General features: G+C 34.9%; 5 protein-coding genes across 6 annotated transcripts in view; 2 read left to right on the forward strand and 3 right to left on the reverse strand.

Annotated features, from left to right (window-relative positions):
• Positions 1–45,809: 45,809 nt before the first annotated feature.
• LOC101895942 (calbindin-32) lies at positions 45,810–111,273 on the reverse strand. Its single transcript, XM_059123648.1, has 12 exons — positions 111,006–111,273; positions 83,205–83,641; positions 83,024–83,109; positions 77,576–77,665; positions 74,419–74,505; positions 74,064–74,204; positions 69,706–69,761; positions 66,934–66,979; positions 52,912–52,968; positions 50,013–50,084; positions 49,411–49,778; positions 45,810–46,621 (listed from the first exon to the last, which is right to left on the reverse strand). Exons 2-11 carry the CDS (start codon positions 83,383–83,385, stop codon positions 49,632–49,634), a joined length of 963 nt encoding a protein of 320 aa, XP_058979631.1. The 5' UTR covers positions 83,386–83,641; positions 111,006–111,273; the 3' UTR covers positions 45,810–46,621; positions 49,411–49,631.
• Positions 111,274–131,197: 19,924 nt separating this feature from the next.
• Positions 131,198–133,718, reverse strand: LOC101895765 (CAAX prenyl protease 1 homolog). 2 transcript variants are annotated; one of them, XM_059123650.1, is made up of 3 exons: positions 133,584–133,718; positions 132,904–133,020; positions 131,198–132,823 (listed from the first exon to the last, which is right to left on the reverse strand). In XM_059123650.1, exons 2-3 carry the CDS (start codon positions 132,994–132,996, stop codon positions 131,558–131,560), a joined length of 1,359 nt encoding a protein of 452 aa, XP_058979633.1. In that variant the 5' UTR covers positions 132,997–133,020; positions 133,584–133,718; the 3' UTR covers positions 131,198–131,557. The 2 variants fall into 2 exon arrangements, with proteins under 2 accessions (XP_058979633.1, XP_058979632.1); XM_059123649.1 differs by lacking the exon at positions 133,584–133,718 and adding an exon at positions 133,260–133,463.
• A 1,124-nt stretch (positions 133,719–134,842) lies between these two features.
• The window catches only part of LOC131802869 (uncharacterized), a 10,958-nt gene continuing 1,621 nt past the window's right edge, over positions 134,843–144,179 (forward strand). The window contains exons 1-12 of the mRNA XM_059123593.1: positions 134,843–135,143; positions 135,393–135,540; positions 135,602–135,886; positions 135,945–136,278; positions 136,341–136,412; positions 139,387–140,500; positions 140,575–140,920; positions 140,978–141,109; positions 141,924–143,484; positions 143,546–143,679; positions 143,735–144,063; positions 144,119–144,179. The exon at positions 144,119–144,179 is cut by the window's right edge and continues 78 nt beyond it. Coding sequence (XP_058979576.1) covers positions 135,016–135,143; positions 135,393–135,540; positions 135,602–135,886; positions 135,945–136,278; positions 136,341–136,412; positions 139,387–140,500; positions 140,575–140,920; positions 140,978–141,109; positions 141,924–143,484; positions 143,546–143,679; positions 143,735–144,063; positions 144,119–144,179 — 4,644 coding nt within the window. The 5' untranslated portion in view covers positions 134,843–135,015. The remainder of the gene's footprint in view (positions 135,144–135,392; positions 135,541–135,601; positions 135,887–135,944; positions 136,279–136,340; positions 136,413–139,386; positions 140,501–140,574; positions 140,921–140,977; positions 141,110–141,923; positions 143,485–143,545; positions 143,680–143,734; positions 144,064–144,118) is intronic.
• Positions 136,559–139,243, forward strand: LOC101895124 (uncharacterized). The gene is made up of 5 exons (XM_005177933.4): positions 136,559–136,895; positions 136,952–137,123; positions 137,189–138,120; positions 138,190–138,866; positions 138,920–139,243. Exons 1-5 carry the CDS (start codon positions 136,843–136,845, stop codon positions 139,192–139,194), a joined length of 2,109 nt encoding a protein of 702 aa, XP_005177990.1. The 5' UTR covers positions 136,559–136,842; the 3' UTR covers positions 139,195–139,243.
• On the reverse strand, positions 141,129–141,793 carry LOC101895412 (ubiquitin-fold modifier 1). The gene is made up of 2 exons (XM_005177935.4): positions 141,606–141,793; positions 141,129–141,539 (listed from the first exon to the last, which is right to left on the reverse strand). The coding sequence occupies exon 2, from the start codon at positions 141,489–141,491 to the stop codon at positions 141,234–141,236; it is 258 nt and encodes an 85-aa protein (XP_005177992.1). The 5' UTR covers positions 141,492–141,539; positions 141,606–141,793; the 3' UTR covers positions 141,129–141,233.

Below are 144,179 nucleotides of genomic sequence, written 5' to 3' on the forward strand. Positions count from 1 at the left end.
GCTCATCTAGGAGAAGACCTGCAGTTATTTTAGGAGTATACTTTTAGTTTTTCTTCAGCCGTTCTCTCAGAACACCTTTAGCTTTTCTGATGGTAGACCTACAACTCTTCATGGGGAAGATCTTCAGCTTTTCTAGGAAAAGACCTTCAGCTCTTCTCGGAGAATACTTTTATTTCGGAGAAGACTATATGCTCCTCTCGGAGAAAATTTTGAGCTCATCTAGGAATAGACCTACAGTTATTTTATGATAAGGCTTCAGCTCTAAAGAAAAAGTCATCTCCCAAGAACCCCTTCATTTCATTTTCAATGAATCATTTTCTGTGAGAAGACCTTAAAGATATCTGAGAAGATTTTTAATTCTTTCGGAGAAAATCCTCATCTCTTCTTGGAGTAGATTTTCAGCTCTTCTTAGAAAAGACCTCCTCTCCTCCTTCTCTGGGAGAGGATCTTCGACTCGTTTGGGAGAAGACCTTTATCTCTTCTGGAAGTAGATCTTCAGTACGTCTCGGAGAAGATCTTTACCTTTTCTGGGATTAGAACTTCAGCTCTTCTTGGAAAAAAAAAACTTTCAGTCCTACTAGGATAAGAAATTTGGAAATCATCTTCGATGAACATTACTAAAGTTAAAATCTTTTTCTAAGAATTTTTCTAAATGAAATTCAACTTCGATTAATTATTCTGAAAAAGAAATACTCTTCGATGAACTATGGAAAATGTATTTCCGGCAATATTTCCTGTGTAAGAAAATTTTCCCCATGCCCATCCCAATGTACATATTTTCACACTACCTTTGTTTCACATTTCCATTCAACCATCATCTGTTCAATCAGTATCTCTCAATATGAGAGTGTATGTGTGTGTGTGTCTTTTCATGTAATTAACTATGGCTGTGTGCATGTAAATAAATTCTGGGACCCCGGACATATTTGGGCGTTTATTAAGCCAGACACTGACATTAATTATTTTCCATTTACTTTCCACCAACATCCATATTATGTTGACACTCAGGATATGTGTGTCACTGTGTGTGTATGTGTGAGAGAGAGAGAGGAAAAAAAACTGCAACATAACTTTGACATAAATCCATTTATTGAAAATAAAAATTAAAATGAAAATAGTTTGTAAAATATATAAACTAAATTAGTTTTGTTGTTGTTGGTGCTGTTGTTGTTGTCATTGTTTGTCAAATGAATAAATAATTTTAATTGCCTGCATAAAAGTCAATTAAATGAACATTGACACTTTTGTAAACATCGGCTAATGGATAATTGCAAAGTGAGGCAAAGCGTAAAAACGCTAATGCCGCGAGACACTTATTTTTTTGTTTCAGATGTTGGCCAGTTTTTGTTGTTTTGTTGTTGTTGGGGAAATATTTAATCATCTACATAATTTAAGTTGTTTCAGTTGACATTTGTATTATGCTTTCTGACAGCTATTATAACTAATTATGTAAAAACTTTTAATTAAAAGTCATTATTTATGTTGTTGTTGTTTGTGTTTTTCGGAATGTATTTTGTTTTGCCACCGAACTGGCTTAACAACTGTTTTGTGGTAACATTAAATGTGTTTAAATCTGACAAAAAGTTGTTGGCTTAATGGTGGCTATTACAATTTTTCTCTCCCATACATCTCTTCCTCTCTTTCTCTTTTTTTAAAGTGTGAGTGTTTGTAGCGTTAAGAGAAAAAAATATTCGTGCTTAATTTATTTATTAATAATTAAAATCGAGTTAATCCTTAAATGAAAAACCATTTAACAGCAGTCGTTGCGGGGAGTTGAGCCAAAAAAAACCGAAGGTATTAACGCATTGCGACAACAATTAATTGCCACTTTTCTTTTTAAACTGTATTGACGGTAAAAATGCTAAGTTGGATATTTTATATGTGTGTGTGTGTATTGTGTGTACACACGCACACTAGCAGAAAATATGCAGGATTTGGCATGCCATTGAAAAATCCTTCCATGCGTCATAGAAGACGTACAGCTCTTGTATACGCCATAGAAGACATAGAGCTCCTCTATGAGCCATAGCAGACCTAGAGCTCTTCTATGAGCCATAGAAGACCTAGAGCTCTTCTATGAGCCATAGAAGACCTAGAGCTCTTCTATGAGCCATAGGAGACCTAGAGCTCTTCTATGAGCCATAGAAGACCTAGAGCTCTTCTATGAGCCATAGAAGACCTAGAGCTCTTCAATGAGCCATAGAAGACCTAGAGCTCTTCTATGAGCCATAGAAGACCTAGAGCTCTTCTATGAGTCATAGAAGACCTAGAGCTCTTCTATGAGCCATAGAAGACCTAAAGCTCTTCTATGAGCCAAAAATCTCTAGAGCTCTTGTATGAGCCAAAGAACCCCTAGAACTCTTGTATGAGCTATAGAAGGCCTAGAGCTCTTCTATGAGCCATAGAAGGCCTAGAGCTCTTCTATGAGCCATAGAAGGCCTAGAGCTTTTCTATGAGCCATAGAAGGCCTAGAGCTCTTCTATGAGCCATATAAGACCTAGAGTTCTGCTATGAGCCATAGAAGACTTAGAGCTCTGCTATGAGTTATAGAAGACGTAGAGCTCTTCTACGAGCTATAAAAGGCCTAGAGATCTTCTTTGAGCCATAGAAGACCTATAGCTCTTCTATGAGCCAAAAAAACTCTAGAGCTCTTTTATGAACCAAAGAACCCCTAGAACTCTTATATGAGCTATAGAAGGTCTAGAACACTTCTATGAGCCATAGTAGACCCAGAGCTTTTCTATGAGTCATAGGAGATCTAGAGCTCTTCTATGGGCCATGGAAGACGAAAAGCTCTCCTATGAGTCATAGGAGAATTTTAGTTCGACTTTGAACCGTAAAAGAACTCGTGCTTTATTTTTCTTAGCCCTGTATTAAAGCTTAAAATTTCCGATGAAATTCTCATTAATTCCGACCATACGTCTCTGGACTTCCTCTCATATCCGAAATGATCTCAGGAGAGAAATAACACTTTCAATTTCCCAGCACTGTGCTCTTACCTTGTAATGATGATACGCTCACAGACATTTCATCCATTCTCTTCTTAATCCACATCTACTCAAATGTGTGACTGTGTGTGTGTTTGTGTGTCTTTTATGCATATAAATGTGAAAGTGGTAAAATTAAACTTTTCTATGCTTATTTTTTTCTCATCTCAACTATTATTTTCATGCTCATTTTTTCGGGGGTTTCCTTTGAAAAGCTCTGCAGCACACAAGTTGGCAACACACACACACAAGCACACTCACACACTTACACACACGTCCATATATAACCATTAACATCAACAGTGGCAGTTTTATAATGACAGATTAAATGTAATGTAAAACTACCAAGGGGTAAGCTAAAGCCAAAGCTGAAGCTATAAATGATGAGATGCTGCAGTACAAGTGCCACAATGTAAACGGTACTTTGGCTGTTTCCTCTTCCTCGGCTGCTGCTGCTGCTTCTGTCCCGGCTGTGAAGATGTGAATAATGATGATGGTAATGCAAAAACATGGATTTCGTGAAAGCAAACTTTTATGATTTTTTTTCACATTGTTGTTATTCTTGTTGGTATTGCAGGAAACGAAAAATTGTCCAAAAATTGTGGAAGCCTTAAGCTGTTGTGCTGCACACACACACACACACACAAGTAAACACTTGCTCGTATGGGACACGTTTCTCTTCTTAATAGCTTCACCGAGTCATAATTAATTTTCACAAAGACACTACCGAAAAAAAAGAACTGAAACTGAATTAAATGAGTTGACAGAATGCACTTCACTTCCTCCGTTGCTTCACATTATCCTCCTATGTGCGGATGACGACGACGACGAAGGCGGAAGAAGAAATCATAAATTGTCTTTTGACAGCCGTTAAGTGATTAATGATGGCCATTTGTTGAGAATTATTTGCTTTCGTATGTGAATGTGAGCAGAAAATATATCCTCTTTCATAAATCGCTGTAAGCAGGATTTCTTTGTGAGTGATGTTGAAAATATTGCAGATCATGGGTAGCACATTGACAGGATTAATACGAGCTAGCAAGCAACTTGTCACACATGATGGAAGAGAGCGAAGACATGTGTGGAAGTGTGGTTTGAGCTATCGTTTTGTGGTCACTTTTTGGAAGTGACAAAAAAAGAAAAGAGGTACGGAATCAGACGTGTAGTTCTCTTGTCGGAAAACTGAAGATTTTCATAACAGTAAAAAGGGATATTATAGTCTTTTGAAGATATAAGAGAGTTTTTTTAGAGCCCTTCAGATTTTCTGGGAGAAGACGTTCAGTTCTTTTGGGAGAAAACCTTCTGGGAGAAGGCTATGATAAGTCCTACATGTCTTCTATGAGAAGTCCTACATGTCTTCTATGAGAAGTCCTACGGGTCTTCTATGAGAAGACCTAGAGGTATTCTACGAGAAGACCTAGAGGTATTCTACGAGAGGACCTAGAGGTATTCTACGAGAAGACCTAGAGGTCTTCTATGAGAAGACCTAGAGGTCTTCTATCAGAAGACCTACAGGTCTTCTATCAGAAGACCTTCAGCTCTTCTATCAGAAGACCTTCAGCTCTTCTATCAGAAGACCTTCAGCTCTTCTATCAGAAGACCTTCAGCTCTTCTATGAGAAGACCTTCAGCTCTTCTATGAGAAGACCTTCAGCTCTTCTATGAAAAGACCTTCAGCTCTTCTATGAGAAGACCTTCAGCTCTTCTATGAGAAGACCTTCAGCTCTTCTATGAGAAGACCTTCAGCTCTTCTGGGAGAAGACCTTCAGCACTTCTGGGAGAAGACCTTCAGCACTTCTGGGAGAAGACCTTCAGCCCTTCTGGGAGAAGACCTTCAGCTCTTCTGGGAGAAGACCTTCAGCACTTCTGGGAGAAGACCTTCAGCTCTTCTGGGAGAAGACCTTCAGCTCTTCTGGGAGAAGACCTTCAGCTCTTCTGGGAGAAGACCTTCAGCACTTCTGGGAGAAGACCTTCAGCACTTCTGGGAGAAGACCTTCAGCACTTCTGGGAGAAGACCTTCAGCACTTCTGGGAGAAGACCTTCAGCACTTCTGGGAGAAGACCTTCAGCTCTTCTGGGAGAAGACCTTCAGCACTTCTGGGAGAAGACCTTCAGCACTTCTGGGAGAAGACCTTCAGCACTTCTGGGAGAAGACCTTCAGCACTTCTATAAAAAGACCTTCAGATCTTCTATGAAAAGACCCTAAGCTCTTCTATGAAAAGACCTTAAGCTCTTCTATGAGAAGACCTTTAGCTCTTTTGGGAGCAGTCGTTCTGCTCTTTTGGGAGAAGACCCATAGCTCTTTTGGCAGAAAACCCTCAGCTCTTCTGAGAGAAGATCCTCAACTCTTCTGAGGGAAGACCCTCAGCTCTGTTGGGAGAGGGCCCTCAGCTATTCTGAGAGAAGATCCACAGTTTTTTTTGGCAGAAGACCCTCAGCTCTTCGGAGACAAGACCTTCAGCTCTTCTGTGAGAAGACCCTCAGCTCTTTGGGGAGGAAATTAGCAATTGTTACTCGCTTTTCTGGGAGAAAATTTTAGCACTTCTCAGAGAAGTTCTTCAGCTCTTCTCAGAGAAGACCTTTACCTCTTCATGGGGAAGAGTTTGAGCTCTTCTGATGAACTCTTCTTTCCTTTCTGATCACATTTAACTTTTCTTTTTCAATCTAATGTTGCACGAGAATAGATAAGATATTCTGGACTTTTGAGAACAGGAAAATATTTCCTTTCTTAGTTTTTACGAATACTTTCGTGTCGTTTCCTTGCGCAAAAGATGCCAATTTTAATTGGCAATTTTAAAAGTTCTCCCAAAAAACTTTGCCAACTGATTGACATAAATTTTGGAAATATAAACGTCAGAACTTCGATTGTTTTAAAGTTTTATCGTTTTTTTCCGTTTTGTAATGAAAACTTTTCGCTTTAACGTGACACCGTCAGAGCAACAGTTTACGAATAGCTCAACATTCAACGTTAATGAGAAAATGTTTACAACACTTGCCGTGGCAGGGTTGTTTAGGGAGAGGGGCTGTGTTCCATTTGATGACCCTGGCAGACATTTGAAACTTTGTTTTGGAACAACAACAAAAAACGTATAAAACTTACAATGCCCGAGGCATAAGTCAACTTTTATGTAATTAATTAGAAAAACGAAGAGCAACGGGCGAGGAGGTAGTGCGGGAGAGGATACATGATAATCGTATCGGTAGAGGGCAGCAGGGAAGACGTGATTGCTTGTTTTATGTTTCACTTGGCACAGAAGGCAACTGGCAACTTATTAACCTGTTTCTGTGGTCGATTTGAAATGATTTATTGGGGGGACACGTACACATCTAATTTAGGGGCATTGGGAGGTTAGGACCTTTTTTATGGAAGGTGGAAAGAAGACATTTTAAATGCCTGAAAATAAAAGTGGTTTGGATTATTTTAAAGTAAATTCAGCAATGTTTCCTATGTCAAGCCATAGAAGTTTCAGGATTAGTATTTCATTATGGATGTTTCTGTTTAGCCCCTGTTCGTGACACAAATTCGTGTCACATATTCCTGTGTTAATTTACTTGAAAGGAGTCTTCTAAAATTCTGCCTTGTCATCGTCTTTCGTACCTCTTGACACATTTCAAAGACAAGTCATTGTCGCACACCAACAACAACAACAACAGCAACACAAATTAATCTCTAATTAAAATAATTGCAACACTGAAATATCAGCGGGATTGTCAGACTAATTTAAAGTTAATGTGCCGACATCTGCCACAGGCTTAGCGCACTTCCACCTGGTGTCTGTCCCAGAAAAAGGTGGCGAATAAAAGTGAAATAATTTTCTTATCTCAAAAAGAATTTCAATGTTCATCTTCAGCTTCAAAGGAATTCAGGTTGTATTTGGGTTATAAGACGAACACGTATACAATGGCAACCAAACCCCGTCCCTTCACTCCCCCCTTCTGTCTGCCCTGAATTTTTGTCATCAAAAGGAACTTTTTCATTTGTCGTTAACAACTCCATTTTTGGGGTTTCATTTCCATTTAGCGGATTTTCATTCTTAATCTTTTGTGAACAGTGCAAAACTTTTGTTCAATTGCGAAATGTTTATTTAGACTTTGTTGTTGTTGTTGCTGATGCTGTTGTTTTGGCAGACAAGCATTACCATGTTGCTTTGGATCTTTACAGCCCCTCTGCGCGTTCCACAAAAAGACAAGTTTTATGATATGAAAAGCGGAGAGAGGGAGGGGGTGGGGGTGACAATGAGACAGGATACGTCTTGGGGAGCGTGTTGCTATGTCATCTGCCCGCAAACGTGAATGGCAATGTAAATTTGGTAATCAGTCGTGTACAACTGAACTGCCAGAGAACAACTTAATCATCGCATAAACCGCAAACATAAGAAGAAGAAGAAGACGAAATTGTTGTTATTTTATTCTTTTCGAATAAAGTTGACTGGAAAAACACATACTTACTTAGTCATTTATGTGAATGTGTGGTACCCTACAGTTGCTTGTTGAGATGTTGGTTGTGGTTGTCAAGAAATACTGAAAAGAAAAGGATAATTATCGGTCTCTAAGGGGATCCAAAGCCCTTATCCTAAATCTGGAGGTTTGATAAAGAAAGATATTCCTCGTTCGAACCCGAAGATGCTACATTAGATATCTAATTGCCTTAGGGTCACTATGACCTTCCTCAGAACTTGTAGTAATTTAAATGGTGTTATAATTGTCTACAACTAATTCGCCTTTCATTAGAAAACTAGGCTTCCGAAATCCTTAGGTAATAAAAAAAAACTTTCAGGAACGCCACAAAGACTTATGGAAGACTTTGTAGCCTTTCCTTTGTCACTGCAACCTTTTTAGGACCTTCTGATTTTTTGTGAGATTTCATAGGCGTTTAAACGGTGGTTTGCTAGGCCATTGAGCTTCTTAGAGGTCTTGGTGGTTCGTGAGATCTAATTTTCAAAAATTTGCTTCAATTTTTTTCAAAAAATCTACTGCTCATTACAAAAATTTAAAGATTCTCTAAAAACGCACGAATCTATAGTACTTCCGGTGCTCTAGAACATTATTGCTCTTACCCTGCCATTTCTGTATATCCGCTGGTATCTAGTCATCCGGCAGCTCATTGGCCTCAGGGAGATCCTCAACTCATTCCAACCAGCTCTCTGTTTTCAGTACGCATTTGTTTAACCTAGGCGAGAGAGAGAGAGAGAGAGAAAGAGTATAACCACTACCTATGGACATATTAGTAATAGGTTAGTCTCAGAGCATCGATTTGCTTGATATTACTCAGGAGTGGGAGTACTCGAAGAGTACCAACTTTACAAGAAGTTTCAATTTTTGTGGGAGCGATGGCAAAAAGACCTGTCTGACATATAAGAGTGGAAAATAGAATACAAATTTAGTCCTAGAGGAAAATCGAAGGTAAAAATAATTTTATTTTTTGCTGAAGACATCGTGTAAAAAAAAAAACAAAGAGCCACCTTAAAACTCTTCAACGCATTTATTTTGTATCGTTTGCAGCTGCAGGTTGAGAATAAACCCATACTTAGAAATAAAACAATGATATGACACAAAATAAATAAGTACTCGACAAGAGTAAAATCTGCTCGATTATGAGAGAAAAATATTTCCACTCAAGTGTAGTATCTTTTATTCGTGTTCCCGATTTTTGTTTTTTAATTCACAGGAATACTCTCTCTCTCTAACTTAAGCATCATGTGACACTCGCCCACATTTCGGAGCACTACAATGCTCAATTATTTACTCAATTATGAGAGACTGTATATTCAATGTAAATAGAGTATTCTCGATTTTTGTATCATCTTTTATTAGAGTATCTAAAAAGTTAGAGTATTCTCGATTTTTGTTTTCTACTCGCACGAGTACACTCACTCAAATTTGAGAATCCACTGAAACTTGCTCTCATTTCGGAGCACGACAATACGCTATTTTTACGCTCGAATAAGAGAGGTTGGTTTTCTACTCGAGGGAGAAATCATAGTAGAATTCGAAATAGAGTAAAATTCTCTTTAATTTCGGAGCACTGGTTAGTCTAAGATTCAAATACGTACCTGCGAACAAACATGGATAGCTTAACTCATCCTGAGGACATATATAGAAATATGGTGCTTAATAATTTATATTTACTGCTCATCCTGACGGAGTAGACCACAAAATATGTGACAGTGATCAGTTTTGACCTTTTACTTTGTTTAGGGAGATAGGAAGAGAGAGAGAGAGAGGATGGGAGGGAGTAAAGTGGATAAGTGGTAGATTGGAGAGGTCCTCCCTTTATTCTCAGGCAATTAAGAGTAATGACGTTTATCTCATAACCCATGATATTGATATGCCTCGGTATCCTAGGAAACCTTATGATCCCACTGACCTTTTGGATTTAATAAAAAATAAATGATCGCCTCAATGACACCTTGGCTGTCTCATAACCGTCCATATCTTCTTTGCAGAAGACGTTATACCAGTCGCAAACAAATTAGGGCCAGAAAGATATGATCCGAATCCCCTTGACCATTAATCAAACATATCTGATTTTTCTACAAAGATGTGAGCCTTTCTATAGACCTGTTTTCATGTGTCACATGAAACATCTCCTCACATATCTCCTCACAAACCGAAATAGAATATTAAAATGGTGAGCATTGGCTGCTTGGAAGTGCTTTAGTTGCTTTGGATAGGATTTCAGTATTTTATACTACTTAAAAAGGAACCTTGGATCTCCTTCATTTTATGGTCCATCAACATGGGCAGGGAGGTCCTACGACTTTTTGGTATTCTGAAAAGTATATTCGGTATTATTTTTTTGTGTGTCCTTTTAAACTTCCCTGAAATCCACTGACCTCCTCTAAAACTCCCTCTTATATTACATATTCAGATTTTCCATAACATTTCCCAGGCAATAGCACACCCTTCTTCCTCTCTATCAAAGCCCTTATGTCTTATTCTCAATTTAATATCATAACTTTTCTCCTTCCTTAAGACCATCAACTTTAGCATCTCCAATGATCGACTTAAGCATCCCATTTGTTCCTCCTTCCCTTTTGAAGATACCTAATAAATAAATTTGCTATAGCAACCCGGGATGCAAACATTGACTCCATTAAGACACAGGAAACAAAGATACAAAGTCAACCCCAAGTACCACATAACGTATGAGTAATGGCATTTTGGCCAACCATCATGCGCCAGCATGAAATGGAAATTCACATTCTTCTGAAAAGTGTCTCTCTCTCTCTTTGTCTCCAAGTGTTTGCGTGTGTGTGTGTGTGCGTTTGACTTGAGAAATATGTGTGCAAAGTTTTTGGTTAGTCACAAGAGTTTTTAATGACTTCACAGGGAATAATTTAACGATTGTATTTTGAAAATTATGTCTCGAGGAGATTTTAGTGAGGAGGAGGGGAAGGGTCGGAGGGGATAAATATGTAATCGGAACCACAACATTTGTTGAACATATTTTTTGTATTAGGAATTTGAAATTTATGAGATGGGTGTTTGATGTCAGTGGAGGTTGGAGATGGTTAAGTGTGAAAGTCAATTTAGCTTATAAGGTAGGGGGGAGGTATATCCCAGGGTATTACTTGCTTAGAAAACCAAAGCTATAAACCAGAAACCAATGGTTTTTTTTGATAAAAGCATATGTTTACGTGGGCATAGATATGTGGGGGTTTTAGGTATCCTCTTTTAACACATTTTCCTTGTGAATTGAAGGGTTATCTTGAGTCGATTCTCATTTCGAACTAAACTCTGTTATTTAAGCTACAAGGCTTAACAATGCCTTGGCCTTTAAGAAATATCTAAAATCTTTAAACCTCCTTTTTCTTCTTCTTTTCTTTCTTTTGGTGACCCCAAACAAAAAGTGAAATGGAAACTGTTTGTGTATTCATTAGAATAAGAACATAATACAGAGATTCCAGCCATTGATTACGGTGATAATCTGGAAAAAGGGTTGCTTCTCCTTTCGAGGCCCATTAGGCCATCCAAGCAGCCCCACAAAACTGTGTGAGCCAAGCAAACTTGCCTTGGCTTTGGGATAACAAATCTTATTACCAAACTGGAATTCTTGGAAATTCTCCATAAATAATTGATAGAGAAAATTTAAAATTAAACATCTCCCCGTGGGCATATTAAATTCTTCGTGTTTTTTTCTCTCTCTCTATTTTTGTTGATTTGTAAATATTGATTTTATTTCGGTATTGCAGAAAAAAGCGAAAAGTAATAATAATACAAACTAACCGATTTTCTATCGTCAATTTTGTGCTGGTAACTTGGTTGGTGGCTGGAAATCCTATTTTGTGACAAGAAATTGAAAATTTTATAAAAATAGTCGTCATCATCATCGTCGTCGTCGTCGTTGATGTACTTTAACGGTTCCATGGTAAATACTCTCTCATACACACTCACTCACACACACACTCACATGTATGCTGCAAATCAACCATGCCAGGGATATGAACATTGAAAAATCTATTATTGACTATTTTGTGAAAATCACAGAATCATATGTGAGTTTTCAGGGCAAATACTACAATGAAATATCAACAATGTAGCATGGAGGTTAGGAGAGAGTGAGTACGCTCAAATAAAGAAAATAAGAGAAAATATTGTTCGTAATTGGAATCGAATGGGTAGAAAATTATTTCAATTGAATAATATTGGTTAATTTGACCTGAGGGATTTCCTACTGACGACTCGATTTGAATAGAATAATGTTACCTTTTGCCTCAGGGAATCAAAGGTACAAATTGTGGAGCAAAGTCTTAATATCTCCGAACGTTTGAGTCCCTTTAAAAGGTCAGATATCTTCTATGAGATCATGTAGTACCGAAAAGAGATTTATTATTATAGCAGTCCTATTGTATTTGCAGAGTGAACTTCAGTAACACAGTAGAACTCGCGAACTTGGGTCATCAGGTTGTTTTGATTACGATTTTATAATAATTATATTAAATGATCTTGAACCTACAACTTCCTTGGGGACAAAAAAGCTTTGCGGACCTCCCCACATAGGTACCTTCTGATTTTTTGGACTTCAAATTGGTTTCCTGGGGCTCAAGTTGTAAAGACTTGTTTTGCAAGTTATGACAGATAATTTTGGGTTGTATGCGCTTCATGGTACCACAAGAGTAGACCGATATATTTCATTTTCTCACCAGACCTTAAGTTAATAAAAAATTTTTGATGTGTGTAATTTGAAGAGAACCGGATGCTTATTTCGGATTTTATGATTGTTTTAGTTATTCAAAACTTTGACGCTTTGTGGAGAGGTACCAGAAGAAGTGGTCCGATCTCTACAATCATTTTAACAGGTCTTGTGGTGATATGAATATTGAGATGTGCCAAGTCTGAATGGCATTGGATTTTAATTTCGTGTTTTATAAGCTTCATGACCCTATTGTGGGGGAGGTACCAGAAGGTGTGAACCGATATACTCCGTCTTCACACCAAACCTTGGGTTATTAAAAATATTGTGATGTGTGTAATGTGAAGACAATCGGACTCTTACTTCAAATTTTATAAGAGTTTTAAATATTCAAAATTTTGACCATTTGTTTGGGAGGTACATGTTGGAGTGAACCGATATTGTCCATGTTTATACCTGACCTAGCATTGATGCAAATTTGCAAAGTTTGAGCTAAATGTTTATCCTTCTGTGCATTTAAATATTTTTGGACAATTACGACCTTTTGTAGGAGAGGTACCAGAAGAAGTGGACCGATATTGCCCATCTCCGAACTCGATCTAAGTTTGATAGTAATATCATGATGTACGAAGTTTGGACCAAATCAGATACTCCTTTGGAGAGTTATCGTGCACGCCAGCCAGAAAGACGGACGGATTTCAATGGAGCATATGTCCTGAAACGGATTTGGTCCAAAGAGACCTAGGGTCTTAAACCGTTACTTCGATGAAACACGATTTGAACTCTCTAGCCATATGGCTGACGATATTAAAACCCATTTCCTGTCTTTCAAACCAGCACTACTCTGATATTGTTGCCCTGCTTGATCTTTGGAAATCGTATGAAAAGGTCTGCTCTTATTTAGAATCTATGGGACCTCTAGCTATAAGACCTTCTAGTATTCTATACCATATTTTGAATTTGAGTATGAAAATCTGGAATCCTCCTAAAGATTAACTGATTGATATGAAAACGTTCATAGCTCTGTAAGTGTCCTCTGATTTCTTCTAATTGTTGAAAATATAGTCGGGTCTTTCCATATATTTTTTGATCCTTAAAAAAGGGTTGTTGTCATCCAAAATGTTCCTGGTTCTTAAAATTCTAAATGGTCCTTCAACAAGTATTCTCAGTTCTTAAACTACTCCATGGCCTTCCGAATAGCTTAACCTGGACTTGTAAAAGTGTTTATGATTTTTAAGAGTTCTCCTGGTGTCCCAAAGATATAATCAATTGAAAAAAAAAAAAAAATATGTTTGTCATTTGGTATTCTTCCGGTCTTCTGAAAGACCGCTTCGGTCTCCATTCTTATCTTTTTGATTTTTTAAATGACGTTAGATGCTCCAATAGAACTTCTGAACTGCTAAATAATCTTCAGGGCTTGTCAAAACCTATGTTAGTCGTTAAAAGTCCTTCACATTTTCCAAAATACCATTTGGACTCGTCCTTCAGATCCTTTTGTCCCTTTAGAAACTTTCCGACCCTCAAAACTCTTCTATAGCTCTTTGTAATCTTTAAGAAACTCATTTTTTCTTCCTTTTTGGTTTCCCATAAGATTTTCGGGACTTGAAGTTTCAATTTCCAAAAGTTTCTGTGGTCTTCCGAAAGGCTAAAGAAGTTTAAACCTCTTCCAAAAAATTCCGTCCTTCTTAAAACCCAAAATATCCTCTGGGCTTCAAATTGATCGCTTTATCTTCTAGAATATGTACTCATCTTCGTAAGAACTTTAGGTTTCAAAGGCTCTGATACTATAGACCTTACGGACATCATCAAGACCCTCGGATTTAAACAACATACCTTTCCGAAGACTTTCTGATATCCTATATGGCCTTCTGGTATCTTATGGCACTTTGGTTTCCAAAAAAACTCATCAATTCTGAAAATAACTTCAAGTATTTTAAATGACCTAGTGGTGTTCCAACGTTTGTTATTTTAATAGACTCTCTTTATCTCCTAAATCATTTGGTTCGTTTTCGGATCCTGTCAAAATTCTAGTGGTAGATTTTGTGGTCTTCTAAAATATCTCTTTGCGAATTATAAGTCCTCTGGTACCTTAAAAATTGTATGGTGACCTTCATACCTTCCTCAGGAAAAAATAAATGACCCCATAGTCATTAAATAATATCATGTTCATTTAAAATGTATATCTTGTAGGTTTTCCGATTCAGCCGCTTTTGCTCAAGTCCATTTTTCCCGAGTGTATGTTCACAGCATTAACACTCACCAAATGATACTTTTATTGTCTGTTGCAGAAAAAAGAAAGAAGAAATAAATGCAGAAATAGCAACAACAATAGTCATTTAGTCAGACAGGCAGTCAGTCAGGCAGCCAGTCATTGAAGAGTCATGGGAAACGTTCACTGATATTGTCAATAAAAATAAACATTGCAAGGCTACACACAGCAATGAAATCAAATATCGAATACCAAACTTGGATATTTTTGCAGTAAGAGAGGGGAGCGAGAGAGAGAGAGAGAATGGCCAAAGGGGGGAGATGCCTTGCATTAAATGCAATCCAAACATTGAGAAGCAAAACTAGCGGATGTGGACAAATAAAGCAGCAAGACTACTGCTGCTGCTCCTGCTGCAGTTGGTCGTCTACTACGGATGTCTGACAAACCAAACAGCAAATAACAGCGAAACAATATTTTCCCAAACGAATGAACATTTGCTGTGAAATTTTTCCAATAACCAGGCGGTGGTGTCACCGCATTATCACCCCCTTTGGACTGGCAATTGCATGCATCCTCCACGAGGCAGTGGTACTGGTGATGGTGGCAAGGATTTTTTTCGGCAGTTTTGCTTTGTGGTTTTCGATTTCGGAATTCCAGCGAAAAAAATGAATGCTAACTACACGTGGGTAACAACAAACAGTCAGTGATTTGTCATCCATCCATCTATTGCTCGCTCGCTGGCCATAACGGTCACATAAATAACGTTAACAATGCATTCAACCATGGCCGGCCAAATGGTCAGAAATGAGCATCCAAAAAACAAAAAAAACCAAAAAATACGAATGGGGTATTAATTGGTCAACCATTGGCAAGTGAGGGGGAAGATGTGCTAAAGATTGTCTTTCCGTTAAAAGTATTTTTTTTTTGCGGAAAATATTTTTAAATTTTTTATATGAAATTTTAAGGAACATTTTCCGGATTTTTTGAATGACCACAAAAGGAATGTTGGGAAATAAGTACACCTGTGTGTTGAGGTAAATGTTTACCTCAATTGGTTTTGAGGTGTCTCGTATCGAAATGACGTCCACAAAATAACACCTTTTTGTTATTTTTCCTGTTTTTTTTTTCTAAACTCTAAATGGCTGTTGCATCCCTCAACACAGGATGGGAGGTGCCAAAGAGGAGAACAAATAGAATTTTTAAAATTGTAAAAATCGATAGTGGTCTTTACATTGAAATAGGAAAATTTAAAAGATGGCATTATGATCTATGAAATATGATTTAAAGGACCTTCAAGAGGTCTTACATTCTAAGAATGTAGAGAACTTCTTATAAATATTGTGGAAATTCTTCTAGGGCAGTGAAAGAGAAATGTCGAAGCTTGGACAAGTTTTGTGTCGTTTACACACATGTATGGTTATTGACCATATTTGCCAGTACCAGCTCCGTGATCGTATGGTTTATTTGGACCATAGATGGCGCTCTATCTATAAAATCTGTAAATATAATAGATTTTCGATATCGAGAAGAGCTGTTATGGTTCATTTAGAGCAGATCATTTGTACAAGAGACCTTGTAGATTCCTTTTTTTAAATTGGACCTATTATAGATCCTCGGTGTTAGAAGACGTTCTCTGAGTTCCATTAAAAAAAACCATTTAGAAATGTCCTTCTCAAGAAAGACAAATCTTTATACATAGAAGATATTCTTTTTATAGGAGACGATCTTGGGCTTGTAGATCATATAGTTTCATGGAGGATCATCGAAGAATATTTGAAATAAGAAGACCTCTTTTTTAAAGAAGACTTTCTAATAATATCCTCAGATCTTACTTAGAGGTCATCTTTTCAAATAATAGCTTCAAAAATTTGAAACCTTCTTCAAGAGAGACTCTCCATAGGTCTACTTCTTACATAAGACCTTCTTATGAATTTCTTTTCAAAGAAAATATAATACAGGAGCCTCGTTTCTAGAAGACTTTTTAAGGTCCCTTTTCCAAGAAAATCTTTTCAAAATCTTAGAAAATATTTTAGGCTCGGATGATTTTCCTCCCATGGAACAGGGTGGTGGTCTTCTTTTTAAGAAAATCTTTAAAGAGAGCCTTGTAGAGATTCTCTTTTCAATTAAGAACTTCTATTGATCTTCGGTTTTAGAGGTCTGTGATCAAAATAACACTTTTTTTGAGTTGTTTTTTAATAAAGGCCTTACATAGGACCTTCTAGTGCTCTCTTTTTTAAAGAGGGCTTAGAATAGGTCTTCTGGGGAAAGGAAGATTTGCTATAACAATCTTTACTTAGAAAGTGTTCTTTTAAGTAGGTCTCTCTTATAGAAGGCCATGAAGAGGTTTTCTTGTCATAGAAGACTATGTAGAGGCTTTTGATTGATTTATTTAAAAAAGCCTCTTGAGATTTTCTTATTTACAGACGCTCTTCTGAAAGCCTTCTACATTTAAAGAAGGTATTCGAGAGGTGTTATTATGAAAGAATCTCCAGAATATCTTCTTCCATAATAAGATTTTCCAAAGGTTTTTCTTTGATGAAAGATCTTCCATGTGCCTTCTTTGATTATAAGTTATTTTTTTGCAAGGCCTTTTAGACGTTTTTTATTGTTTTTTTTTTTATAGCAGACCATTTAGAGGTTACCCTTCCACGAGGTCACCTGTTTCAGAAAGACTCTTTATAGAAAGAAAACTTTGAGAGGCCTTAAATTCAACGACGAAATTTGGAAATATTTCTTCAAATCATCCTCTTATAGGTGAATTTATTAGAACATTAAAGAGACCTCCTTTTTTATATATGGCCTACATATATTCATTTAAAAGACGAGGTGTCTTCTGATGACAGAGTGTCTATAGAGGACACCTGTTTATTCTAGGTGTCTTTTTTTACTCAAGACTTTCTTGATGCCTTTTTTATAGAAACCCTTCCGGAAAAATCTCTTCTGTCAAAATATCTATTTTCGATGGACTTCTATTCATAAATTATAAATTTCCCATTATCTCAAATTTTAGAAAGGAGGATATTTTGGGGAATTGCAACCCATAACGATTCAATCCCCTGTAGCTGTGCCAACCTGCACTATTTTCCTCAAATATCTCTGGAATTGCAATGCCTCAAATGATGTTACGAATTTTGCTGGCCTCCCCCAATTCTAGATGGGACTGTGCGGCAAATGTCTAAAATAAGTCGATACAACACCCATACGAACACTTATACGCACACACACATGCATAGTTATCAAAATGCAAACAGATTCCCATCAAATCATTCCCCCTACGTTTACATCTCAAGTGAGGGAGAGGGAAAAACAGCAAATCGAAATTGTTGCCAAAACGAAAAGACGAATGAACACAAGAAAGGCATAGACAAGATATCCATTTTTAGTGTTAGTTTCCATTTTCATCTTCTTTTTCGTTTTTCCGTTTCGCCTTTACACTTCACTTGATATGTTGAAGATACGTTTTTATTGCAAATACTTTACACAGATTATTTTGGGGAATTCTAGCAATTTGTTGGAAATTAAAGGTCTGTTTTCGTCTAACGAAACTAATATCCTGCGATATAAAGTTCCATGCGAGGTCAGGCGAGCAGAAAGAGGAGGGAGGAGAAAGAGAAAATGCAAAGAAACCATACAAAATGGAGGAAAAATCAAACTTTATTTCCCAATATCTCTGAGTTGCTGTTTGTGGACTTCGTTCGCCCCATTCGGTTTGGGAAATGTATACTTTGGGATTATGGGGATTCATGTCAGGAGATATATCACGGGGAAGGATTAGTTGAGGTCATATATGTGTGTAATGAAACCAGAAAAAGAAACAAAAATAAATACAGCACAAATAAGTTCGATTATTTTGATAAGTTTTGAAGGCATTTGAGGGATTTGTGTGAGATGTACAATCTCGAAGGAACGACGGTGGCCGTGGAAAAGTGTTTCTCTTTGACATCAAGGGGCTTATAAATATTATTGGAGATTTGAAAACACATTTTATAATTATGATTTTTAAAGACCATGGACTATTAAAAGTGTTGTTTAGCAGTCCATATTCCAAGTATGTCCAGTTAGAATTGTTCTAAGGGAGGAATATAAATTTAAATCGGAGTATGAAAGCTTAATTTTTGGAGACCCACAAATGCCTCAACTGAAATATTTGAGTTATATCTTGAAGTGGTGTAGTTCACCTATTTGAATTAATAGAGCGTATGACTAACAACGCACCGATATCACGTATACGACCCTTGTACCACCTTTTTATACCTTCAGTCATATGGCAGAGATGGGTATATATAATTTGATACGGCCAAAACGTGCCTATTCGAAATAACGGTTTTGGTCCCTAGGTCTCTTTGGACCAAATCCGTTTCAGGACATTTGGAGTCGCCCTAGCGATGTCCGTCCGTCTGCTCATCTCTCTCCCATAAAATGGGAAAAATATATTTTTTGCACAGAAAAAGAAATGATGATCCAATTTTACTCCAACTTTGCAAAACCTAATAGTAGAATCTTATACTCTTATAAAATATGATTTAAGAGTCCGATTGTCTTCGAATTACACACATCACAATATTTTTATTTACCCAAGGACTGGTATGAAGATGGAATGTATCGATCCACTCCTTCTGACGCCTACCCCACAAAGGGACAACATTCTGAATATCCATGAATCTCATAAAACGCGAAAAAGAAATCCATTCCAGATTGGTAAATCTCAATATTTCCGTCAACACAAGATCTGTTATAAAGATGGTACAGATTGGATCATGCCTTCTGGTGCCTCTCCCACAAACGTCCAAAGCTTTGAATAACCAAAACGGTTATAAAATCCGAAATAAACATCCGGTTCTCTTCATCTTTTACACATCCCATTATTTCTACTAAGAGAAGATCTGCTGTGAAGATGGAATATATCGTCCCACTACTTTTGGAACCCCCCACAAATGTTCACAATTTTGAACAATTATAACTCTTATAAAATATGAAGAAAGAGTCCGATTGTCTTCAAATTACACACATCACAATATTTATATTAACACAAGAACTGGTGTGAAGATGGAATATATCGGTCCACTCCTTCTGGTACCTCCCCCACAAGGGGTCAGAGTTTTGAATAATCAAAACGATTATAAAATCCGAAATAAGGATCCGGTTCTCTTCATATGTCACACATTCCATTATTTCTACTAATACACGATCTGCTGTGAAGGTGGGATGTATCGGTCCACTAATTCAGGTACCTCTCCTACAAAGGATGGATGGCTATTCCAAGTTTTTGAAGCTCGTAAAACTCTAAATGAGTATCTGATTCTCTTAAAATTTCACACAGTACATTATTTCTACTAATACAAGATTTTCTGTGAAGATGGGTTATATCGGTCCACTTCTTCTGGTATCTCCCCCACGGAGGGTAAACATTTTGAATATCCCTGAAGCTCATAAAACACGAAATTAAAATCCAATTCTATTCAGCATTTGGTATATCTCCATATTTCTATAAACACAAGATATGCTGTAGAGATGGTAGAGATCGGACAATTTCTTCTTGATCCTCCCCCACATAGGGTTCAAGATTTTGAAAAACAAAACGCTCAAAGGAACCGTAATATGCATAGAACCCTCTTTAATTTTCACACATACAAATATTTTCAGTAACACAGGATTAGTCGCGAAGATAATATACATATATCTGACAACCCCTTTTGGTACCTCACCCACAAAAGGGTTACAATTTTCAGTACTTATATCTGTCACAACTTGTGAAACATGTCAGCGATTCTTTACAATCCTCTACATCTAAATATTTCTATCAACCAGAAACCTGAGATGAATATGGAATTTATGATTTCGCTTAAAACCGAATATAAATGTTCGATTTTTTTTGTATCTTTTCCCATACCAATATTTTTATTTGTATTAGATGAAGTATGAAAATGGAATACATCGGTCGACTATATCTGGTATCTCATGCACATTTTAACATTTTCTAAAAATTGTCATATATCTCATATAAAGAGAAGGAAGTAACCAATATAGGCAAAACCTGGCACTTCGCAATATTTATATCATATTTACTTAGGTCCGATAAGAAATGGACAATATTGTCCTATGATTTGGGAACCTACTCCATAGAGGCTCAACAATTTAAATAATCATAGCAGAAGTCAAAATATATGTAAATAATCGAATATTGGCCGAGGGTATTCATCTGTCGGCAAAGCCGTCTGATACTTAACTTGTTAATTAAAAATTTAATTAAAAACACGTCTCAATTTTAAAGAATTTTCTAATCAAAATTGAAGCACTTTAAAATTGTTTTTATTGGCGAAAAATTTCCTCAAAACTTTTCCCATTCCCATTTAACATCCAAAAACCAAATTTCTAAAAAAACAACAGGATTTTAATGAGCCAAAACATTGTTTCGAAAAATGTGCAAACTTAAGATTGCCTTTAAAGAAATTCTTCTTCTTTGAGGTTTGATAATGAGATCAACAAGTTCGAATGAGAACACACAAAATAAAAAAAAAAAAACATGGTAACAAGTGATGATTAAATAAATTAATTTTTGCTGGAAAAGGCAGCCCAAAACACTTTGATTGGCAAATGATGTCCATCCATGGGAATGGAATGACCATTGGCGCCAAAAATCTATTTTTCAACATTAGCCATTTATTCATTTAGTTTAAAGACTAATGAGCTGGTGGGCCGAAATTTAATCAAAGAAAAATTAATAAAAAAACACACAACAACAGAAAACCGAAAGCCACAACAATTTGTGAACAACTGTTGACCACCATGAATAATGATTATTAACGAGATAAATAAAGGAACTTATTAAAAAAATTCTCATCATCTAGATTTCTTTGTGGCAGTCTCAGTGTCTATCTGTCCGTCAGTCTGCTGTCTCTGCCGTGCCATCATTTAACACCGGCAGACTGGCCACATAGCTGCTGTCGTTTGAGTTATGGGTTTGCCTCTGGTCACACACTCTCTGTGACAGGGTGGCTATGACTAGCTAGTTGGCCTTTTTTCCTTTGTTTTGTTGTTGATTTTTTTTTTTGATTGTGGTCAGGACCACCAACGCAACCGCAACAATTAATTTCAATTTTGTTGTTTATTTGCCTGGTCAATGGCTGAGTTTGGTAGCTGTGGCTTATTTGTTTATTCTCTCCCAGACCAAACATGGCATGAGGAGAAAATTCTCTTTGTTTTGAGTTTGAGTTAGACTCAGAGAGGAGCTTTATGTGAACTTAATCAATTAAAGCTAAGGAAATTTCTAACTAAACTTAGTTTTGGAAATTTCATAAAAAATGGTTTATAAATATTTTGTTTAAATTCAACATTGTATAATTCAACATAGTTTAAATTCAAATGCTTTTATTGTAAATTCATATTTTTTATTCATCTCACTATTGAATAAAATAAAATGTTACATCTTTCCTCCTGAATGCCTCTGATGAAGTACCATGTCGTTATACGGGGGTTTCAATGGTTATTCCAATAAAAAAAATGCAACTCCTCCATTTAATACGCACCAAACCAACAACCCACTCGAACAAAAAAATACCAAACCATTGTCCAATTCATTGCAATTCATTTGATTGTTTGTTTCCCGAAAATGGAGAGAGAGCGGCACTGACTTTTTTTTGAGGGGGGGAAATGACTCGATTCGTTGTACCAATAAACGGAAACGGAAATGCCAAGCATTTCAACAGCAAAATCATCCGAATATATTAAATGTACACAATGGTTGTTGTTATTGTTGTTGCTGCTGTTTTTGTTGGTATCTGAACAACGGATTTTATTTTCCAATTAGACTAATTGAATCAAGAAATAGCATGGACCGAATATAAATCAAGTGAAGTTGGGGAAAAAAATAACGAAACTATTGTGCTGTGGGAGTTGCTATTTGAATTATTGTTAAATTTTCATATTTGTAGTTTTTTTTAGTTTTTGATGAGCAGTTCTTTTGAACGTACAATTTATTTATTAATTACTTTAGTTTTTTTACTTTTTTTTTTGAGAAAATCGCCTCGAAGGAAGAAGGAAACTTAAAATGGATTTTCCATTTATTTTTTTTATTTTTTCGGTTTTGTCGACGGTTTCAATTCGAATCTGACCTAAATCTCATATAAATATCACAAGAAATATTGATTTGTACCAAGTCTGAAAGGAATCGGATGTAAATTTCGCGTTTTATGAGGTCCATTGATATTCAAAATTCTAAACGTTGGTGGGGGAGGTACCTGAACCGATATATTCCACCTTCACAGCAGATCTTGTGTTAGTTGATGATGAATGAATTGTGAAGTGAACCTGATTCATATTTCGGATTTTATAATCGTTTTGATCATTCCAAACTTTGACCCTTTGTGAGGGAGTAACCAGAAGAAATGTTCCGAGCTCTATTATTTTTATAACACATCTTGTCCGAATGGAAATATTAAGATTTGACAAGTTTGAATGGAACCGGGTGTTTATTTCGCGTTTTATGACTTTCATGGGTACTGAAAATGTTGACCCTTTGTAAGGAAGGTACCAGAATGAGGGGACCGATATATTTCATCTCCACACCAGACCTTGGGGAAATAGAAATATTGTGATCTGTTTAATTTGAAGACAATCGGACTCATACATCACATTTTATAAGAGTTTATAATGGAGTGGTCCGATATTGTCCATTTCCTCACCTGATGTAGCACTGATGCAAATATTAGGATTTGCAAAGTTGGAGCAAATCGAAATATTCTTTCTCTTTCTGTGCAGTAAGGCTAAGGATATAATAATACTTAAAATTTTAAAAATCCACAATTATACATTTTAGGAATTCTTGAGGGTTCTTAAAAATTCTCAATAAAGACTTAAAACAAATAAATCTCTAACCATGGCTTAAAAAAATCTATTTTTTTATTAATTAAATATTATGAATTTAAAGATTTGTGGATCCTTTCAAATACTCAATCATGGCCCAGAAAAATTTATTCAAAAAATGCATTCTACAAAGATTTACAATGGGGTCCTAAACTTTCTTCAAAAAAAAAAAAAAAAAAAAAATTCACAATTATAAATTTTGGTATCTTTATAAGGACGCTCAAAAACTTCTCCATAATGGCTCGGAATATCATCCAAAAAAAAAAAAAAAAAAATAAATAAATAAATAAATAAATAAATATAAATATATACAATTATATATTTGAAAGATCCTTATAGGACCTTCAAAATCCACTATCATGGCTCAGAAAATGCTCCAAAAAATATTCCTTTAAATGAGAACACCCCATCTTGGAGAGTTCCTTCCTTGGCTCAATGACATCCTGTAATTGTAGTATTCAACAAAATTCCACAATGAAGAGGTATACCTTTTAATATCGATTTTTTCTAATCCCAGACTGATTTATGTTCAGAACGCAGGTGACAATATTTTTTTTATTTAATTAAAATGATAATAATAATAATAGCTGCCATAGACAGCCCAATGGAGCGTATGATGAATGTCATCATTAATGTTCGTCAGACGCCCCTTAGAATAGGAAAGCAAAACAATTTAAAATTGTTATTGTAAACATTTATCTCGTTTGCTTCCACTTCTAACACAATTCTCTAAATACAATTACACCCAGAATCCATCATCAAGGTAAAACAAATGCGTGTGTCCTTCTATTGCAGAAAATATGATTTCCACGCCTTGTTATTTCTTTTTGTTTTATTCAACTGCTCGAACAAAACTTTTCAATTTATTTCCCTTGTAACTGCATTGTCTGTTCTGTCTGTCTGGCATATTGCTTGATTTTATTCAAGGTATGAAAGGAAGGACGAACTCAAGATAAATCCTCAAAAAAATAGAAAATGTAAGGACAGAGAAAAATAAAAAAAAACTTAAAAACTGGACCCTACGGCACACGGCCAAAGAAACACAACTTCTTTGCGACAAAAAGAAACCCCGGTTTTATCCTAAGACTTTAAATAGTCTTTGGCAGAGGAAAGAATATCAGAAGAAGATATGAAAAAATGCCTCAGGTGTTGGTTATAAAATTTTTCATTGAATTCCCAAACATGATGGGAATATTTAATATTTTGTTACGTTCCAATGTTGTGTGTATTGATGTCATTGCAGGTCATGTGAGTAATATTGAAAATGCAAGACAAAGTATAGGAGGTATTTAAAGGCCAAACACGATGTGAGGAGGTTATCGTGGCGATTCAGGGATAAACATATTATGCGAGGTTTAAGCAGAATAAATATTAATGGGGTATTGACAAAAAATGCGAAAATTTTGAAAAATAAATAATTGTAGCCTCATTGCTAAATACAAGGTGAGATAAAAAAAACTGCAACAAAGTCAAACGCCACAATTTTTATATTTTTTTTTTAATTTTGTTGAATGGCAGCAAAAAATGTCGGAAAAAGCATCAAATTTTAGAATAAGTTTAGATCTGTTCGAATTGGCCACCTTTGGCACGAATTATGGTCTTCAAACGTCACACGCTGCCCGAATGTTGCTCTGTGGTATTTTGGCCCATTCCCGGCGAAGCGCTTGCTTGAGGTGATCGACACATTGGTAATTTTTAGTGCCAACCGTGATTTCCAAAATACTCCAGACACAATAGACCAATGGGTTTTCGGAGATTTTGGTGGCCATTGTGCGCTGGAAATAAAGCGAGGAACCTCATTTCGTAAACATTCTTGGGTGGCGCGTGCTGAGTGCGATGGTGCTGAGTCCTGTTGGAATGTTCAAGGTCTGCGGCCAAAATGTTTGCGTGCCCAAGGCTTTAATACAACCTCCAGAATATTTTCGTGATAATATTTGGCATTTATTCTGATGCCACGGTCGATTAATACGAGCGGAGAGCGACCATCGTCTGTTATGGCGGCCTACACCATCACCATAGCTGGCGCTTGAGTTCTGGTGGCCAACCGAAGGGGCACATTTTCAGCTGACCTCTTGGGCAAGTGAACACGAGCGGATCATTTTGTTGGTCTACAAACTGCTGGACAACGAATGTTTTCTCATCGGAGAAAACCAAATTCGGCTTCGGCAATTCACCACTATTGGCCAAGCGAAGCAAATCTTTAGCTCTTTGCTCAATGGCTTTACCCCGAGCTCATTTTTCAATATTTGCCGAATGGAAGATTGCAATATGTTCAGCTTACGATCCATTTTCGGCCACTGCGACGCGGGGCTTCGATCAAGTCGCTTCTTTACTTTTCGAAACATTTCTGCTGATGTTGCTGTTTGCTTCCGTCTACTTCCTACGCTACCATCGAGCGATGACGGTAAAGAGCGATGGTACGAGACACAAAATATTTATTCACTTTTAAATGCGGGAGAGCTCTAACGATAGCCACTTGTGGTTCTCCAACCAAATATAAAGAAATCACACTATCGCGCTTGAATTCAATTACGAATAACTTTTTTTCTGGAAAGTTCTCACCAAGAGGCTTTTGTACGCTTGTAAACAATACAATGAGCTGTCACTGGCATAATTTTAACAGCTATCGGACGAGTGGCTTAGAAATGACAGCTGTCTGAAGTTGTTTGCATTTTTTTTTCATCTCACCATGTATTGATAAAAACTACGAAAAAGTGTTCTCTAAGAATGGGGAAAACTGCTGTTTTAACAAAATAATGGAGAACAATCAATTGTTATTCAGCGTAGCCTCAGGCTAAATATATTGTTCGTAGGGCATGGCGTATGATTGACATCTTTGTATTTAGGCATCATACGTCTACTGGAGCACATTTTTATTTGAAATTGTGGTTTATGGCAAAAGTTTAAAAAAAAACTTAATTTCAATGTACCCTCTGACAACATGGGAACGCAACAAATGTCAATGATTGATGAAGCCCCCCCCAAGTCATCAAACTCATTAATAAATTTCTTATCAGACCACAATTTAAATTGATTTCTATTCATAGCAGGGAAATTGATTGCCCAGCTGATAATAGCTGTGATAACCACAAATAGATTGTCTCACAATTGCCACATCAATTTCCCCGAGGGCGGATTAACATATTTTTAGCAAACTTCCTGCCCTTCCCCCAGAAAAAAGGTAAACAATTTACATAACCAAACAGTTTTCATTCATGGCATGACATCTCATTGTTACCCATTTGACTTCAATTCTTGGTTCATTAAAAAACTTGACTCCCCTGTCAATTATTTCCCCCAAACAATGGAGAACTTTACTTCGTTACTCTCCATTTCTGCAATCCATCTTGCAAATGTTCGCTTGCCGACTTGCTACTTTGCCACATTACAATTTATCTGTGATTGACGCACTTGCTCACATCACTTGGATGTGGATGGCCACGACGATGATGGACAAGTGTTGCAAAGATTTTGTGGCTTTTGTGTTGACAAAAAATCACAGACTGAGAATATATGACACACTCATACTCACACACAATAGGAAAAAACAACTGAATAAACGACAAAGTCAACAGAAAGAAAAATCAATAACTGACTTAAAGTTAATCTCATTCAATATCAAAAGACCCGATGGAAAAAACCCCAGAACAGCAACAATGTTGCCTAGCTCATACTGTCGTCGTCTTTTTTTCTGTCGATATTTATAGACTTCCGAAATCAAAGTACATTTGTATGCACATCCATGTACATGGAACATATTTCGTTATATCACCATTACACACATACCGACACATACACACGCACACACTCATGCAGTGGATTTTGGCTCAGTACAGTTTGGCCATGTGTTTCCGGTATAAGTACGCACAGCCATTCCCACACACAATCGCACCCACTCACAGCCATCTGTATTTCAGGAAGAAAGATTGCCACAATTTATTTTGGGAACAAGACCCATTGTTCTCGGCTCCCATATTTGCTTACATTGTTCGCTTTTTAGTGTTCTAGGAGCAAGATATATCGGAGTGGGTGTGTATGTGTGCGCTATGGTATCTAAAGATTAAATCGAGCAGAATATCTGTGTCTTTGGGAAAAGATTCTATTGCAATTATAGCTGGAGGGATACTTGCATTATATTCTTGGCTGATTTGTGAGAATTTCCAAAATAATTACTAAAGCACTTGAATATGCTTAGGACAGGGAAAAGTTTTGATTCACAGTTGATTCGGAAATGTGTCGTTAGGAATTGAGTACAATATCTGTTAATAATAACACTGAAACATGGCCAACAAATTCTAGGTCAGTTGTCATGGAGTCATTACATGGGTCATTAGAGAACCCTGTCTTTAACTCTCTTTAAAATCTACTACCTTTAAAGAGAAAGGTTTCCTTTAAAAAATCGCGGCTAGAAAGTAGAAAGACAATCTAAGAGATTCATGACTTTTATTTTGAAAAATGTCCTCAATTTGATAAACGTCCTTAAAAATTCACGTATAGAATATTGAGAGATATCCTTACAAATCCCGGATTTTATATTGAAGTGTGTCATCAAGAATCAATTTCTCCAAAATCTGAAAATTTCATTGAAAATCCACTGGTTTAACTTGTGAAACTTATTCTTAAAAATCGTTGGCATAAACTTTAAAATTAAGATTCAAAGTTCAAAAATCCACGATTCTGAAGCAGAAGAATTTAACGCTTAACAATGAAAAAAAATTTGAAAAATCTACCAATTTAAGAATTTTTTTTTCAAATGTAAGTTTACTAAAATTGAGCTCGTGGTCTTTGTTGTTTTTTAATGATATTTATTTATTATTTTCGATATTTCGTCCTCCGACGAAGAATATTTTCAAAAATCCACACCCAAAGCCATGGTGCCTTGTGCAACCTATTCTTTAACAATTAACTTTCAAAATTCAGTTAATGGCATTTTATAGTCCTTGGAAAATCCTTTAGGAATATTTTTAAAAATCCACGTCCAAGGATTTAAAAGTCATTCGAAAAATCGAGAGTATTTTGAAATAACTTTTAAAAATCCACGTCCAAGGAATTTTATAGTTCTTTGGAAAAGGACTCTGAGCATATTTTAGAAAATCTACGTCCAAGGAATTGATAGTCCTTTAAAACCTTTTATTTAAAAATCCACGTCCAAGGATTTGATAGTCCTTTAAAACCTTTTATTTAAACATCCACGTCCAAGGATTTCATAGTCCTTTAAAACCTTTTTTTAAATCCACGTTCAAGGATTTGATAGTTCTTTAAAACCCTTTATTTAAAAATGCACGCTCAGGCTCTTGATAGTCCTATTAAAATTTCCAAGAATTGTATAATCCTTTAAGGAAAAATTCTAAAAATTAACATCCAGATATTTGATAGTCCTTTGAAATAGAATTTTATTGATATTTGAGAAATTTGAGAAATCCACGCCTTTAAGTCCTGGAAAATCATTTTATCAAAATCTAAGTGTATATCTTTTTTCAGTCAATTCTTAAAACAATCCACGTCCATAGACTTAAAGTCCTGTGTAACCTATATCTTAAAAATCTACATCCACTGATAGTCCTGCGAATTTTTTTCTTAAAAATTGCGATACGAAATAAGCTACGAAGTCCTTTGGTCCAAAAAAAGTCCTGTGTAACCTATTTCTTAAAATCTACATCCAATGATAGTCCTGTGAATTGTTTTCTTAAAAACTGCGATACGAAATAAGCTACGAAGTCCTTTGGTCCAAAATTCTTTAATACAAAGTATGTCCAGAGCCTTCAAGTCCTGTATAAATGCTTGTAAAAAAAATCTTTGTGTAAATCCTTGAAGTCCTGCGCAACTTATTCCTTAGAATCCTTTAAATCCTTTGACCAAAAATATTTAAGAAATTTACCTTCGGAGCCTTAATGTGTTGCAACTCATCTGTTAAAGTCCTTGAAGTTCTCTTATAAAAGTCCTTTGGTAAAAAATTCTTTAAAAATCCACGCCCAAGGCTTTGATATCCTTCGATAAGATTTTTTTTTAAAAGGCTCACTTAAGGCTGAGAACTCTTTTTATATGAAATCCTTAAAAAAATCACTCCCAAGGATCTGAAGCCCTTTGGTAGTAAATTTTTTAAAATTCCACGCCTAAGGCTTTGATGTCCTTTGATAAAAAATTTTAAAGAGTCTTGATACAAAAATCTTAAGGAATGCTTAAATGTTAAGTCCTTTGATAACAATAACAATAACAAGTGATTGTCCATAGCATTTATAGCACTAAGAACACTATTTCGAAACATCCAAGTCCAGAGCCTTACTAGTTCTTTGAAAAAGCTTCCTTTAAGAGTCCATGACTTGATAGTCCTAGAAAACTTTTGTTTAGAAATCATTTACAGATCCTTAAAGTCCTTTGATAATTATCCCTTTCAAAGCTTTTCTTTAACAATTGAAATCCGGAACCCTGATAATTCTAAGAAAATTTTTGTTTAAAAATTAATTTCCAATCCTGGAAGTCCTTTAAAAAATATTAAAAAAATTTAGGTCCTGAACCTTATTCGTCCTTTGAACCTCTCTCTCTCTCTGTGATTTTAGATTAATTTGGATTTTTTTAAAACATTTTCTGACCTCCATTTTGCCACTTTCCCCTCTTCAATCTAATTTTAACATGAATTTGAAATTTCATCATCCTTATCAGAATTTTACATTCTTCACTCATTCAATTTTCTCAATATTTTCAGCGAAAAATAAGAAACTTTTTTTCGGTTTGGTGTTGTTGTAATGGTTCAATGGAAATTTCAAATTTCAGCAAATGCGAAACACAAACATGAAAAGTTTCTGAGTTTATTTTGTGTTTAAAATAGAACCACCACCGATGCACAATCCAGCAGAGCTAGTTTAGCGTTTCAGGAGAAGAAGAACTACAACCAATACAACCACAAACTGATATCATGGCATGAAGAGAGTGTGTGTGTGTAGCTGGGTTTTGTGGAGGCAGCCTTAAAAAGCCAGGCAGTGTTGCAAGTTAGTCAATTTTAGCAGCACCAGCAGTAGTTGCAGCTGCCAACTTCTATCCTTCTTTTTTCCTTTTTTTCCGTTGCTGCTCATTTAATAACATTTCTCTTCACTACCCAATTTTTTGGCAAAATGCAATTTTTTCTGTTTTCGTTTCTGTTTCTTTTTTTCCTAAAAAGCTGTGGTCGGAGCTCATAAATCTTGTAAAACTAAAACTAAACTTTAACTTGAAAAGAAAAGCGAAATGCTGCTGGGTTATTTTTCTTGGCTTTTCGTTTATCTTTGCCTGCGAGATAATGAAATGATGATGCAAAGAAGGGGCGGGGAAAGGGTAAGGATAAATGTATCTTTGCCTTAATTCAAATCCTTGCAATTGTTTTACATTTTGAGTAAAGCTCGGATGGTTGTTTTTTTTGGTTTTTTGGGTTTTGTAGTTCTGCGTTTTAGCAGTTCTTATCGCTGGCGGTGAAAAGTTTTCCATCGCCCACAACAACAGCATTGTTCGCAGCAGCAGCCAACCTCAACTTGTTAGTGTTTTATAATCATTTGTGCAAAATGTTGATAAGTGCGTGACATTGTGTAGATGGGGAGGGGGGGGGGGGTTGTATTTTGTATCTTTGGATTCTAGCTGGAGCCAGCTCGAAGTTTGAAGAATATAAGTTTGAATTTCGTGTTTGGAATTAATTGTTGGTAATTTTGGCGAATCAGCTTTTTGAATTGGTTAAATTGTTATTTAACATGGAATTCAATCGATGGGTGGATTTTTGGATGTAATCCAGGTCCAGCTATGAAAATCAAATATTTTAAATAATTTCTCTTTATTCCATGGACATAAAAATCGTTAAAGATTATTGGTCCTTGTCTTAGATTCCTTGGTCAATATCTCTCGATTAAATTACTTTTTAATGATGGTGTTGAAATATATGGCTATTATTTTCTTTGGAAAATATTCCTTATCAGGTCACAATATATCCATTAGCTTCTGGTTTAACATTGAAAGCAGTGACTATTATTTTGGCACATTCGCACTTTGTGTGTGGTGATCAGTCACATAGCTCCAACTTTCAACAGCAAAAATTTTACATGAGCAACTTTTTTAACCCCAAAAATATTTTGCCACATTGTTTATGAGAATTTCATAGTTCCAGCTATTGCAAAAATTATGCAGTTGGATTAAAAGTTGCTGTAACAAAATTTTAGGCGAGATTGATAAACAAGACGTGGAAGTAGAGAACAAAGGATTAGCATAATTTAAGGATTAAAGGATGATTTTTTGATTTTAGGTGATACAGATCTGTGGTAAGTTTTGAAGCTTTAGGAAAGAGAGAAGGGCAAGCGGAAGGAGGTATTTTTAAATTTAAACTAACAGGGGACATTTGTTAGTTTAAATTTAAAAATACCTCCTTCCGCTTGCCCTTCTCCCTTTCCTAAAGCTTCAAAACTTTGGTTAGTGAAGGGTTCATACAAATCGAAAGTAGAACATCAACGGATTTTAAAATCAAAAATGTATTAATTTCACATAATCCTATATTGTAATTCCGTAGATCGTACACGGTACCCATATTGGTACACCATCAGCTTCATTATAAAATAAAACAGTCAGAAAAGGTCATAAGTCGGGCATGCGCACTCTACAGGGTGAGGTGAGAAACTGCAACCAACTTCAGACTGCGGTCATTTCTAAACCACTCGTCCGACAGCTCTTAAACTTATTCCAAAGACAGCTCATGATGTTGTTTACAAGCGTACAAAAGCATTTTGGTGAGAATTTTTCAGCAAAAAAGTTATTCGTGATGGAATTCAAGCGTGATAGAGTGATTTCTTTATATTTGGCTGGAAAACCAACAACCTAAAGTGGCTATCGTTTAGAACACTCCAGCATTTAAATGTGAATAAATATTTTCTGTCTCGTACCATCGCTCTTTACCGTGATCGCACGATGGTAACGTAGCCCGACGTCAAGGAAGTGGACGCAAGAAAACAGCAACATCAGCAGATATGCTTCGAAAAGTAAAGAAGCGACTTGATCGAAACCCAAGTCGCAGTGGCCGAAAAATGGCTCGCATATCGCAATAAAACATATCGCAATATTCCATTCGGCAAATTTTCAATATGAGCACAGGGTAAAGCCATGAAAATTTCAAAAAGTGTAAGAACTTACCACGCAACCGAAAGAAAATAGACTCAGAAGGGCTAAAGATTTGCTTCTTGGAGTTGCATGACCGAAAGTGGTGAACTGCCGAATTTGGTTTTCTACGCCTCCGATGAGAAAAGATTCGTTGTCCAGCAGTTTTTAAACAAACAAAATGATCCGCTCGTGTTTACTTGCCAAAGAGGTCAGCTGAAAATGTGCACCTTCGGTTGGCCAGCAGCTCAAGAACTCAAGCGCCGGTGATGGTGTGGGCCGCCATTACAGCCGATGGTCACTCTCGGCTCGTATTTATCGACTGGGGCATTAGAATAAATGCCGAATATTATTGAGAAACATTTTCTGGAGGGTGTATTAAAGCCTCGGGCTCGCAAACATTTTGGCCGCATACCTCGGAAATTCCAACAGGACTCAGCACCATTGCACTCATCACGTGCCACCCAAGAATGGTTACAAAATTAGGTCCCTCGCTTCATTTCCAGCACACAATGGCTACCAAAATCTCCGGATACCAATCCGTTGGGCTATTGTGTCTGGAGTATTTTGGAAAGCAAGGTACTGAATAATACCAAAGTGTCGATCACCTCAAGCAAGCGCTTCGCCGGGAATGGACCAAAATACCGCAGAGCAACATTCGGGCAGTGTGTGACGGTTTCATTGGCCGTTCGAAGGCCATAATTCGTGCCAAAGCAGGTCAATTCGATCAAATCTAAACATATTCTAAAATTTTCCTATTTTTACTTATTTACTTATTTTTCTATTTCCGAATTTTTTTTGCTTTCGTTCAATAAAATTTTAAAAAAAATCTTAAAATTAGGGCGTTTGACTTTGTTGCAGTTTTTTTTAGAATAAATGCCGAATATTATTGAGAAACATTTTCTGGAGGGTGTATTAAAGCCTCGGGCTCGCAAACATTTTGGCCGCATACCTCGGAAATTCCAACAGGACTCAGCACCATTGCACTCATCACGTGCCACCCAAGAATGGTTACAAAATTAGGTCCCTCGCTTCATTTCCAGCACACAATGGCTACCAAAATCTCCGGATACCTATCCGTTGGGCTATTGTGTCTGGAGTATTTTGGAAAGCAAGGTACTGAATAATACCAAAGTGTCGATCACCTCAAGCAAGCGCTTCGCCGGGAATGGACCAAAATACCGCAGAGCAACATTCGGGCAGTGTGTGACGGTTTCATTGGCCGTTCGAAGGCCATAATTCGTGCCAAAGCAGGTCAATTCGATCAAATCTAAACATATTCTAAAATTTTCCTATTTTTACTTATTTACTTATTTTTCTATTTCCGAATTTTTTTTGCTTTCGTTCAATAAAATTTTAAAAAAAATCTTAAAATTAGGGCGTTTGACTTTGTTGCAGTTTTTTTTTATCTCACCCTGCATACCTTCCGGATATAATCCGTTTGTTTTCTCAGTGATTAAACGAATCAAATATTTTCAGCTTTCATCTGGTTTTCGGAACACAAAGCTATCTGAGTATATCCAATGTGTATCGACTATACGAGCGAAGAATATATTTATATGACAGTTTTAATAAGACCTTTCTATTATGGCTTAATGATTTTTATTCTAGGCCTTCCTAATTTATGCCTGCATTATTGACCTAATTCATTGAAGATGTCCATGATAAGTTATATTTCCGAGAAACTTTCTACATATCCATTGACCTTTCGAACATTTCTCTCGATTTTCATTTTCCATTGAAAATCCATCCACATAATAAACAAACAATTAATAAAGATTTCAACCAAATCCCGATGCATTCAAGCAAAAAACTTACCCCCTTTCAAAGCCGAAAGTAATGGTAATTTACTGCAATTTTTATCGGGTTTATTGCTTAAGCCATTCCAAAATCCCCTGCCTTTTCAATAATGCATTGAAGCGTGTGCACTATTTTCAAAATAAATAAAATTGTATTTGAAATTTCAATTAAGTTACTAACTTTGCAAACATTTCTCTACTTCCTCTCTTGGCCTCTGTTTTTTTTTTCAGTACTTGACCCCAAAACTCAAAGCTTGGCAAGTTGTAAAAAATACTTTTTCCCCTTTGATTGGTTGGCAAACAAATGGACACACAAACGAACGAACGAACGGACAAACAAACATCGACTATTGGCTACAACAAATACGAATTTTACGATTTTTATTCACATCTAAACCTTAAGCATTTACACTAATTTATGCAAAGACATGTGTGGTTTAATCTACTGCCCTGGACTGCTGCATTTGGTTAGAAGTGTTAGTGGCCAACAGCAACAACATCATCACCCTCAACTGGGAATCATGGCGTTTGTGCTGCACTTGCACTTCATGGCAGGAAAAGGAAATTGTGTTAAGTGATGGATAGTCAAGAGAAGGAGGACGAATGGATGTGGGAGAGAGAGAGAGACTAGGTCTCCATGACAGAGGATACTTTCGAGTATCATTACTCAGTGGCAAAAAGGTTAGGTGAACAGGTTGTGAGAGTCCATAAAGTGGGAAGTAATCAATAGAACGCAAAAGTTTGAAACAACAAACCAAAGGAGAATGGCATCATTGATGTAGCAAGTGTTGCAAACAAGGGTAAAAACAACTCTCCAGAGAGTGGGGGGGTGGGAATTTCTTCCCCTCTCTCTAACTCTCTTTATTCCATGATTTTCTTTTAAAACCAATTAAGTCCATTTAAAAATGCATTGTTGTTGGCACATTGTAGACATGGCTCAGGGTAAGTGGGAGCAGCAGCGGCATCACCAGCACCAACATCGTCTATAATTACAATGAGGCGCTCTCTGTTTGCCATCAGTAATTAGTCGTGGATGTTAGAAATCACTTAGGAGCTGGCACAGATATTCTGCGATGATACAATTAAAAGATTATGAGAGCACGAACGTTCGGAGGAGTGCAAAAAGAACAAAGACTAAATGCCATGGCAAACACCAAGGATTTATGATTTGTGTGTAAACATAAATCAAAATCTGGAGTAATTGAAATGGGATTAAAGTGTTAGAAATGAGATATTTAAAAAAATCGAGGGGATTGCATTGAGAGTGTTTAAATTTGAAACATAAATTTTTTTAGATCAAATTATTAATTTAATATTAAATAGTAAGGAATACGCCAAAGACTTAGAAGTATAAAGATGGGACAAGGCAGAGTCAAGATATGACAACCCTGTGAAAATACCTCTGTTGTTATGATATCGTAACAACATAGTTAGCAATGTTAAGCGATTTAAACCGCTTAGGCAATACGCAATTAATTGTGAAAGTCTATGGAATATAATTTTGAAACCCAATTTTTGGATTTTTCAAACATTTGTTTGTCATTTTTTTCTATAAATGTGTTTTTTATATTAACATAGTCCTGTCATGAGCTGTTATCTAGATAGTATGGACACAAAACATTTGCTCAGAATGCATTTTGTCTAGTCTTTACCATTTTAGGTCTTTGAATACGCCTATAGTAGAGAGTTGTTTTCAAAAAATATTTGATTTAAAGCAAAAGTTAAAGATATTGGAAGCCCTATAAATTTTAGAACTTTTCCCAGGCATTAATATTTTACCTTTTTATACCCTCCACCATAAATAGTATGGAGGGTATATTAAGTTCGTCGTTCCCTTTGTAACTCATCGAAATAATGATTTTAGACCCAACAAAATATATAATAAAATAGATATATAAATAAATAAAAAGTAAATAAATGAAGCGATAAACCTCATTTTGTAACCATTCTTGGATGGCGCGTGCTGAGTGCGATGGTGCTGAGTTCTGTTGGAATGTCCAAGGTCTGCGGCCAAAATGTTTGCATGCCCAAGGCTTTAATACACGCTCCAGAATATTTTCGCCATAATATTCGACATTTATTCTGATGCCACGGTCGATTAATACGAGCGGAGAACGACCATCGGCTGTTATACCCGCCCACCATCACCATGACCGGTGCTTGAGTTCTGGCCAGTGGGTGGTTAACCGAAGGTGCACATTTTCAGCTGACCTCTTTGGCAAGTAAAAAGGAGCGGATCATTTTGTTTGTTTACAAATTGCTGGACAACGAATGTTTTCTCATCGAAGAAAACCAATTTCGGCAGTTCACCAATTTCGGCCAAGCGAAGCAACTCTTTAGTTCTTTTGAGTCTATTTTCTTTCTGTTGCTGTGTAAGTTCTTGCATTTTTTGGAATTTCAATGGCTTTACCCCGAGCTCATTTTTCAATATTTGCCGAATGGAATATTGCCATATGTTGAGCTCACGACCCATTTTTCGGCCACTGCGACGCGGGTTTCGATCAAGTCGCTACTTTACTTTTCGAACCATTTCTGCTGATGTTGACGTTCCTTGACGTCGGGCTACGCTACCAGCATCAGTATCACGGTAACGAGCGATGGTATGAGACACACAAGATTTATTTACATTTAAATGCTGGAGTGCTCTAACGATAGCCACTTGTGGCTTTCCTGCCAAATATAAATAAATCACACTATCCCGCTTGAATTCCATCACGAATAACTTTTTTTTCTGTAAAATTCTCACCAAAATGCTTTTGCAAGCTTGTGAACAATATAATGAGCTGTTACTGGAATTATTTTAACAGCTGTCGGACGAATGGCTTAGAAATGACAGCAGTCTGAATTTGGTTGCCGTTTTTTTCATCTCACCCTGTATATAATCTTCACTTTAAATCTTGTATTGTTAGAAATATTGGGTTGTAGTTTGACCCTATTGTGGAGTGAAATTTTCGTCGGAGATCTCATGAGGATACTAAATCGATTTAACGATGTCCGTTACAAAAAGTTGACCATTGATAGTTTATGTCCGCTTTTTGGTACAGAACGGTACCTCCTGATTTTCAATATATCAAAGGATTGGGCCACAATTTCCAACCAAATTCACAAAAAATATTCAATATCGATATAGTTCCCATTTTGGGGTTTTGAATATAACAGATTTGGCCATAAATCCCCATTCGATACTAACGTAATTTTTTACCTTTTTTCCAAAAGTCTAGGCGGTTATATCCCATCCCAAAAAGTGAGTGGTTATATCCCATCTTAATAGATAGATTGGTATTTGTGCAGTTTTTAAGAAAACGGTGACTCACTTTCATTTTATTACCCTAGAAAAACGCAATACAAATGACATTATTAACCCATTGTTACTGCATTACATATATATAACTTGAAATAAGATTTTATTCCCTTGCCAATTATTTAACTATATTTTATCCAGGAATTAGTGCACTTAACACCAAATTCATTTGTACTTTGACATTGGGGTAATAAGTTTTAATTAACAACACTTTTAAAGCCAATGACAATCAAGACCAAATATCGATTGCTCATATCAAACTCCCTCTCTCTTTATCCATTTCCCTCTAACTCTCTCTGCCTCTCTTATTCCCTCGTCGCCAGGGGATTGGATTTTTGTCAGCAAAATGCCGCCACTCTGTCAATTAACATTAAAATTTCAATACAAATTTCCATACGACCATAATTTTACAAGAGTTGATTGCTGAGATACTAAGTAATGCTAACACATACTAAGACACTCACTCACACACACACACTCCGACCAAACCACAGACATACAAATTTAAATTGAAGGAAACTATTAGCCCCATTTTATTTGTTCAAATAGCTTGGCATTTGCATGTGTGCTGGTGTTTGGGGACAAGTTTTACACGGAGACAGAGAGAGAAACAGTGTGTGTGTTGGGCTGTGAGACAGTATGTGTTTGTGTGTGTGTGACATAGTAAATGAATATGCTCGAGTGTGGAAAGATAACTAAATTTGATTTTCATATATCTATACTTTTTCGAAATATATGTACAGGGAGGCAAATGGGCTAACCCAAACAGCACTCCGAACAGAACATTAATTTTTGTGACATTTCTATTTAAATGAATGCTGAACAAATTGACAGGTGAAAGGCAAAAGAACTCAACTAATTAAAAAAAAACTTTGATAAAAAAGGAAGGAGAAAAAGATCCAATGAACGATGTTATAGCTAAAGGGCTGGCGCTAGCATTTTAAGATAAGGATATGAAATTAGTGAAATTTTATACTTCAAGGATTGTCATCTATCAAATCTTCTTAAGTGCCAAATTTGAAACAATTTCGTGGGTAAATGTGACTAAAATTATAAAAATCCCGATTGTCGGTGAGTATCGGTATCTGCCACCGTAGCTAGATCCCATTATTGTATTGTTCCTATCTAAATTTTATATATATTTTTTATTTTTGTTTCCTTGTAAATTTTAAAAAAGGTCTATATTTTCTTATTGCTAGTCAGAGAAAGAGAGAGAGAGGGTGAAAGCAAAATATTACTTGATCACGAAGCAATTATAACTGCCGCAATTGTCATATTTCTTATAAGAGAGGAGAGAAATGCAAAGGCCTCTCAAAATCCTCTCTCTCCGTCAAATTGACAATTTTGACAATCATAATTGCCTAACAGAAATCTGGAGTTATATTACTTTGAAATTTACCAAAAAGTAAAGATATCATAGCCTAAAGTAAACCCAAACACGAAACGCTTAGAAAAACGTCACAAAACAGCAGCAGCAGCAACAACAACGTCAAGTCAAGAATACAACGTGATTTATATTTTACCACCTTTTATGGCTTTTGTCAAATGTTGTTAAGACATGAAAGTCAGCTCAGGTAGGCAGCCAGGCAAGGCAGGCAGGTTTGAAGCTCAAGTGTTCTGGCTCTAAAGCCCCTTAAAAAAACGGCGGCGGCAACATGTGTGGCATAACGTCAGACAAGCTACCATAGCCAAAAAAAGAAAACGAAGAAGAAATATTTCTCTCCAACAGAAAAAGAAAAAAAGAGACGAAGGCAAATTGAAATGGCTATGGAAATTAGGAAACATCTGCATAAAACATACGTGCTAACAGCTCATGTTTGTGTTGCTGTGTGTGTGTGTGTGCGTGTCAAGGTATGGGTGTATATATGTATGCCGTCATATGCAATTGCTGGCGGAAACGGAAGTTTGTAATATCATAAAATGTAACATTGTCAGATATAAATTTCCAAGACACATTTCGTTTTGATTGTAGGCTGCTCCCCGAGAATAACAACAACCACCACATCAATGAGAGAGTGGGAAATAAATGAAATAAAAATCTGAGAATTTTAAACTCATTTTTGTCTTATATGAAAGAGATTTCCAGTTTTCACCTTTTGCCTTCGCCATTTTGTGTGAATAAGTTATGAAACATAATTCTCTATTTTTTATTTTAATGTGAGTGTGTGAGTGTTATATGTTTCACTGTTATTCCAAAGCTTATTACTGTGTTTTTTTTCTGGGAAATTATATGTGACCCTGCATCGGATATCTGATGAATTTTAATCCAAGTTTTTTAATCCTCCACCATACATACCCTCCACCATACATATTAAGTTCGTCATTCCATTTGTAACTCATAAAAATAATGATTTTAGACCTAACAAAGTATATATATTCTTGATCAGCGTAAAATTCTAAGATGATTTAACCCTGTCCGTACGTCCGTCCGCCTGTCTCTCTCTCTCTCTCTCTGTTGTAATCACGCTAGAGTCAACACAAATGAAGATAGGAAGCTAAAATTTTGCCCAGATCAGTCATTTGTGCGCAGGCATGTTAAGATCGAAGATTAGCTATATCGGTCCAGGATATCGTATGGCCCCCATATACCGGTACCTCCCGATATTCGGTATTTTGATGATTTTAGATGTATCTTTCAATGGAATTGTCTAAAATTCTACACAAGGAGTTCTTTGTGGGCACTTTTCCGCCAGTAAAAGAATTGTCTATATAGGTCCACGATTTCGTACCTCCCAATATTCTATATTTTGATGATTTTAGCTACATTTTTCAAGAGAATTGTCTGAAAAACAACACAAATTGTTCCTTCGGAGAAGTTAGCCCCCTGGACAAGAATTGTCTATATAGGTCAACGATATCGTATATCCCCATATAACGGTACCTCCCAATATTCGGTATTTGGATGATTGTAGCCACATTTTTTAATAGAATTGTCTGAGAATCCACACCAGGAGTTTCTTCTGAGTAATTTACCTCCTGGAAGCGAATTGTCTATATAGGTCCACAATATGGTATGGCTTCCATATAACGGTACCTCCCTATATTCGGCATTTTAATGATTCTAGCCAAAATTTTCAATGGAATTGTTTGAAATCCACACCAGGAGTACTTTACTTCCTGGAAGAGAATTGTCGATACAGGTCCACGATATCGTATATCCCCCCTACAATGGTAACTCCCGATATTCAGCATTTTAATGATTGTCTCAGAATCCACACCAAGAGTTGTTTCTGAGTACTTCACCCCCTGGAAGAGAATTCTCTAGGTATGTCCACGATATCGTATGGTCCCCATATAACGGTACCCCCATAAATACTTGGTATTTTGATGATTTTATCGACATTTTTGACCAGACCTTTTTTTTAAATTTCGTATTTAAAGTTTGAAGCTAGTAATGAGTACTACAACCTCTGCCAGAAAATTGACTAAGCAGGTCCACGTTTTCGTATAGCTCACATATAACGGTATCTACCTCTATCCGGTATTTTGATGATTTTAGCGACATTTTTAGACCGGAAATGTTTCAAATTTCGTATTTGAAGTTCGGAATTGTTACTACAGCCTATCACAAAAAAATGTCTATGCAGATCCACGATTTCGTATATCCCCCATATAACGTTTTTCCTGGTCCAATTCACATTTTTCGACGGATTGTTTGGAAATTATTCAAGATCCTTGAAAATGGTGGAGGGTATTCAAAGTTCGGCCCGGCCGAACTTATCTGCTTTTTTACTTGTTTAAACATCTTTTAGAGGTGTTCATTTTAATGTTTATAATGGCGTTTAGAAGCTATTTTATTATTCTATTTAGAAGAAAACGATTTTTTTTGCAGGAAATGATAAAAACATCTTTGGTCTTCCAAGATTAAAGGCTCAAGAAGAAGAGAAATTGTCCCCAGCAAATATTTTCTTTATTTTATTTATTTTAAAATAAATCCAATCCAATTTTTTATAAACATTTTCATTAATGAGCTGAACAAAATGGACAATTAATTCCCAGTGTTAATACATTTGCTGGAAAATATGAACATTTAACAAAGCTTTTAATTTTTAATTTTATTATTTTTTTTTTTTTTTGAGCTCTCTCTTTGAGCATGTGTTTACTGGCACGGATATGGTTTGTGGTTTTCTTTTTTATGTTACCCAATTGCGCTTTGTGTATGTGTGTATGTGTGCCTGTGTGTCTCTATGTAATTAACAACAATCCACAGTGCCAACCAACCAACCAAACAACCATCGAACCCAACCATCCAACCCGACCAGCTAACCAACCAAACATCTGCTTCTATTTGCTTTTGATAAAAATTTCATTAAGAAAATTTCATTTAAACTGAATTGTTTTGGGTGTTTTGTGTTGCTGTTGTTATTGTTGTTGCTGCAAATATTTAAATTATAATCCGATGCTCAACAAGGCGTATGATTGATATTAAATGACTGTCATTTATTATGGAAAATGTTGCTATGCATCGGAACATATTTTTATATGCGGGCTTATAATTAATGCCATTATAAAACAATCAGAGATGATTGCGATGTCGGACGAGAGAAGAGAACTGCAAATTAAAGAGAGTTGTGTGGATGGGTGGGTGGGTGTGTGTGTTGGGAAAAGTTTGAGATTTATTAAAACGATTTGGGATTCAGTTAACGATGTGCAACAAAACAGAAATATAAATTAAATGGAAAAGTTTTGGGGACAAGTTGGAAAAAGGAATAAAAAATTAATCACAAAAATATCTAGATATTTAGATTTGATGGAATAATCCTGGTGATTTCTCTATATTTATTTAATATACATAGTTTTCTGCTCTCAGTTTTATGGCTAGATATGTTGTTGAAATTACTTATTCCAGCTCTAAACTTGTGCATGCCAACAATTTTCTTTTGCTCATAGCAAGTCCTTCAAACCCATTAGCCCGCATAAAACCTATCCTCAATATAAACATTCTATAGGTATATCTAAATGTAAACATCAAGAAGAATTTTCATATTGAGACATCAATGCAAAACAAAAAAATTGGCAGCAATTTCCAATATTTCCCCTCAAACTGTTTTATAGGCCATGCAACAAATATTTTCTTTCTTTTTTTTTCAATTTAGTAAAAAAAAGAATACTCTATTCCTTACATTTGGCCAATTGACAATATTGACGTGTGTACTCTAAGTTGTGTTCTTGCTTCCTTTTCTTCTTTTTCTCAGGATATATATATTGTAAATGCAAAATACAATTTCAAATAAAGGTTGCTTTCTTCTTCCAATAGCTAAAAATTCTAAGGCAGCCGTTGAAGCATGAAAAACAAGCCAAATAAAAAATATTCAAATAAATGGAAGCCTAGGTAAGGAAAGAAAATAAAAAAATGGTGTATTTCCTTTGATGAAAAACTTGTGCCAATACCATTCAATGCCGAAATGTAAAATGTAATGCAAATGGCTGGGCGGAAAAGTAACCGATTTAGGGAAATTGTTGGATAAAATGTATTGAATGCCTGATTTATAAAATATTAAGGCAAAAATTGAAGAATGCCACTTTAGTGGAAAATGGGAAGTTTTATTTCAGTACTCCGCAGCTGTAGAGGATATATTTCCGCATATTTATGGGCAAATACTGATCACGTGTCTGGAGTTTAATGTATTTTGTCAAAAATGTAGATGTAACAACTTGTAGCCTCCCACTCATGCAATCTTATCAATATATAAGCGATTTAAAAGACATTAATTAATTGAAAATGTATGAAGTGTCATTTTTTTTTGGCGGACAAATTAAGATTTATTTACACAACTCGGAGGTTCACACCATTCTCGATTGTATTCCTTTTTATTTAAAACATAAATATTTTTATCTATTGGGCTAGAACACACATCTTGTTAGAGTCATATGTAAAGTACAATTTTGACATTTTATTTGAATAATTTTTATATCATACTTTCAGGCGAAAATGTTGAAAACTTAAAAAAGCTATTCTGCAAAGTACATACTATGCAACACTAGGGAATATATTCATAATATGTATACACCTATACCATAGGTATATAAATTTATACCAGACCTATGGAATACTCGAAATCGAATAATGTGTTGGGGGGTATTATACGTTTGATTGGGCCAAAAAGTGTGTAGGACCTCTAAATTATTTTGCTCAATCCTCACGAAATGTTTTATTGTGGCCTGGATAGGGTCAGAATAGAAGCCTATTGTTTTTCGAGTGATTTTTAAGAAGCTCAATTATGTATCCAATATCTTTATAGATTTGTGCATTTCAGATCAAAGGTATTTGAGTAAGGTGAGTATTCTCCGCAAAAAAAATTTTTGAAGGTCCAATTCACATATCAGAATCCTAGCGCTTTAATTTCGTACATTTTTAGAAATTCTGATCTGATTTCTGCTGATCTGTGGTCTCATTATGAAGTCGTCACTCCAAATGATTCTTTTACTAGATTTTTAATAGCTATCAGGGCAATAATAAGGAATTTTTAAATAGATTTTTAAGGAACATCACAACACGAAAATATATCAGACTTATTGCAAGAACGATCAGAGCTGAAATTGTGTATTTTTTGAAAGGATTTCATATTGCCATATTGCTTGAGAGGGTAAATATGCCTCATGCCCTATGTCTCTTTGGACCAAATTCATTTGAGGACATTTAGAGTCGATCTAGAGATGCACGTCCGTCTATCCGTTTTTGTCTGTCAGGCTGATGTGCACGATAGCTCTCGAAGGGAGTAATATCGTAATATTATTATCAAATTTATATCGAGTTTTTTGATGGGCAATATCTTTGCAAATCCTAATATTTTCATCACTGCTAGGTCAGAGTCAACTCCATCCAGTACCTCCCCCACAAAGGGGCAATATTTTGAATATCCATGAAGCTTATAGAACTCGGAATTGACATCCTTAAGACTTGGCACAACTGAATATTTTTATCAACATAAGAACTGTTATAAAGATGGTAGAGAGCGGACCACTACTTCTGGTACCTCCCCCACAAAGGGTCAAAGTTTTGAATAACAAAAACGATCATAAAATCCGAAATTAGCATCCGGTTCTCTTCAAATTACACACATCACCATATTTTTTATTAACCCATAGTCTGGTGTGAATATGGAATATATCGGTCCACTCCTTTTGGTACCTCCGCCACAAAGGGTCAAAATTTTGAACATACATGAAGCTCATAAAACGAGAAATTAACATTTAATTCCAACCAGACTTGGCATCATCACAAGATCTGTTATAAAGATGGTAGAGATCGGACGATTCCTTCTGGTAGATCCCCCTACAAAGGGTCAAAGTTTTGAATAGCCAAAACGATTTTAAAATCCCAAATAAGCATCCGGTTCTCTTCATATTTCACACATGCCATTATTTCTACCAACACAAGATCTGGTGTAAAGGTGGGATATATCGGTCCACTCTTTCTGGTCCCCCCCCTAAGTGTCAAAATTTTGAATATCCATGAAGCGTATAAAACCGAATATCCGCTTTCATTCAGATTTGGTACGTCTCAATATTTCTATCAATACAAGATCTGTTATAAAGATGGTAGAGAGCGGACCACTCCTTCTAGTACCTCTCCCACAAAGGCTCTAAACTTTTGAATAACCAAAACGATCGTAAATTCCGAAATAAACACCCGGTATTCTTCAAATTTCACATATGCTATTATTTTTACAAAGACAAGAACTTATGTGACAACTAAATATATCGGAGCACTTCTTCTGGTACTTCCCTCACAAAGGGTTCAACAGTTTGAAAAACAAAACGCGAGATAAGCATCCATCTACCTTAAATTTCACACATCTAAACATATTTGCTAACGCAAAATCTGTTGGGTAGATAATAGATATCTGCCAATCCTTTAGGTACCTTACCCATAAAAGGTCACATTTCCAATGCTTATATCTGTCATAACTGGGGGTATACCATCTGTTGGCAAAACCGACTGACACAATTTAACTTGTTTTAATAAAATACGACTATCTAAGTCAAAATTATGTATTTTTTAGTAGATTTTTTTAAGGATCGCCTGAGTTATAATCAATGAATATGGAATAGAATTTTATAGAACATTGAAGCTTTAATCGTCAATGTGCCAAAAAAGTTTTTTTGACATTTCTCGGTGATTTACTTAATAGTTATGTATAGTTCTCCCGTCGTTCTCTTTAAACAATTCTACTTTTCACTTCTCCACGAAAATAACTTTTCCTTTCCCGTAAAACAATGCCTCATCACATAATTTGTCTTGTTTTTTATCATTTCTGAATTTTCCTCATTTTAATAATTCATCAAAAGACCGTTTTTTATGTTTTTTTTATTTGTTTATTTATTTTTTTATCTTTTTTTGTTTGTTTATATTTCACATTTTATTCTTGTTTTGCTTCTTATAATTAACATGGATTTTCATTTATTTCAGCATTCTGTTTTTTGTTAATTTATTAAGAGAGAGTTCATTGGAATTTGGTGTAGTTGTTGTTGTTGCTTTTGTAATTACGCATATAATTTAGTTTGTTTGTATTGGGGGCATTTTTGCATTTCATTTTTATTAATTTTTCTTTATTTGGAAAGCTTTGATATGATATAAAGATAGAGAGAGTTAGAGTTGTAGATATATTTTTTTTATAACAACAATTTGTGTTTTCTTTAAGTTTTTTAGTTTGAGTTAAATTTAGCATTTGCTTGGGTTTTGAAAAATTAATGATGGGAAAAAAGGAGAAAAAGTTAATTAGGGTAAGGGGATAGCACCGCATAGTTAATTTAAATTTAAGGTTTAATAAAGGATTTAAGTGGGAGTTTTATTTTATATATATTATAACAAAATTTAAATATATATTTTTCTTTAAACTTAAAAATTATTACATTTATTTTTTGCTTAAATACTTAACATCAAATATAAATATAAATATTTGTTTCTCTTTTTATTTTGTTGTAGTAATTTAATAAATTGGTATCATCTCGGTTTAGTGTTTGTTGTTATTTTGTTGTTTAAAATTTGGTTGGTATTGTGTTGTTGCATCATAACATTTATAAAATTTTTATTTTATATTTCAACAATTTATTTTGTGATTTTTGTTTGGTTGCATTTCAATTATTGTTAAGTTTCATATTTCTTTTGGTTGCGGCAAAATTTTGAAATTTTCTACTAAATTGTTTTCTTTGTTATTTTGTTTTTGTAATTTTTAAGGTAGCTTTCTCTCATTTTTGTTGTTATTGTATTTCAATTGCTTTATCTAAAAGAAGAAGAAGAAAAACGTTTAAGGTCATAAAAAAGGAAGGAGCAAATATTTAAACAGTTGTGATCAAAATAATAGCAGTCACCAAAAAGTTATCATATCTAGGGGCAAAAAGCACTTAACCCTCCTTTATATTCTCTGTAATTCTTACATTTCATTCGACACTATAGGGGAAAAATCCATTATCCTCGCGGAGGTATGCAAGTTAGAGCAATTTTAAATTTCTGCTACCTCAAGGTTTAAGTTCCAAATATTAATTTTTTCCATACCTAAATGTGAGCAACCAACATTATTTTTAGATAAAAATAGCCTTCAGCGGATTATTTCGATAATAAGCTCCATTCAAGCACGATTGGAAATTTGATCAACACACGGTGCGTATGATTGATAAATGTTCATCATATCACTCATACCACATACTGAACACCTTCGATTTTTCACAAACGTACTTTAAGGATAAAAACAATAAAATATATCATTTTATAATGAGAAAAATTGTTAAATTCAATTTTTTGGATATGATTTTAAAAATGTCTAGAGAAATAGGGTTCGAAAATAAAGTGTTTTGAGTGGAGCTTTGCTTTTGCTTTTTGTTGAGAACGGTCCGTGTTAACCCATTTAAATAATTGTCTCTTTGATTTCCCTTCTTCTTTTATTTTAATTTTTTCACTTTTTCTATTCTCCTGCTATTATTTTGTACACAACTGTGTGGGAATTACAAAGCATGTTTTTGTGACTTCTTGTTATCAATTAGCCTTAAATATTTTATTGACCCTTAATTGGTTTTATATTTAGCTTAAAACTTGTTTAGTTTGGCATTGGTATGTGGTAGTTTTCAATAGTTTTTTAAGCTTTAATATTCAAGTTCAATAGAAAAGCTTTAATTTTTGAGACAAATTTGTTTGGGAAATAAAATAAATTTTATTATTTTTTTAATGTAGGTTTGGTTTCACATTTCCAATTTGTGTTATATTTCCTCAGTTTTCAATATTTATTTAGTTAATAGAAAAAATACACTTAACTACTTGGGAAGGGGGACAAGAGGGGGAATTATACAATATGTATTTTTTAAAGGATTTTTGTTACAATTTTTACCCAAAAACTGGAAAATTCAGTAGATATTTTTGAATATTTTTTTTTAATATATAAAATTATTCAATTAACATTTTTCCTTGGAAAAAAAGTATTGAATTTAAGAAATTTTGCTTATTCCCCTTCCTTGAAAAAAAATGTCAGATAATCAACATAATCATACGCCCCAACGCACTCCCAACCAGTAGAGAAAGTCCTTTAGTCGGGCGGGGCCTACTTTATGATACCCTACCCTTAATGTGAATTTTCCAGAATTAAATCATTCCAACTATGATTATAGTTATAATTTAAAAGGTATGAGAGGAATATCCTCCTCTGAATCGATTTCTACTAAAATTTCCGAGTCATTTGGGCCTTCTAAAATTGGGCTTGTGTTACCCATTTGGTGCACATTTAACTTGAAATCGGTTGAAGATATATATGGAAGCTATATCCAAATCTGAAGCGATCTCGATAAAATTCAGCAAGGGTATTTCTGAGTTGTATTTGATATACTTCGACGAATATCTTTACTACGGAGTGCATATTGCGGCTGTGCCGGACGAATTCAACAAATCGGATAAAAAATATATATAGGAGCTATGGCAATATCTGAACCGATTTTCACTAAATTTGATATACTTGTTTCCAGAGTCAGTTTGGTCGTGATAGCCAAATTCCATGCCATTGGGTCCAATGTTACTCCTTTGGTGCACAATAAAAGCCAAATCGGACGAAGATATTTATGGGAGCTATATCTAAATTTTGTTCGATTATCTCCAATTTAAATAGAATTTATCCTTGGGTTAAACAAATTATTTGTGCAAAATTTCATCTGGATCGGGCAATAAATGCGACCTGTACTATGTTTACAAAAATACATGGACGGACGGACGGACATGCACAAATCGATTGATCATCAAAAGGAACTATGGGTCTATCTCGTTTTCTTTTGCCTGTTACAAACAAAAGGCACAAAGACCTAATATCCTGACCACCTTGTGGTGTAGGGTAAAAAATTTAAGCAATCATACGCTACCCAGTACCCATTGAAATACCTGGGAAATAATAATTTTTAAATTGGAATTTATCTACTGATTTTCCCCTGAAATTCCTGAAAAGTCATTAAATTTCCTCTCTCCCCCCCCTCGAAAAATTCATCATATTATTTATTATAAAAAATTATCTAAAAAAAATTAAACAACAAATATGTATGTATATATAACTATTGACTATTAAACATAATAAAATCGTTGATTTTTCCATTAATTCGTTTGTGTTGCTTTGGATTTATTTTTGTTTTTTTATTTCAATTCTTACAATTAATAAAAAAATGGCAAATTCCTCATAAATATTTCAAAATTATATTATTTTAATTTTTTATATTTATTATATATTTTAATACATACAAATGTATATATTGAAAATATTTGAGTTTGACCAATTTGGGGGTCTGTTTATTTAGTAAAAAATGTAATTTTTAATTTTTGAAATTTTATTTAATTTTAACGAAATTAAAAAAAAATTAAAAATAAAAATTAAATTTTTTTTTGACGTAGATAAACAGATCCTTCTTCCATTTTATTTATATTAAAAAATAAAAATAAATTATTATATAATAATATGTTTTTTTAATTCTAAAAAATTCCCAAATAAACATCCCTTTTTTAATTTCATTTATTATTATTTTTTATTTTTTTTTATATATTCCTTACCTAAATTTTGTTTTTATTAAAGTATTTGAGTATATTGTTGTTTTTGTTTTTTGGTATTTTTTCAAATTCTTGCCAAAAATGACTTTAATCGCCACCAAAGTAAAAGCGAACAAATCCAAAGAAAAAAGTTTTGTATTCCAATCATGCTTCAGTAATCATGAATTTCCTTATCCTGATTAAAAAAGGATGTTGTGTTTTTGTTTTTTGTTTTCTAAAGGGCTTTACTGTTCATCCTCTGGTGGCATCTTGGCCAAGGTCAGCAAAATCATGGTTAATTCTTTGCGTGAGATTTTGCCATCCTTGTCATAGCCCACACCACGTAAAATGGTCTCTTCGAAGGCCTTCAGATCCTGGGCATCATAATCATCCTGGGGGGGAGGGAAAAGGAAAACAAGTAAACATAAATTGAAATTGAAATCAGCAAGAAAATGAAATGAATTAGTCTCAGCCAAAAGAGAGAGATAATAATAATGAAATCATTCAATCAAAGAAATAATTTCATGCTTAAATAAACATAATTTGTATTTCCTCTTCCTTCCTCTGCGCTCTTCGCTCTTTTTTTGCTTTGCTTAAATGGCTTACAATAAAGTCAAGGATATTACCTTTTTCACCAATTCCAATAAATCCTTAAGAAATCCTTTGAGTTCTTCATTTTCAATCGAACCGCTGCCATCCTGGTAAAAAGGTAATTGTTAAAGAAATGAAAAAAGGAGGTGAAGAAGATAATTGTTAAATGTGAAAGGAATTTGCATTTGCTGAGATGTCGAGATCATTTGCAAGGGATAATACGGGTATATTTCGCTAGATAATAAAATACAAGAGCTGAAGCTATAAAAAACGTATTTATAATATTTTTCAATTGTGATGACAAAAATTAAATATCAGCATATGAAGACCACAATATTGGAAGAAGGCTAGGCAGTCTCAAAATATTGAAACCCTGCTGAAAATTTGGGACCATATTCAATGATTCAAATAGTTTCAAATTGATACAAATACATACGATTAATTCGAATATGGCCCCAAAATATTTATATTTAATATTATATTTATTTTAAAAATTTAAAAAAGTTTCCATATTTAAAAAGTCTCAGGAAAATCGCAATGGAAACTTTAAAAACTAGGATCGAAACCAGAAAAATATTTTGAGTTATAAAAAAGCATGTTTTTATGGTTCTCATAAAGGTGATTGGAAACTGTGATTAATAACTCAAAACTTGGCTGTGACCCACTGAGACTTGACAATGCTTCAATTACTCTTCAAAAACGTTAAAATCTTTAAATCCCCAGGTAATGAAGGAAGGTTATGAAGGCGCTAATGTTTGCATCAAGAGAGACAGAGGCCTGCAAAAAACTTAAAAATTCCCGACCATAGCTTTCTTATGAAGACCTCAATTTCTTGCTTTGATATGACTAGCACTTATTATTGAGAAGACGGCTTGCCTACTATGGGAATATGTTATTGGTCCTTCATGAAAAATATATTTAAATTTACCCTTTTTTTAAATTATATCTGATTCAAATTATTATTTTTTTTTTCTAAATTTCCATAATCATCTCAGGTCTCTGGTCGAGAAAAATATTTAGATAAAGCAAGTTGTGAAGAATCGCTGACCTGTTTCGCAAGTTATGACAGATAAAAGCATTGAAAATTGTGGCCTTTCGTTGGTGAGGTTCCAGAAGGGATTCGCAGATATATATAATCTCCACAAAAGAATTCCAAATTCCATAATTCAGATTTCATATTTTCAAAATGTTGATCCCTCTGTGGGGGAGGTACCGGAAGAAATGATGGAAATATTGATATGTACCACGTCTAAATGGAATGAATATTATTTTCGTGTTTTATGAGCTTCATGGGCATTCTAAGTTTTGACTCTTTGTGGGGGAGATACCAGAAGGAGTAGTCCCTTTTATCCGTTAAACCACAAATATTGAGTTGTGTAAAATTTCAAGACAATCTGACTCTTTTTTCCATAATTTATATGAGTTATGATTATTTAAAATGTTGACCCTTTGTGCGGGAGGAACTTGATGGAGTGGACCAATATTGTCCATTTTCGCACCTGACCAAGCACTGATGTAAATATTAGGATTTGCCAAGTTGAAGCAAAATCAGATTATCGTTTCCATTTCTGTGCAAAAAATATATTTTTTTAAAAATTTCGACCTTTTGTGGGGAAGGTACCAGAAGAAGTGGAACCATATTGCCCATCTTCGAAATCGATCTAAGTTTGACAAAAATTTTACCAAGTCTGGACCAAATCGGATACCCTCTTCGAGGGTTATTGTGCGCACCAGCCAGACAAACGGACGGACATCGCCTCCAAATGTCCTGAAACGGATTTGTTATTTCGATTAGGCACGTTTTGGTCGTATACCCTCCTTAGCCATATGGCTGAGTGTATAAAAATCGGCGTAGAACATCTTATTAGAGTCACATGTTAATTTTATTTTACATTTTTATTTTAAAGATTTTACATTTTAAAAATTTTCACAGCATACTTTTAGGCGCATCCAACAATTTTGTAAATCTTTACAGAATTTCTACAAAATCCCAAAATAAACATATTTATTTATACCATATATGAAACCTTTTGTTTTTAGGTTAAAGAGCGCCTAAAATTATGCTACAAATATGCAAAAGATAAATGTGAAAAAGGTAACTTTATATATCTTTAAGACCACAAGCCCTTCGTAGTAGCAGACGGAATTCGTGATACTGAAAAAGGGCCTTGCTTGCTTACCTTATATTTTTGACCCAACATTGGATGAAGGCTTTCCAAAATTTTATGGGAGATAGTGTTACTATTGCCGTAACATAAATATAAAATAATGACCAATTTGCACATTATATTAAAGCCATATGTAAGACGACATTTTTAAATTGTATCCGTTGAATTTTTATAGCATAGTTTTAGGTGCTATATTTTAAGTGTCAAATAAACGTTTTATATAATATATCAATTTATACTATAAAGCATTTTTAGTTAAAAAAAATGTGTGGAGTGCCTAAAAGTAGGCTATAAATATATGAAAATGAAAGGCACGTAACATATTTATCTCTGTTTAAAAAACTTGAGCCCGGCCCTTCTCAAAAATTGTGACTTTTATTATTTGTATATTTTAAATGGAAATATTCATTGCTTGCTAATTAGGCTTCCCCTAAATGATTTCGAAAAACATTTCCGGTCTGGAAAGACCAGAACCTATTGATTTTTTAATAAAATATCAAATATTATTTTTTTTTAACACTCCTTCAAAATTATGGCTGTTTCTCTACTTTTTGTTTAAACCTTTAAAATATTAAAAAAAGAAACCAACTTTCTTTGGAGTTGTTGAAAACAAAGTTGTGCGGATATTCACTTGAAAGATTTGTTTTTTCTCTGTTTCCTATTTGTAACTTCCGCTGGAGAAAAACAAATCTGATTTGATATTGCATTGTTGTTGGAAGTGTAATCGAACAGAAGAAAAAAACATATTCCAAGAACTTTGACTTACTCTGTCATAAAGTGAGAAAACTTTTTCAATATCCTCCTTTGTCAACCTGGCTGCACCCTGTGGAAGAAAGAGAGAAATACCAGAAACTGTAAGTGAAAATTGCAAAAACTATTTTTTTTTCTTTTTGAAAATAACGAAAAAACAAAGTAACAAATTATAAATTATAGAAGAAAAATACTTCTTACATAACTACTTAGGGATATATGTGGGGGCACAGAGATAGGGTAGTGGGTAAGTATAGGTACAACTTAGTTTACACAACTTTCTAATATTACAACAAAGAAAAATTATTGAAAAATAATGTCAACGCATTCCATAACACACACAAATCATACTTCTATATACATCAATACATTCACATGTACCTACATCTATGTGATTCTGTTCTACAATTGTAATGAAGCCATTGCCAGATAAGAGTAATAACGAAGGAGAATTTATAGTTTGATGCTGATGGTTGAACTGATGCTGCTCGGTTTCCTGTTTTACAATTAAGTTCCATTTATAATTTATTAATACATCTACAACAGAACTTTACGTCGTTGTCTCTGTATGTGTGTGTGTGTGTGAGTGGGAGGAGTTCATGGTGTTGCCACGATACAAGACATGTCTTCTTTTACTAACCTTGAACTTTCAGCATTGAAGTGAAACCTCAACACCGAAAAAATATCGAAACAGAGTAGAAAACCTTGCTGCTGTTGCTGATGTTTCTCGGTTTTACCTTCAAACAACGAAATTTTATTTTTGCAGATTCGTATTTTATCCACACACATATTGTGGCAGCCAACGTTATCGGTCTCGTATATATCTGTGTGTGTATGCATGTAAGCGACATGTATTAAGATTATCTTGTGTCATACCTGCATGCCCACAGCACTTACAACTACCAAAAAAACTTCCCTCTCTCTCTCCCTCTCTCTCTCCCTCTCTTTCTACACGTTAAACTTTGTTTTGGGTTTTATTATTATTCCTTGTCGTTTATTTTTGTGGAAATAATTTATTTTCATTTGACACTTTAAGCATTACGTGTTCCATTTTCCATTGAAAAACAAAGCAGAGAGAATGTAGAAGCAAACAGAACTCCAAAAAGTTCATTTGTATCGTTCCGTAGCAAAACGTGGAAAAGACATATGAAATCTAAAAATCCCCAAAAAGTGTGAGTGCAGCCTAGGGCGAGGATATTGTAATACAGGCACACACACACATATTTACATGAGTGTATATGAAAATACTTTGTATAAACACTCATATATGTCGAAAGCCCTACAAAACACGCACAAGGTTGAATTTGAATAATGCCAAGCCATTACCACAATAGCAGCATTTGCATTAAACTCTCTTCGGTCGAATGTTGGGTGGATGGTTTTGTGTCGTTATTGGGAGACAGCATGGACAACTATTGAGGTATATATATTTGATATGAAATTTAATTCAGCTGGACTTAAATGTGGACAAACATATCCTTATGATAATGGGTCCGTGGAGAAGAACTAATACCCGGTACTTTATTCCTTAAGGCCAAAATGAGTGGTTTCCAAAATTGTTCTTTGGATTTCTCAGTACAGGGTTTAGATAGTTGACAGAGATTATTGGAATTTATTTTGAAAAGTTTTATTTAAGGCATTATTAAAGTAAAGTTATTGATTTTTGATATTTTAAAGGATCGATACACATAGCACATTTTATAAGGCTATTTATGATATTTTGAAAGCATACTTTTAAGAAGTTAAAAGTATCAATCGATTTTGCCGACAGATGTATACCACCAGCCAATGTTCGATTATTGAAATATATTTTGACTTCTGTCAAGATTATTCAAACTGTCGACCTTCTGTCGAGAAGGTTCCGAAGGAATGAACCAATGTTGCCCCTTTTCGTATCGACCTAAAAAAAATACGATGTGAATATTGCGACGTGCCAGGTTTTGACTCGACACGTATATCGACTACCTTCTTCACTTTATTTGAAATATGTGATAATTTTTAGAATATTTTGAAATATGTGTAAGGATCCAGATATAGTGGACCGAAGTATTCCATTTTCGTACTTCATCTAATACAGATAAAAATATTGGTAGGGGCAAAATTACAAAAAAACGAACATTTATATCCAATTTTATGCGAAATCATAAATTTCGTATTTATCTCAGGTTTCTGGTTGAGATAAATATTTATATATAGGAAGTTGAAAAGAATCGATGGCTTGTTTCTCAAGTTATGACAGATAAAATATTGAAAGTTATGACCCTTTATGGGTTAGGTACCAGAAGGGGTTTGCAGATACATATCATCTTCGCAACAGATCATGGACATCCAAAATTTTGACCATTTGTGGGGGAGGTACCAGAAAGAGTGGACCGATATATCCTATATTCACAGCAGATCTTGTGTTAGTGGCAGTTATAAAATACGTGAAATATGAAGAGAATCGGATGCTTATTTCGGATTTTAAAATCCTTTTGGTTTTACAAAACGTTGAACCTTTGTGGGTGAGGTACCAGAAGGGGCAGATATATATCATCTTTACAACAGATCTTGTGTTTTTATGTGAAATTGAAGAGAGTTGGATGCTTTATTCGCTTTTTTGAGCTTTTTTTTTCAAAATATTTTACACTATGTGGAGAAGCAATGGTCTGATCTCTTCGATTTTTATAACAGATCTTGTGTTGATGGAAATATTGGGATTTACCAAGTCTGAATGGAATGATATTAATTTCGCGTTTTATAAGCTTCGTGGATATTCAAAATTTTTACCTTCTGTGGGGAGGAACCAGAAGGAGTAGACCGATACATCCCATCTTCACATCAGATCTTGTTTTAGTAGAAATAATGGGATGTGTGAAATATGAAGAGAACCGATGCTTATTTCGGATTTTATAATCGTTTTGGTTATCCACAACTTTGACTCCTTGCTAGGGAGGTACCAGGTGGGATGGTCCGATCTCTACCATTTTTGCAACAGTTCTTGTGGTGGTAGAAATATTGAGATGTGGCAAGTTTGAATGGAATTGCATGTTAATATCGCCTTTTATGAGTTTCATAAATATTTGTTGAACTTTTGTGGAGAAGGTAGTGGACCGATATATCTTCGATCCACCTTCACATCAAAACTTGTGTTAGTAGAAATAATGGGATGTGTGAAATATGAAGGGAACGGAATGCTTATTTCCGATTTTATAATCGTTTTGGTCATTCATTACCTCCCCGCCCCCTTTGGGGGGGAAGGAATGATCCGATCTCTACCATCTTCATAACAAATCTTTTGTTGATAGATATATTGAGATGTACCAAGTCAGAATGGAATCTTATATTAATTTCCCGTTTTATGACCTTCGTCGATAAATTTGAACCTTTGTGGGAAAGTACTTCATGGAATGAACCGATATTTTCCATTTTCTCGCATAACCTAGCACTGATGCAAATATTAGGATTTCCTGAGTTGGAGCAAAATCGGGTTATTTTTTCTTTTTCTGTGCAGTAAAATATTTCCTTCGAAGTAGACCGATATTGCTCATCTCCGAACTCGATTTAGGTTTGATAATAATTTTATTATGTACCAAAATTGGACTAAATCGAGCCAGACAGATAGAGGGACGGACATCTCTAGATCGAATCCAAATGTCCTGAAAAAGATTTGGTGCAAAGAGACGTAAGGTCTAAGTCTGTTATTTTGATGATATATCAAATGATATATAACCTCTCTAGCCAAATGGCTGAGGGTAATAAAAATTATCTTACAGGTATTGTCTATCTTCAAACTCGAGACAAGTTTGATAACAATTGTACGATATGCATGTCTTTCAACCATTCAAAATTTTTACCCTATTTAAATGTGAAACCACACAGAAAGATCCGTCGAAAATCTCCCTTCAACATTGATCTATGTTTGATTTGAGTAATTTCTTTACACAAAATTGTGATCGATTTACCCGGAGTTTAGACATAAATGTAACTTACTGCAGGTTGCTTATAGGCAAGGACGTACCCACAGGTCCATTTCAAAACCATTTCAGTTGGCACATGCCCAAGAAGAAGAATTAGTTGCTCTATGCAAAATCCACAAAAATGGCAGAAAAATAAGAAATTGTAAAGGTGGCCGTATCCGAGAAAATGTGTTGCCAGTTGGGTGGAAAGTTAGTTTTCAAGTGAGCATGTTTCAATGTATTGCCATTTTTTGAGCTGTCACTTGCATGTGTTAACCCTGTGTTGCGTACTTTCTTTCAGAGTTAAGGCATCTTATCTTATCGATGCCTTATCTTATCGTCTGCATTTTCGTAAAAAGCATAGGATTTTAGGGAGACCGAAATTGAACTAAATCAACCTTAACTCCTTTGTTTTTTAAGAAAAAGCCAATCGATGACTTATTTCAGAAAAATCGTATATATTCTGACATTTGAGCTTGAAATTCTGAATTTAAATTTTTTTGAGTTCCACTTCATTTCGATGAAGCATAAATAGAGGCCATCCTATCACCGAAATTGTTAATCTACAAAATTTCCATTTCCAACCCAATATCCATTTCCGCAATGTTATCTAAATCCAAGTGTATATGCAAGTATTACACCAATGTGTTCGCTACAAGTGCCACTGCTACAGCCACAACCACAACCTCGACCACGACCATTGTTGGTTTTTTGTGGCATAAATGGTTAATAAAAAATGCAAAAGCTTTATATGTTTATTTCCATTTCATTTGTGAAACAGGAATTAGCCCAACACAGAGACATGGATAAAAGCCACCAGCCGAGAGAGCATGGGAGTTGAGATGACCCATAGATAGGCGGCTATGACAATAATGGAAGTGTCAGAATATAAAATACTCCGACATGTGTTGTAAGCATTACGATATGGAGTTTTCGTTTTTAGATAAATGACACAGATGCTTTTGAATATTGGAGTGAAAATGGATTTTTGTTCAATGTTTAACACTTATACATTTTTCTTTTTCTTTTATCTGGTTTTTAAGTAAATCTTTAATCGTTTTTTAAGTTTTTTTATTCCTTTGGGACAATACAGTTTTTGTGGAAGTAGTTGTGGTGTTAATGTTGCTGGTGGCCACCACATAATTTAACCCGGCAACACATTTAAGTCACATTTTCTCGACCAACAATAATAATGAAAAATGTTTAAATACGTGCCAAAACTCGGTAATGGCTTGGCAATTTATAATGGGAGCGATTTTTATATAACGCCGTACCGTACAATTGATTGTCAGCAAAGGATAAACCGGGCTGGGTATGAGTCTTTCAGGCTAGGAGTAAGACATTATTGGAACTTTTACAGTCGATTCCATATAACTTGAACAGATATGTTTCCAAGGCATCTAGTAGTCAGAAGGATAGTCACGGAATGATGCATTTATTATGGCAGAGCAACCTTTTATATAAAATCGGGGTTGTACTGTAGAATACCCAATCTCCTTGCTTCTCATTTAACTTAGTCAAGTGTAATTTCGTAATCCTTAATCGTCTTTTAAGTACTTGCAGCGTATTTAGCATCGACTAGCATTTCACTTTACTCTTGCCGTAGAGAGACACACTAATATCAATGCATGTGTGCCTATATGTGTGTGTGTGTGGGTGTAGCAACAAAATGTGGAATAGAATTTTTATAGGTCCATTGCAAATATTTTCAATTTTCAAAGGAAGGTTCGTAGAATGGCATATTTTCCAACACCAGAAAAAAAAACTAAAACTATGAATGGAAATTTTCCAACAAAACTTTAATATTGTAGGTCCGCATTTTGGGACCAGAAAAGCAGCAACAATGATGACCATTGAAATTTATGCATGACTAGTTACAAAATCAAAATCAACAACAACAAAAACACCAACTAAAAAAGTTTTCCAAACAAAACATGCCTTTTCATGCACTACTCTTAATAATGGCAGGGGAATGAATGTTTATTCTTCGGTTTTTTTTTTCGTTGGTCGTATTATTGCAAATGAGGAAGGAAGAGTTTAATTTTTTTGTTATCAAAAAAGCAGGAATTTAATTTTGGATATTTGGGGGGAAAATTTTGTTTGCTTTTGTTTGGAACTAGTTTTACTTTTGTTTTGGTTTTATTTTTTATTTATTTTTTTGTGTGCTCTGGAGTATATATGTATGTAGTTTAAAAAAAATGAAGCCCAAAGTTTAACACATATCAACACTGTTTGGAATAAATGTTAAAAAGTTTGTATATTTTTGTAAAATAGTAAATAACAAAATAAATTGAAAATTTGTATATTTTCGAGTTTTGTAAGCGTGGTAAAAAGAAAACACATTGTGTGTTTAATGTTTGTAGTTTGGTGTGATGTAGCATAAGATTATATATATTTTGAAGCACATCGATATTTGTGTTATGGTTTTCAATGTTTTCTTTAAATAAGGCTTCTGAGTGTTATATAAGACTATGATTCGATTTAAGGAAATATTTCAATTTCCCCAGGACTCATATGGAATTCCCCAGATTTTTAGGGTTTCATATAAGCACAGCCCTTGCAAGAAGTCTTCAAAATGACCAAGCTTTAGGCCTTTAATAATACTGCAAAAAATTGTTAACAATATCCGAGTTTTTAGGTATCCAATGACACTCCAGAAAGTCGCTCTTAAATCATGGTTTATAGGGATCTAATGTCCCTATAGAGGACTTTCACAAAATCAAGACTAAAAGGAAAATATTACAAAATCAAAATAAAATTCGTAAGCCTCAATATCCCTTTAAGAAATTCTTAAAAATCCAGGTTTATGAACTTTTAATTTTTTTCCAAGAATTTCTGTGGAAAAATATTAAAAATCCACGTTTATAAGACTTCAGTGTACCTCTCAAAGGTATTCAAAAACCAAAGTTTGAAGACATCTCTTACCCATCCAAAAATTTAGAAAATAATCAATTTTTTGCCTCTAAGGGCACGCTCAAATACCTAAAATGTGTCCTAAGAGGTCTAAAAGTTCCTCGTAGAAAGACCTACATTGTCCCTCCAAAAGGTTCACTTTGATATAACTCTGATGTCCCTCTCCAAAAAGTCTTAAAAATGCATTTTTAAGGATCTATAATGTCTCCCAATGTCTTCTTTAAGAATTCAACATTTGTTGGCCTCAAATTCTGCTCCGAACACTTTATTAATTTTCTAAAAATTCGCACTTGGAGGCCTTTAATTCCTCCCAAATGAATAAAATAAGAAATTTACTGGGTCTCCTAACATCCAAAATAAGACTTTAAAAGTAAACGTTTAGGAACATCTGATGTATCTAAACCAAAAATCTTAAACTACTATTGATGGTCTCTAATGTCCCTCCAAATGATATTTACAAATCCACTTTTAATGACCTCTTATGGTCTTCCAATAAGTCTTTAAAAATCTACGTTAGTGGACGCAGCATAATCTTCCAAAGTGTCTTTTAAAACCCTCTAATCTCCCTCCAAAAGTTTTAAAAAGCCCAGATGAAAATCTCCAACATCACCCCAAAAATCCCTTAAAACCCACGAAAAATGTATGCCTCTGACATCTCTCCTCAAATTCTCCTCAAGAAAGTCCGTAAAAATCAACTTCGTAAGGCCTACAATACTCCAACGATCTTTAAAATTCTCATTTGAAGGTCAATAAAGTCCTTGAAAATCATAGTTTATAAAATTCCAAAATTCCACCAAAAGGTCCAAATCCTCCACTATAAAAAACCCAAATATGTAGGCCACAATGATCATACAAACAGTATTGAAAAATCTAACTTTAGGCTCGAACGTCCATCTCGAACGTTCATCTCTTTCCAATAGCCATATCTTTATTTCTTAAAAAAAAATCTTAAAAATACGCTATGGGCTACAAAAAGCCTCCAAAAAGAAAATATCACATTTGTAGGACTCATGTACCACTCTTAGAAAGAAGACCACCAACTGCCCCCTAAAAAATCTTAAAAAATCACAGCTTCAAGACCTTCTATAGACCTTTAAAATAATTCTTGTTTATGGGTGTCGAATTGACCTTAACCCCCACATATTTCAAAAACAATAAAAAAAATGCTCTAATGCTAATAGTAATTTTGACCCTATTCCCGCTCTTTTAATTCAAGTAGCTAATATGCACTAAAAATACTTCGAAAATACCGATTTATGTCAAATTCAATGTTCTAATGGTCGTATGATTGATATCATTTCATAACATAAAGGGTACAGGTGGGCGTATGATTTACACCTGATGTATTGGTTTACACTGACCTTACTGGACGTTTACAACGCATGTTATTTTTTCCTACTACACAGCATTTCTGACTCACAAACTTCTTATTTTTTCAAGCAAAATTCATTCATTATTCAGATATTATCACAAAAAAATCTCGAAATGAGATAACATTTTGCAATATTTAGCTGGGATCCTATGATTTCTAAAAATTATGTAAAGGGTGTATACAAAGCGTATATATCAAAAGACATTCAATATAGGCATTTCCCAATATAACGGCTCTTTTAAATTTTAGGTATTTCGAGATGGGTGGGCCAGTTGGTCATCAGTCAGGTCTTCACATGTTGGAGGGAATAAAAATGCCGGTCTTTTTTCTTGTTTATTTTTGGTCTACATAACACAAAAAACATTAATTTCCAAAAATCACTCTATCACACCAAACTAGCGTTTTAAAATAATCGAAAATTAAATAATTTTAAACAATTAACACAACACTGTAACAGAAACTGTAAAACATTTATTTATTTATGTCTGTTAACATTTTTTTTTTTTTTTTTTTTTGAACAGTACCATAATGTTTGGTATGTTGGGTGTTCCCGACCAGGTACTTACTTCAATACCTTCCTATTTAGTTTGTTTTTTTGGTTTTTGTTTTCATTTATTTTTATCATTGTTGTTTTGTTTGTTTACATATTTTGCATCATGTTGTGGTGGTGGTGGTTCGTGATGGTGGTTATTGTTGTAATTTAATTGAATCATTATTTTTTGTTGTTGTTATTATTATTTTGTTGGTGCATTATACATACAAACATGTATTTAAGTAGTATATGTATATCATTTTTGTAGAGAGTGGATGCGTAATTAATTAATTGATTTCATTTAATTGGATTTAATGATGAATGAATGGTGGATGGTTGGTTGGTCGGGTTGGGTCGGATAACAGATTGAGGGGAATGGAATCGTTCATTATTGGTAATTATTTAAATGATGCACAAACCATTATCATTTAATTATAGGCAATTTATGTTTTGGGGGAGGAGGAAAATTGAAAAATTGTAATTTTCATATTTTTTTTTGTATTTTGTTTTGAAGAGAAGACGTGCAGAAAATTTTTAAAATATTTAAAGATTTTTTTTTCGATTATTTTTTTAAGTAAAATTTTATTAGAATTTAAAGCATTTTGAAGAGAAAGAAAATTATAAAGATTTTTTTTGGATTGATAGGTTAAGGTGTTAGTGGTGGTGTTGGTGGTAGTGATAGTGGAATGAAACAAATGCCAAGAAATGGTGAAAAGTGAAAAACGGGGAAATGAAAGGAAAGAAGAAAAAGATTTAAAATTATAAATTGGAATTTTATTAATTATTTCCTTAGACATTTTTTTACAGATTTCAAAATTAAAAGAGACGTTTTCAAATAATACCTGACACATAACAAAAAATACACATTTTTACAAATTTAAATCAGTGAAATAATAAAGGATAACAAGCATTACCATAATTGTTGTTACATTTCCTTGATATTTTCAAAATATTTTTAATATAGTTTTGATATAATCTCTAATCTAAACTCTTTTTAATTTCCCTTATCTTTTTTTTGAGCTTCTATTTTTTAATTTCCTATTTTTCTGTCTTAAACTTATTTTTGATATGGCAAACTTTTCCAAACTTAGAGCCCCCATTTTGACTTTTGGCCAAAGATAATAATTACAAAACACACATTGGAATACAACACAAATGTCCTACTGCTCAACGACCCCTCTTGGAACAATTGTGGCAACATACAATTATTGTAGGAGGCCTACTTTGTAAAAGTCTAGCGGAAACCAATTGGCCTTATAAATTTGCATGTCCTCCATACAAATACTGAGGCAAGTTCTCTTTTTTTTGTAATACATACATGATTGCCACTGTGTGTTTGAGAAACAATAGATGTTGTTGAATAATAACGGAAACGACCGCCAACCGTTTTTAGCCAGCTACAACAACAGCAACAACAAAGAGAGCACCACAGCAAATTGAAACCATACATTTACCAAAAATTTATTACCAACCACTGCTCGCCTGGGCATCCGTCGCCTTTTGTTTGAGTTGTGAGCTCTTTTGTTTGGTTTGAGGTTAATTGGACTGCATGTGTATGAATGTGTGGGTGTGTGTGTGTGAGTGAGGATATTTCTATGCCATATCTTTTCTCAGTGTCCGTTGGCGATATGAAATTTAATACCGGAACCAAAACAAACTATCACAAATTATCAGAATTCAAGGCACAGTGGTTGTGTATGTGTGTGGGAGGAGAGAGAGAGAGAAAAGACCTAGAATAGTGGGAGATTATGTCTGGATTGTTATCTAGTTGAGAAACTTTTAAGAGAACACGAAGAGTGAACAATATGGTTTTTATATGCAAGATAGCTCTCATATAAAAGAAACAATACCTTTGTACAAATTGACCCACCAATAATTCTAGAAATCGGACTTTTGAATTATATGTCGCTATTTCAGAAAGTAGAAAAGCTTGCCATGTATCCAGTACCAATCATTATTGGAGAAGTATAAATAATTTTATTTTTTTTAAACCCTAATCAAAATATTGCCAGCACCTTAGAGATTGAGATAAGTATAAGAAATAAAATTTCCAAAAATTGTCTAGATCGCCAATATTAATTGTGAAAGGGTCAAGGGAGAACATTTTTTTAATAAAATAATAGAGTTTAGGTGATAAGGCGACAATCTCAATCTGAAAATTTTTAGAAATCAGGAATACCATTTTTATTTTGTTAGGAAATTTTCTAAGAAGTTTTTACTACCCTCCACCATACATAATATGGAAGCACAGATCAATCTTTTGTCTGCAGGCAGGTCAAGTTCGAAGATGAGCTATATCGATCCACGATATTATATAGCCCCCATATAACGGGTACCCCCTATATTCGGTATTTTTAACGATTGTAGCCAAATTTTTCAATGAAACTGTCTGAAAATCTACACAAGGAGTTCATTCTGTATACTCTACCCTCTGCGACATTACTAACTGGATTTCTTTCAAATGTCGTGCTTGAAGTTCCTAATAGGTACTACAGCCTGTGACAGAAAATTGTCTATGTTGCTTCAGTTTTTCGTATAGCCTCCATATGTCGGTGCCTCCCCATATTCGGTATTTTGCCTGTGACAGAAAATTGTGTATGCAGGTCCATGTCTTCGTATAGGCCCCATATATCAGTACCACTCTATATTCGGTATTTTAAGTAGAATATTCACCGAAATTGTTTGAAATTTCGCATTTAAAGTTCCTAATGAGTAATACAGCCTATGCCAGAAAATTCTATATGCAGGTCCAGGTCTTCGTGTAGCCTTGATATAACGGTACCTCCCTATATTTGGAATTTTGATGATTTTAGCTACATTATTCACCGTTTTTCTTCAAGTTTCGTATTTAGATTTAATAATGGGAACTACAGTATCTGCTAGAAAATTGTCTATGCAGGCCCAGGTCTTCGTATAGGTCCCATAAATCAGTAGCTCCCTATATTCGGTGTTTTTAAGATTTTAACAGAATTTTTTAAAGGATTTTATTCTTTTGAAAATTTCCAAATTCGTTCCAAATGGTGGAGGGTATTTAAAGTTCGGCCGGCCGAACTTACTGTTTTTTACATGCTAAGAGTAATCTTTTTGTGGAATTTTATGAGGATACAAATTCTTCTTGGGAGCTACCAATCTAAATATGTTGGAAACAATTTGCCTTAATTCCTGGGTCAAAATATATGAAGTTAAAGAAATTTTCAGGAATCCAGATAAACCTTTTTCAATCTTAAGAAAATCTTCTTAGAAGAAAATGAGTGGTTCCGTAAGGACCTCTGAATGCGAACTTTCCATTTATTTAACATGGGAAATCTAAATATATTTTTTTATATTTGACTCGATTTTCTCTCTTCGATTTTGGGAATTGGATATTATGAGGTGTTTGAGTAGAGCAACAAATCCACCAAATTCTGCTCAAGAAAACTCCCGACAACCATCTAGTTCTTCCTTAGAATATTCCCTGCAACCACTGTGCTTTCCTAATCCCCAGCAGAATGTCAACCATATTAAATGGCAAAGCCTCACACTTAAAGTTAAGTCCTTAATAGCATTAAAATCCTATTATAGACAAACAATATGCCCCACCAAAATTCACTGAGCCATCAAATGACCCACTTGAATTTGGATTTTTTCTTCAAAATGTGCAAGGCCACATCCTTACCATCCTTGTTTTGTTGCAACTGGCCATTAGAATGTACTCAAAGTTTGTGAAAAGGCCAACCGCAACACCACAACTATTAAATACAGATATTCTCTTCTTCAAAACCAAGAGCATACTTTTAGGTGCCATTTTTAGTATTTGGGAATTAAAACATATCGCCCGTCCTTTGCCCATAAATATGAAATACTGTTTGTTTACCAAAAAACCTAAAAGTAAAATTTATTTGTTTACTCTACTAAAAATAATAGCCTTTGAATCCTTTTCTTCTTTCTTCTTCTCTTCTTTAGGTTTTGTCTTGTTTGGTTTGGTTTAGTTTAGTTTGTGTTAGAGACTTTGTTTGTTTTGTTTGTGTAATGTCTCTATTATTTGCAGTCATTAATTACAACAGTTTTTCATAGTGAGAACCTACAGAGACAGAGACAGAGCGAGAGAGAGCAAACAAAGAAAATTCTTTTATGGCTGCGTAAAAATATTCTCATTGACCTTGAAATGAAGGTACACACAAGTACGTGCCAACCTAACTACTCACTCGCCTACTCAGCCACTTGAGGGTATTGTATGAAAACCGTATGACATGCATCCAATTTAACCTTTGCCCAATGCCGCTGAACTCGGAGAGTATTTTTATGAGATTTTTATTAAATTCTGCAAAAGTACTTATAAATGTCTTCTTTTCATATCTCAGGGGGGTGCAAGGCCTCTCGAGGGAGTTGCTAATAACATAAACAAATAAACAATTGATGTTTTTGTTTACCAAAGAAAAAATTACAATTTGAGGCCCTTGACATTTTCATTTGCCTGGCAAAGAATTCAGCCTGTCTTTATGACACAACGGCTGAGTAATGAATAAATTAAAATATTATTTTTTTTTATATTCCCATTAAATAATGCCTTGACTAAATCTGCCATAGCAATAAACATATTTTCTGGGCAAAAAAAAATATAATAATAAAATAATATAAACAAACCAAAAAAAAAAAATGAAGAAATAATTTAAGACATTCTTTTAAGTAAACTAAGGTATTTATATGGAAAAGAGGAAATTTTAAATATTTATGGCAAGCTTTTAGTTCGTTTTTTTTTTTCTCTTTTCATTTGTTGGCATTTCTAATGGTAGGATTCGTACACAAGGGTATTTTTTGGGTTGCATATCTACCACTGACACTATCTAATATGCATACTCATTCGCATTTGCCTAAAAGTATACCATTGTTGTGTCATAACATTTTATTCATCCTAGACAATCCTCTTAGCACATTGTGGGGTGTAGCTTTACTACTCCTCTAAATGGTTCTAGTTTGGCTCTTTTCTAGAGGGAATTTATGCTTAAAACTATAAAAAATAAACTAAATTGGAAAATAAATAAAATTAACATTTTTTTCACATAACTAAAATAAAATAAAATTTATTTGCATGAAATTTAAGAGCATTTTATTTGTTTGTTATTTTATTATTTTTGTTATAAATTAGCATCTAAATAAAGTGCAAAGTATTTTTTGAGGAATTTTTTTTTAATCTAAAATCAAATGCAAAAATTGTTTTCGTTTTCATTGCCAAATGCATTTTTAAAGGAGGGTTATTTGTTGAGGATGTCGGTGATTTGGAAACAAGGATAAATTTGTACATACCTTGAAGACTTGACGGCAAAGGAAGTTCTCTTTAACTGGAAGTAGTCTGGAAAAATGAAGAAAAAATAAATAAATTTTAATATTTGGAAAACACAAAATGAAGAGGAAATTGGTATTTTAGCTACTTAAAGCAATTTTTAGAAAATTATAAAAATTAAATACAGGGTGAGATAAAAAAAGACAAACGTCATAATTTTTACATTTCTATATCCTCCACCATAGTATGGAGGGTATATTATGTTTGTCATTCCGTTTGTAACACCTCGAAATATACATTTTAGACCCCACAAAGTATATATATTATTGTCGATTTAGCGATATCCGTCCGTCTGTCCGTCTGTGAAAATCACTCTATCTTCCGAACGAAATGAAGTTGGTTGATAAAATTTTACTAAAATGTGGATTTCGTCTGCAGGACTTTTGGTATTGAAAATGAGTGATGTAGGTCCACGTTTTGGTATAGCCCCCATTTAATGGTACCTCCCTATTTTCGGTATTTTGGTGATTTAAGCGACATTATTCACCGGAAATGTTTCAAATTTGGTATTTAAATGTCGTAGTAGATACTATAGCCTATGACAGAAAATTGTCTGTTCAGGTCCACGCCTTCGTATAGCCCCCATATAAAGGTACCTCCCGATACTCGGTTTTTTTGTTGATCTTAGCGACATTATTTGCCGGATTTGTTAAAAATTTGACATTTGAAGCTCGTAATGGATACTACAGCCTATGACAGAAAATTGTCTGTGCAGGTCCATGTTTTGGTATAGCCAACATATATTGTATCTACCTGTATTCTGTATTTTGATGATCATACTTACATTATTCACCGATTTTTTTTAAAGTTTTGCATTTGAATATTGTCACGGCTTCTGACAAAATCGTCGTATGGACTATAATTTATTAATAATAAATAAAAAATAATAAATAAAAATAATAATTAATAATAATAATAAATTTTATAATTTAAAGGCTTTTAAGGGATTTTATTTATTTATTTTTTTTTTTCAAAAGTGCCAAATATGTTCCAATTGGTGGCGGGGATTAAAAGTTCGGCCCCGCCGAACTTGTAGTTTTTTACTTGTTTCTATTTTTTTCTTTGAATAAAAGCAAAAAAATGTCGGAAATAGCATCAAATTTAAGAATAAGTTTAGATTTGTTCGAATCGGTCACCTTTGGCACGAATTATGGCCTTCAAACGGCCAATGAAACAGTCACACGCTGCCCGAATGTTGCGCTGCGGCATTTTGGCCCATTCCCGGCGAATCGTTTGCTTGAGGTGTTCGACACTTTGGTATTTTTTAGTGCCAACCTTGCTTTCCAGAATACACCAGATACAATAGTCCAACGGATTGGTATCCGGAGATTTTGGTGGCCATTGTGCGCTGGAAATGAAGCGAGGAACCTCATTTTGTAACCGTTCTTGAATGGCGCGTGCTGAGTGCGATGGTGCTGAGTTCTGTAGCAATATCCAAGGTATGCGGACAAACTGTTGCGTGCCCTAGGCTTTAATACACCCTCCAGAATATTTTCGCGATAACATTCGGCATTTATTCTGATGCTAAGGTCGATTAATACGAGCGGAGAGCGACCATCAGCTGTTAAGGCGGCCCACACCATCACCATGGCCGGCGCTTGAGTTCTGGTGGCAAACCGCCAGCCGAAGGTACACATTTTCAGCTGACCTCTTTGGCAAGTAAACACGAGCGGACCATTTTGTTGGTTTACAAACTGCTGGGCAATGAAAGTTTTCTCATCGGAGAATACCAAATTCGACAGTTCACCACTTTCAGCCAAGCGAAGTAACTCTTTGGATCTTTTGAGTCTATTTTCTTTCGGTTGCGGTGCAAGTTCTTGCACTTTTTGGAATTTCAATGGCTTTACCCCGAGCTCATTTTTCAATATTTGCCGAATGGAATATTGCGATATGTTCAGCTCACGAGCCATTTTTCGGCCATTGCAACGCGGGTTTCGATCAAGTCGCAAGTCGATTCTTTACTTTTCGAACCATTTCTGCTGATGTTGCTTTTTTCTTCCGTCCACTTCCTTGACGTCGGGCTACGCTACTCTTGAAAAAAGACGTCCGTGAGCCAGAAATGCGGTGTAGTGGGAAAAAATAACGTCCTTACTGCTTAATGCAAACCAATACATTAGGTGTTAATCATACGCCCACCTGTACCCTCCATGCAATGAATTGATATCAATCATACGACTTGTAGAACGTTGAAATTGACATAAATCGGTATTTTGAATTATCTTGTGCTTGAATTTAAAGAGCCTGAGAGGGGTCAACATGACTGTCAGTACTGCAGATTTTTTTTTTTTTTTAAGTGGGGTTCCAACTAAGTTCGGAGACAATAGAATTTGTAAAAAATGTCTTAAGAATGGCTTACAAAGGCAATTCAAGACCCATTAACCGAATTATTTTGAAAGTCTGTAGAAGGCCTTTTTTAAGATTTTTTGAGAAATAAACACGTGGAGGGATGTTTGAGTTATTTAGATGTTGATTTTTTGAAGATTGTTTGGAGAATCATTGGGGCCTACATATTTGGGTTTTTATGGTGGAGGGCTATAAACATTGATTTTTTGAGGACCTTTTTTTATCTCGCCCTGTATATTAAGAAACAAACTTAACATTTTATCTTCTTTTAAGATTTTTAATTGAAAACGCAATCCTAACCTTTTTTGAGTGACTTTGTCATTAAGTGACTCTGCTCTTCAGCTTAAATTTTCTTCAAACTTATTCAAATCTAAGAACAAAACAATACTTACTTGGCCATTTCGGATAACTGCAAACGTCCATCTTTGTTGGCATCGAAAACTTGGAGCTAAAACCAAAAGAAACATAAAAAGAAACCCAAAAAGAAGGGAAATTGTGATGACAGAATTTGCATTTAAAAAGATTTCTTAAAAAATTAATGGGCGACATGTGTAAGCACTTGTCTTCTTTTCAATTAACACAGAAAGAGAGACAGAGGACAAAAGATAAAATATGGAATTTATTATAAAAAAAATGTAAAAAAATTCATTAGCATATTTTCAGGCCGGGCGAAAACAAACTGGCCAAAGAATAACTTTTCTTTAAAGGTAAAGAAAAAAAGAAAACTCATGTTTGACCATTAAACTGCTGCATAATTTTAGGTGCCTTCATTTTAATTTCTGTTTTGTTTTGCTTTATTTTTATTTTCTTGATTTTTTTATTTGCATACTTTCAGGTTTATTAATTAAAACAAACTATTGCATATTTAGAAAAAATGTTTTTTGTTTTCCTTTTTTTCCTTCCTTTACAAGAAGTTTAAATGACTAGTATCAGCTGTTACGCAAAATATAGTAGCTAATTTATTAGATTCCAAGAAGGATTCTCATTTTCAAGTTTGCTGCTCAAACAAACAACGTAGAATCTGCGCTGTTTTAATTGCCTTGCAGGCCAAAGCAAAAGAAAATGAATTCACTTTTTTGCTGGAGGCAAGATTTGTTGCAATTCTTTCCGTTTTTATTTTTTGTTTTAAACTAAAAAAATGTTGTTAGACAATAAAAGCAGTCAACTACAGTCAGCTACACCCACATTGTATTTAAAGCCCCCCCTTGGCAAACTGTGTTAGTGCTGGAATTAATTGGGTGAAAGATTGTCTGCCATCTCGCGGCCTTGCCATTTTCACAACATGTCCATGGGAGGTCATAGACAAAAGAGATAATTGATTTTTCTTCGCCTTTTGTTGTTGTTGTTGGATTTTCTTCCAAAGAATATGGCTTTCACAAGTGGAACAAATTGTGTTAACTACGGACAGTTGAAAGCCCAGAAGGTGGAGCTTTTCTATTTGGGAATTATGTGAGAGTTCGAAGCTTTGTTATACGAAATCACAAATGCATCTTTTTGAATTTCCAAAGAACACAAAAGAAGGAAAGAATGCCAAAAGTCCGATGATATATGTATCGCCAGATTTTGTGTCTTTATGATGACTTTCTTGAAACCAACTTCCAATTTAATTGTCTCAAATAAATAAAAATTAAGGTTCTCATAGAATTCAAGAAATATTTTTGAAAATTCTTTAAGGATAGTTCAGAACTTATTTTGGAGTAAGAATGCTAGAGTTAACTGTAAAGTGAACTTTTACCTTTTATATTTGGAATTTTTATAGCATACTTTTAAGAGCTCACAACAAATTTTTAAGCCATAAAAAAGTGTTGTGATATATAAGCATATTCTACCTTGTAAAATATATAGAGGCTGAGATGAAAAAACTGCAACAAAATTATAACTGCTGTCATTTCTATGCCACTCATCCGACAGCTGTTAAAACTACTCCAGCGACATTTCTTGTTTACAAGCGTTCAAAAGCGTTTTGGTGAGAATTTTTCAGAAAAGTCATTCGTGATGGAATTCAAGCGTGATAGTGTGATTTTTTCATAATTGGCTGGAAAACCACAAGTGGCTATCGTTAGCGAACTCCAGCATTTAAATGTGAATAAATCTTTAGTGTCTCGTACTATCGCTTGTTACCGTGATACAGGTAGCATAGCCCGAAGTCAAGAAAGTGGATGTAAGAAAAAAAGCAACATTAGCACAAATGGTTCACAAAACAAAGAAGAGCCTTGATCGAAACCCGCGTCGAAGTGGCCGAAAAATGGCTCGTGAGCTGAACATATCACAATATTCCATTCGGCAAATATTGAAAAATGAATCGAGCTCGGGGTAAAGCCATTGAAATTCTACCGCAACAGAAAGAAAATAGACTCAAAAGAGCTAAAGAGTTGCTTCGCTTGACCGAAAGTGGTGAACTGCCGAATTTGGTTTTCTCGGATGAGAAAACATTCATTGTCCAGCAGTGTGTAAACAAACAAAATGATCCGCTCGTGTTTACTTGCCAAAGAGGTCAGATGAAAATGTGCACCTTCGGTTGGCCACCAGAACTCAAACCCCGGTCATGGTTCTCCGCTCGTATAAATCGACCGTGGCATCATAATAAATGGCGAATATTATGGCGAAAATATTGTGAAGGGTGTATTTAAGCCTTGGGCACGAAACAGTACTCAGCACCATCGAACTCAGCACGCACCAGCCAAGAATGGCTACAAAATGAGGTTCCTCGCTTCATTTCTAGCGCACCATGGCCACCAAAATCTTTGGATACCAATCCGTTGGACTATTATGTCTGGAGTATTTTGGAAAGCAAGGTTGGCACTAAAAAATAACAAAGTGTCGATCATCTCAAGCAAGCGGCCAAAATACCACAGAGCAACATTCGAGCAGCGTGTGACGTTTTCGTTGGCCGTTTGAAGGTCATTATTCGTGCCAAAGGTGACCAATTCGAACAAATCTAAACTTATTCTAAAATTTGATGCTATTTCCGACATTATTTGCTTTCATTCGATAAAATTAAAAAAAAAATTAAAAATTATTGCGTTTGACTTTGTTGCAGTTTTTTTATCACACCCTGTACTCGCCTTTAATTCATTTTTTTAAATTTTATGTTAGGAATTTTTGTAGTATATTTTTGAGCGCTCCTTAAAAAAGTATAAAACTTTTCGATATTATAATATATAACATATTCAATTCAATTCAAATTTATTGAGCCTTTTTAACACGAAAATTTAAAATTTTGAAGTGAAGAAAGAAATACTTAAAACTATAATGTTTTGTTTTAATGACTAAAGCGTATTTTCAGCTTTAATTTTATGCAAAGCACCCAAAAGTATGCTATTGAAAGTATGATTTTAACATATAAATGCTAAGAAAGTCACTTTATATATGACTATAACATGATAAGCAAAACTAGCTTTTGGAAGAAAAATTAATTCGTAGAAGTAAACTTAAAGAGTTTATCTTTGGGAATTCCTGGAATATTTTCGAAAAATCTAAGCTTTAGAATTCAAAATTATCCTAAAGCAATATAAAATCATTGTTCCATATTTTAATAGGCGCCCTATACATATGGCCCGGTTATTAAATTTGGAAAGACATAAACAATGATTTTGAAATATTTTGTTATGTTCTGCAGTTGAATATCCAGTTACATATCCTTTCCCTATTTTATTTCCTTCTCACCGAATCAAATCTGTTTTATTTACCCCTTTTTAAAATATGATGATATAAAATATTCAAATTTCTTGTTTGCCAAACATAAAAACCCAAATCATTTTCAATGCGCCAACAAGTGGCATTGGAGGATTATGACCGAGGCCACGCGCAGCCACGGCAATCCTTCAACACTGGGAAAATATTTGCATTCCGTTGATGTATTACAAAATAAGTATTAAATCACAACAAAATTAATTCCACTTAAAATGTCCACATTGTTTACCATCGACGTAAGCCTAAAAGTATACAACAGCATTTTCATATTACACTCGGGCGAACAAATATGATGAGCCGATGACGACGACGATGATGACACGCATTAAAATTTACAACAAGAACACAACATGTACATAGATACATATGTATGTTAATTACAGCCATTGTCAGGTTTACAAAATGCAATGTCAATGCAACCGGGGCCATGGGGGGAGCCGCCATCCCACCGTCCATGGCACCTAAATATGTAAATGATTTGCATTTTGTATCAAGTACAAGTATTATGTTAACAATTCAGCTAACTTGTGTCGATGAGTCATTGTTGACATGCTGACAATGGCTTAAATGTGTGTGCGTCTGTGTGCGGGTGCGTATGTGTTTAAATTGGATTAGCAAGTCGACAGATATTTTGTGCGAAAACAAAACCGGAAAACGAAAGTAAATTAAAAACGAATGCGATTTATCGCCCTATCCAAGGCACCGAATTTAAACATTTTGCAGAGATACGGATACTCTCACATCAGCAGTTTTATTATTTCACTGCAAAAAAAGCTAAACACACACACACATTGTTGCCATCGAGAGAGAAAGAATTGACACTCAACGACAATCTCATAAATAATTTATGATATCACAAATCATTTTGAAATGCTTTATTGCCGGCCAGATAAGTGAGGGTTATGGCAGAATGCTATGTAATTGAAACTAGAGAATTATGGTTATTACTCTGCCAACCCAAATACATGGATAAACGACGAGGTACTACTTTCTTTTTCTTATGACACGTCTTCATTAATTTCCACACAACATTGTTGTTGTTGTTTTTCTCACTTACCATTGTATCTGTGTATTCAATCAGCTTGTCCTCGGACACATCATTGATTTTCTTGGCCTCTTTGAGCAAATCCCTGAGGAAATTTTTCAGTTCATCTGCCTCAATGTAACCGGAATTGTCGGTGTCATATTCACGCCAAATCTATAAAAAATAGAAGATTGCCAATATAAATAGAAATAAATTTCATTTGATATTCCTAAAAGTATGCTTTAATTTGTGTCATAAACATGAAATGGCTCAATGTGTGTCATTATTATTTGTTATTATGTTTTTTTTTTTTTTCTTATTTTCTTATTGGCAATTTATATTAATTGCAATAATAATTATATATCAATAACCTTTGTTATGGCCTTACCTTCATAAATTCCACACTGGATTCCAAGGGATTGTCGAAACGGAACAGCAAAAGGAAATTCTCCTCCATTGGAAGCAATTGAGCCAACTGTAAATAATATTGAAGAAATAAAATGAGTTATTTTTGGGTTGGTATTAAAAATAAAATAGAGAGCTTTGTTGTTGGGGATGGTAGTTATTGCAATTGCCTTGAAATAATCTACAATATTAAGTGATATTTTTGGATTGACGTCGATTTCTTAAAGGGTCTTTTACTTAGAGAATTATGGTCGAGATTTTAAACTTTTTCTGATGTTAAATTCTGTTCAATGTCTTTTATGCCTGGGTACTTAAATTGGAAATATTTGCTAGAATATCGGAGATATTAAACATAAAAATGGCAAAAATATCTCATAGAGTTCAAAATGATTGCCTGACTCGTATGAAATTCATACAAGGTAATATTTATATCAGACTAAGGTCATGTGTAAAGAAGGCGACCTACTCCTTCTGGTACGTCTCCAACACAGGGTAACATTTTTGAAAAAAAAAACAGGTCTCTTAAAAACTTCGAAATAATTTATTTCACTAATACTGATCCACTTCCCCTGGTGTCTCTTATACTCCTCCAAAAACGGACTAATTTTCAACTAAACTGAATTTAGAACAAAAAAAGTTATAGAAGAAGTTTCGTTGGCCTTGAAGGATTATACAATTTTATAGATACTTTTTGTAGAAGTCAGAGACCATTAATTTTTTTATAAGTCTACCGAATTTATAAAATTTGTTCGTATTTCTATAAAATTTGATTGAAGAAGGAGGCCTCAATAATTTTAGAAAAAAAAAAATTCAAGAACTTCGGAAGAATACCAAATTTTATGGAAACTTTTTCTTCATCCTCAGAAGCTAAAATTTGCTTAGAAAAAAATCGTGGTCCTCTGGCATCCTGAATTGTATAAATTTTTAGTTATACTCAGAGGTCCACACACTTCCATTTAATTTTGAGAATTTTTATAGTGTACTTTTAAGAGCACACAAACATTTCTATAGACTATCCTTTAAACAATTCTATATTATACGTACATGTACGGGGTGAGATAAAAAAAACTGCAACCAAGACAAATGCCATCATTTTTACATTTTTTTTATAAATTTCATTGTATGAAAGGAAAAATGTCGGAGAAAGCATCACATTTTAGAATAAGTTTAGATTTGTTCGAACTGTTCAACTTTGGCACGAATTGTGGCCTTCAAACGGCCAATGAAACCGTCAAATGCTGCCCGAATGTTGCTCTGCGGTATTTTGGTCCATTCCCAGCGAAGCGCTTGCTTGAGGTGATCGACACTTTTGTATTTTTTAGAGCCAACATTGCTTTCCAAAATACACCAGACACAATAGTCCAACGGATTGCATCCGGAGATTTTGATGGCCATTGTGCGCTGGAAAATGAAGCGAGGAACCTCATTTTGTAACCATTCTTGGGTGGCACGTGCTGAGTCCTATTGGAATGTCCAAGGTCTGCCGCCAAAATGTTTGCGTGCCCAAGGCTTTAATACACCCTCCATAATATTTTCGCGATAATATTCGGCATTTATTCTGATGCCACGGTCGTTTAATACGAGCGGAGAGCGACCATCGGCGGTTATGGCGGCCCACACCATCACCATGGCCGTCGCTTGAGTTCTGGTGACCAACCGAAGGTGCACATTTTCAGCTGACCTCTTTGGCCAGTAAACACGAGTGGATCATTTTGTTTGTCAACAAACTGCTGTACAACGAATGTTTTTATATCGGAGAAATACCAATTCGTCAGTTCACCACTTTCGGCCAAGCGAAGCAATTCTTTAGCTCTTTTGAGTATATTTTCTATCTGTTTTTGTTGCGGTGTAAATTCTTGCTCTTGCTCTTTTTGGATGGCTGTACCCCGAGCTCATTTTTCAATATTTGCCGAATGGAATATTGCGATATGTTCAGCTCACGAGCCATTTTTCGGCCACTGCGATGCGGGTTTCGATCAAGTCGCTTCTTTACTTTTCGAACCATTTCAGCTGATGTTGCTGTTTTCTTCCGTCCACTACCTTGACGTCGGGCTACGCTACCAGTATCACAGTAACGAGCGATGGTACGAGACACAAAAGATTTATTAACATTTAAATTCTGCAATGCTCTAAGGATAGCCACTTGTGGTTGGTTCTCCAGCCAAATATAAAGAAATCACACTATCACGCTTGAATTCCATCACGAATAACTTTTTTTCTGGAAAACTCTCACCGAAATGCTTTTGTACGCTTGTAAACAATATAAAGAGCTGGCATTGGAATAATTTTAACAGCTGTCGGACGAGTGGCTTAGACATGACAGCAGTCTGAAGTTGGTTGCATGTTTCTTATCTCACCCTGTATATATTAGAAAATTTTTCGTGGATCTCGTGGGTCTAGCTTAAAGTCGAAAAAATATTGGTCCAATCCATCTGAAATCTCCCGTCAAACGACTATCATTTTGAAAGTCTTAAAAAGTATATAAGCGGAATTACATAGCAGTAATGAGATAGCCTAACTTTTAATAGCATAACGATTAAAATCAAGCCAAAACCTTTAATTCGTATATGATTCCTGCACATAGGTACATAAATGGTCATTTTCTGAAGAAAATGGTCAGATACTTTCAAACATTATCAATTTCCTTAATTTCCAAATCTATGCCAATCACAGCCATTATTTATTTAATACAATTCAACAATTTGTCTATCTCCGGGCCAGACAAACAAATTAACCATTCTGAAAATAATGAAGTACACGAAATCATTTAAGGCATTATTAAAAAGGCTTTTATGGTGGCAGAGAATACCCCCTGCCTTTCCTCCCCTCCCCCCCCTTCCACCAATAAAAATTAAAAGCAAAGCAAACTTGGTCCCTAAAAAGAAGATCTGCGCAAATTGATTTGCATTTCATTTCAAAAATTTAAGGGCAAGCTATTCCGATGATTGCTAATGGTTTTCCGTTCACAACCTCCCACCAGGAACAACTTTATCGAATAGTAGTAAATGGCAAATATTTGATTTGAAATCAGGCGTTTATTGTTTGTTCCCTTTTCTCCAATGGGAGGTGGAGTGGGGTTGGGTCTTAGGGTGGGGGGTGTGATGAATACAAATGGGTTCTCCACTTATTTGCTTACTTACCTCTCTGATATCAATTTTGCCATCTTGATTGTCGTCGTAGGCCTCCATGAAACATGATTTCAATTCACCCAGCATTGTGTCGGTAACAGCCTGAAAATGAATAGAAAGCAGATAGAAATAAGAAAATTGAAAACAAATACTTGGCGAAAAGTAATGCAAAGACAGTCGGACAGACCGACAGTCTATTCGTTTTGTGTTGTGTTGTTGTAAATATGAATTTCAAAAATAGAATAATTTAATTACAAGCCAATAGCAATGACAGTTAATATCGGATGTGACAATGCCATGTCCCGTTCTGCCTTGAGTTCTGTGTGTTCTGCTAATTTTGCACAATTTTCTCGATAAATCATATTTGTCATGCAGGGATTGGGCTGCCTTAAGGCTTGATGCTATTAGCAGCATCGACAGCAAAATCTAATGACAGCCACAATGACAAGTGGCATAAATATAGGCGACATGCGATATGTGATGACTGTAGTAATTGTAGGTGAATGGCAAAAGGGGATAACTAGTAAAAAAATTTAAAAATAATTTCAGAAAATTTAAAATGTTCTAAATTGAAGATATTTGAATTATGTCCCTAATACATTTATGTGATGAATTTATTTTAGGTGAATGGCAAAAAAGGATAACTAATAAAACGTTTAAAAATAATTTCAGAAAATTTAAAATGTCCCAAGTTAAAGTTATTGGAATCATTCTCTAATATTTTTATGTTCGATTTCAAAATTCACTTAAAATTGTCTTTAAGTTGCCTGTTTCTTAACTTAAGTGTGTGGGGCCTCCATCACTTCCAGTTATGTAATTGCATATTTTCTGTTTTTTTCTTCCTTCTTGTCACTAAAAATAAGACCAACTCATGTCCTATCCTTTTTTTTTGTCTTCCTTTACACATCCTTCCATTGTAACTGTGTTAAGAGTTAAGATAAAAAAGTGGCACATCATAGAGTGGTTGCACCAGCATCATCATGGCCACCGCCACCGCCACGCCATCAGTAGTAGCAGTGGCAATGGTCCTTTTGACCATCATATCTTCAACAATTTCAAGCTTTAATTCTCCCACGCCCACGCCATGTACAAGTAAACGGCAATTGAAAACAGGGGAAAAAGATGTGTGCTTTAAAAAAAGGCACAACTTGTAGTGATGACACATCATCTGACAGTATTGTCCTCCATGTTACTTAAACGCCCTCATATTTTTCTTTTTTCTTTTGGGGTACAAAGAATGAAATTCAATAAAACTGTGATCCTTCCCAAAAAAAAGAGTATGACCATATTGTAACAATAAAAGGATTGCCGGTTACAAGATATCTGCTGAAATGTTATTTTCACAGGCTAAAATCACAGAGCAAGGGATTTAAGCAAATGTTGTGGCTCGTTGAAAGGGACTGAGGGTAACAAAAATTAAAAGGGAAAAATGATAGTTTTCTTGGGCAGTTGAAGATATAATATGGATAAGAGACTATGAGAATCATATGTTCCAATAATCAGCAGTAATGTATTTTTTCCATACTCAGAGGTTTTTCACAAATTAGAATCCTTAGTTCTTCAAAGAAATTAACCAGAGTTAAATAAAAGGATAAACATAAATATATGCTTTGTTCCTTTAATTGAAATTGCAAGATAACTAGTAAAGGAGTGAAATGTAAAACTCTCTCGGAGAGAACTATTTTACTCAGAAAGTAAATCAGGGCCGGCAAGAGAGTCGTTCTCTTATGTTCTCCCAATATGATTACTCTTTAATTCCATTGTTTTTCAATGGTTCTAATTGTGTATATAGGAAGATTTACGCTCACTGAGAGCACGAGTGCCTGTATTTTTCTGACAATGAGGTAAAATAACTGAAAAGTTTTCAGTGAAAACTAATAAAAATGCTAAAATTTGATGAGAATTGTTAAAAATCACATTATGAGGCAATCAGAAAATTGCAATCATGCTACAACTTTTAAGTTCCCAAAAATTATCAAGCACACAATGATATATCCGGACTGACTTTAACCAAATTTAGCATAGGTTCTTCTTGGCATTGCTAACACTGTCTGTAGAAATAGCTTGTAATCAATTTAAAACTATTTTTGAATTCATTATAATCTCAACCTCGTGATTATAGAGGCTATATCATTTGACAGGTTCAAAATGTGTCTTATCGAAATAACAGGTTTAGACCCTAAATCCTCTTTGATGAAATCAGTTTCAGGCATTTGTTTTCGTTCTAGCGTCTATTTGGCTAGTTGACAAATACACGTTTGATTAAAACTTTGCAAATAGAAAAATTATTATGCCCTCAGACATATGGACAGAGAGGGTATATATCATTTGATACGGCCATGAAGTGCATCATCGAAATAGCAGTTTTAGACCCTAGATCTCTTTGAACCAAATCCATTTCAGGACATATGGAGTCGATCTAGCGATGTCGGTCCGTTCATCTGTCTGTTTGCTGGCTGGTGCGCACGATATCTCTCGAAGGGAGTATCCAAAGGGAGTATCAAACTTAGATCGAGTTAGGAGATGGGCAATGTCGGTAAACTCCTCCTGGTACCTCGCCCACAAAAGGTCAATATTTTCAAATAAAATATTTTACTGTACAGAAAGAGAAAGTTTTCGATTTTGCTTCAACTTTGCAAACCTTATATAAGCATCCGTTCTAAGTCAGGTGTTAAAATGGACGGTCCACTGCATCAACTACCTCAGCTACAAAGGATCAAAATTTGAATAATTATAACTCTTATAAAATGTTAGAGTCCGATTGTCTTTAAATTACACACATCACAATATTTTTATTAACCCAAGGTGTGGTGTGAAGATGTAATATATCGATCCTCTCCTTCTGGTACCTACCCCACAAAGGGTAAACATTTTGAGAATCCATGGAACTCATAAGACGCAAAATGAATCTCCAATTCCATTCAGACTTGGCACATCTCAATATTTCAATCAATACAAGATCTGTTACAAAGAAAGTAGAGATCGGGCCATTTTCTTCTGGTACCTCCCCCCCCCCAAAAAAGGGATCAATGTTTCGAATAACCAAAACGAATATTAAATTTGAAATAAACATCTGGTTCCCTTTATACTTCACACATGCCAATATTTTTCTAACACAAAATCTGCTGTGAAGATGGGATGTATCGATCCACTCCTTCTGGTATCTCCCTCACAAAGGGTCAAAATTTTGAATATCTTAGAAGCTCCTGATACGCGATATTAACATCAGATTCCATTCAGAATTGGAAAATCTCAATATTTTTACCAACACAAGAACTATTATAAGGATAGTAGAGATCGGACCATTTCTTCTGGTACCTCCCACACAAAGGGTCAGGGTTTTGAACAACCAAAACGATCATATGCATCCGACTCTCTTTACATTTCACACATGCCATTATTTTTACTAACACAAGATCTGCTGAGAAATTTGTATATATCGGCGCACTCTTTCAGGTACTTTTCCAACCAAGAATTCAAAATTTTGAAAAACAAAACGCGAAATAATCGTCTAACTCTCTTCAAATTTCCCGCATCCAACATTTTTGCTAACGCAAAATCTTTTGTGAAGATAATAGATATCTGCCAAACCGTTCTGGTACCTCAACCATAATACTTACATCTGTCGAAATTGCCTTAGGGTGGAAACACATAAAGCGCATATTTGGCTGGCTTAAGTCATCGGCTGGCTTCTTCGTAGATGAACAGAGGAGTTTAAGGTTGACATAGTTCGATTTTGGATCTAGGCTCCTTTGTTCATTTTCGAAGAAGCCAGCCAATGACTTAAGCCAGCCAAACATGCGTTTTATGTATTTCCAGCTTTAGTCAAAAATCTGATATGAAAATGTAAATAATCGGAATTTATGATTTCGTATAAAATTGGATATAAATGTTCGATTTCCTACGAAGTTTGCGCATGCCAAATATTTCTATCTTTATTAGATGAAGTATAAAACTGGAATATTTCGCTCCGTTATATCTGATAACTCACGTATATTTCCACATTATCCGAAAATGTTCACATATCTCTTATAAAGTATAGGAAGTAGTCGATATAGTCCAAATATGGCACGTTGTAGTATTTATACTAGACTTAGGTCAGATACGAATTGGTTAATATTGTCTAACTGCTTTGGAACCTTCCCCATAAAATGTCAACAGTTAGAAGAATCATAATTCTAGGCTGGGGGTATACAACTGTCGTCATAACCGACTGATACTATTTAACTTATTTTATCGAACTTAGATCAAGTTTGAAGATGAGTAATATCGGTCCAATTCTTCTGGTAACTCCCAAAAATATTTAAAAAAATTTAGAAATCGGAGGGTGTATCCGATTTAGTTGAAACTTAACTCTCCTGGTATTTGTATCACTATTGCTTAAAACTTTGGTCAGAAGGACTCCGATAGTCTCTCCACAGCCACAACGGTTTTTTGTGCCAATGCTGCAGTGTCTAAGCCTAGGACTATACTTAGATGCCAAGTAGCGAAAACTCAGATGTAAGAATAATGTCGGAGAATGCTCTAAGACACCTAAGCTAAGCGCTATTAAATAAAAACTTGGCATTTCTTAACCCTAGGCCCAATTTCTTCCCTAAAAAGCAAACTCTGTTCCTGAACCTAAAAATTTTGCCACTACAACTAGTTCTGGAACAAAACAATTATTTAATACATAAATCAAATAATTCATTAAAACCTATATGTATTTAGAGCCTTTAATATAAATCCTGAATATTTTATAAATTTCGTATGCCCCTGAATATTATTTCTACATTTAAACAACCCTTGTTAGTGGCAAATATAATTTGCAAATTAATCCGCCCCTTCAAACACTCAAGAATTCCAATTTCCATGTCAAGGCATACCCTTAATATCCACTTGACAAATATGATCAATTTCAAGAGGGGCCACGAATTAGCATTCCAAAGTGTTCTACCCACACGCCACATAATTTGATGGCACTTTTAACACGTAATTCCACAAAATCCAACCTCCAATTCCCTGCCTCCCTCCCTCCTTCCCTCCATCCCCCGACTTAACAAATATTCCAAAAAGGCCAACTGTCAACTGGTGATTTGCCCACAGATTTTGTTGGCCAACTTGACCCCATTACGTGTCTAATCTGTTCCGATGAAATCACTTGTCCAAATGTTGAGTTTTATTGCCCTCAAATACTTGTGAATTCGAACACACAATTATAAAAGCAATTTTAGAAACAAAATTCCTAATAATTACATCATTCAATGGATGATAGCTACAACAACAACAGCAACAACAATGAAAACAAGGAATCTCCACTCGACATTTAACAAGAGAATTCCATTAGCGAGAACGAAAGGCAAACAATGAAAACAGGGAAAAATAAATTGTAAAAAATGTAATCAAATTAAGACAAATAAAATAAAAACAACCAACAACAAAAACACCAAAATAGCAAGGCAATTGTTTTTCCCCACTTACCTCCGGACTAATGTCTGTGGCATTGGCACTGGAAACAAACTCACGCAGAAAACCATCCAATTCTGTGCCCTCAATATAGCCATTGCCTGGAAAAAAGAGAATACAAAAGAAAAAAAAATGAGGACCATTTGAATTCAGAGAATGCCCCCTAAAGTAGGCTTCATTTTCTTGTTCTACTTACCATCATTGTCATAATGGGACCATACATCCATGAATTGATTTGCCGAGAGCTTTTTCAATTCGCGTGATTCTGGATCACGATATTGGCGCATAAAGTTTTGGGCCTTTTCGATTTGGACACGTTTGGCAGCGGCAGCAGCAGCCACTGAAGCTGCATTACCAGCACCATTTGTGGCTTCCATTTTATGTTTCTGGTTGCTGGGTTGTTTCGCTGGTGGAGGGATAACTTGCTGCGAATCTATTTGTAAGTTAATTTAGGCAAATATTGCGTTACAAGTTCCAATTCTTTTTAGAAGTTTAAACGAATATTTCGTGCTTGTACGCCAACTGGCCAACTTTGGAATGGAGGGGACGGTTTGTTGATATTTTGCCAAGTCACGTTTCGAATAGATGTGACAGTTGCACAGCTGCTGGATTCTTCCAAAAAAAAACCGAGAACTAGAAACAAACATAAAAAATGGAAATGGAATTGAGTAATGCCTCCACAAAAGGAAGGATACACAAACAAATGCAAAGGAGTCCCCAGCACACACACACCCATACACATGGGCAACACACACACAAAGATGACTACCGAAACGGAAATAATTTGATTTGAAATTTGAACATTTTTCGTTTCTTCCTCTTCGTTCTCCATGCTCCTGCCACTGACAATCGGCAATCAATATCAGTTGCAATGGCCAAACAGCAAACGAATGATGCTGTAATTTGAACAGGAAATGATTGATGTCCCCTGGAGCTGTTTTTTTCGGCAGTCAGGCAGCCAGGCAGGCGAGCATGATGTGATGATGTCGAATGTCCTCCGTTTAAGGCAAATTACAAATTGATGAGGTTATTCTCCCAAGATACAGGCATTTGCATAACTTCGGTCAAATGGATCAGAGATGAAGGTAATATCGGCTCGAAGGCGCAGCCATCATCATCATTAAAATGGAATTTGCAAAAAGAAAAACGAAGAGAAAATATTTTTATGGGACAGAAATTTTAATGAATTTTTAAAAACGACAAAAGTTTTGATTGTTTCCCAAATGACAAATTTATGGAAATTTTGGAGAAAGGAATGGAAAAAAATGGAAGAAAACTGGAATTTTGTAAGTCTTTTTGAGACACTTGAGACAGAAGTTGTTCGTAAATAAAAAAAAACAAGTAAGGAACGGTGGACAAAAGTAGGGCTGGGACGACTATTTGATACCCTACACCACTGTATATTTGCGTAGAGCTCCGGTAACAAAAAAAGTTTATATTTGGAATGTGATGTGAAGTAGATCATACCCACTATGAACCTTAATCAAATGCGTATCATGGTTTTAGAGTAGTCGCAATTTGGGAACTATATCCAACTCTGAATCGATTTTCAACAACACATATACTGTACCGAGTTTCACTAAATGGAAAAATTCGGTTGAATATGAAAAAAATCTATCCGATTTGGGTGATATTACGCATATGAGATGTATAGGGAAGGTATATAAAAATCTGAACCGATCTCGATAGAATTTGACAGAGGTATTTTCGAGGTGTATCTGATGTCCGATATCAAATATCTTTGTTGTAGAGTGCATATTATGCATGTGGGGGACTTTAACACCAAATCGGATATGGAAGCTATAACAATATCTGAACCGATTTTCAACAAAATTGGAAGTATTTGATTCTGGGCTGAATTCCGTTGGAAGTGCCCAAAAATCAGTCAATTTGGGCTGATATTAGCCATTTGGTGCACAATAAACCTGAAATCGGAAAAAGTTGTACATGGAGCAATATACAAATCTGAACCGATTTTGACAAAATTTTTGGCACTCATTTCTGAGCTGTATCTGATATCTTAAAACCCCAAATCAGATGAAACAGATATATGGGAGCTATAGCTATATCTAAACCGATTTTCAAATTTGAAACACATATTTCTTGGATGAATTCAGTCAGAATTGCCAAGACTCAGTTCATTTGGGCTGATATTAGCCATTTGGTGCATAATAAACCTGATATCGGATAAAAATATGTATGGGAGCTATATCCAAATCTGAACCGATCTCGATAAAATTTGACAGAGGTATTCCTGGGCTGTATCTAATATCTGGTACCAAAGATCATTTTTGTGGAGTGCATATTACGCATGTGAGGAACTTTAAACCCCAAATCGAATGAAACATGTATATAGGAGCTATAGCTATATCTATACCGATTTTCACCAAAATTTGTGAACTTGTTTCTAGACAGAATTCGGTCGGATTTGGCATAATTCAGGCCATTTGGTGCAAAATAAAACTGATATCGAATAAAGATATATATGGAAGCTATATCCAAATCTGAACCGATCTCGATACAATTTAACAGAGGTATTTCTGGGCTGATACCTGATACCAAATATCATTCTTGTGGAGTGCATATTACGCATGTGAGGCACTTAAAAAACCAAATCGGATGAAACATATATTTGGAAGCTATAGCTATATCTGAACCGATTTTCAACAAATTTGATGTACTTGCTTCTAGACCGAATTCGGTCGTATGTGTCAAAATTCAGGTCGTTTGGACTGATATTGGTCATTTTGTGCACAACGAACCCGAAATCGGCTGAAGATAAATATGGGAGCTATATCTAAATTCGAACCGATTCTCACCAATTTCAATAGGGTTTGTACTTGGGCAAGACAAATATTATTTGGAAAATTGCATCTTAATCGGACAATAAATACATGGACGAACGGAGTGGCACACATAAATCGACTCAGAAAGTGATTCTATGAAGATTCTCAGAAGTAACTATGGGTCTATCTAGCTTCCTTCTCCATATTACAAACAAATGCACAATAACATGTGGTGTAGGGTATAAATATAGCAATAAGTGAAGCAAAGGCACTATAGTTGGCGCTAACCTGATATACCTTGGCTAAAACCTTGTGAGGTAGAACAGCGTAAATTGGACAGTCTCTAATGAATTGGGTACTCCCCTTGCTTGTTTGATTTTTTCTGCAAAATTTTCACCTTCAATGCCAGACTCATTCAAAAACGTGACATTTCCTGCTTTGACCCTTTATAAAACTTATCTTGTTTTCAACACAAATAAATATGCGATGAGATTGGCTTTGTTTCATGTTTTCATAGAAAGAGATTATACCCGCGTAACCCTTTTAAAATATTTCGAAAAACCATTCGGATATGCATTTATGTATTTTGTTCTCCATTCGGACCAACCTTCCAACTTCTATAAAATTATGTAAATTACAAACTCCATCTCCCCTTGTCTTCCTCCATCCCATTATCAATGCAAAAATAAACAAATAAAATAATTTGCAGGAAACATTTCAACCACAAAGTATTTTTGCATTTCTTTTTAACTTCGTTCTGCCGGTGATATGTTGTCGTTTTGCTTCCGCAACATTGGATTGTTATTGCTTTATTTTGTTGTTGCTATCATCCGCACCATCTTTGTCAGCGTAATCATTATCATCATCATCCTCAGCAACAGCAGCGGTGAGCGCCAATTGCACAACCAAAAAAACCCTTTTTTTTGAGGTTTTACCTTTGATTAAAAACTACAGGAGAGCAGGAAGAGGAGGAGGCAGAGGAAGTGCACTTTTGTGGCAGTAGATTTCAGTTTGTTTCCCTCTTTGTTTTTCTTTTTTCCTCGACAGTCAGCAAATCTTATTTAATCAAAGCGATGTAGGGGTGGTGGGGCAAAAAATGCAAATAAATTGTAACAAGTGGATGGATGGATGGAGGGATAATGCAATAAAATAATTGGAATTTCCAAGTATTTTTTTTCGGAAATGCAAAGAGAGGCATCGTATCCAAATGAATGCATAACTTGCACTTTGTTTTTGAGAATATTTAAAAAAATTGCATATTTCTATCATCGAATGTAGATATTTTAGGACTGGATTAGATCATTATTTGGCAAAGGAGGACCTTTACTATTTGGGGAACAAGATTTTCATTTTTTTTTTTTTGATATTCATTTTCGTGGTTGCATTAAAGATACATTTTATGATTTTTTTTAGAATTTTTGAATGATTTCAAAAGATTAGCCTGCTGATCCCCATAATAATTTAGTAAACTTAAATTTTGAAAAAAAAAAAAAAAAAAAATATGTACTGTTCTAGAACTACAAGAATGTAAAATTGTTTACTACGATAATCGATTTTCCCTTTATGATATCGGAAAAAATTTCAAAACTGCTTGATTCTTGTAGGTACTGTAACAAAGCAATACATTATTGTCTCTATATATTGCACTAGCAAGTGCCCGCTACTTATCCTTTACACCAAATAGTCTTTAAAATCTTGAATTTGTAGTGCAATGGACCCACATCAAATTTTGCTTTTAAAAAAAATATTTCAGTTTATCCATTGTAAATTCCAGGAATCAACAGTGACCTCAAAATCAAATTTGAGGATCTCACCCAATACCAAATTTAGTAGGAACATCCAAAACAATCAACATCTACTTTTCATACAATTATAGTAAGAAATCGGAAAATCGCCACCATAACTTAATTCCAGATACCAATAGAGATCTGAATATAAAATTCCAGCTCTATTCCTTCCCCCAATACCACTCAGTACTTATCGAACAATTATAGTACAAATTTCCAAAACACCCTGCGTATCTTAACCACATACACCAACAGTTACGTCTGTATCAAATTTCAGGATTTCAGCTCTAATCTCTTACCCATTACCAAATTTAGTACTATATGGTACTTTCCGCAAAATTATACGCATTTCCAAAACCACCACCTAATCCAAATTTCAGATACCAACAGATATCTCAATATCAAATTTGAGAGTCACTTAACCCAATACCAATTTAGTACCTTTTAGTAATTTTCGTACAAATATAGTACACATTTCCGAAACAATCTCCATATGTCCAGGCTACACGTGAACAGCGACTCTAATACCAAACAATTTAAATTTCAAGTACTATCGGTTTATCCAATACCTGATTATACCAAATTTAGTACTATTTCGTACTTTTCGTATAATTATTGTACACATTTCCAAAACCATCTCAATTCCAAGTACCAACAGAGATTTCAATATCAAATTTGAGTAATCCTTACGCAAAACCAAATTTGGTGCCATTTAGTACTTTTCGTACAAAAATATAGGACACATTTTCAAACTACCGCCAAATCTCAAACACAGATACCATTTGTAATCTAAAAATCAAATTTCAGAATATTATCTCTAACCCTCACGAAATACCAAGCATAGTACCATTCAGTACTTTTCGTACAATTATATTACACATTTCCGAAACCACTTCCATATGTCCAGGCTAAACAGGAACAGTGATCCTAATACCAATTGTTTATCCAATAACTGATTTTATCAAATATAGTACTATTAAGTACGTTTCGTGCACTTTTAGCACCCATTTCGAAAACCACCGCCATATCTCTATACCAGATATAACAGAGACATCAATATTTATTCAAATTTAATTATTCCAGCTTTTATCCCTTCAACACAAATACCATCAGTAATCAGTAATGTAAATATAAAATTTCAGAATTTTGTCTTTAACGCTTCAACCGTGCAATTATAGTACACATTTCCGAAAGTATAGTACTCTTCAGAACTTTTGGTGCACTTGTAGTACCTATTTCATAAAATACCTCTTTATATTAAACCAATCATTAGCAGGGACCCCAAAACAAAATTCCAAAAAATCCAGCTCCATCCGTTCACCTTAAACCAACTCTTTAGTATTTATTTAGTACCATTTAGTACAGTTTGCTCACTTAGTACACATTTCCAAAACCAACTTCATGTATCGAACTTATCTTCTAACCATTATTCTCATACCAAATTTCAAAATTTTAACTCTATTCGTTCACATAAAACTAAATGGTAACATTTTAAAAGTCTAGTACCATTTTGGAACTTTTGGTATCCTTAAAGTTTGAATTTCCCAAAACCCTTTGGCATATCTAAACTTCACTACATCAGTAACTTTCAAACCAAATTCTAGCTTATTTCGTTTGTCCAATGCAAAGCATTCTATTTTTAGTACTTTTAATTTACTTCTAGTACGAATTTCCAAAAACCCAGCCTCAGCTCAAACCTACCCACCAACATTGACCCACATGCAGAATCTCAAGTTTCTAACATCAGCCGTTGATGAATCAGTGAGTCACTCATATTTTACTCTTCTACATAAGGTCTGTTCCAAAACTTTAGGAATGTAAACATTTTTATGATATCGAAAAAAATGTATAACTAGTAGATTCTTGCAAGTTCTGGAACAGAGCAATATATGGATTATTGTAAGGACATTTATTTTCGAAAAACTTTGAATAGCTATTAAGGCATTCCAGGTAATCACCTTCAATATTAGGAAACTCTTCTTCGCCACATTATTCCACTCTACCACCCCTCTGAATATTCATGCCAATAATCCTATCATTATTTTCGCTGCTTAGATGGCTCTCAAATGACGACAATAATAGCCAACAACAACGACGACAACAACAATTGCAAACTAATACCCCATTCGCGAAACGGCAAACACCATTGTCATAATTTTCTCAAAAAAATGTTACCTTCGGCTCTAATGGCCCATCAACGTCGCCGTCGTCGTCATCGTCGTGGCCATCATTATCATCATCATAACAATATCGGTGATATTTCAACGTCACTGGGATGGCAATTTCTGATTGGGTATGTCATGTGTTAAGACCGAAGATTGTTGCGGTGCTATCATCGCCACGACATTTGACATGCTGTTGCTGTTGCTGCAACTGAATAGTTGCCGGTATCAAACCTTGGACTAAACATGTTCGAAGAGACCAGGTGGTCTCCTGCCATTACTACAAAACTGTCAATGAGAAATCAATAATAAAGACAACAAAACAACAACAAAAGCAAAAATGAAAATGAGGAAGAAGAAGAAGAACCAGAGAAAATATTGGTCAAAAACAGACGAAGAAAAAAATGTAATATCCTTTGCAGGGGCCGAATGGTGCTGGCATATTTTATTCTTGGAAATGACCTTCATTTGAGACGCATGTAGTAATGGTGGCATGGTTATTGGAATTTTAGCTATGAGGTTTCCTTCAACGTTGCTGTTGGTGGTGTTGTTGCAGATAATAAGGAGTCAAATAACCATAAATGTCTATACATTTTTGTTGTCATTACGAAACGGAGGCGTTTTAATGACATAAACAAATAAATAATGGTTTCAAGAAGTGAGAGAAGAAGAGAGAGAGAGAGAGAGAAAGAGTACGAGGAAGCATAACCGAAACGTGAAAATATTTACACAAGCCGACAATGGAGCCTCAACCAAAGATATTAGATTCCTAGAAAAATATTTGCTCTCTGCTGTAAATTAATAAACTCTTGACAGCAACAAGTGTTTGAATCATGTTGACAATTTAATATTGGCCAAATTGAGAGAGAGGGAGAGAGAATCACTGAAATCCATAGGTCAAAGTTAAAACAATTACTGCACTTGGTCTATATTTTTAAACAACACCACATCAACAAATTCTATAAATAATTCAGTCACTTGGTTTTCGCTCACATTAAATGAATGAACGACCAGTACCACTACACACAGACACATACACAATTATTCACCTACTCTCTTTCTCTGTTTTATGCTCATTGCATGTGTATGGCTTTGCTTAACTTCAACTAATTTACACACTCACATAAACTAAAACATTTATCAAGTTTTTTTTTTTTCTCGTCCTAGTTTACTTTATTAATACTTTTTGTGTTGTTATTTTTGGAATTTCGTTCTTTTTTTCGTTTCGTTTTGTTTTTATGGTCTTTGTTTTTTATTTTTCCGACAACGATTTGTTTACCCCGGAATTAGTTTTTCCTTCGCTTGTTTTTTTGTCGAAATGTTTTTGCCGAAACAGACGGAAGTAAACTGAGTGGGCATAATGACAAACATAGATAGTAGCATGGCTTGTTAGGTTGGCTGAATGGTTGGTTGGTTGCTCGACTGGTTAGTTGGTGGTTTGGGTGGCTGACTGAGGGTGGATAGGCAATTTTGCCTGTCATCCTTCCTCCTTTGTTTCGTTCTCTTGCCGGAATGACTAAAATGATTAAAAAGCTTTAAAACTAAATACTATAGAAATGTAAAGAGGGGTTGAATGTTATCTTTAATACCAAGCTAAACTATACGAGGGAGGGTTTTTAAAGTAGAGAAATTATAGAAAAGTAATTGTTTTTTAAAGGAAGTTGGTTTAAATAACTCCTTGGGGGAATATCCCCACAAAAATTAAGGTAACTGATGGGAATTAGTGGTCTTCCCCGCCCTCCTCCTTGCAAACATTGTATTTTTTTCTTCTCTAGTAAATTAACGTTATTTTATGGGATTTAGTCAGTTTATTTTTAAAAAAGAAAAAAGCCATAGTACCTCAAAAGTACCTCGAGAATTCGATCGAATTTCACTCTCAACTCAAATTCGAACGAGGGTTCTTCTGCGAGTAGAAACAATAAATACCAACACGTTGAAGAGCATTGGAGTCACATGATCCGACCTTCGAACTACTCGCTCGAATTCGAGTAAAGAATAAAACTTGCTCGAGTTAAAGCGGAAGCACTCCTAAGAGAATACCCCATATTTCGATGTCACGCGAGTTTATTTTAGAGCATCTATTGGCAGCCTCGAACGAAAAAGTATCAACAAAGAACAATTATTCTCTCTCCAGCCGATGACTTAAGCCAGTCAAAAAAGCTTTTTATGTATTTTCACCTTTACTCTATTTTAAAAAGGGTAGAGAGTAAACTTCTTCTAAAACTCATACTCTTTGAGTAATATCACTCACGAGTATTTTTTCAGTCGTAAAAAAAGATCAAAGGGCAAATCTCCTATTTCGAACGTTAAAGTCAAACCTGGGTGCAAAATTACAAATTTTTAAATTCGTACCTTTCATGTCTTGGATATAGAGACCGATTTCGCATTCAGAATTAAAATTCTAAGTCTTTAAAATAATAAGTAAAAAAGCAGTAAGTTCGACTGGGCCGAACTTTGAATAATCTCCACCATTTGGAACGAATTTGGAAATTTTCTCAAAAAATAAAATCCGTTAAAAATTTTGCTAAAGTCTTAAAAATACCGAATATGACCGTTACATTGGGGTCTATACGAAGACGTGCACCTGCATCCTTATAAGCCTCATAAGCCATTACAATAGACAAAAGTTGTTGCTTAAAAAAATCCGTTGAATAATGTAGCTAAAATCATCAAAATACCGAATATAAGAAGGTACTGTTATATCGAGGTTATACGAAGTCCTGGACCTGCATACGCCATTTTTTGTCAAAAGCTGTATTACCCATTACGAATTCCAAATACGAAATTTCAAACAAATTCGGTGAATATTGCACCTAAAATCCTCAAATTACCGAATATAGGGATGTACAGATATATGGGGTCTATACGCAGACCAGGACTTACATACACAATTTTCTGGCACAGGCTGTAGTAGCTTTAGAAAGTTCAAATATGAAATTTCAAACAATTTCGGTGAATATTGTATCTAAAGTCGTCAAAATACCGAATATAGGGAGGTACTGTTACCTGGGGCCTATACGCAGACCTGGACCAACATAGACAATTTTCTGTCCTAGACTGTAGGTCCAGGGGGTAAGGAACTTAGAAAGAATTTCTAGTATGGATTTTTATACAATTCCATTGAAAAATTTAGCTAAAATCATCAAAATACCGAATATAGGGGGGTACCGTTACATGGGGAATATACGATATGGTGGACCTATATAGACTGTACTCTTCCTTAGGGTAGAGTACTCAGGTAGAGTACTCAGAAAATATTGACGAAAATGGTAACAAAAGTATATCGACGAGCTGAGTCGGCCCAGGAATTATAGTTTTCGGACCGGTCGCGAAAGTTTGCATTTACGTAAATAACGATCCCAGTGGAGAACCATTAATTACTCTTATGGAATAGAATCTTTACCTCATTGTCCATCAAAAATCTTCTTTGAGCAATTTCACTCACACCTATCATACCACCCTCCTCTTTAATTTTACAGCACAACAACTTTTGTCCACAATCAAAAAATAAACTTTTGTCCTCATCTCTCTAGCCCCGGGGGCGTTGGCATAAAAACGCGCCAGCGCACATTTACCCAAAATTTGTTTGGTCTTGTTTTCTGTCACTGTCAAGTGTTTGACCCGGTGTCTTTTTTTTTCGCTTTTATTTACATCGTGTCAAAGTTGTGTCGTTCTTGTTGTTATTACTACTGCTACTGCTGTTGTTATTGTTGGTGGTGCTGTTGTTTTTTAATTTCAGATTAAGTTGTTATTGTTGTTGTTTGGGTTTTGTATTTTTTATTTTTTTGCTAGGCAAAGATTGTTTTTTTTTTTTTTTTTTGGGTATGTTTCATACATGCAAATAACTGTTGTTGGGTAGGAGGGGGTGGTAATGGTGATTGTGATTTACTAAAATATAATTCAAGGTAATGGTTTTTCATATATCATATCCAATTTCTCATATGATGTAATGGAATATTTTTGATTATGAATTTTTTTATTGGCTTCTCCATAAACGCCACTCTAAATAATTATATTTTGAAAAGCTGTCATTATGATAATTAATTATTCATCTGACAGGATATTAATGTGGAATTTTGATCGGCGAAAACACACGTGTGGTGACAACTTAAATAAGGCATGTTTTTCAACTATGGAAAATTTTTTTTTATTCAACGGAATTAATTAGGTGACTTCGGATGGGGATTATAAAACAAACAATTCAAAAGAAGGCCGTCAATGTATTAAAAAAACGTGTGCCTATAAAACGAAAAAAAAAATATTAAATTTTGTCAAGAATATAATATTGAAAAATTGCAATCTGCCAAAATCAAGTTGGTATGTTCCAGAATCTTCGGGAATATACCATTTTGCCATTTTTTTTAATTTTATGCTTTGCACGCAATCTATCCCCTCTCTCCGTAGCAATATCAAAAACAAATCAACAAAAAATATATTATTTTTCCACTGGCTCGGCTCCTAGAGTAAACCCTTACTCAATTTCGAATATTTTATCTCCCCCTCTTTCTTTTCAAATGGGTGTTCTCACGAGCTCTCCCACATATAGCAAAGGAGTGAAGAGTAACCCTCATGTAAAACTCGTACTCTTCGTGTTCTCCCACAAGCGATTATTTTTCATTCACGAGAAAAATCGAGCAAATCGGGGCTCTGGTTTTGAATGGGAAAATTGTGCTTCGCAAATTTAAAACAATCCGGTTGATAATCACTGTGAAGCCCTAAAAATTGAGAGAAAATCTACCTCTGTTTCAGTTTATTTCAGAAAATATATACCTAAGATCTGTTGTTACTACGATAACAGATTTCCCCTTTATTATATCGAAAAGAAATTCAAAAAGTGGCAGATTCTTACAAGTTCTGCAACAGAGCATTAATTTCAAAAAATCCTTAAAAAGATACCGGTACAAATTGATTTCTAGGTCTACTTGGAAGAGACTCTCTATGTCTCGTGGAAGAGAAAGAGTTTTATTATATCCCTTTCTTCTCTTGCTCTTTTTGAGGCAGGAGTTAGATTTTTATTGACAAGGTTGATAACCCCCCTCCATCTCTCTCTTCAATAGGACAGTGATCGGAATTCCACGTCAAACAGAGGAACAGAGCTGCAGGATTTTTTTAAGAAAGGAACATAAAATTCAGAAATCTTTATGTGAATTGATAGCAAGGTCCATATAATTTAATGTTTGAAAAATTTTTTATTCAAATGTTGACACTGACTCCGCCTCAAGTGGTATTTCCGCTTGGTCCAATTATGGCAGACACTTTCTAACATTTCGACCGGTATCTCGCGAATAAATGCTTGAATGCTGTCTTCCAATGCGACAATCGAAACGGACTCGCCTGTATAGACCTAGATAGCCCCACAAAAAATGGTCTAAAGATGTTTGACGGTGAAACCAAAGACGAACAAGTAAAAAAGCCGAGCCGAACTTTTAATAACCTCCAGAATTTGGAATTAACTTGAAAATTTTGCAGAAAATTCCGAAAACTACAACTTAAATGAAAACCGTTATATGGGACTATACGAAGACGTTGACCTGTATACGAATTTTATTTCCATAGGTTGTGGATCTTCTAATACGGAATTTGAAATAAAACGAAATGAAACGATTCCGGTGAATAATGTTGCTGAAATCATCAAAATACCGAATATAGGGAGCTACCGTTATATTGAGGCTATACGAAGACGTGAACCTGGTGGAGGGTATAAAAAGGGTGAGCTGTTTAAACCAGAATAGCCTTTTAACTCTATTCCATGCCTCCATCTAGGGTCCCTCAGGAATCATAAGTCTCTATTCAGATTTTGAATTGAAATTTAATTTTTATGTGGAACTTACTTTTTGAGGATAGTTTCTGGAATTTTTGAAAATCTAGTGAATAATTGATCTCCTAAGAAATATCTCTCTGTTCCCGGATATATGTTTTTATATAAAGATATTGACGTTCTCTGAAAAGAACTCTTAATTTAGTTGGAGTCTCTGAAGATGAAGCCTTAGATTTTTTTTTATAAAAAACTTGATCCCCTTTTGGAATTCCGTCTTTCTGAAGAAGTGTATCTCTCACCTTCTGTCTGTCCAAAAATGTTGTTTGAGAAAATAAACCGTCAAGATAAAATAAATTTGGTTCAAAATATGTCTACAATTTCTAAATTTTTAATATTTTCAACATCAAACATCCTATCCATTATCCTTAGGCCACTGTTTCGAATATTCATAGAGTAAATTTTTATATTTATTTCTATGTCACTTTGAATATTAAAATAATAACTCACCAAAAATGCTGCCTTACAATCTCCTTAAAGCCATCATGAAACCAAAAATGATTTGGGTATTCAATATGTTCCCTTTTAAAAAACAATGTTTTAAATATACTTCACAATTTCCTGTTGGGTCCAAATTTTAATATGCTGACCCTTGTTTCAAAAACAGATGATGCCGCCTATTAAATATGCATGTCAGACATCAATCAAACCAGTCATACATACGCATTTACATGCCTAACAAGCGGTACTCTTTGGCCATGTCATTGCAGTTTGATGTGATGGCTAAAATTCTTTACATATCATCATCTAAGACAGTTTACTTAATGAAAAAAGAAAAAAAAACGAGAAGAACAACAGCAGCAGTGGTTGGCATACAAAACAAAAAAAGCAACACAATAGTAAACTAAATAAATATACTCACTCATAAACCCATACACATAAAGGAAATATTCTCCTCTTCTCGAAATATGCCTTAGAATGCAAGTTAACTATGCCAGCAGCAACCCTGACAATGTTGTCCTCTTCCTAAACTATGTTAGAAACACTGGCAAAAACAAATCAAGTCAAGTACACAACAACAAGTGGTCTCCTTAAATGCAAACACACCCACTCTTTTAAGAATATTCAAGATGAGAGGGAGAGAGTGAGAGAGAGCGGGAGGGAGGGGGAGAGGAATTACTGAAACGGTTAAAACTATGACATTGTCATTCTGTCTCTTTGACTCTTGAACTTGTTCCTCGCCTTCGTCGTCTTCTTCTTCTTCTTCGCCTCCTTGTTTAAGTAACAGGGGCCACCCAGTTCATCAGTGAACCTAGAATTGTTAAAGAATTTTACACTCACTAAAGTAAGGAAAGGAAACAAACACACATGTTCACACATATACATATATCTACTGTTATGCATACATCCATTCAAGTTTGTATTTACAATGCCAGCGTCATATGTTTTACTTGAGGGTTGTGTAAAATGAAACAAAAAATGCAAGGAATTGTAAAAAACGACCCAACTACTCACGCATTCGAACATACAAACAACGACGTATATGCATGCATACATACATATGAACATATGTAATATTAACGATTTATACATTCATAGTTTCACCGAGTAATATCTGAGGTCCAAAATCCCCCACAACCATATGCACATATTAATGAAGGGAAGCATATGAAAGGCAATGTATTGGGGAGGTTCGTCGAGAGGGAATTAAAAAAAAAATATTTCGATATGAGAAGTTTTACCTGGTAAAACATTTTTGGTCCACGTTATGGCCTCTAAATATGGCGCCCAATATTTGGCCTTTATTGGGTGTGTAGGGGGTAAGATAAGGCTGCATATTTGAAAAGTCGAGCTAGAAGTGTGCTACTAGGTATAAAACTTTAATCCATTGTATTGGTCAAGGGCATAGAGCATAGAACTGATATGAGGATCGCCGGGTAGGGTGCATTGACGTACTAAAGCTTTTTTGTTTGGAATTTGAACTTTTAGGATGAGGTAAAAAATAACAGCAAAAAAAGTCAAACATCACAATTTTTACATTTTTTAATGAAAATGAATGAAAAGTAACGAAATGAATGAAAGCAAAATATGTCGGAAATATCATCAAATTTTAGAATAAGTTTAGATTTGTTCGATTCGGTCACCTTTGGCACGAATTATGGCCTTCAAATGGCCAATGAAACAGTTATACGCTGCGTGAATGTTTCTCTGCGGTATTTCGGCCCATTCCCGGCGAAGCGCTTGCTTGAGGTGATCGACACTTTGGTATTTTTTAGTGCCAACCTTCCTTTCCAAAATACTCCAGACACAATAGTCCAACGGATAGGTATCCGGAAATGTTAGTGACCATTGTGAGTTGTTTGTTTACAAACAGCTGGACAACGAATGGCAATTCGGCGGTTCACCACTTTCGGCCAAGCGAAGCAACACTTTAGCTCATTTGAGTCTATTTTCTTTCTGTTGCGGTGTAAGTTCTTGTACTTTTTGGAATTTCAATGGATTTACCCCGAGCTGATTTTTCAATATTTGCCGAATTGAATATTGCGATATGTTCAGCTCACTATACATTTTTCGGCCCCTCCAACACGGGTTTCGATCAAGCCGCTTCTTTACTTTTTGAACTATTTTTGCTGAGGTTGTTGTTTTCTTCTACCCACTTCCTTGACGTCGGGCTACACTACCAGCATCTCGGTAACGAGCGATGGTACGAGACACAAAAGATTTATTCACATTTAAATTCTGCAGTTTTTACATCTCAACCTGTAGGTCCACGTTTTCGTATAGCCCCCACATAATGGTACCTCCGTATATTCAGTGTTTTGATTATTTTTGTCCGTTTTTTCACGGATTTGTCTGAAAATTGGAATTTGTAGTTCATAATGGGTTCTGGCTTCGGCTGCAGAACATTGAATATTAAGGTCCATGTTTTCCTATAGCGCAAATATAACGATACCTGCCGATACTCGGTATTTTGATAATCCTAGTCACACTAATCCATGAAGTCGTTTCAAATTTGTTTCGAAAAGAAGATTTCGTGAATGGCAATCCTTGAAGTATAAAATTATCTATAGAGGTTCCCGCTTTGGTATGGCTCTCTTACAACGGCCTCACTCACTTTATGGTTTTTTGGAAACTTTAACAGCATTATCTTGGTATTTGGTATTTGTAGTTTAAAGTGGAACACGTTTGAATTCGGATACTTTTATATAAAAATGTTTTCTTTACCCAAAGGTGGTATAAGATCGGCCTGGCTGAATTTAATGTTTTTTTGCTTGTTCAATGTAGATTAACTTTTTGTTATTTGAAAGATTTCGGTCTCAGTTGGGCCGATTAGCTCCTGTCCAGAAATATCCAATATAATTTTAGTCTTTATACAATGAAAGTTCCATCCACCCTATTATCTAGGGGAAATTGTAAAATGGAATATAATATTGCGTTGAAACCGAACATAGGCTCTAATGCGTGTGGTAGGCACACATGTACACATGCATGTATGCCTGAATTTGTAAGTATGTGTGTATGTGTGTTAACAATGTCATTGTGGATTAACATTCATGTACTCTTCCAGCAAATGGTATTGTGGATTTGTGTAAACATTCACACACACACACACATACACCCTCCCACACCCGCTCAGAACTCTTGGGGTTTTTTTCTATTTGGTTACTGTTTGTTTTTCTTCTTTTTTTTTGTTTCGAATACATTTCAATAGAAGAAGGCTGAGAGAGAGAACCAAATACAAATGAAAGGAAATCTGTAGCTAACCTTCAATGGTGCACAGTTGTTTGTTGAATACACATGAGTGTGTGTGTGTGTGTGGGAATGAATGAATTATGACTTATGAATATGAATCTATGGCAACCAGTTTATTCATCTCAGCTCTTTGTAGGGGAGGTAACTGTTACTGTTAATGGTTATTATTCGAAATGTACTTGATTCGTTCTCAGAAGAGAATTTCACCTTAGCCCAGCAAATTAATGGGAAAATCTGAAAGGCATGGCTTTTAAGATGTTATCTGAAAAGAGTTGAGTTGAATTGAATACCCTTTTTAATAAAGATATTGTGAGAAGACTACGAATGGAAGAAGTGTTCCTCAAAAAGTCCTTGAGCCAAGAAGTACTCTTCAGCGAAAATTTGAATATGTTAAATATTCATAAAGATATACAATTACTACTCGCATATGACATAGTTTTTTTTTCTTTCAATTTATAATACAATTTGTGTGGTATATATCCCATTTTGTTGATTGGAATATTACATTTGAAATTCCACACGTGTCATAATTATATTATTAACGTTTATTTTTTCTTTTTTTTTTTTTGGTTATTTGTTTCTCATTTATTCTACTTCTCCCTTAGCTATCACACAATTCATATTCATATTTAATATTGTATAATGTGCCGTGTCATTGCATGACACATGTTAACCCATACTCATACACACACACTCACACCTATTGATATAGATAATGTGAGTGTCTCAGCACGTGTGTACATGTACAACAGTTCTTTGTCTATACCTTGTGCTAACATTACAAGTTTCAGGGAGTTGTTTTTTTCTTTCGATTGGCTACGTTGATAGCCCCGAAAAAAATTCATCAATATTTTATTTGGCTAACATTGACACTTACAAGGATTTCCCTTGAATGATAAAAGGCAGACACACACTTGCATGCGAGAGAAAAATAATATTCAAGAGAAGAAGGTAAGAGCGGAGAAAATATTCTTGAAATTTTACGAAATTTCCAACACACATCAATGGGAATTGTAAATACTTTGGAAACAAGTTTCAAAGTTTTTTTTTCTGTGACAGGATGTACGATTCGTTTGCATGTGCTTAAATGGAAAGCATGGGATTATTGAAGACGAGAATGTACGGTGATTTCCAAAAAATTACTCGAAGTGTGATTAAAACCCCGGTATTGATGCGTATACGTGGCAGGCACAACAAATATTTATAATACGCTACCTGGGTCTCAATTCTTGTTCTATGAAATATGAAGAGCATTCTTTTATATTTTTTCATATTTTTATAGAACATGAATCCAGCCCAAGGACTTTATTACAACATCGCCCATTTAAAATTCTAATTTATATTTGTCATTTCATTTGAACACCTCAAAATATCTGTAGGAGACCCTATGAAGAAATATCTAAAAATTGGCAGGAATATTGGCATTGGTACTCAAATTTTTATATCCTACATCACAAGGTGTTCAGGGCATTATGTCTTTGTGCATTTGTTTTTAACAGGTAAAAGGAAATGAAATAGACCCATAGTTCCTTTTTATGATCTGCATAGATTCACATTCTGAGTTTATTTATGCATGTCCATCCGTCCGTATGTCCATGTAAATTTGTAAACAAACAACAGATCGCATCTATAGTCCGATCCAGATGTAATTTTGCACAAGTCATTTCTTTGATACAGGGACAACCCCTATTCAAATTGGAGATAAACGGTCAAAATTTAGATATAGTTTCATATACATGGTTAGATGAAAAATTTGCAACCAACTTCAGACTACTGTCATTTCAAAGACACTCGTCCGACAGCTGTTAAAATTATTCCAATGACAGCTCATTATATTGTTTACCAAACATTTTGGTGAGCATTTTCCAGAAAAAAAGTTATTCGGATGGATGGAATTCAAGCGTGATAGAGTGATTTCTTTATATTTGGCTAGAAAACCACAAGTGGCTCCAGCATTTAAATGTAAATAAATCTTTTGTGTCTCGCACCATCGCTCGTTACCGTGATACTGATACTGGCAGCTTAGCTCGACGTCAAGAAAGTGGACGGAAGAAAACAGCAACATCAACAGAAATGGTTCGAAAAGTAAATAAGCGACTTGATCGAAACCTGCATCGCAGTGGCCGAAAAATGGCTCGTGAGCCGAACATATCGCAGTATTTCATTCGGCAAATATTGAAAAATGAGCTCGGGGTAAATAGAAAGCCATTCCAAAAAGTGCAAGAACTTACACCGCAACAGAAAAATAGACTCAAGAAATCTAAAGAGTTGCTTCGCTTGGCTGAAAGTGGTGAACTGCCGAATTTGGGTTTTTCCGATGAAAAAACAATCGTTGTCCAAATAAATTGGTCGTGTTTACTTGCCAAAGAGGTCAGCTTAAAATGTGCACCTTCATTGTCGCCATAACAGCCGATGGTCGCTCTCCGCTCGTATTAATCAACCGTGGCATTAGAACAAATGCCGAATATTATCGCGAAAATATTCTGGAGGTTGTATTAAAGCCCAAGGCAAACATTTTGGCTGCAGACCTTGGACATTCCAAAAGGAATCAGCACCATCGCACTCAGCATGCGCTACCCAAGAATGGTTAGAAAATGAGGCTCCTCGTTGGACTATTGTGTCTGGAGTAGTATGGAAAGCAAGATTGGTGCTAAAAAAAAACCAAAGTGTCGGGCCAAACTATCTCAGGGCAACATTCGGGCAGCGTGTAATGGTTTAATTGGCAGTTTGAAGGTCATAATGCGCACCACAGGTGACCAATTCAAACAAATCTAAACTTATTCTAAAATTTGATTTTATTTCCGACATTTTTTGCTTTAATTCAATAAAATTAAAAAAAAGAATTATGGCGTTTGACTTTGTTACAGTTCTTTTTTATCTCACCCTGTAATATCGTTTTCCATTATTTGTAATCTTTAAAAAAATGGGAAAAATTCATTCACTTTTTTTGAAAGAATATGTCTGAGAAAATTTAATCTGAACCGACCAAACTAAATTTAGATATGAGCATTTAAAAAGATTTTTACATTTCCGATGAAAGATCTCAGGCCAAAATCTGAATTTTTTTAATCAATGTCTTATATAATCTTAAATCGTAAAATTATTCGAAAAAGCACGTCTTTGCCTTTGTTCGCCTAGAAGAACCTTCACATATTTACATTATTTCATAGCCGTGAATTGTCACTCATAGCCACTTAGGACCCCATAACAAGAAGTTGTTTCACAACATTTGAAGCCATAATCATAACATAAGAAATTTAATATTTTTGGAGAAATTTCATAATACTATCATTATCTTCACGTAGATCATGTTGGAAGATGGCAAAAGTAAAATAGGCAGGCAAATAAGCTGAAGTAGCGGATCTGTACCAAATACTTTGTGAAATCGCTCTGGACCATTAAGAATGACTGATTGAAAAAGTTTACTTCAGTCCAGTAAAAAAGGCTCGATGAGGCGAAATTTGAGGTCTAGAATTCGATAAGTCCGAGATCACTAATAAAATGTAAACGAAAACTTATCTAAAACTTAGAGTGGGCTACTTTATATTTCTTAGGCCATAAGGTTTTAGGGCGAATTAAATGCGGCTCATGTGAAGATGAAAAAGAAATAATAAAGAATTAAGCGTTGACGAATGCTTGAACGCTTTTTATTGTGTTCCTGTTATTCAAGAATGTATTGGGGCGTATACGTTATGAAATATGGATATGAATTAATTTAATAACAATTATACGACACCATGTCCGAAGGGAATATCGTTTAACGTTTTTCTACCACTCTCGCCTTGTTACTGTCTGTCTTTAAAAAAAAATTATAATCCATAAATAATATGTTAAAAAATATCTCTAAACGTTACTACATTTCAATAGCAAATTAATGAAGTCTTTTATGGACTCTTTGCAAGTACCCCTCCAAAGAATGACATGCACACAGATTGTAACATCAACGATTATGAGTGAAATGAAGAAAATCCACAAAGAAAAAAATCCAGAAAAAAGTAGGAAAATCTCTTCGAATGCTAGCAGCTAACCTAAGGCCATAGAAGAAGAAGAAGAATGAAACACATTTCCAAGAATAGAAGATAAAAACCCAGTAAATAAGAAATCAGACCGGCTTGTGTATCAATTTCATTACTGTTTCTTTTTCTTTAAGCTATAAATATAAAATTTCCATTTATTTCTGCCATGAAAAGAAATTCATTAAAAGAAAATCTTTAAGAAATTGCAAATGTTTTTTTTTTCTTTTGGAGAAATTTATTGAATTACCCAGAATTGTTTATTAAGACCTCAAAATTACGAGGGAAACGACCATTAAATGCCCACAATTTCGATATTAAGAAACCATTTGCCATAGGTCATTAGGAAAATCTATTTAATTATTATTTCGTTGAAATCCATTGTAGATATCAACATTTGCCAGATTTAATGGCAATTAACACCCAAAATTAAATTTAAAATAATAATTATTGAAAATATATCCCATTTCTTTTGTTCGCCACTGTAACCACATTGGAAACGGCGATTCATTATCTTCCCAGAAATCATATAATTATATGATATAATTTTCTGATTAATGATGCTATCTAGAGAAGCCTCTCTTAAATTACATGCTACATGGGTCCACAACACATAAAAGAAGATCTCTATCTTTGGTAATAACCCTACCAACATGAATAAATTACCCGAACAGATAGATATTTATAATAATGAAGTCATCTCATATTGTTATTGAAGGTCAATTGGTTTGCTGCTTTACACATATTCATCAGACACACACACACACGGAGCCATATATATGCAACATGTTCTCGCCATGGCAAATAATACCCCGTTCTCCATCCCTTTGAACTCATCCAACATCGTACAAACAACACTTCATAAATATTAAATGAATCTCTTTGATTTTTTAATTAAATAAACACACTGACATGCCACACCGCGCAGTGCAGTGCAGTGCTGCCCAACGCAGCGTTAAAATCTTTGTTGTATTCTTAAAATTACAAATTTTCAAATTTGTTCGAATCATAACAACAGAAGCATCTATTATGACATGATTAAGTGTTGAGATGCATTTTGTGCAGCGCACACACACACACTCACACGCCCATTCATACACATCCGTATTTATAGGCTGAAATTGAAATATTACAGGTACGGTTGAATTGAGTGCCAAAGCTTCCTAATGAGACAGCGCACATCGTGATTATTTGTAAACTAAAACGCCCACTTCTTGTCGGCTTGTCGATAAATATGAATTATGGCTATTCAGGGTAATGGGATTTAAATTGAAAAATTGGGGGAGGGAAAGGTATGTGTGGGGACGAAAGTATTAAAAAATAAACAGAAAAAAAATACTTATTAAAAAAATTTGTTTAAATGTTAAAAAGGTACCAGAAGGAGCGGACCGACATATTACATCTTCACACCACACATTTCGTCAATAAAAATATTGTGGTATGTGTAATTCAAAGACAATCGGATGCTTACCTCATATTTTATAAGAGTTAGAATTATTCAAAATTTTGACTTTTTGTGGGGGAGGTACTTGATGGAGTGAACCGATATTGTCTATTTTCGCACCTGACCTAGCACTGACACAATTATTAGGATTTGCAAAGTTGAAGCAAAATCGAAGTACCCTTTCTTTTTCTGTGCAGTAAAATATTTTCATTGAAAATGTTGATATTTTGTGGGAGAGCTATTAAAAGGAGTGGACCGATATTGCCCATCTCCGAAATCGATCTAAGTTTGATAATAATTTTACGATATACCAAGTTTGGACCAAATCGGATACTCCATTCGAGAGTTATGGTGCGCACCAGCCAAGCAGACCGTCGGAAGGACGGACGGACATCGCCAGGTCGACTCCAAATGTCCTTAACCGGATTTGGTCCAAAGAGTCCTAGGGTCGATAATCGTTATGTCGATGAGGCACGTTTTGACCGTATCAAATAATATATATCCTCTCTACGGATTGCTGCTCTACACCTCGTATTTCGTAAAATATCGAAATAATGGATCTACCCCAGCTTCTATTATACCAATCCAGATTCAAAGTCAAATAGCAGACGAAAAGCGAAATAGCTTGCATAATTTGAGACATCGAAAGAGAAATGTGTTGCTCAATAGTTTCAATTTTATCCTTATCCTCAAAGAGCCTCCAGACCACAAATCTTATCAGGAGGTGTCGTAAGCTACGTCAGATGATGTGTTCTCCTCTGCTCACTCAGATTGCAGAATTTAAAGTCCCTCTCCTCCTATTTTGTAGGCATAGGTTTTTGAGAGAACTCTGAGCTCAATATAGCAGAGAGAATAAGGGAGAGAGTAGGCCAAGGTTATTCAAGTTGAAAGAACCGGTCATTTTTGCTTTCATACCATGCACATGCGTTGGTTCCTTGCCTCATGTTTCTGTTAGCTTATTTTCAATAAAACTTATTGGGTTTATCGATGAAGTAACGGAAAGGTGACTTGTGGGGGTCTTCATATTAAAATCGGATTTGGAGCCTTGTAATGTTTATTCATTGGTTATTACATTGGACGTGATATGGTAAAGTCTCAAGGCCATTCTAGACTTTGGACATTGTAGAACATGGATATATGTTACTTTTCTGATGATTGAAATATTGCGAAGATTTCAGCTTGGAAAATACAATAGTTTTCATTAATCTTGTCCGAAGGTCTGACGTCCTGAAACACCATCTCCTTCTCAATTTTTTAAAAAATTTGTGATGATGACAAGGTTTCCTACAACCTTCGCTTATATGCCCAGGCAGTCACTGTTTCCCTTTTGGAAATTTAATATCAGTCCTACTAATGTTTAGGACCGGAGAAATGTTGTCAGTACTCCAATATCAATATTTCCAATACCCTGCCGATTTAAAACATTTTCATAGATTTTTCTCTCCTGAGTGTCACTTGAAGAAGCCTTAACCTAGACCAGAATGTCCTCCAATTTTCAATATCATATTGAAAGGCAAGGGATAAGAATCGCACCCTCTAGTCTCAAAAGATAAAAGAGGTTCGATCTATTACCTAAAGACTGTCAACGAACCAGACACTCATAGACTTATATAGACTAAAACACCATCGTATGTATACAGTATATTGTCTGATCCCCAGACAGGAACATGGTACAATCAAACCTCCATACGTTCCTTTTTCGCCATGCTCGACCCTAAATTATTATCATGTAACATAAGGCGTATGATTTATAAAAGTAGTTTTCATTAAAATTGATCATACGACACAATCAGATTATCGTGTTCGAAGATTTTAACTAGATTTGTGCCGACCTAGTTCGGACACACTAGTTCCTTATCTAGTTCCGGGGACTCCGGTCGATTGTATGAAAAATCCGCGTATGAGTGATATGAAATTTATGAAATCACTCATACTTTTAGGAACTGGTATACTGAACTATGAACTAGATTGGCGCAACTCTAATGTTGACGAATAAAATAATAAACAAACGTTGTTTTTTATAAAAACAACAATAATGGGGTTAAGCCTGAACATTTTGCTACAACGAAAGTTTTGCAATATCAATTGTTTGAAAATAAGGTAAAAGGAATATTTTTGTTAGATTGGGGTCCTATCCTTTTAATTGGTAGTTCAAAGACTTTACTAGAATAGCACCGAATCCTAAATATAAATTTATTATTTGATGATTTTTTTTTCTCATAGAATGCTTTAATTGACATGAAATAAATGGAGGACATTGTCTGAATATTTGAGTGTGTTTAAAATTCACTTTTTAACATACTGAAAATTGAGATTAAAAGCGTGAGTATATTTTGTATGAATTGAAAACCATTAAGAGATAATTAAAACCCTTCAACAATTAAAATGAATTTTTAATTATGAAAAAATCTTCATTCTGTCCCGGGGCGATAAATACATTCCATTTTTACTTCATTATTTTACCATAAAAATTGTGTTCTTCCTCAAAATTTACTCTGCCATGAAAATCCACATCATTCTGCTCATAAAAGTTCTCCCCTTTAAAAAACCCCGAATTAATATAGTCATAATAATAGTAATAAAAAAGTGAGTAATATTTAAATTACCATATCCAATCGTAAAATCGGGCCTTTCATTAAAAACATTTAATTCAATATTTCGAAGGTACGTTAAGGCCAATAAACATTTTGATTGCGAAAAAAAGAGAGAAAGAGAACCCCAAACAAAGAAAGGAGAAAGTAGCAAAAAGTTAACAACACCAAAACACATAATCGTTATGGCCCAAGACATGCCAACGACAAACATCACATCTGGACGAAATTTTGTAACGAAATACATAAATATGTGTGTAAATAAATACGAAAATTTTTTTTTTTTTTTTTTTTGGGTTGCTATATAAGTGTAAAAGTTTTTGTTTTCATTTTACCAAAGCTGTCAGTCGTAAAGGAAGGAAAGGAAGTTAATGTTGTTACTGTTGCTGGCCATAAAACATTGTTAAAGCCAGACATTTGGCCAAAAACAAAACGTTGAAGAAGAAACTTTTTGCTTTTGAATGGCTGGGTGCCGGCAGTAGTTTGGTGTGTGTATGGGCCCAACAAGATAAATATTCAGCTGCCTGATAAAATAACACTTTCTTATATTCATGTGTAAGATTGCCAAATTTAAAGATATTTTCCTATTAAATATGCATTGTCAAGTGATAAAGTTGGTATGTAGATTTGAAAAATGTTTTAAATTCCAAACTACAAAACACTCTTATCTTTTGGAAAGACAATAAAAAAGACACTTTTCGGAAAGGGAAAAATGTTAATTTCAATTGTCGCAAAAAAGGCTAAAAATATTTGGCAAAAATAGAAATATAAGCGAACAAGTGAAAAGGGCAAAAGTAGGACGGGGTCCTACACCACTAATTTTCTTTAAAAATTTAGATCAAGGACCAAGGAAACTCTTTGTAAGGCTTCGAAGAGTGACATCTAAGGGCAAGTAATTTATATAAGAAGTAGTTTTCCACAAATTTGAGTTTAGTAATGAAAAGAAACGATTGAATAAGATTTTAATAAAAAAAATTAATAAAAATTATATTCGTGTTTATTTCTCTTTTAAAACGAGTTTAATGATCTGCAAATTTCTGTGGAAAAGAAAGCCAGAGACACTATCACACACTCACCACTATGGGAAGAGTTGCCCCTTTTGTTGAGTGGCTCTTCAGATTTATTTTGTGTGGATAATAGCTTACAAGGGTCGTTCTTTGGAAAGTAGTATTTAATTTTGAATTGGGGGGATTAAGCATATGCGAATAAAATACCAGAATTCGATTCAAGTTCGATTCGAGTTCTACTTGCAACTCTTTTTCACAGCAAAGATTGCTTCCATTTTTTTTTTTTTTGTTTTTTGGGGTTTTTGATAGAATTACGGCGACTTATTTGTGGCTACGATTTCGTTTAACTCCTACATTGTGCAACATAAAAATATTTCCGGGAAAAACAGAATACTTTATGAAAGTAGGGATAAACAAGTAAAAAAAGCCGCTAAGTTCGTCAGGGCCAAACTTTTAATACCCTCTACCACTTCGAAGGATCTCAAATAATTTAAAAAAAAATCCGTCGAAAAATACCACTTAAATGAAAACCGTTATATGGGGTATGATATAGGGTGTTGTACCGATTTCGAACTTCATATACGAAATTTGAAACAATTTCGTTGAATAATGTCCCTGAAATCATAAAAATACCCAATAAAGGGAGGTACCGTTGTATGGGGGCTATACGTTATTGTGGTTCTATATAAACAATTCTCTTTCAGGGATAAAATACTCAGAAGGAACACCTGGTGTCGACCCTGCCGAATTTGGAATTTGGTTTTCTCCGATGAGAAAACATTTGTTGTCCAGCAGTTTGTAAACAAACAAAATGATCCGATCGTGTTTACTTGCCAAAGAGTTCAGCTGAAAATTTGCATCTTCGTTTGGTCACCAGAACTCAAGCGCAGGCTATGGTGATGGTGTGGGCCGCCATAACAGGCGATGGTTGCTCTCCGATCGTATTAATCGACCGTGGCGTCAGAAAAAATGCCGCATATTATCGCGAAAATATTCTGGAGGGTGTACTAAAGCCTTGGTTGGGCACGCAAACATTTTGGCTGCAGAACGTCGAACTCAGCACGTGCCACCCAAGAATGGTTACAAAATGAGGTTCCTCGCTTCATTTTCCAGCGCTCAATGGCCATCAAAATCTCCGGATACAATCCGTTGGACTATTGTGTCTGGAGTATTTTGGAAAGCAAGGTTGGCACTAAAAAATACCAAAGTGTCGATCATCTCAAGCAAGCGCTTCGCCGGGAATGGGTCAAAATACCGAAGAGCAACATTCGGGAAGCGTGTGACGGTTTCATTGGCCGTTTGAAGGCTTATGGCCAAAGTTGACCGAAATTAAATGTGTAATTCAACTTCGATTTTCGTATTGACTGATTGTCTTACTACAAAAGATCTCCTCAATTCATCTTTGCCAGGACCAAATATATGCCTCATAAAGTAAAAACTTTTCACAATTTCATATTTCTTTTTTTTTTGTATATTTTAACTCTTAAATGTTTTCCGATCTTCATAAAACGCAGTACCAAACCTAGTTGATAATAAATCAAACTTTATGGAAACTGAACATTTTGATAGAATTATTGAAAAGCTTAGATGGACGAGCAGGCATTAGTTTGAAGAGTCAAATATTCCCAACTTAAAAATTTCAGAAAAAAATGATTTAGAAAAAGCTGAGAAATGTATTCCTGGATATGAAAATTCGATGTTTTATATATCCAGAAAATTACATATAAAAATATGGAGTCAAAAACTCGACGAATTTACTATTCTGAGAAAAATTGGCCATCTAGAAATGGGAAAATAGCATCAATTAATGGTCTAAATCACCGAATACTTTAGCAATAAATTATATCCGTTTAGACTCACTTTTTGAAATATATCGTGTACACATTCAAAATTCTGAATTTATATGCAAAATTAAGCTTATTTTCCCATACATTTCCCCAACAGAGTATAAGTAACAAATCTTTCCCTCATTCATAATAATAATACGCCAAGTGGTACCTTAAATTCATAAAAATCATACGGCACATCCAAACCAATTTTTTACAATTTTAAATCTGCCACAAAATTAACATTTGCCCACCGCGTGCTAAACTGATTCATGAATGTAAACACCAGCTTATCTCAGGTATTTCATCAAGTGCCTGATTAATTAAAATCTGCACGCCAACTTAATTTAAAACTCATTTAAATTCAACTACAGTGATTTGAATTAATCTGGGTTTAACACTGCTGACATTTGCAAAAAAAAAAACAAAGTGCCGGCGCTAGGCAGTGAAGTCATTTCGTGTATAAAATGGCCAAAAGAAAAAGGCATTTCGTAGAAGAAAAAAAGTGCGACTATTTTTAAATTTTCTTGGAATTTTCAAAAAAATAATCGAAGAACATGAAAATTTTTTTCAACATTCCAGGATTAAATTTTCTCCAAAAATTATTGAAAAAATATTGGGAGATTGAGCAATACAACGCTACTAATTGTAGAAATTTTTTAATAAAATTTAATTTTCGCAAAAATGTTTTAACCTTCGGTAAGAGTAAAAAAATACTTATTGCGTAGTTAACAAATGTTGTAGGCAATAAGAAACCAAATTTCCAGGTGTTCTTCTTTGCTTTTGGCAACTAAGTGACTTCTTTTTTTATTGATTTTGATTAATGTTATATTTTATTAAGGAAGATATTAAACAGAAATTATTTATAATTACATTGGCTTTCTCAAAAAATCGGCTTATCTGTTGTTTTCTTTTCAAAACAATTTGATTTTATTTTTGCAATTTTTCCTTTTTTTATTTTTTTCACTTTGTTGTATTTTTTTATTTAGTGTTATCAAAGATATTGCATCACTTTTGCACACAAATTAATTTATTTTATTTTTTATTTATAATTTTATTTTAATAATTTTGATATTTTCAAAAAGCAAAGAGAGAGACTTTTTCTTCTTGTGAACGTTTACCACGAATATCCTGTGCAGACTGATTTGAAATTGCTTGAAAACGTGGCTTTTACGTGAAGTGAATTAAACGAAAAATATACCCTAACTGTGTGTGTGGTTGTGTGTGTGCAAATCCCCACACGATATACAACGAACGTTGTAGAAGAACGAAGTATGCGCAAAATGTGGCCACCAAATCAAAACACAACGCCTCTCTTTCGCTCATTTCAATTGAAAGTATCAATGAAATTGTATTTTATGCCGTATGAATTGAGAATAAGGCTGGGGGAGAGAGAGTATTCGCAATGTATGAACTGTGAGAGAGAATAGTGTTCTCAAAAATTTCCCAAAACAAACCGTGTGGGGAAACATGTTGCTCATATTACGATGGCTTAGGTTGTGGGTGTTTTTGTTACTGTTTGGGTGGTTTTGCTTTTACCAATACTTAAGTATTTCTGTCGATGTGACTTAAGAGAAAACAGTGTTTGCAGCATGTTTATAATGCCGGATGCAGCATCGTTAAAAGAAACATGTTGCAATTAAAATCTAAAGCTAGAGCAACAGATTTCGAAAAATATGTGGACTAGTTTGACAATTTTTTGTACTCACGAGCAGTACGGCTGTAACCCGAAAATGTATTTTTAATATTTATGAATCCTTGGTGTTTAGGTAAGATATAGACTGTATTCTGAGACCTATAGTAGAATTTTAATGCAAATAATTTTTTGGAACATTTTGACTTGCTATGATCCCGTTTAAAAGGAATTTTTAACGATTTAAAAAAAGGACCAAATAGACGACTTTATTGGTTCAAATTAGAGGATTAAAATGTTCGACCAAAATAATCCTTGTGAGTAATATTTCCACAGACTTGATGTGCCCAAAATGCCAAGATTCCAAGGAATCTTAAGCCGACCAAAGAATAGTTTCCTTTTTTCTGTTTTATCCTGCTAAGGATATTACAATCGTCTTATATGTAAATCATCTCATCTATTTTTTATTATTTTATTGAAAAGCAAGGAAAAAGGTTTTGAATACCCTCTGTAGTACCCATTAGAAACTTCAAATACAAAATTTGAAACAATTCTGGTGAATAATGTTGCTGAAATCAGTGAAATACTGAATGTGCTAAAAGAAGACCTGGACCTCCATAGACAATTATTTGTCCTAGACTGTAGTACCCTTTAGGAACTTCAAATACGAAATTTAAAAGAATTCCGGTGAAAAATGTCGCTAAAATCGTACCGAATAAAGGGAGATACTGTTATATGGGGGCTATAGGAAGACCTGGACCTGCATATGCAATTTTTTGTCATAGGCTGTAGTACCCAATACGAACTTCAATTACGAAATTTGAAACAGGTCCAGTGAATAATGCCGCTAAAATCACAAAAATACGGAATGCAGGGAGGTACCTTTAAATGGAGGCTATACGAAGAACTGGATCTGTAAAGACAATTTTTGTCGGAGACTGTAGCACCCATTAGGAACTTCAAATGCGAAGTTTGAAACAATTCCTGCGAACAATGTCGCTAAAATCATCAGAATACCGAATATAGGGGGGGTACCGATGTATGGGGGCTACATGAAGACCTGGACCTGCATAGCCAATTTTTTGTCACAGACTGTAATACCCATAACGAACTATTATTACGAAATTTGAAACGATTCCGTTGAACAATGTCGATAAAATCATAAAAATGCCGAAAGTAGGGAGGTACCGACATATGGGGGCTATACAAAGATCTGGACCTTCATAGACAATTTTCAGTCACAGACTGTAGTAGCCATTATGAACTATTATTACAAAATTTCAAACGATTCCGGTAAAAAATGTCGTTAAAATCATAAAAATACCGAATATCGGGAGGTAAATTTATATGGGGGCTATAACTAAACGCGGACCTATATAGCCCATTTCCAATACCAAAAGTTCTGCAGATAAAACACACATTTGAGTAAAATTTTATCAACTTCAACAAATTCGACATAGAATTTTATGCTGATCAAGAATATATATACTTTGTGGGGTCTAAAAGGTATATTTCGAGGTGTTACAGACGGAATGACAAACGGAATCCATACAACGGTGGAGGCTATAATAACCAATTATTTTCAACCTACTGGTAATGGTTCTATGTTTACATTACCTTTTAATGGGTTATTTAGTCCATACAGCTCTTAAGTTTTTACTGAGCATGAAGGTACTTTTGGGGCTCTCACACACATATTTGGGAGTGTTTCCAACACCCCTACATCTTGTGGAAACAAAATAGCTCACCCTCCATGTTGTAGCGGAGGATAAAAAATTCCTTTTTAATTTTTTTGCATTAATTTTCCTCCTTTGTTACTTCGAAATCCCCCCACCTTGATGCCGACGGCAGTTGTTTTTTGTAAAGCAATGAAGCAAAATCCTTACTTCTTCATACAGTGTCCCTTTGGGCTGTTACGGCTGAGTGCCAGCCTACATTGTTAGGCAGTAACGAAGAAGGAAAATAAATGAAAAGCAAAAACAAAAGAAAAAAATCTTTCAAAACAAATAAGGCCACTTGTTGCTCGGCCAAGACGAATAAAAGAACAACGGCTCCCTAGACGGTCGGGACAACAGACATTTATGGTTTGTAACAAATAATAATAATTCATTTTTTTTTTTTTCAAAATTATAAAACTTTACTGTTTACACACACACAAGAATTAAATTGTTTCATTAATAGGACTTGACAAGTAATGGAGGGGTAAAATGGGGATTTATTTTGGTGGTTACCTCTCTTCTTGTTATTTCTCAAAAACACAAACAAAACCCTCTGCTCTAGATGTCTTGTGTGCTCCGTTCTATTTGTCTGTTTGTTTGTTTATTATTAGCAGCATTAGTATTGGCAACATGTTTTCTTTGTATCTCTTGTGTTTTGCTTTATTTGTTTTGCATTCTCAATCAAATGAATGCTGGTATGTGCGAGTGTGTGTGTGTGTGCATTTATGGCACATTAGAGTAATCTAAATGTTCTTTATGGATTATGTTGTTGATTTAACACAACATAAGCACCTCATCTCATTAAATTAGAGAAGTAACACGAAGAGAAAGAGGGAGAGAGAGAGAGAGGCTATGAACTAATGAGGGGTTATATTTAGATGATACATTTCCTCTATCTCTGTTAGGTTTGTTGTGCAAATAAAAACATAAATAACTGGTGGTATGTGTCCACAGAAGAAGAAGAAGACACACAACAACAATAAAACCCATGTTTATTACACTCCACAACTGACTACTTGCATATCAAAGACTTGTACCATGCTTGTTTCGATAAGTTCAAATATTTGTATTAAACTTTTTTATGGCCCATTTCGTTTTCAAATTATGGCCTAAACAATATGTGGTAGATAGATGAAGAAAAGAAAAAAAATCGTGAAGAACATCATTGCCATAAAACAGCCAGCCAGCCATGCATGTAGAGCGACATGTCCTACAATTGTTCTTATTGTTGCCGGACAACAAACAATAAAAGCAAGCAATTAATCATAAATGGGGGTCGTAATCACAAACGATTTTCTTGTCGTCTTGCAAAACTCAGAGAGAGAGAGAGAGGATGAAATTGTTAACGACAACTTCCCGTCAGCAGGGTTTTCTTAAATTGTAATAAATGATTTTTATATAGCCCGTTGTTGCTTCTGGCATAATTGATAGAGGAGAAGACATCATCAAATACTTGCTCTACGATGGGGGATAATGGATATGAAAACGGCACATTGTCATTTAGATGAGAAGAAATGAGGGATATTTCAGATGATAATGAGAGGAAAAAATATAATATTTTAACGTTCCCATAAAATAGCAACAATTATTCCATGTAAACTTATAAATAACATAAAATTATTTTCTTTGTTATGTGTTTCTCCCTAAAAAGGGTTCACCATTTTATTAACACTTACCAAACACTTAATTAAAAACTTAGTTTATCACATATTTTTTAGAAAAAAATGTTTTAATTATACATTGTAAGAAAACCACCTCCACATGACCAAGGTAAATGGGTCGTCTGACCATTTTTTTTTTGTCCTGTTCTACCCAAAGTCTAATCTAAAATAAATAGAGACATTTTGTCACTTTTCTGTGCAAACTTCAAACAATTAAGAACAAAGATTAGTTAAATAAATCTTCGGGCTAGCATACAAGAGGACCAAAGCAACAAACTTAGATGAAGTTTCCTTCCAAATGCAAACCGTTCATGATAAGCCAAAAGCAGGCAATTTCTTTGTTTTGTATTCCCCGAGAAACGGATAAACTGTTTGCCAAAAAGCCACGAAGCTAAAGACACAAAGGCAACAACAGCAACAAGGACAACATCATTCACAATGGCAATTAATTGCGGTTTAAATAACAAACGACCAAACATTAACTAAACAGCAAATGACCCTGGAGGTTTTGGAGAGATGTTCCTGGCACACACATACACACAAAGAAGTGGCTTCTGCTGTGGGATTTCAAAAAATATGTTATGTGGAAATGACCAAAGAACAAAAGAAAAAAAGCCAACGGGAGTTTAAATTAAGCGCCAAAAATGTAACCCTCATTTTGTACAGCAGTAGGGAATGACACGTTTTGGTTCAATGCAATGGTATAAAAACAAGCTTTTCGAAAGCCTAACCATATTTTTTCCAAACAAAAACCAGTAAAATAGCTGCTAATTTCGACCGGGCCGGACTTTTAATACTCTCCACTATTTGGAAGGAACTTGAAAATTTTCAAAAAATTACGATAAAAGCCGTTACGGGGCCTATGCTAAGGCTTGGACCTGCATACGTATTTCTTTTTTCTTTTTTTTAAGATTTTAAAATACGAAATTTGAAACAATTTGGTGAATAATGTCACTAAAATCATCAAAATACCGAATATAGAGGGATACCGCTATATGGGGACTACAGGAAACGAACGCCATAAGTTTTACACTCTTTTTAAATTTAATTGAATGAAAGCAAAGAATGTCGGAAATAGCATCAAATTTTAGAATAAGTTTAGATTTGGTTGAATTGGTCACCTTTGGCACGAATTATGGATCATTTTGTTTGTTTACAAACTGCTGGGCAACGTATGTTTTCTCATCGGAGAAAACCAAATTCGCCAGTTCACCACTTTCGGCCAAGCAAAGCAACTCTTTAGCTTATTTGAGTCTATTTTCTTTCTGTTGCGGTGTAAGTTTTTGCATTTTTTGGAATTTCAACGGCTTTACCCCGACTTCAATGGCTTTTCAATATTTGCCGAATGGAATATTGCGATATGTTCAGCTCAATAGCCATTATTCGGTCACTGCGACGCGGGTTTCAATCAAGTCGTTTCTTTACTTTTCGAACCATTTTCACTTCCTTGACGTCGGGCTACGCTACCAGCATAATGGTAAGATTTATTCACATTTAAATGCTGGAGTGTTCTGACGATAGCCACTTGTGGTTTTCAAGCCAAATATAAAGAAATCACACTATCACCCTGTACTCCAAGTGCCCACTATTTTTTTATATATATTATATACAATATTTTTTATATATAATATTTATAGTTAAATACTTGCTTAAAATATGCGACCATATTCAAATAACATTCTCTCTCAAAGTTCATTAGAATTTCAACATTTGCTGGAACATTCGTAAAATGAACTTGTCTGAATATTTTAAGGATTTTTTGGTTCTTCATTTTCTAATTATGCCAACCTAACATGGATGCTTATATAGACTCCAAATAAGTATGGCTACAGTCTGATATTGACAAATCTGCTTCGCTTTGGAAGAAAAAATATTGCCTGCGGTGGTGACATTTCAATGGAGACTCCATAACAATGCAAATACAGACCCATACACAAGCGTACTTTTAGGCAATGCAAATAAGAAGAGCTTGGGAACAGAATCCACCCAACTTACCGCTGCTGATAATGATGTGGCAGCTATATGGATTGCCATCAAAAGCCCACAAAAAAAAAAAACAACAGACACTTGATTGGCTTATTGCCAATTTCCAGTATTGCCTAACAATAGCTCTCCACAGCTGGTGTTCCAAGCCTATGCGAATTAAGTGTCACATTGTATGCTGCAAAATGTGAACTATGTTTGTACTTTTGGCCATGGATCCAAAGCCTGTTTTTGTTTTCGGCCAGAGATATTAAAAAGGGTTTAGTTGTGTTTTCTCCAGGGAAATCTCATTAATTCCTTTGAACTTTTTAAAACGGAATTTGTCACAGGACACAGACAATGATTGCTGGCTGGCATTTCAAATTGTTCGACAGCTTCGGTGTGTGAGGAAGTGTGTGTGTGGGTGTCTAAAACAAACAATTAAATTTTGAGAAAAACTTGTTCCACGAAAAGAACTAGGTCGCAAAGAATTTCCACTTGAAGTGCATTTCAGTTTGCAATTCCTTTTGAAGATTTCTTTGTTTTTCTTTTGCCCTTCCTTTTGGGCGTAAGTTTCCAAATGCACTGCTGGCGTATTTTTGTTGGTGGCAAAGTGACAACGTAACAACGCCAACCAACATCACCACCAGCTTCAGCAGTTAATTTGATCACGTTCTCCCGCAAGACACAATTTGGTGGTACCGAGTGAAGAAAAGAGAGAAAACAACCGAAATACATACATCTTCTGCCAATGTTGAGAATGATAATGAAGTTGGTTTATTATTTGTTTGAGTGAGTGTGGGTGTGTGTGAGTGTGACTCATTGTTCATTGAATGGGTCACATAAAAGAAATACGAATGATTCCAAACAATGCAAAGAATACAAATTTTGTGTGGCATTGAGTCTTTTGTTGTTGTTTTCTTTAAATTACAGTTTGGGGTTTTTTTCAGATTTGTAATAAGGATCATAAAGATTTTTATATTGAGTACTTTTAAAATGGATTTATTTATTTATTTTTCAAATAATGTAATAAAAGAATTTGTAAATTTTTAAAACTTTATCATTTTAATGTGGTTTAATTGGATGTTTTTTATTGTCTTTGTATCAATTGCGGTGTTCGCAAGGATGATAATCAATTTTTTCATGGAATTAAAATATCGAATATTTTTGATTATTTTTTTGAAAGAAATTCCAGACATTTCATTTTACGACTCTTAACTCATTTAAAAAATAAAGAAAAAAATCAAAAAAATGAGAATAAATTATTGCCTCTAATTTTGAATAATTCTGACCGAAAGCTGACATAGCCTCAAGAACTGTTATACGAAGCTCTTCTACTTCATTATAGTTCCAGGATATTTGGTTACCACAAAATATAAATTTTGAACTACCATGACACTATATTTTATACCTTTAAGTAATAATAGAACCCTTTTAATTCAAGTTTTCAGAAAATGCAACCATATCTTATCTCTTTACCTACTTCCCTACCAATTAATTAATCCCTTTCCCAGCCCAACTATGTGATAGCCCTCATTGAAATACGTGATTGCATTAAGCTTTTTGGGTCTCCAGGGCATAGAAGGAAATGGAGGTGGCTAATGATTTACCGATTGATAAGACTATTATTTCAGCTGTTGCTCTTATCGAAGCAGCTGTCCCTTATAGACTGGTTGTAGGGTATCTAATGCCATTTGGCCGGTAATTTCGAGAAGAAGAACTAGCTCCCTTAGTAGGTCTGATCTAAAATTAGCAATAGGCTTACTCACTGACCACTGACTGTTCTAACTACTGTAGGCTATGTGAAGATGAAAAAGAGATGATTGAATACCTACTAAGCTGCTGTTTATGTTATCTAACAAGGGACATGGTCTATTTGGCAGGTGGGAGATAGCAACTCTAACTCTATTATCATCTACAAAAATCGTTCCCAAAAAATCCCTGGCAACTGTACTCTCTCTCTCTCTCTCTCTCTCTCTCTCTCTCTCTCTATAAACCAAATCTGTTTTTTGTTTTCTCTTAAAAGATCTCTATTTCTGGACATCGACACCGGTGGATGCTCGTGTACTGCTATAAACCGTCCTTCTTTTTTATACCCTCAACCATACATAGTATGGAGGGTATATAAAGTTCGTCATTCCGTTTGTAACTCATCGAAATAATAATTTTAGACTCCACAAAGTAAATAATATATTATTGAGCTGCGTAAAATTCTAAGACGATTTAGCCTTATGCGTCCATCCGTCTCTTATAATCACGCTGCACAGATCAGTCGTTTGTCTACAAGCAGTTCAAGTTCGATGATGGTCTATATATCGGACTACGATATCGTATAGCCCCGGTACCCCCGATATTCGATATTTAGCCACATTGTCTGAAAATCCACACAAGGAATTCCTTCTGAGTACTTTACCTCCTGGAGGAGTATTGTCTATATAGGTCCACGATATCGTACAGCCCCAAACAATGCTGCCCCCCCCCCCACATATTCGGTATTTTGATGAATTTAGCCACATTTTTCAATGGAATAGTCTGAAAGTCCACACAAGGAGTTGCTCTGAGTACTTTACCCTCTGGAAGAGAAATGTCTATGAAGGTCCACAATATCGTATAGCCCCCATATATCAGTACCTCCCTATTTTCCGCATTTTGATGATTTTAGAGACATTATTCACCGGAATTGTTGCGAATTTGGTATTTAGAGCTCTTAATGGGAACTACAGTCTATGACAGAAAATTGTCCACGCAGGTGCAGGTCTTCGTATAGGCCCAATATGTCAGAACCTTCCTATGTTCGGTATTTTGACCATTTTAGGTACAATATTCACCGAAATTGTTTGAAATTTCGCATTTGAAGTTCCCAATAGGTCCAGAGGTCTAAACCTTTGTATAGACCCCATATATGAGTACCTCCCTATATTCGGTATTTTAAGGATTGTAGGTACAATACTTACTGAAATTGTTTGAATTTTCGTATTTGAAGTTCCTAATAGGTACTACAGTCTATACTAGAAATTGCTATGCAGGACCTTCGTATAGCCTCCTTATATATTCCGTATTTTGATGATTTTAGCGACATTATTCACCGGAATTGTTCCGAATTTCGTCTTTAAACTTCCTAATGGGTACTACAGCCTGTGACAAAAAAATTGTCTATGATGGTCCAGGTCTGTGTATAGACCCCCCCCCCCCCCCCCCTGTTTGGTATTTTGATGATTTCAGCTACATTATTCACCAGACTTTTTTCAAGTTTCGTGTTTAAATATTGTAATTGCCTATGACAAAAGTTGCTTATGATGGTCCACGTCTTCGTATAGACCCCAATATAACAATTTCCATAAATCCAATTTCATTCCATCGATCATCCAAATGGACGTTGCCTTCATGTCCAAAAACTGAGTAGTTCGTAAAATTTAAATTTAATTTACACTTGAATATGGAATTCTAACAAATTACACATTTCAAGTTCATGGCACTTCAACTCTTCATGCAACAATTTAAGAGGATTTGGATTGATGAAGGAAAACAAACAGCAACAACAGCAACAAAAAACCCTAATTTATATATTGGGAATTGATTTATTCAATTCAATTTTCAGTACAATTCTTCGTGTCAATCATTCAACAAATGTATGTGCAGATGTGTGTACATGTGTGTGTGTCTGTATGTACTTAACGGAAGCTCACATTGAAATGAAATGAAAATGGAATTGACATTTGAACAATTAAATGCCAAAAAAATATTCAATCAAAGCAGACGGCAAAGTGTTCAACACAATGACGAGTTATCACCAACGCCACAACAACAACAACAGAAACAATAAATTAAATGTGAGCACATAAAAATAATAACAATAAAGATTTATTTCTTCTAATTGATGCTACCAAAATTCCAAAATTGCCAATAAATTCCCTTCAGCAACTCAAATGCCAAAAATCGAAGCGAAATCAAAACAAGCTGACTGACATCCGGCCGATTAATCGGCCACAAGAACAAACAATCACAGCTTGTTTTATTGCCCCCCATTCGAATGCCTTTCAAGTTTTTCAACACAAAATAAGATTCATTCATTTCATCATTTCCATTTGATTTTATTGTTTTTCTTCGAATTGTTCGCAAGTAATTCGCGCTCTTAAAAAAAACTAAGAACAACAAACTCAACGGCTTGTGATGTTCACAGCATTTGCAAGTCGTAAAGAGAGAAACTTTTTCTGTTACAAGCAAATTTAACAAATTTTAACTCCATTCCCTTCTCTCTTAGCTGAGTTGTATGCAAACAAAAAAATACGGGGCAGGGGAAAAGAAATGAAAATAAATCCAGGGAATTGAATAAAAATCCGCTTATTTAGAGACAGTGCAAACAGAAGAAACGCAAACACACACACCCACAAAGGACATGCAAGCTTTAGTTGGTGGAATCGAATCAAGGGAAAACTTTAATTGAGTGTCAGCAAGTTTTTTAAATTCATTCGGTTGGTTAATATGGGCATTATCCCTCCGAAAACGTTGGATGGAGCGAGCAGCTCGCCAAGAAACAACTTTGAATGCCATAGCAAACATTTTGAAAGAGAACTTTTCAAAGCATAATGTTTTTCGTGAATTTATGCAGATTTATGATTTGTATTCAAACAATTCATTGTTGGATAAATATTTTTAGATCGCTTTTTCTGGAAATTGAATACGCTTATAATTTTGCATAATGGATGACATGATGAAATATTCGTTTTACTGGAATATAAAAAAAGAGCAGAATTTTTTGTTTAATGGGACAAAATAAGATTTTGCTATGGTTAAACAAATCTAGAAAAATACTTAAAAAATCAGTCTATAAGAATGCATTATCTAAACAATATTTTCTATAGGAAAACATTATTCGGATAAGATTTTCTATAATTCTTAAACTATTTCCTATAACGAATATTATCCGAATAATTGAAAACTTTTTGTGATTTGATAACATTTTGCAAATCCCCACACGAGATAGAGAAATATCTCTCATTAAAGGTTACTGATTAAGTTTTACCAGAAACCCCAATCTGAAATCTATCTGAGTAGTAATTGTACCCTCAGACATATGGCTACAGAGGGTATGCAGGGTGATATAAAAAAAAACTGCAACAAAGTTAAACGCCATAATTTTTACATTTTCATTTTAATTTTATTGAATAAAAGCAACAAATGTCGGAAATAGCATAAAATTGTAGAATAAGTTTAGATTTGTTCGAATTGGTCACCTTTGGCACGAATTATGGCCTTCAAACGGCCAATGAAACTGTCACACGCTGCCCGGATGTTGCTCAGCGGTATTTTGGCGCTTGCTTGAGGTTATCGACACGTTGGTAAATTCTTGTGCCTACCTTGCTTTCCAAAATACTCCAGACACAATAGTCCAACGGATTGGTATCGGGACATTTTGGTGGTCATTGTGCGCTGGAAATGAAGCGAGGAATCTCATTTTATAACCATTCTTAGGTGGCACGTCCTGGGTCCTGAATATTTGCGTGCCCGAGGCTTTAATACACTCTCCAGAATATTTTCGCGATAATATTCGGCATTTATTCTTATGCCACGGTCGATTTATACGAGCAGAGCGACCATTGGCTGTTATGACAGCCCACACCATCCATGGCCTCTTGCCTTGGCAAGTAAACGCGAGCGGATCATTATGTTGGTTTACAAACTGCTGGACAACGAATGTTTTCTCATCGGAAAAAACCATATTCGGCAGTTCTCCACTTTCGGCCAAGCGAAGCAACTCTTTAGCTCTTTTTAGTCTATTTTCTTTCTGTTGCGGTATAAGTTCTTGCACTTTTTGGAATTTCAATGGCCTTACCCCGAACTCTTTTTTCATTATTTGCCGAATGGAATTGCGATATGTTCAGCTCACGATTTATTTTTCGGCCACTGCGATGCGCTTCTTTACTCTTCGAACCATTTCTGCTGATGTTGCTGTTTTCTTCCGTCCACTTCCTTGACGTCGAGCTACGATACCACCAGTATCGCTGTAACGAGCGATGGCAGGAGACACAAAAGATTTATTCACATTTAAATGCTGGAGTGCTCTAACGATAGCCACTTGTGGTTTTCCAGCCAAAACCGGTTGAATTCCATCACGAATACTTTTTTTCTGGAAAATTCTCACCAAAATACTTTTGTAGGCTTGTAAACAATATAATTAGCTGTCACTGGAATAATTTCAACAGCTGTCGGACGAGTGGCTTAGTAATGACAGCAGCCTGAAGTTGGTTGCAGTTTTTTCGTCTAACCCTGTATGTATAATATCGCAAAACTGACTATTTATTTTAGTCCCTCTGCTCTCCCGGCAATGGCTCCGTTGCATCCATTATAGATAATCCATGCATGGTGTTTATATTAAATTTAATTAAAGCTAACCTATAAAAAACGTAAGCATCTTCGTGATGTTCGGCCAAGCATTAATGCGAGAATAAAACTTTTATTTGCTGCACTTAAATTGCAACCGTCATTAGCGCAGCCATTCACACACAGTTGCCGTCATTCAAGTAGAGTTGAAATAAAGGAGAAAGTTTTATTGCAAAGAACTCTCGCATCAGTTAAGCAGGAACACGCAGAGTGAAGAAGAAGAAAAACTTTCAAAGTTTAGGAAACATAAAAAACTTCGTTGCTTTAAAAAGATGCAGGTGTTGCAGATTTTTTTCTTTTTTTGTGATGTTTCCTTTCTATACAGCCTTCCTGTCAAATGTGCATAATGACGTTTTCCTGCCAGACAAACCAAAAATGTGGTCACATCTTTGGAATTGTTAAGATATTTCTTTCCAAGGTGCAAACACGAATTCCATGAAAAAAAGATAATTCTTAAAAATTCAAACAAACATTTCACAAAAAAAAACCGGTTTCTTTTGACCTTTTCTGCTCCAGCATTTCATGGTCCATACAAAAATTAAGTACAACTTGTGTATTTGTCATACACGTTTCAAGGCTTAATTGTGTGGGTGTGGATGGTCGTAGGTGATGTCTATGAATGAATTAAATTGACCATATCGAAAATATAAAAAAATATGGCCATGTAAATTGTGGTCCATAAAATAATATTTGTAAATAGGTCTGTGCAGGCACATTGAAAGTGGTCATAAGAAGAATGATTTTTGTTTATAACTTCCGGCAAGGATGCGCTTCTGTGTACGATTTTCTATTCCGTAAATCGTAAAATATGTAATGGCTGTTTTTGTTGTTGGCTTTTTACCATTCACAAAATGCATTTAATAAAGGATTTAGAAGTTTTTATGGCATATTTTTTCTTTTATTTCTTTCTATTGAATTTGTTTCATTTATTTCGTTTATACATGGTACAGACATTTGTGTGTGTGTAGCTGTGTTTAAATGTCATTTCTTATTTATTCGCAGATGAAATCTGAAACCAAAACGAATTTCTTGAGCTCACGTAAGAAATTGTGGTAATAAAAAATTTTAAGGATTTTTTGTCAATGGAATTATTTTTTTGGAAGAAAAATAAAATTTTCAGCAATGGACATAAATAATGAAATAAAATGTAAACAACATTTTCTTTTCTGCGAGAAGGTTATCACATTTTCCACACAAGTATGTGATTTAAATTTGCAACATCTCAACAGCGTATAGTCAATTTTAATACTTTTCTTCTGTAGATAAATGTTTTAAAGAAAAATGTCACCCATATGCATAGTTTTTTTAATAAAAAGTCATTCTCTAGAAAGTATGGCCGGATTGAACTTTGATTATATACGGAAAGAATTTGGAAATTTTCAAAAAGAAAAAAATAAATAAAATATAGAATTCGTTATAAATTCTGTTAAAATCTTAAAAATATCGTATATAGGAAGTTAGTGTTATTTTGGGGTCTAGGGAGGTAGCAATATTTAGGATTTATACGAATACCTGCTTAGACAATTTTCTGTCACAGGCTATAGCTGTCTTTAGGAACTTCAAGTACAAAATTTGAAACAATTCCCGTAAATAAAGTCGATAAAATAATCAAAATACCGAATATCGGGAGGTACCGAAGGGCTATCCGAAGACCTGGACATGCATAGGCAAGTTTCTGTAATAGGTTGTAGTAGACATTAAGATGTCCACAATGAAATTTGAAACGATTCCGGTGAATAACTTAGCTAAGATCATCAAAATACCGAATATCGGGAGGTACCATTATCGAGACCTGCAAAACCTGTCACAGGCTGTAGCACCCATTAAGATCTCCACATATGAAATTTAAAACAATTCCGGTGGATTATATCGCCAAATTAATAAAAATAGCGAATATGGTATAGCCCCCATATAACGATATGGGGGCTATACGAAGACCTCGACCTGCATAGCCAATTTTCTGTAACAGGCTGTAGTACCCATTAGGAACTTTAAATGCGAAATTTAAAACAATTCCGGTGAACAATGTCGTTAAAATCATCCAAATACAGAATATAGAGAGGTACAGTCGTATGAGGGCTATATGATATCGTGGACCTATATAGCCCATTTCAACACCAAAAGTCCTGCAGGCCAAACACACATTTGAGTAAAATTTAATCAGTAGAGATTTAGTATGTAAACGTACTTTTATTGTGATTGATCAATTATTGGTATTAACCCGGAAAAGTTCTATGTAACGTATAAAAAAAGTTCTATGTGTATAGCATTTTCCTTCCCCGTAGAAAGCCTCATGCAGACAATAGCTCTGTCTGATTATTTTTTCTGAAAAATAATTTGGATAGTTAATATAGTGTCTGATACTTTCTAACATTGATGAAAATAGGGCTTACGTGATCGAAAAAGTACATATGTACCATGGTAGAAGAATATAGGTAGAAGCCTCGACACAGCTGCTGGAACAATGAACTGTCAAACCAATTTTGGAATTTTAAATGTTGAATGAAAAATTTTTGAAAAACATAAGTTATGATAACCTCCAAATCACATCGTATAAGAAAACAAATAAAAATCTACTTATATTTGAAAAAAACATTTAAAATGTTTTGGCATATCAATGCTCCCAAACGTTGATGCATCTACCTGTATTCTTCTCCATGATATGTACCATGACAGAATAATACAGGTAGTCGCATCGCCTTAGCTGGTGGGACAATGTACTGTCAAACTAATTTTTGAAACTGAAATTTTTGAATGAAAAATTATTTAAATTTATAAAAATTGTTAAAAAAATGCATATCATAATAACCTCCAATTGAATTATATATGCATAGAAAATATTTCGTCTGATAGAGCCTTTACTGAACTTTTAAGTAATCCAAAAAAATCAAATTTACAACTTTACAAATTAGTTCACATTTTATTATTACAACCACGTAGGAGAACACGGGTAGATGTATCAACCCTTGGGAACATTGATATGTCAGATTTTTATATGTTTTCCTATAAGACGTCAATCGGAGGTTATTAAAATATACGTTTTTCAACAATTTTTACAAATTTTAATAATTTTTAATTTCCTGTATTCTTCTATAGCAAATGTCCTGTTGTTGCATTTTTTAATTTGTTAGAAATTTCATAGCCGTATGCAGATTATGCACATAGCCTTCTTCATATTGTCCATTACGTTTAGAGATATATTTGTATTTAGATTTACTCTCAATATTGAAAAAAAAAACAACAAAATGAAAATAGTAACTACTTCTCCCCATTTGCATTTCCATATTGATTATATATAACAAGTTGTCCCAAATATTTTTTTTTAAATTGATTATATCTTCCGATTTGTATGTCTTGTTTTAAATAAATTTTTGTTTGTGGTTACCACACGAAGTGTTGATACACGTCTGGCATTTGTCACAGTTTTACTTGCCATTGTCAACACCCATGTCATTGTTGAGAGAGATTTGTTTTTTTTATTTTCTGAAATATTTGTTGCATTTTATTTTCTTTGCACAACATAATCCTCTTTGTGAGTTATGAGAGAAGGAAATAATAGGAAACGAGGATATTTTAACAATTTTGGTTAAATAATTTAGTTCATATACCCGTTTAAAAAACCCCTTCCACTGTAATACATTTTTAATGGTAATATCTTTAATAAACACTGGGATGTATTTTTATATGCAGGCCATGCCAAAAAGGGTACCATTTTCAATATTTACCATGATGTATTCCATTTAATAAATATATATAATCTGTTCCATAACCTGCTAGAATCTACCAGTTCTGCATTTTCTTTTTTTTAATATCATAAAGGGAAAACCTGTTACATTCTTGAAGTTCTGGAACAAATCATTATTTGTTTCCTTTAATTACATAAATGACCTCACTTTTATTTGCGGGAACTTCTTATTCTTATGATGTTTTTCTCAACTGACCTCATCATTTGTTTCCACATTACGGCCCCGAAGATGTTTGAAAGTATAATTTTTATGTCATCCTCGTAATTGGCAGTGAAAGCATTTCGTGATTTTCTTAAATAAATCAAATAAATTCGGGTATTTTTTTTTGTTTTGTAAATACCATTTATGTCCATATTCCAGCACTTAATACAACAGAAAATTGACACGAAATGCTCTAGTGTTGTTTTCTTAATGTTGTGACTTTAGAGAAAAAAGATAACAGGAATCGGAGCCAAAATTTCCAAGCCATAACAATAAATGTTAGTCAAACAATCGTCATGGATGTGCAATTTTCGATAATCCTTATAAAAATCCAAATGTATTATAACATTATGGTTCCTCCGCCGCCTGCTACCCAGTTCCATTCAACACAGAATATTATACTTTTAAAAATTTTCAGAATTGGTAGCAATACTCATGTCGTTTACTTTGATATTGCATGTCAACAATATTAAACGCTTTTAATTTTAAGTGTCCTACCAATCCAATGTCTTTGTTGGTTATTGTTTCTTATTGCAAGTATTGAAATTGTTGCAAGGCAATAAAAAATGCCATTTCCCGACACTTATGGACATCACTTTTGCAAAGAAAACAAAAAAACAATCAAGTGGGTGGGTAGAATAGCAGTTAAATGGACTTTCATTTTAAAGAGGCAATTTTTTGCAAGACTGTTTTCGAAATTCTTACATAAAACCAATTGCATTCCTTTTGCTGCATTTTGCCTTCCACGCGAAATGAGCAACTTTTCTTTCCAATAAACACAAATAATTTTTTGGGGAAAAAAACTTTTTCGATATTTAACAATTTTATAGTTGAAGTTTCTTCTCCTTCATCGAACATTGTAATTATCGTTATTTTAAATAGGCAACGCCAAAACGTAGTTGGGGCCATAAATGTCGGAATTTATATGCCGAACACTTGTCGCTGTGCACAAAAACAAGAAAAACTTCAGTCAAAAACAAATGCAAACACACTTACACATACTTTTCATCTTCATCAACAGCAGTAGCAGCCACGCCAGGCAATATGAACCCAACAAAGTTTCACTTGAGCTCTAAGAGCTCCGCCATAATTTTAGTATTTGTTTTTTCTTTTATTTTTCAACTGTTATCATTAAACTTTAATTGGAAAAAGTTTCCTTGGGTGAGAACTCAAAAAAAAAAAAAAAAAAAAACATGGAAAAGGGACGTACTAACTGACTGACTAGGTCGTTAAAACAAATGTGCTGTGCTTTTCGCGAGTCTTTGGTAATTTGGGAGAATATTGTAGTTTTTGTTGTTGGAAAATATAAAACAAAACGGAAACAGCACAACACAAGCGGCAGAATTGGGCCAATTTCAAACAAAAAGACCAACCATGCACTAAAATTCAACAAAACCTTTAACACCACCAAAACTCGGCAATTTTCCCCCAAGACATTGACATTCAATAAATCTAAGTGGGAAAATGAGAGTTCACTTTAAGTTACAGTAAAACCCACAACTACATTGTAATTGCTTTTCATGTTCCTTTCCATGTTTTGGGGGGTAATGTTTTGCCGTTTTGTTCTTTGATATTTGTTCAAATTCCTCTAGGCAAACTTTGACCTGTCAGTCTGTCTGTCAGCTAGCCAGCAAGCGAGTCAGTTGATTTGAAACCAAACCAGCAGATAGTGTTTCGTTGATGCTACCAAACTCCGTGGCCATATTGAATTTCTCAAGTTGTTGTTTTCTTTTTTATTATGGCGGACATTTCACTCAAAAGAAACAACAACCAGCATTTCCGTTTGCAGCAGCTGTTCTGTTAAGAGAATTTTAAATATTGTTAGATATACTTGGCGTTTTTTAGTCTACTTACATAGTTACTGCTCATCAAAACTTTTTGTTAAGTATAGACTTTCTTCTGCCGTCAACTTGAAAAAAGGAAACCTGCAACATATGTAAGCTGCAACTATCAAGTGAAAGCTATCTGCTTTGCCGATGTGAGAATGATAAATGAGCTTAAGTTTGTTAAATGAACTGCAAAATAATTGCAATGTAATTTAACAGAAACAAATAATGAAAAAGCTAAGTCACATTTCTTTCATAGTTATAATTGCACAGCAAACAAAGTATTAATAAAATTATAGAGAACTTTTTTCACCTAATTCTCCCAATGCTTTTTCCATTAATTCCATCGTATTGACTTTGTTGATTTTTAGGATATGTAGATAAAAAGGGGGTTACTTAAAATTACCTCCCTTATTTACCTATACCCAAGGTATTTGCCATTTCAAAATAGATGATATCTGAACCTCGAGTTACTTTATTTTTCCCTAATACTAGTTTACAGTTTTCAGTATTTGCGGTGGATGTAAATTGCTCAGTCCAAATAAATCCTAATAAAGGTTATCCTGGCAAGAAGCTCTAATGTAAATATACTTAATTCCAAGCATAAACCTATGGATTCTCAGAAATAATACTCTGAATATGTTACGGACAAAAATCCTTAATAACATTTATTTTTTTCTATGCATAGGTAATTGCCGTTTGTATATTTTATTAATTAGTTACATTAGTTAGGTTTATGCATTATAAATTAGCTAACGTCTAGACCAAAAAAAGTGACATTTTTCTGAGACAAATACAATACGTGACGAAGTACAATTCAGTGTTTCAAGTTATTCCACCTGTTTGTCGTATTGTATTATAGATTACTTGTTTTGTTATTAATAATATACAAGAGCATTACCAAAGGTCATTATCCTTTTACAAATTAAAATTTACTGATTTCAATGAAAACATTAACTTTCAGCAGCATTTAACATTTTACTATTCTTTAATTCCTTTTTTATAACTTAAAGACCCCTACTCGTAGTCATATACACAAAGGGCCACAGATTCTAAATCTTTTTGCTATCGCCCCAAGCCCAATCCCATAATAGAAAGTATACACAAGAACTATAATGTCTTTCTCTTAGTATTTTTATTTGAGTTTGGAAGTGCATACCCACAATCTTTAGATATTTATTTGTTTGGTAAACATTTTTACAATAAAAATATTTCCAAGTCAGTGCATTCGTTACATCAACATGCCCAAAGAACGACATACGAATGTATGTGTAACTCTGGCTGGTAAAAATGGTTTTAAAAGTTTTTCCTAAAATTTGTGGCATTGCCACTTCATCCCACTCATCTTGTTCAAATCTTTTTAGACCTTGGTTAAATTTTCTTTTTCCATCCTTCTGTGCTACTCCTCTGTCTCTTACATATATCAACTTTGTCGTGTTTACTTTTCGCATCAACGTAATCTTCTTGTCTTTGGCAATGTGTACTGCATTTATTTACCTTCATTTGTTGGATAAATTTACTGACACTATTTAACTAGAGGTTGCCATAAAACAATACAATAACCTTGAGCTGGTGAAGACTAAACGGAATTTAGAATGTGTACCAAAATGTATAAGGGATGCTTATTTTAGGAAAGCTGCAAATGCTTATGTTGTGAGTGCCATTGAAATAGGAAATGCAATTCAAAGCTAAAAAGGTCAATTTGAACATGCAATTCAAAACTTAGAATCCTAGGAAAAACATTATAGCTATTTGAATTGTTATTAATAATCGGGAAGCACAAACAAAACGTTTTTAAAAGAAAAAGTAAGTTTATCTGGAAGAAGTTACATGTTACCTTTTCACACCTTCTCCCTCCCAATAACTAAATTTCACCTACCTATATGTGACCCCCTTAAAGCGAAAGTTTTACCCAATACAACATGTAAAGACACAACTTGTTTGTACTGAAATTTTATTGAAAATTAAATTTAAAAAACATTGTTATAATTCTAAATGCTTATGAAATCTCACAAGCGCTATACAAAGGAATATTACAATATTTATAGACAATAAAAAAGTGTTCTTTTTTTAAAAAAAGTTTATAAATGGTTTTTCAGTGAAAATATTTGGAAAGCAGGGCCTCGATTCTTGTTCTATGAAAATGTGAAATGAAAACTTTTATAAAGAAACGAAATGTCAAATGAAAAATTTTATAAAGAAAATATTTTTCATTTTATATTTTCATGGAACAAGAATCCAGCCCCAGTTTTATAGTTTTTGTGCAAATCAAAAGCACATCTCCACTTTCTACTCCTCTACTGACTTTTCTTGTCTTTGGCTTCCAATACTTTTAGTCGATTCATGCGCTGCAATAACGTAGGATGTGAATGATTCCATGACGAATATAGCCAGTCATGGACGGGGAAGCCCAAATTATCCAAATTCAATTTGATCAAAGCCTTTTGCAAAAGATCGGCATAACCCAATTTCTGGGCAAACTCATCAGCTTGATACTCAAAACGTCTGGAAAGAATTGTCAGGGCAAAGCTTAAAATGGCATTATATGGTGCCATGACATAGGTCAGGACAATGAAGAGACCAACCAGAATAGGACGTACACCTGGAGCAAATCCCAATGCCTCATAGAAAGGGGCATATTTGAAGCAATAGTTGAAGACGAAGAACAATAACAAGAGATTAACTTGCATAATTACAATATTCTTGGTAACATGTCCCAACTTCCAATGGCCAAGCTCATGACCAAGGACAGCAACGACTTCATCATTGGTACAGCCCTTGCCTTCGTCTTCCTTTTTAACTTCAGTGTTATCTTTCTTTCCCTTGTTCAACAGCAATGTGTCGAAAAGAACAATACGTTTGGAATTCCACAGACCATAGAAGTAAGCATTGCTATGTGACGAACGCTTCGATCCTTCAACCACATACAATTTGGTAAGTGGGAATTTCAAAGATGCAGCCAATTTCTCAATTGCAGTGCGAAGATCTCCTTCTTCCAGTGGTGTGTATTTATCGAACAAAGGTGCAATAAATATGGGGTAAATTGTCAGCAAGACCAAAGAGATAATACCAGCAAATGCCCACAAATAAATGAAGAAGTATTCCCCACCCCACTGTACAATGAAGACCACAGCAGCCGACAGCAGAACGGTGAGAATGTTGCTCAACAACAGTCCTTTGATTTGATCCCACACAAAGAAGCCCGGTGTTTGTTTGTTGAAGCCATGTTTTTCTTCCAGCACAAAGGTTCCATATACTTTGAAGGGCAGCTCCTTAACATAACCGTATAATCCAATGACAACAACAAAAACACAGCTCACAAGGATTTCATTGTTGACATCGAAATTCAATTTGTCAACAATATGCAACGATGTTTGCCAGAATAGGGAGATAATGCCGCAATACAGTTCCAACGGAATAACGATTACATCCAATAGAATACTTTTGAAAATTCCAAATTGTTCCTTGTCTAAACCATAAATGCGTGCTTTGAAAAATGTTTCTTCATTCATATGATCCTTCAGTTCGACCGGTACTTTATTGGTTGTTTTATAGACATTGACCTGAAAGATACAGTCATATGTTTTCGAAATTTAAATGACTGAAGTGATGTTAATGTTGCAAAACATAATGTAATACATACCTGTCTCAAGGAAATGTATATTTCAAAAAGATTTTCAAATATGCAAACGAATATAATTGCATACAATACTAATTCAGCTTCCGATACACCCATCGTGGCTGATTTCCTCAAAGTGGTCTGAAAATATAGACTCATTAATGATCTGGCATACACAGGCGTTTTTTATAGCATTAATCTAATACATCTGTACAAGTGCGGGAATTATCTTATTATATTATAGCAGTTAACGTATCAAAAATATTTTTGTACTGAAGTACTGAGGAAATTGTGGTATAGACTTATTTATGCATTTTAAACATAATGCAGACGAACAGCTGCTGAACAATGCTGGTGAGGAGATCTCTGAAACCACTCACACACAGCTGCCGGTAGCAGTAAGGGTTAATTGGAAGACTCGGTCTTAATAGGCGCCAAATAAAACTAATTTTGCAGGTTGGAAGTGTCATCAACAATTCAAGAGCCCTCATTAATTGATTGATTGATTAATTTTCAGACTGGCATTTGGGCATTTGTTAATATCATGCCATGATAAGGAGAACATATGCAGCTAAGTGGAGGTGTCGCATTGTGAATCCTATTGTACTTCCTAAACAAAGTACTTTTTTGTCCAGGAACGCAATTTCGAAACCAGGAACACAATATCAAAACCATTCTTTTCAATCTATTAGTTTTTTACTTACACTCTCGAAATTCCACGTAAAAGTTAATTTTTATTCTGTTTGCAATCTCTCCCCGCAACACCCCAAAAACAACAACGCACCGGTTCTTACGTATCGACTTTCGATTAATTTAAATTTGCAATCGATTTTTCAAACGTGCCTGTGGTTGATCATTGGCCACACATCAAGTTGTGTTGTGGGGTACGATAACCGATTTTCCCTTTATGGTATCGAAAAAAATTGCAAAAATAGCAGGTTCGGGAAGAGAGCATTTATTAAATCCAATGAAAAGTGCATACACGGATTACTGAAATTATGTGGTGTCAAAGATAACCGCTTTTTTCCTGTTTGGAACTTTTGCAAACTTATCGGAAAAATTCTTAATTAAACAATGATATTTTTATATTGAATGTATTTTAATATTGAACAATTTCAAGATTGACATATCTTATCATATCTTATAGTGATGTGTTGTTTGGAAGAATGTTAATTTGCATAGTAGAACTAATAAGGTAAAGTGATGCAGTCATATGTAATATAATTTTTTCAAAATTTTTCCTTAGGCAACATCTCATTGTCAAAATCTATGTTTATAAAATCGAAGAGGTGAACTGTTTTCTAGGCATTGATATTTGACAAGTTAAATTATAGAAAATGCCGAGTTGGGTATGCTTATTTGAAATGAGGTTACCTTCATTTCATTGTACAATGTTAATTTGGAAGAATTCTTAATAAATTTTTATTTTCATGTGATTTTATTTGGTTGGTTTGAAGATGTGGACCTTGCGTATCTGGATAATACGGATGTTCGAAACATTTTACTATGATGGGGAAGGTGTATTAGATACATACATAATTTGGTCTGTTCAAGAACTGCAAGAATGTAAACATTTTACTACGATAACAGATTTTTCCTTTATAATATCGAAGAAAATTCCAAAATTAGTAGATTATTGTAGATACTGGAATAGAGCAAATATCACTGAAAAAAGCCACCTGTAATACGAGACGAGTGAATTTATGTAATTGTTATCACAAAAACAAAGTCATTCGTGTGAAGTCTAGGCAATTGTTAAAAATTATTAATCTGGTTGATCATTTTTTCTTTGTTTCTTCTCTTTTGTAAAATAACGAATTTCGATTCGTTTTGTGTGCAATGTGTTCCAGTTCAAATACAAAACAAATTGAACAAATTCAAGTGATGTTTTAATATGTGGCCATACAGCTTCATTATTCTTATATACCATTCACAATAGTGTTTACACTTAACAATGTGGCAACATTAATTTAACACCAGCTGGTTGTTGACAATAGAAACAAGCGTCGTCCTCGTCCTCTATGGCGAAAATTTCGGAAATATTTTAGCATTTTTCACTGGAAAGTGTATTTAATTTGTATGTGAAGAGTGTTGGCACATAATTGTTGCTATTGGTGATAAAATCTTGCAAGACAAATGCGTCAGTCAGCATCCAAAAAGAATCAAAGTGGCACAAGCCAGGCATCGCCTGAAGAGCCCGATGACAACAATAGTAGGCAAAATTTAAGTGGTTCCAGTACAAGTTCAAATAAAAGCAGGAAAAGGTTTGTGAAAAAAGTTTTTTTTTATCAAACAGAACTACAGAATTCCTCTTAAATTTCGAGGTCTTTTTCGCTAACAATATAGGAGAATTGACTTGTAGTCTTAAGCAGCAACAAATGTGTAGGGGAATGTAATTACCCCCTTAAAGGCAACTCTATTGTGATTTATTTGCGTGTAATCTTCAATAGTTTAAAAATAACAAGATTTTTTAAATAAACTTAAATTTTATTACATATATGTATACTTTGCAGAAAACGTTGTGAAATTCTTACATTCAGTGATTTTGAATCAGAATTTGAAGACTGTGATTTGGAGGATGCAGTTGCTTTGGAAACAAGGCTACGTAAAGTGGCGCGTAAAAATGCATTGTCTCATGAAGAAATGATGAAACTCCTACACGTAAGTTTTCATTTATGTACGTGCGCAAGATTTGCTTTGATTGATTTTGTTCTTAATTTAGAAATTCGTTAAAAATGAACACATCCTTGCACTCATAACCTTGAAGGCTGAAGATGAGCTGGCTCGTGAGAAACTTAAGGCTGAAGATAGAGCCATTATTATAACAGATACTCCATCCATTCCAAAATTAACCCGTTCGAAAGCAAAGGAACTCAAGAAGCAGCCGATTATTTCATTGCCAAAAATCCTGAGTGCAGAGCAAACAGAAATAGCATCACTGATTAATGAAGAGCTGAACTCGGACGAAGAAGATGAAGAATATACATTCAAAGAAGAAGATTTCGTGGTAAGATTCTTTCTTGATATTCGCATTATTTCAGTAATTTATCTGTTGTCATTTACAGTCAGATGATGATCCAAACACAACTGCTTCCGATTTGGACTCCAATCCGCGAACTCCTCAAACTCCAGCCGTTCAAACCGAACCGGATGATTCACCTGTAAAACTTACTGAGGATGGCTGTTTCAAGGTACCGCTTAATAAAAAGGGTCCCCAAGAAGAGCTCAGAATCGCAACTCGAACGCGATCGAAATTGTGTCTGCAACAAACCACCATAGAAGATATTGAGTCTGAATTTGTTCCACCCGATGTTGACTACACTGAGCCGGCAGAACCAGATTCTCAGGTGGTCGATGAAGATTGGAATCAATTTTTAACCGATTTCTTAAAGCCACTGAGTATGTTTTCATATTGATCTTAAAAATAAGTCACACAAAGTAAATAATGTAAACTGTTTCAGATTCTAGTTTAGTAGGAGATGATGACGATCCCATTAATGACCCCGAATATGTTGCAGCTGAAAAAGAACTGGGTATGTACATTAAAGATTTGCCTGATATGTTTAAACAAATTTTTTACGTATTAACTTATGATAGAAATTGGCAACTGCCCTCCCATAAAGTGAGTTTGTGGGTCCTGTAATCCTTTTCTTTTCGTCCTACCGAAAAATTATTTTAACATAACATCCCGATTGAGTAAAACATTTTGGGGTCTTTATCAATTGGTATAATATGAAGCAAGATTACGTTGTGAGCTATGGCAACACTGTCATATCTAATGTCTTTGTTTTCTATCGGCATTCACAATATACAACTGCATAAGCCAGGAACAAGTTAATTGATAAATTGAAAAGTTAATTATACTAATTACAAAGTGCAATACTATTACATATGCTAAATATGCTGTTGTGATTTGTGAAAACCCCTAGACTCCTCCGAAGTGCTTAATGAATTGTGTGTAAAATGAGTGATACTTGTTCGTTTTCCATAAAATATGAGTGCGAGGACAGCAGTTTGTAAGTACTGGAATATACATTTATATCCAATCATTGATAAACTTTCCATATTTTAGCAGTGGCAGCAGTACGAGCAACTTCATACAGGACAAAGAGCAATTCGATGCGAATCACTCAGATTCATTGACCCAAATTAAAACCACTGACGGAAAAGAAACTTCAATCTATTTAAGTACCGGCAACAAACTATTATTTACTAGTGGAAAATATTTTTACATTGATCATACGGTAGTATATAGCAACAAATTGTAGCGAAATCGTTATCAATTCACAATTCATTTTTTTTTTTGCAGATAGCTTACACTGAATACCAGAAAGAATGCACAGGTATTGTTGGCATTTGTCACACATGTGGTGGTAAAATTAAAGGATCGCTGAAAGTCAGTTCAAATTTCATTTGCCATTTGAAAACCAAACATCCAGATATTTATCAAGACTTCATCAGGCGAAAGAATGATTATACTGCGACTTCTATTAAACTAAGCAAGAAAAATCACAACAACCGTACCACTTTATGCCCGTCAATTACTGACACACAAAATGCTGAAAAACAGCAACAGTTTCACCACAAAATTCTTCAGTTCCTGATAACCACGAATCTATCATTTGACACAGTGCAGAGACCGGCATTTTTGGAGTTGTTTTCCTATGCTGATATCGCAATAGAAATACATCCATCCAATTATTACGAAAAACTAGTCAAGGATACATGCGATTACAAACGAATGGAGTTGTTTCAAATATTTAATGCCAGCACATTATATTTTTGCTGTACCCTTGATGTATGGAATTACAACGGATTCTATTACATTGCGATATCTGCTCACTGGGTTGATGATGAATTACGGAGGCAATCTGCATTGTTAGCATGTAAAAAGTGTGTGGAAAATTTGGCATGTCTGGAGAATTTGTATCATTTGTATAGTGCAGCTATGACACAATATGGTATTGCTCCTACACAAATTGTTGCCTGCACAACGTTAAACATGCAAAACTATTTTGATGATTTTGGCGAATTGAATTTGGGAAAAGATGTATTTCAGAACACGTGCAATCCACAACTGAATGATGTTGCCGAAAAACTGACATTTTTATCAAATCCGGATGCGTTTCACGTTAATGCATTTATGTTAGATATAATAAAACTAAACAAAATATGGGGTGGCAACTTCTTTAGGAAGCTTAACAGTTGTGGAAAGTCCCTTCACAGTAGTTCAATGGAAAAGTAAGTACATCCTATTCTTCCGCGCTGGCCACAATTTAACACCAATTTTTTAAATCATTCCTATTTCAGGTGCTGCAATATTTGGCGCATATATATGTCAAAAGAACAAACAGATGTTGTAATGTCCTTCCTTGGTGAACCCTTGGTAAAGCCATGTCTCTACTCCGTGACATCTCTATATGCAGCCATAAAACAATTGTTGAACAGCAAAGAACAACTCAAAGACATCTCTAAATGCTTAAATGTTCCTTGTTTATCAAATCAAGAAATTGACTATCTACAAGAATTCTTGCTTGTGTATGAGCCAATGGCTATGGCATTTGAATTTTTAGATATGACACAAAACCACTATTACGGCTGTTTCTTACCTACACTGGTAACGATAAAATGGAAATTAATAAGACTTTATAACTCGAAAAAGCTGTGTCATTTGCAAGATGCATTGCAACAGCTAAGGGAGGACCTACAAATGGATTTTAAAGATTATTATAACTTGGATGGAAGCAAATCCGATTCAATTATGGCTGCACTCACATACCCGCCAGTTAAAACTCGTTTCCTTTCAGGACTTAAAGACAACATATATTGTCTAAGTTTTCATCCACGAAACATGTTGCTCAAATATGGCAAGGAATATCATAAAAGAGATGACAACTTTCATAATCAGTATACATCACTTGTGAATATATCATCAGCGGAATGTGAGGTTACTGAATTTTTTGATTTTGGTGATTCAACTGATTCTGGTTTGTATCATATTTTCAAAAATAAAACTTTAACTTTAAACATTTACTTTTAGCTGCCGAAAATGGAAACCTTCCACAATCATTGAAAATGGAAATTGATTCATATTTAGCAGATCCTGATGGTAGTTTAAAATCGTTACAAAAATATCCGACTGTAAGACGAATGTTCTATCGTTATAACACCTGTATACCATCACCATCGTCGGTTTCACGTATATTTCCCGTGACAGAATTGTTGCGAACCAGTTTAAGCTCTCCTTGGGAAGAGGAACAATTTGAAAATAATTTCTTCTACAGCCACTATTACGTCAACAAGAATCGCATGTAATTCCATATTATTGTAGGTATTTATGAAATAAATAACTCTAACAAAGCAACCAACCTTCTGATGAGGCATGATTTTTTTCTGAACCAGTATAATAGATGTTTTTAGCACAAATTATTGCTGATTTTAAACTTTATTTAATATTTAATAAAAAACTGACTGTAATCAAAACTCATTTCATATTATCACTTATAGTTGACGCTGAAGAGCTGAGAGATGTGAACATCTCGAAAAAAGAAATTGCGGAGTTAATGACTGAACTTTTAAGTAACTTAAATGAAGGCATACCATTTGATAGTATTGAGTTGGAGACCCCTCGTAAATTCATATTGAATTATCAAGAGGAACAACAAAATACAACACCAAACACATCGCCGGAAAAAATAAGCGAAAATGCGGAATGTGTAAGCCGACAATTACAATTTGAAGAGCAGGCATCAATTCAGGAGCCGCCACAGCAGCCACAAGAATCTATGCCGGAGTCATGTTCTATAATATCATCAAATAATGTTACACAACAAAATATGTCCTTCCATCCGGACGTTATGTCCACTCCTTCGACTACGCACAATGGGCAGAATATCGTAGAACAATCTCAAGAAAACGATGAAACCTTGGCAATGATTCCAGTGGCAACACCTAAAAAGAATGCCGACAACTCCCCTTCAAATACAGTATCCATTCCCGCCAACAACATAAGTACCCAAGTTGATGTAATTGCCGTACCTATACCTGGTCAACCAAATTGTTTTCAACTAGCAAGGGTTGTCAATTCGACAGATGAATTGATGGAGAGTGGAACAAAAGTAATTACCGGTTCGAAGTTTCTAAAGGAGAAATCGAAGGGAACTGCTGCGCGATATGATGTGCCATATGAAACAAATTACTCCGGAGAATACATCTCAATAAAGCGGCATGCCATTGCCGAGTACATAGATAAGTTTGAAAGCCTTAAACACGCGCAGGTCAATCAAATTTCAAGTACTACAACTGAATCTGAAACACCGTCAGATAAAGAATTCACAAAATATCAATATGATTTAATGCAACAACAAATGCGAATACACGTACAAATGCTAACGCAAACCTATATACAAGTGTATTGTCATCCCGAGCTGTGGAAGCTAGCATCGAAACCTAAAGAGATGCTTTTAGAGTTGCAGCAAAAGTCCCAAGATAATGCCAATTTCAAAATTTGGAATTTGGAAAAGGCAATAAATCTTATAAATAAATGGTCGCATGACTTGGATCAGGATACTGAAGAGAATAGAGCACTGATGCAGTTTCTTCACCGTGAAGTGGAATTGACGTAAGTTTTTACAGAATTTTAGATTTAATACCAACCATTTCTCAACAAGTTCTTTTTCCGTTGTCTCCTTTTAGAAATCACAATACTCGGCAGATTCCAAGATTCCATCCCCGTCTCTTGGATTGTTTTTTGGAATCTGATGTTTTCATTTACCCCGAATATCTGCCACGAATGCCGTTTACACCCAAGGTATTAACCATAGAACACTTCTCGCCGGTGGAATGCTACTTAATAGCCATGGGTCTGGAGAAACACGTAAATCTCATACGCCAAAGAAAAGAACGTATTTTTAAGAAATCTTCGGCTGAACGATTGGCATGCAAACGATTCACCAAAGATTTGTTACCAGGAAAAAATCATCGGCGTGTTTGGGACCACATTGTTCAAATGAGAAATGCTGAGTATTACAATCCCATCAAGGTAATTGGTTCAGTACACTGTTTTTGAATCGTGAGTAAATAAGGGTATCTTCCTTAGTATTACTTTGAACACCAGAGGGCACCACCTGTAGAGTATACACCTATAATTGGCTTTGAAAACAATACCGTGCCCTTGCCCAAAGATCGGTTTTCTGAATTGCCACTAGTATTTCAACAATATTTGCAAAAGGTAAGAAGCTTTAATGTCATTTCTTTTTTATATTGTAACAAAAAGTAGCATTAACACAATAGGTAGTTGTTTCTGAAATGAATGAAATATTTAGTTGTCTATTACTTTAAACTATTACTTAACCCTAATAATGGCCGACACGATCTCTGGGAATGAGACGTAACTCTGAGCCATGTTTTAAAAAGACATTTCCAGCCGTTTGTTGAGGGCTAATACCAATACCATCGTCAGTAATAATTGCACTGGTGGCAGCAGGAACTTTGAATTCCTCAGCGGCGAATTTCAGGACCGCTGTGAAGGGTGTAGCTTCGGGTACACTCAAAACTTTAAATGGCAATTTGGGATCCGAAGTTAAAGTAATCTTAAAAGTAACCTTGGACATGTTGGCTATTTGTGTCTGCTTGGCAGATTAACTATTCAATGACAGTACCTAAAATGTTAGTGACGTGGTCAGTAGAAAGTTTGTTGGTTTATAGATTATAGAAATTGTACTTACTATATATGCAGTTTTCAAAGGAACGCCACTAACTTATCTACTTAGTCGACTTTTTTCTTGCTAAAAGAAAACTGTTTTCCAATAAATGCAATACTTTTTTATTAGAAACGAACAAATGACTTGTTCAATATGTGCTTCGCCTCCAGTGTAATGTGTTTTAGCTTGACGTTACTGTGAATGAACATTTGATGTAGATGAGTTATCAATTCATCGTGCATTGTTGTGTTGTCATTCATGTACATTCCTTTTATAAATTCACAATAAACTATCGATAACTGGATTGATTGTTATTGTTTGTTTTTTTTTTGTTAATGCCAGAAAAACGCTCCTCCTGCGCCTCCGAAACCAAAAAGGAAACCCAAAAATCCAAACGTGACGGTGTCAGATAAATTCAGAAATTCATTTTTTGAATTTGTACGAGAAGCCGTAGGTGAGGACATTCTTACTGAGGAAGAGAATATTGATGAGACACCAGTTCAGACACATCCATGTGAATCGCAGACATTGTCGGAAAACAATACTCCAACTACACGAAAAAGGAATTTACCAAGCAACGACGCACCCAAAGCAAAAAGAAGAAGGCTTCCCCGTTCATTGACCATTAATGTAAACTATGTTTTTGGCAGTCCTCCAGCTACGAACCTGCCCTCAATACTTCCAAATACTTCAAGTGTTGCTGGTCTAAATAATACCACATTACTATCGTCCGCCAACAATACTAGCACAGGAAGTCTCTTGGACGCGACGTCGACAAATACAAACGTTGATCATATAAACCGAAGTTGTAATGCCAATAGCTCAACCTTGGATGTACCAGTTGTGACGTACAATTTTGATGTGACTACAAAAACACTTCAGCCGCAGTATGGTCAGATTTCAACAACATTTAGTCATCAGTCGGCTGATATAAATACTGCATCAATCGATACCGTAACGATCTCTTCCGATGATTCCATGCAAGGAATAAATCATGCAGCGGACACGACTGCATTAACTCAAGCCGCTGAAGATAACTCTCAAATACCAGCACCGGAAAATTCATCGACTGGCACAGGTCATGCTGAGCCAACACAATCTCCCACAACTACAATAGATAGAAGTCCTGAGGCAAACAACTCCACAGTTACAACATCCGGAGATCCAGCACAGTCTGCTACAAGTACAACACCAATAAACCCCACCACTGCCAAAAGTCCCCAGGGGTCCAAACGGGATACAACTTCAAATTCAGAAAGAGATAGGTGTTCGGACGCTTCACAATTAATTACATCTGTAACTACCCTTTCCAACGTAAAATCTATTAACACGACAAATAGACAACCTCAGCAGATAGACTTAGGAATAGTTTCGAAAAATTCCCAACCAAATGCAACATTCAGTGATGGCAACAAAGAAAATTTAAATACCACACTAAAAACAAAGCAGCAGTGTGGCAAATACCGGCGTAGAACTGTTATTCTATCACACATCACAAAGTTGAATAGGAGTATAACCCGAAAATCAATAGCCTATCGAGAAAAACGATCTATTAAACAACGTTGCGAAGATTTAATAACCGCCTACGGATTACATTTGGAGACGCTGCAGGTACGCCACAAACACTCACCAATTGTACAACATTTCTATCGAAGGTTTAAGGCTTTGGAATTGTACACAAACCTGCTAAAGGGCTTGAAAATGATTTGCAACAAGAGTGCCAGTAACAACAATGGAGGAAACTCCAGTCCCAGTGGCTTAAAACGTTCCCGCAATTCAAATGCCGAAGATGAGAGCAGTCCATCAACTCAAAGAATGGCTAGAAAAATTAATCGGCAGGAGGAGAACTTCAGACACATGTTACTGCCTGATACTCCAGAGGAAGCTAATCGTAAAGATGCAAGTAAGAGAATGAACAACAATTTCTCTGATTTCTCCTTAACTTAATTCATTTTTCTTTGCAGTTTATGCATTTAATTTTTATGAGAAAGTGGAGGAAGCATTCAGGGCATCCAACAGGGCAGATGATTGCAAAAAGTTTAACACTATTTTAAAAACATTTGATCCCAAAAAGGACAAAGTATCGGACTTATATTATGTAAGTATGTTCTAGGTTCTATTTGATTTACCTCTAATCGTTTTGCTTTGTGTAGAAATTGGAAAAACTGTTTTTGCCAGACCATCCAGAATTGGCACAAGTATTCCTGACATTTCTCTTGCCGTCCGAGGCGGCAGAAATTGGAAAATTTTTTGAACACTTTATGATAACTAATATGACAACATTCATCAACAAATTGAACATCTACTTCAACAAACAACCTGCCCAAATTCGCAAAATATACAATTGCCTCAATGAATTAGCTGATGATCCGGACGTGACTATGAAGAAGATTGAGTCGAAAATCATACCCCTCCTAAAGGGTAATCAATTCCTAATAGACTGGTTTATGCAACAGTTTCCCAAAAGCACTCCTCCCGAGAGGTAAGTTTATAAATTTTATTTTCGGAGACACAATTTCATTGAAAACTATTTTTAGATTATTTTCGACACCGGAGCATATATTGAATGTTAAAGAACAGCAATCGAATCGTCCAGGT

The sequence above is a fragment of the Musca domestica genome, unplaced genomic scaffold, assembly GCF_030504385.1.
Source record: "Musca domestica strain aabys unplaced genomic scaffold, Musca_domestica.polishedcontigs.V.1.1 25, whole genome shotgun sequence".
Lineage (NCBI taxonomy): Eukaryota > Metazoa > Arthropoda > Insecta > Diptera > Muscidae > Musca > Musca domestica.

What these genes read in the sequence shown, in the direction of transcription:
- LOC101895412 (XM_005177935.4), bottom strand. Translation starts at nt 141,491, where the DNA reads ATGTCCAAGGTTACTTTTAAGATTACTTTAACTTCGGATCCCAAATTG.
- LOC101895765 (XM_059123649.1), bottom strand. Translation starts at nt 133,370, where the DNA reads ATGAGGGCTCTTGAATTGTTGATGACACTTCCAACCTGCAAAATTAGT. An exon ending in ACTGCTACCGGCAGCTGTGT is followed by an intron (nt 133,021 to 133,259) that starts GTGAGTGGTTTC and finishes CTATATTTTCAG; the next exon opens with ACCACTTTGAGGAAATCAGC. An exon ending in TATACATTTCCTTGAGACAG is followed by an intron (nt 132,824 to 132,903) that starts GTATGTATTACA and finishes TGTATCTTTCAG; the next exon opens with GTCAATGTCTATAAAACAAC.
- LOC101895942 (XM_059123648.1), bottom strand. Translation starts at nt 83,385, where the DNA reads ATGGAAGCCACAAATGGTGCTGGTAATGCAGCTTCAGTGGCTGCTGCT. An exon ending in TTGAATACACAGATACAATG is followed by an intron (nt 69,762 to 74,063) that starts GTAAGTGAGAAA and finishes TTTTGGTTTTAG; the next exon opens with CTCCAAGTTTTCGATGCCAA. An exon ending in TTTGCCGTCAAGTCTTCAAG is followed by an intron (nt 52,969 to 66,933) that starts GTATGTACAAAT and finishes TTTCTTCCACAG; the next exon opens with GGTGCAGCCAGGTTGACAAA.
- LOC101895124 (XM_005177933.4), top strand. Translation starts at nt 136,843, where the DNA reads ATGAGTGATACTTGTTCGTTTTCCATAAAATATGAGTGCGAGGACAGC. An exon ending in GAGTGCGAGGACAGCAGTTT is followed by an intron (nt 136,896 to 136,951) that starts GTAAGTACTGGA and finishes TCCATATTTTAG; the next exon opens with CAGTGGCAGCAGTACGAGCA. An exon ending in ATTTTTACATTGATCATACG is followed by an intron (nt 137,124 to 137,188) that starts GTAGTATATAGC and finishes TTTTTTTTGCAG; the next exon opens with ATAGCTTACACTGAATACCA.